Raw genomic sequence first — 133,558 nt, 5'->3', positions numbered from 1 at the left:
TCAATTACACGGCAGGCGTCTCAGTCTTTGCCTGGTCAATTACCAGCCAAGCCCCTGCATTTACTGTCACGCATGCACTGGCTTTGGGATAATCAGTGTCCAAAATTGCTTGGTTGGAATTGAGGGATGGATGGAGACGTATTCAGATGAGCTATTCAAGCTGAAGGGAAGGAAGGTGGGACATGAACAGAGGCTCAGAACATTTAGTCTGGCATCATGCTATTTGTGACCTTTTAACTTTTTTTCTGGCGATCCATTGGAATTTTTTGGACTAATACAACAGCAGCTTAATATATATTTTACAGGTACAGAGACAAGAAAAAGTGTCTCTAGAAAATGGGTATTCTGTGCTATTTTGTAGTAAGATTTTTGCCTTTATGTCTTTTTGGCTATTTCACACCTATTGTGATTTTCTTTTTTGTATTTATCACATCTCTTTGTAGTTTTTACTCATTTTTTGTTCATATTATAATAATTTTTGTCAGTACAAACTGTTTCACAACTATTGCAGTTCAACTTTCTTGGTTTTCTTAAGAGAATTTTGTAGCTTTTAAAAATATTAAATAGATGAACTTTTGATATATTTTTTGTATTATTGCTTTGCCAACAAAATAGTTTGTTGCAAACAAAATTTTATCAAGGTTAACCAATTTTCAGGTTAACTGGAAACCTGAAAATTCACAGGGGAACTGTGTATAAATGCAGTAGTGAGTTTATTAATTTACAAAAAGTAATTTTTTTTGTTTAAGACCTCTACCCCCACTCATTTTTGTGCATGTGTTCCTTGCTACACGTCCACTTTCTTACTCATTTACCACATCTCATATTCCACCTCCTACCTGCTACTCAGCCAGCCAGGTATGAAAACTGCTCGACACCTGACCACGGGAATTAATCATCCTTGACCCTGGACCAATTACCCCTCATTACCCACTCGGTGTCCACCTCTCAGGGGAAAGCTGTATAACAATAGCGCGACATGAAAGTCGGCAGCAATACAGGCCAGAGCCCTAATGGACACTCCTGTGCAACCTCCTTAGGAGGCTAACCTTCAAGTCCTTGTCACTCTTCCAACAGTGCTCCCACAAAGGAGGTTTTTGTTCAGGATCAGGGTCCGTGACCTCCTGAAATGAAGTGCACAGGGCAGGGCTGCTGGCAATGAGAGGGAGCCTAGAAATCATTGACTCAGATTTTTGTGATGGTAAAAGTTGTAAAAATTGGTATGCCATTTCTTTTATGCATATTAGTGAGTATAATTGAGGCAAACTTTTGACATTACAGTTTATCAGTAAATACTAAAGATCCACCCAGTAATAAAGAATCTTTTCCTTTCCTTCCTTTCCTATTATGATCATATTTCTTCATGACGGAGACATAAATGCGAGGAGAAGACTAGCAGGCAGTGCATTCAACCTATAAAACATTCAGTCAGTGAGAAATGTTAGAGTCCGACTTGCAAAAACTGGGTGACCATACCAGTGAATGATATCCAAACAGGCGGTACACAGGAAAAATCTAAATTACAGCCATGACACTGGGAATAAACAGATGACGAAGCTGTATAGTTATAGGTTCTGACAATGACCTGTAGCCAATAGGGTGAATACATACTGAGGAGGGTGATAACTGGCATAGCAACCAGGTGAAACCCTCTTGAAAGTGAATCGAAAACAATAATTTTTCAAAGAAATTTTAACCTATGAGCCAATTTCCTTAATTCACTCAATGAGTCAAGATACAGACCTAAATGTAATATTGTGAGAAAACTTATATTTGATCTGCTGGAGTACATTTTCCTGGCATTTAGATAAGAACATTCTAATAGGTTTTTTTTAATGTTCATCTGTAAACATCTGCCTGAATGTAGCCTTTTTCATAACTTCTCCCTATTGGCCTACAGTTTTTCTGTTTCGCAGTGGACAAAGACAACAGGAGCATCTGATAATATGATATTACAAGGTCTTTACACAGAAAGTGAATTATATTTGTACATAGTGAGAGAAACCATTTTAGATTTAAAAAATTTACATTTTTACAGTTTGGGAAAGAAAGACAAATATCTTTTTTTTATATTGACACATTCGGCAAAAAAAAATCAAGCCTGTAAATCAAGAACTGATTGTAGCAAAACACAGCTAGTGTTTTAAACTGTTAGCAGTTTGACCAGGAGTATGCCTCTAAAACCTTTCACATTAAGTAAGCGAGTAGTCCATAGTTACAATTTATATAAATTACTTTGAACCTAGCAGAGCCTAGCAGAGAAACAAAACATAATTTAATGCTGAAATTAGGCCTAAAACTGGATGCCTACATGTTTTAAGACTTAGCTGTCTTTCTATAGAACAACACGGACTTATTTGTTGGATAACAAAAGAAACAACCAACTAAACAAAGCCTACAGGAATGTCTGCTGTCTTCAACCCATCAGGATATTTTGTGGTCATCCAATCTGTGCTCTTCATCTCCCAGTTAGAGTAGAAAAGTATCACATGTTCTGTGACCTTTACTCTTAAAACACAATGAGAGACGGAACAATGACCATACAGAGTTAATTACAACCAATTAGATGCCAAAGTGGTTCTCCGTCCCCATGGTTGCTGTGTAACCTAAGCTCTCATGAAGGTTTCCATGAAAGCAAAAAATACACGCAATATGAATGTGCAACAATCTTCTGCATTAATGTCCTCCCTAGATTTTAGTTTAATCCAACCTCTGGATGTTTATGGTCCCTCTTATTCCCTTTGCACGGTTTACCTGTTTGTATTTAGTTATATCTGAATAAACTGCCAGTTGTGTTTCCACATTTCACTTAATGCTGCTTTACTTAGCAGGTATAAGGGGTTAATGGGCAGATCTCTGGAGGTTAGTGCAGAAAGCTAATGGGCCTGGTGAAGATGATGAGGTCACTCCCTTATTTCTAACAAACAAAGAGCGATTTATAGGCCAGGATGCTAATCCTGCTGGCTTGCTGTTCAATCAAATATTTATAATTGCACATTTTATTTTTATCCGTAACATCAGATGGATCAGGATATATTGTAATAATTGATGATAAGTGCTTCAATTTACAATAATGGTGTTTTACGCAACCTTCTCTTAGCATGATAGCCAAGTCTGGCTGAACACTGGTTGCGTAAGGAGAAGCATTTGTTGTATTTAATTTGTGAATCAATTCTATTGCTTGTGTCCCATGGCTTAAATGCCACTCATGCTTTGACAGAGCTGATCTGTCCTAATAGCTCAGATGTGTGCTTCATTCATACTCCTGAAACTTGATCTCCTGCTGCAACATCAAGAGACCATCTGTGAGGAACCATCAGATTAAAGCAGGATACTCTTTGCCTTCCAGGCTCGCCAACATCCGTGATTCCTGTCTGTATGGGTGTGTGTGTGTGTGTGTGTGTGTGTGTGTGTGTGTGTGTGTGTGTGTGTGTGTGTGTGTGCTTCTACCTTGATGTAGAAGCTTATTTTCTGGTGTCAAAGGACACCCATACAGTGATGTCCTGACAATCTATAGACAGATGGGACCATTACGGTCAAAGCCCCTGGCTTTGTTTCTCCTGAGCTGGTGATGAAATATTGATAGAAAAATAGAAATATTTTGCCTGCTGCTTAGTCTTGGCCACCTAAAAGGGTCAATGAGCACGAGGACTTCCCCTTCTCCTGTTACAACAAAATGAAGCTCAACTACCAGCTAACATCGACTAGTCTGGAGTCTACAGCCTCTCCTGGGGTGACAAGAATCGATTGAGTTTCCCGAGAGTTAAAGAGGCAAATTTATTTTAATGTTGTGCTTTAACATTGTTCACCTTCTATATCTGAGAGACATACCGGTTACACCTTTTAAAATCTGTGTATTTTTTGTTCATCTAGGATTTAGACAAGTAATCAAAACTGTGACTGTCTAAATGATAAATGCTTATGTTTTTAAGATACATCTGTATCAGAGTTTTGTTCATATTTTTTTATTCTTAATCTAAAATAAGTTGCAGAGGGAATTTTTATTTGTTTTAGCTTAAATACTTGCTTAAATACTTAAGCACAGTGTCTCAGAAAGTAATTAATGCTCCTTGAATGCTTTCACATTTTGTCACACATCAACCACAACTTTTAATACATTTTGTTGAAAGTGTTTTGTAGTAGGCCTAGTCAAAGTAGTGAATTAATGTCAAGTAGAAAGAACATATCTGTTTTTCAAAGATTTTAGGGAGCAGACTTCAAATCTACAACGGACTTTTAGATCTTCATTTGAAAACAATTTTTTGTTATGACAAAAATGTATCATTTCCTTTATATTTCATTGCACATAAATAGTCATAAATTACATTACGGTTTTGCTGTAGTGTGTTTCAAATACTCGTAGCATTAAGAAAATTAAGCAAATTAAATTCTCTGAAAAATTTTAATTTTCTCTCAGAGAACAAATCTAGAAGTTTCCTGTCACTTTTTGCGTAGCTGGCAATGCATCAAAATGAAAATCAGAAATGTTTTTTTAGGAAACAAATCTTGTAGTTTCTCAAATGCAGCTATGCATCATTATTATCCCTAATTTATTTTTACCATTTCCACATCAAAGCAGGCCTAAACAAGAAAATGCCCCTCACATTACTGTTTTTCTATTTCCCCTGAGTGAACACCAACACAGCATGTGGATCTTAAATCAATAAATTTATCTCCTTGCTGCTCCCCCATTCCCCTTCCTCTCCTGGGGGGGCACTAGTGGGGTTTGTTTGCGAGAACACACTTTTTATGTTCTTCGATCTGTTGCTCCGCAAAGTAGTGAAAGGCTTCAAGTCTCTATGCTGGCAGCTTCATCTGCTCTAGTCTCGGCGAGCCCCACAGATGATGTAAATGTTTAATGGCCCTGGTTATTTGGTCATAATGGTGTGTGTTATGATGGATGGTAATGCAATGTCTTCTGATGGCAGCTGAATTACACCACAGGGTATAGAGGCTGTTTTGGTTGGGTGTTTAACTGGCTTTCATAACTGAGCCTGGTAAATATTCTCTGAAATACATATAAAAGGGAGATATGTTTGTTGTTTCTGTTTGGTCATTGTTGAAATTAGTTATTGTTTTGCTTCTCTTGAATATTCTGAATTCACTTCTGAGCCTGTCTGTGGTCCAGTTCACACAGCTAAGCCTAAAATTAGCTATTCAATCCTTTCACTTATCTTTGACTTTAAACTTTTCTTCGCATGCATTTAGTTCAAATTAAAAGGTTGAGTAAAACATGCTCTCCATGGGAAGAGTTTGACATTTCATTTGACATTTCAATGCAGAAACTTTTGAACCACTTCTATCTTTTTTAAACACTCATTTCTGCATTTGTATTTTGGAATTAGTAAAGTTTGAGCTCAGCTTCCAGAAACATGAATTTAATACTCTACAGATCAATCCATTACAGTTATTTGAACATTATAAATGTTATGGTCAAATCAGTGATAGATTTGTGTCCAGGCCCTGAGACATCAATGCAATCCCCACCACTATACAACAAAACTGAGTTGTTCATATTCTGAAATTTAAGATATAAAAAGAGCCTCCAGTATTTAATAAAGACAATTTAAACTTTTTGACAGATTGAATTTACCATTCAGTCTGATAGATTTTAGTATATGTGAGAGTGATCATCAAAATTATATATTTCATTAAATGTTCATGTTTGTATAGTGAGTTTGCATGTTTTAGTGAGGCTTCATCCCTTATAAAGCCTCACTAAAAGCCTCCTATCCATTTGGGCTTCAGAAAATGATCAAATGTGTCTCAGTTTCTGAAAACAAAAGAAAAAAAAGTCTTTTACTCAAGCATTGAGTTGGTGGATATAAATCAGACGGCGACTTTAGCCAACATTTCATACTTTCTTACATTTTCTTACATTCAATCAACAGAAAACTTATTTGGGACACAACTGACAGATGAAAAGAAAAAATGCCCCAAGACTGTGCTGCCCTGAGAAATACTATATGTTGCCCATTTCAAAAACTTCTGCTGGTGACTGGTGGCTGTTGCTTAGGTCATTCCTGCTTTTATTTCCTGCACATCCAATCAGTTTTTTGAAATGGCATACGATGTTAAATGTAGCTCATTAAACATAGACACTTGGGGATATTAATTTGTAGCACAAATACTGCAATTAGCTTGATTTCCATGTGTAACGTGTGGGTTTAGATTACTAACAGTTTCACACTTATGTGCACAATACGAATGGCTTCATGAATTTCATGGTTAAAGCTTATCCAGCCACTTTTCAACTCAATGAGTTTGAGTGACACAACTTGGCGGAGGGTTTCATCTTCCACACCAATGGAGAGGATGAAAGCTTAGTTCTTTTAAAATGCCTCAGAACAAAGCAAGCTGCGGGATTAAAGTGCCGAAAAGAATCACATATCTGCTTTGGTTTGGATGAATAAAAAAAATAAAAATAAAAGCTCCTCTGTGGAGCTCTGCCTGTTGATATGCTTTTATCACTGTCATGACTGCCGTTTGCATCTGAGCGGTATCTCGACTCAGATTTAAGAAACTCTTTGCGCCAGCTTGTTTTGTGGTGACAGCAGAAGAATTACCTGTAAAGCGCCTTTTTTGTCAGCTCACTGTGCAGAGAGCTCACAAACAAGACCATTTAGCTATTATTTCCTGTCAGTCTCCGATACACCCAGCAAAGCGGATGTTTATCAAGAAAAACTGGCGACTGTGGGAGTGGAACATAATAGGACAGGTGGAGAGAGTGGCAAGGAGAGAGGGATGGAGAATAGGAGGGGGTTATTGGAGCCGCGGAAAGGGTCTTGGTGTCCCAGTGGAGAGAAATAGTGGAAACCACCCGTAATTTTCTCTGCGGGATCCCATGTAATTGAGTCATTTAAAATACAGATACAGCGTAGAATCAAAGCAAAGTGGCCTGTGGTGGTGGTAGAGGAGGAGGTGGCAAAGTAAAATGAAAAAAAAAAAGAGGTGAAAACAAGGAAGTGGAAGTGTGCCTCAGTCTGTTTATCTTTTTCATCTTTCAGGATGTTACTTGTCATCGATTGTGTTTTGGCTGTTGGTTATGTTCTGCTTTTCCGACCATCATAATGATACTGGTTTATATTTAAATTCATGCGTTAAATTCACGCGAGCTACCTAAAAAAACCCCAATGTTTTATAATAATCTTTACAGTTTTGTAAGTGTTGCAAAAACATTGGAAGGCAGTGATAGTCTGGTCATAAATGCCAGTGAAATATAAACAGTGATTTGGCAGTCGTCTAAGAGTAAGAAAATCTGAGAAAGCTTTTTAAATTAGCAGAATAGTGAATCTGCTGAAAGCCATTCCCGTTTTATCTAAACCAGTCCTTTATAACTCAGATTATATGTTTAGGAAAAGGGTGAACCTCGGCCTCTTATATTGTGTGTTCAGGGTAATGTGCAGTTTTAGCTTTACCACCACAAATAGTATTTTACATGTAGGAATAAACTCTCAATTTTGGTCACATTTTGGACAAAAGGACCTTCTTTCATGTTTGCTGTGTTTTTCTTTTTTATTTTATCTTTTCACGCTTCTAAAATGTTCAGAGCTGTAGGGTGCACTGGTAAGCTGAATAAAACACATTGAAGTTATACAGTATGTGTGTCTCAACAAAATGGAAAAAAGTGTAAAGGTTGTGAAGACTTTTGCATTTCTCTGCAAGCTCTTTTTAAATAGGTTTAGATAGAGTTTGCATAAATTAATTTCTTTATATTAAACCCTAAAAGTATGAATAAAGTGAAACCGTTTCATATTAGTCGATATCAATAACTATTGATTAGTCTTAAATGTCTGAAATACTTCCAAACTTGTGGTATGACTTTCCCTCTTTTAGGAAAACGTTTTGTCTGAACTTGGGTTTTTTTTATTATTATTTTTAAGCAGTTTTAAGGCAAAGCATGAAACTGCTGTGACTCAAGTTACTCAACAGGTTGTTGCTAGGTAACCATAGAAGGAGTGAGTTGCTAGCTAACCATAGAATAAGTACGTTAGTTGATTCCACTCATTCTATGGTTGCTAGGTAACCATAAGAATGAGTGAGTTGCTAGGTGACCATAGAATGAGTGATTTAGTTGATGCCACACACCTTGCTTAGCTAGCTGTGAAAGCTTTAGCAGCTAAAGCCTTTCCTCTGACTTCATTTCCCAGAATGCTATGCAGTGATTATTCTATCAGATGTATTATCTATTGATATTGATCATGTGTTTATTGATATATGAATTGTTATTGATTTATTGCCTCAAAGTGATTTCTCCCCCCCCAACAAGATGTCATGTAATATTTGTGGCTCTAAACCCATTTCATTCAGCTGGACCGGGGTCAAAAATGACTCTTAGGATTGTAAAGATGGCAGACTTTAAGAAAATTTCACCAACATTAACAAAAAAAATGGTCCCTAGAGATCAAATTTAACAAAGAAAAACCTAATTATTCTCACAGCTAGTTCTGTTCTAAACCAGACCGTGAAAGTTTAGAGTACTTATACAAAACTGAAAAAACATTTTCAAAGTAATTAAGAAGCCAAAATGTCATTTTCAACAAGGTTTGCATGCTATTGAACGTCGGTGTCTTGTTGAGAAACTATACGTTTTTCCATCCATTTTGGGAACCAAGCATGTGTCATATACAATCTTAACTTTAATTAATTTTACATGACAACATCCATGTCACCCAGATGTTCCATAGTTATAAAAGTTTTAAGATACATTCAAAATACTTCAATATTCCTGCTAGCTTCAGTAATTTCAAGAACCTGAGGGCAACTCCCCATAATTTAAATTGCAATTTTATATGTAACATGACTTAGTTTACAGACGCAATCCAGGTCTGGGTCTCATTTTCCTGTGTCCCAGTGTAAAAATTATTAATGTTTCCCAGCCTAGTTTTTATTCATAGCTTCCTGCTGTATGAGCAATGTGGTTCTGAAATAAAAGCTTTGCTGGGATACTTCAGGGGTTTCTGGAGGAAACTAGCCATTTTTTGGGCTCTGCCTTGAAAAAAAATATATAAAGAGTGCTCACAGCAGAACTGTAGCAATTATAAAGCAATTACAGTTTCACATTGCCTGTATTTGAGAAATGCAACAAGAAAAGAAAACCTATGTAGTTGAATAGAGGAAGTGTGAGAAATATTGATGGACATTTTTTAGTAAATGTGCACAAGTGAAGGTGCATTACTGTACATATAAATGTCCACTTACAGCCTTGGTAAAATGAAATGAAAAGTGATCAATTATTTAGCTCTTTCCTGAGTCTTATTAAGTTTGCACTTGCACTTCATTACACTCAGCTAGTGCAGCTTTACCAGAGTGAACCCTTGGAACAAGCATCTGTCATCAGGAAGACAATAAAGGGAGAAAGTTTGTGTGACACCTGATCTGTCCTATCCTGCACACATACTGACGCACTTGTTGTCAGCGCTAACTCAGAAACCTCTTCCTGATATGCACCTGCTTTTACTGCCTTCACTTCCTATTTGATCTGATCTGATGGAGTTATTCAGCATAACTGTGTGCATTCTCCAGCTGTATGTGAAGATCACCACCTGATTCCCCTTTTTGATATTAAATGACTAAAATCACTCCACTTCCTTCTTGTTTTTGGTTTGAATACACTGGCAGTGCCGCACATGGCTGCAAGATGTCGGAGGAGACGGATCAGACTTCAGTCTAGTGAAATTGGAGGTCTTCTTTCAGAGGTCTGGGAAAAGCTTTCAGCTGCCACGTAAATCCTCTGATTCTTTTCGGGAGGTGATAACATGCCCAGGGGCTGAAGTGGAAGAGAAACTGACATATGCATGAATGTCTGGAAGATGAAGAATGCCAATCTGCTAGTCTAAAATTTGAGTTTGATCATCCAGCAACTGCATGGACATATTGCAGGTGTGTTAGCGGTAAGGGAAAAGGATTTTTAATCATACACCTCAACAAAAACGAATACACTTCATGTTTCTGCATCTCCTCTCACCTGTGCTCAAAATAAAATCCTGAACAATAAAGACCTCACAGATAAGTGATCGGAAAACAGGATTCTACGCCACTGAGCTTCAAAAAACAGAAACAAAGACTAGAGTAATCTGTGTCTCACACTATCCCACAGGACCACACATCATCTCACTGCTTTATGTTACTCTCTGGAATTTGGATGCAATTTATGGAGCAGGAACTGTTTTGCATAAAGAGTTCTGGAAATCTGAAGCAATTTTACTTTCTACTCTCTGGCTGCTGGCATTTTCCAGATGTTCAACAATAGATGCTTCCATATGTGGTGCAAGGTGGAGAATCAGAAACTCCAAATCTTTATTATTAAAACCCTTTCAAGCAGAAAGTCTTTTAAGTCTAAGGTTAAAATGAATGCATCAATTCTAGAAATGTAAGATTCTCAGATATCACATGATCAAAATGTATAATACAGGTTCATAAATTATAAAAATAACAATGTATTTTGATCTAAACCTACAAAAGTCTAAAATACTTTCTCTATGCTTATTTTTATTTTTATTTTAATTGATCTTTGATTAATCTGACTGATGAAACTGTCATGCAGAGCATTGCACTGAACATTTGTCAATGAAAGGGAAATAAAACAATTTTTTTATGATCTTATTGGTATTGTTGCTACCATTTCTAAGTTTATCTATCTATCTATCTATCTATCTATCTATCTATCTATCTATCTATCTATCTATCTATCTATCTATGTTTTGTTATACCTTTTCAGATTTGCCTTTATTCGCTATTGCAGAAAAACAGTGGACCATTTAATTGCTTAATAAGTGCAGTTACAGCCTCAGAGAATTTTGAGTATTGTATGTACTGTATGTGGAATGTAGTCTGTATAATTTTTTTACGTTTGTTTATGTACCTTATGAGGGTTAAAGTATCAAAAGAAATGACATTATATGAAATACCTATTGGCTGAAATTTTTCTTAAAACACGCTTTTAATGAAACAAGTACACAATTATGACGTACAGTAAAACCCTAATTAAACATTTGTTTACTTTGCAAACAACGAAAAAAAAGAAAAAGCGTTTGGGTCCATTAAGTCCAAAAGCCATTATGTTTTCCGGTCAGCTCGCGAGATCTACACGCTCGCGAAGTTTTAGCTCTGGCACGTGTGCAGTTCTTTTCTCTCTCTCTCTCTCTCTCTCTCTCTCTAAGTGTGGCTCTCAGCTGCCGAGGCGGATGATGATGATGATGGCGGAGCTGATCCAGGGACAGGCCTCGGTGGCTCAGCCAGGCACGAAAGATGACTTCGCAGACACGATACGCCGGGTCCGACAGGTAAAACGCTCTCCGGCTGACAAAAGGGCGATGCTACACGGACAACAAACGGCGTGTTTTACGAGCGGTGCGGGTTTGGGTTTTGGTCGGGGCAATCCGGACTCACCACTATAAACACTCCTCATGCACCCTGCGAGCTAGCAGGCTAACACTAAGTAGCCGAGGCAGCATAGCTGAGAGGACAGATTAAAGTTTACAGAGGTCGGCCGAGCAGTTAACTCGGTGTTGGAGCCGTCAAAGCGACGACACAATACCTGGACGGGGAATGAAGCGAAGGCCTGGTTGGATATCAAAGTTTGCGCTACTTTAATAAGTTAAGTCTACAACCTGTTGTCAACTCACAGAAGTTGCTGTTAGCCTCGTTGCTAACTTATACATTCAACTTGAACGTCTTGGAACTTGACCCTTAAGGTGACAAAACGCAACATTCAGTTTAGACACGAAGCCTGAACAGCTGCTTGGTTCAGGTTCCTGAGTTAGCATCAGTGTAACTAGTTGTTGCCCCAGTTTAAAGAGACTATGTTGGACCCTAAAGAGGCGTAAACATTTCAAATGTGATCGTTATAAGACTGCAAACATCAATATTATTAATTGGAGGTGTGTTATTTGTGTAGTAATATCGAGTTTGGGCTGTGAAGCAGCTGTTAGCCAGCTAGCTTGTGTGATAGTATGTCCTGGCAGCAGTTGGAGTTAGGCCATATAATGTAACGTCATCTGTTGAAATAAGCCTCCCCTGAACCCCTGCAGCTCAGCACACATGGCCTTTTCCATTACTATCTGCAAAATTTCACACACGTGAAATTGAAATTTTACAACTCATTTCGTTTAAGTTGTCACCATGTGACTATTATTAAGCATGTTAACAATTTCATTTTTGCAATAGTTGTATGTACAAAAAGATACATGGATTGAAATTACAGGAGCATAAATGACCTATCGGATACTTCTTTTTTTGTAATAACAATGTGAGAGTACAACAAGTTGGTTTTACCTGTTCAAATCAGCTTTAAAGGCGTGCTGCACATAGCTTGCCAAATGGCATTAAAACACCTTTCCCGTTAAAAGGAATGTTGGGTGGAGTGGCTTTCCTTTCCACACAATGTCGGTCTGTGGTTTCCACCGTGAAATTATTCCACAGACATATTTGAGATCTTTGTAAGCAAGGGAAAAGTTAATTCGCCTTCTTTATAGCTTAACAATAGTGTGTAGCAAGGTGTGTCTTGTCAAGATCTAACAGTGAGAGAAAACTGTCACTCTCTTTGGTATGCCAGAAAAAATCTTGGGAGTTTTGAAACCATAAGTTATAAAACTTTGATACTGGTATATCTAGACCGTGCATGGAAGCTAGAAATTAGCTACAACATTTTAAAAAACATATAATTTTAGGTAATTATGTTCCTGAAATTACATTGAAAGCCATGACCAAACTAGCATAATTACAACATGTTTGTTGTAATTACTGTTTTGAAATGTTCAATGGGAAGAATAAGTGCCAGTTAATTACGTTTTAATCATCTTTTGTTTTGCCTGAAGATAATATTCATGACTATAAAATGTTGTTTTCATTATCTAAGAGAAAAGGATCAGAGAATGAAATCAATTTGAAAATCAAGATATCAAATGTTCCCTTTTTTATTTTTAGGTTAACCAGACTGCAGTTTAACCTGTGTTCACATATTATGCTCATTTTTGGTATTCTTAGTCTATTTCACTGATTTAAAGGTTTCTAATCCTCTTTAAGTTTTGCTGTTTAATTTTCCTTTGAGATCAATAAAGTATTCTTGAATTTGAGACTCATAATTGGGATAGAAGAAAATAGATCACAAATTGTATTCTGGGAATTGTTCCATTAAGTTAAGAGTAGGGGTTCGTTAAGAGTAGGGGTTCTTGAAGCTCTTAACCAGCTGTGGCAAAAAATAAATAAAAAAACTCCAGTTGCGCAATCACAAATCCACGATTTGAAGTACAAACGTTAGCCGCAAGCTCACTAGTAGTAACAAACCTCATACAAGTCAAAGACGGTCACCTAGTAAATCTGTTAAATACAACTGTTTGCTCGAGCATAGAATTGATACACCAATGATAGCCGTTGTTGGTGTGTAAACTGGACTTTAGCCATGTTGTATTTCAGCTCCGCTCCTTGTGGCATTTATAACCTCATTTTTTGTGGAGATTGTGCAGAAATCCCTAACAGAGCTTCTAAGAGAGTATCAATCAGCTAACATAATCTAATGAAAGGTTAAACTTTGCAGCTAACGTTATTGAAAGTAAAATTTTCCCCACCTGCTCTTGTTTTGATGCTTTTGTAACACCAGCTCTAAAGCTGTCAGAACAGTATTTCACCCTGTCCTCTGCCTTCCACTTTCTCCTACAGCTCTTTATATTTAGTGGCCACACTTAAAGTACCACCAGTTGCGTGGCTTGTGCATGGCGTGTGGGGAATAGGATAACTTTCATTTCTGTGTATGCGTTAACAGATTAAAGTATCCACACTAAAAAAAGATCTTGTGTTCCTAACCTGCAACTGCAGCAAAGGGCTCTTCATGTGTTCGTTTGGCAGAAACTTTGCATGAATTAGCTACCAGGGCTTGTATAAATCTTTATATTTTTGTTAGTTTTAAAAAGCTGGGATTAATTACAATATGACAGTATTTTAACTTCCTTTATTAGGTCAAAAGCGATAGATAGGGAACAGTTCAACCCATATTTAGAAAAACATATAATTAAATGTGTCACTTCCCTGTTTGGCAAAACAGTAGACAAGATAACACTTAATATAAATGTTAATGTCCTTTATGGAGCAATTTATCTTATGATTCAGTTGTGCAGTTATTTTATTTAAAAAGCAAATTTTTCATGTGAGTTTCTGTTAGCCTGAAAAGTTGATGTTGGCTAAAGTCTATATTAAAATAAATTGTTTATGAAAACATGGATCTGGCACAGATAAAACACATTTTTTACAGTGTAAACAAGGCTTTGGTTCATGTGTTTTGCAAAATGTCTTTCTAGAAATTTTGCAGAATCTTTTCTTTATTGTTCAAGTACAGCAAGATTGGTTGCTATGGGTTACTACTTTGTTCTTTTCTAATTGTCAGCTTCAGTCTGGCTCCACAAAAACGTTTACCAGTGTTATTAGCTGCACAGGGGATGGTACATGCAGTTCTACAATATAGCATGCTAAAAACAGCTTAAAATATACTTTTTTGGTTTAAAAAATTAGGAATTTCTTTTTCTTTAATTGCTATTCTCTGTTTTGTTCTGAAAAGTGTCCCTATTATCTTCCTGGTTGGCATCATAAGATGATTTTTATTTATTTTTTTAGATGAAACCATTGAAATCAGACTTTGTTCTTTATTGATTCAACCAGTGCTAGTTGTGGTCACACGTCTCTGCTGCTCTTTTTTAAGTATGGGAACTATCGCTATAGAGAAACGAGCTGTGTTGGGTTTCGTTGTATCATATGACAATAATGCAGCACAAGACTAAAGTAGGAAGTGGAGACCATGTTATTACACCGTGTTGCAAATTATTATGCAAATTGGATTTAAGTATCATAAAGATAAAATTTTTTGTTGTGCTATTAAATTTATAGATTGTATTGTGTGTCAGGGCTCTTTGAATCACTATAATTAATTTCAGAGAGCTGGTTGATTAGTTTGTCTGGTGAACTCAATTAAAGGAAATCTACTTAAGAAGGATGTTTCACATTATTAAGCAGGCCACAGGTTTCAAGAAATATGGGAAAGGGAAAGGATCTCTCTGCTGACAAAAGTCATCAGATAGTGTAGAGCCGTATGACAAGGCATGAAAACATTAGATATTTAACGAAAACTGAAGCGTTATTGTACTGTGAAGAGATTTGTGGCTGATTCAGATCAAAGATGGGTTTGTACAGATAAAGGCATAATGAGGAAGGTTTCTGTTAGACACATTCATCAGATTAAGAGAGCAGCTGTTAAAATGCCCTTAAAAGCAGCAAACAGTTATTTGAAGCTGCTGGTGCCTCTGGAACCTCAAGGTGGAGGATCCTCCAGAGGCTTGCGGTGCATGAACCTAATATTCGGCCGCCCCTAACCAGAGCTCACAAGCAGAAACGGTGGCAGTGGGCCCAGCTGTACATGAAGATTAATTTTCAAACAGACTTGTTCACTGATGACTGCTGTGCAACCCTGGATGGTCCAGATGGACGCAGTAGTGGATTGGTGGTGGATGGCCACCACATCCCAACACGGCTGTGGCGTTAGCAAGGAGGTGGTGGAGTCATTTTTTTGGGCCGAAATCATATGGAGAGAATCATTGGTCGGCCCCTTCAGAGTCTCTGAAGGTGTGAAAATGACCTCAGCAAAGTATATGGACTTTCTGACTGATCATTTTCTTTCATGGTTCCAAAAGAAGAGCCGTACCTTCAGTAGCAAAATCATCTTCATGCATGACAATGCACCATCTCATGCTGCAAGGAATACCACTGTGTCATTGGCTGCTATGGGTATAAAAGGGGAGAAACTCATGGTGTGGTCACCATCCTCCTCTGACCTCAACCCTATTGACAACCTTTGGAGTTTCCTCAAGCAGAAGATCTGAGGGTGGAATGCAGTTCATATCAAAACAGCAGCTCTGGGAAGGTATTCTGACATCCTGCAAAGAAATTCAAGCAGAAACTTTCCATACACTCTCTAGTTCAATGGATGCAAGAATTGTGCAGGTGATATCAAAGTAGGGGTCCAATGTTAACATGTAACTCGCTCTGTTAAGATGTTTTTGATTGAAATAGCTTTTGATTCTAGTACATGTGACCACTTAATGCTGCACATTCAAAGAATGACCGTTTGCAGTACTTCATAATCCATCAAATGTTTAGAAAATCTGCTGTGCATAATACTTTGAAACAGTGCATTTTGAGTTTTTTATTTTTGAAAATAAATACTTCTCATGGGGAGCTTTGTTCAGTAAAATTAGATTTATACTGTAATATTTCATGACTTCATGACTGAAAATTATACTGATCGTCATTTGCATTGACCATTTAAGAAAATCTGAGTAAATATCACTTGCATAATAATTTGGAACATGTTGTATGATTATTTATAGTTGTTTGTGTGGTGTTGTGTGTTACCACAGATGTGCTCACAGCAGCTATCTTTCTGCTTGAGGAGCAGCTGCCGAAAGTGAGTGACATTTAAAACGGAAAGCTAGAGGGGCTGGAGGGACTTGCCTTTGCACTTCCTGTGTAGTACAGTGGCCCAAGACCAGATTTTGTCTGTCTGGTAAATTAATCAGTGTCTCACTGTCATTACTTGATGTCATCTGGATCCTAATCATACCCAATAACACTGACCCAAGCAATCAGTTTTATATCACACTCTTAACCCTTGAGGTTGTGGTATTATAAGAACAGAAAAATGATTTTCTACAACCTTTTTTTGCTTTGCTTTTAAACCTTCAAATTCCAACAGCAAGGCTTACGTTCAGCACACTGCCCTGGAAATTATCTTGGGAGGCTCTTATAGTCCACAGTGATGTTTACCTATTTACTTGGTGTTCTCTGTGGACAGCTAGGCATTTTTGCTTCAAAATTCATCTGATTTAAGACAAAACTTCCAGTTGTAATTTCTGCAAGTCAGAACAACTAAAGTACAAATTTATAATCTACATTTTAACTCAACAATGCTATATTTTATGCTTCCTCTTTGTTATAAGGTATTAAATTTTTAAAGCACTGCATTTTGAATTTATGTTCAGAAAAATGCCTTTACTTTCATATAACAGAGATGACTTGTATCTCTAGAGAGGAGGAAAGGAAATTAAGCTTTTGAATTGAAACATGACAGCTTGCAAAGGATGGGTAAGAAAGCATGTGTTGAAATGAAAGCAGGATATGTGTGGATGAACATTCAGCCTGTGCTCTTTCAGCTACGCTTCTTAGGCAAGGCAATGCGTGCACAGATGCCGCGGCAACAGTTGTCACTTTGACATCAAAATTTATAAAAACAGATGCTCACATACCAAGGTGTTTGGAAAAAATGTCTGATGGCAACAAACAAATACTCTAATTTAAAAAATATTGCGCAAGTATTGACCTAATCCAGAGTGCTTTAAAATTTTCTTGATGGGTCCGCGGCATTGGAGACGCCGTGGTAACAACAACCTCACACCTGCTTCCTTTTATGCCTCCTTATTTCTATTGCAGCTTCTCTTCCACCAGTGGCTTTCTGAAGTAGATAATCGTCCCTGAAGGTGATGGGAGACTCTAATTTCCATGAGCATATTTTCATATTGTGAACAAAAACATTCCAGGCAAGCACACATGTCAATTTAGTGTAATTTTCTGAAATGCTATACTTTGGTGTGAAAGGAGAGGTGACAGATTAAGGCAGAATAGAAAAACGCTCTCACGCAGAAGATTTGAATGTCCATCATCACATGATGTGAGAATCTTCTTCATATTTGCAAGTGGTTTATTTTCTAAAAGACATATTTTTTCTTATCTGTAATACAAGAAACATGCATGCTTTGTTTTGGGGGGTTTTTTTTGGATAGAGCTATACACTTTTCCATCAGCAGAAAAAAATGAGCAGAGTAAATATAAAGAGCTGACACTTTTTTTGGGATGTTTGAAATATGATAGAAAGATCAGAAAATTACGGTGGACAAATTAACATTCTTGCAAAAAATAAAAATACCGCAAGTTGGAATATATACAAAGCTTGCCATCTAAATAGGCTCTATGTTAGACTTTTTTCTTTTTTTTAAAAAAAAAGATGAAGAAAGAAGCATTGGCTTTGATGGTGTAAAAACAATCTTCAGCAAATTATGTTTTCCAGTCAGACAAGTTTGTCGTTAAAAGTATTTTTTGAAACTAAAAAGCCCAAGTTTCTGTTATTACTTTTATAGATTTATTGCAATTTGTGGAGAGGAATAAATTTGTTCTCTTAAAGAATTAAATATTTCATTTTGCAAGCTGTCAAAATTGTGCAACTTTCTTGACTAAGATTAACAAAACCAAGAAAAGTTAAATTGATTACCAAACATTTGCTGGTATTGCATCAAGGAATCCTTGTGCTGCTTCTGAAGCAATGACTCCACAGCCAAAACCCAGTGAACAACCTTCTAAAACAACTTGTTTTATTTGCATTATGATCAGATCTGTTGTACGTCATTCCCAATGTGACGCAATTTTAAAATGTGCTGTGATGTAGGTCATAATCACCATTTTGCTGCTCAAAATCATTACAGTGATTCTATACAAAACCATTTTTCATAATGTTTAGTTATGACTGTCTTATTAGCATGCATATATTAAAGAATGGTAATTTTAATAAGATGTAAGATGCTGGTTTAAAAAGTGTCAATCTTGGGATGCTACCAACTTTCCTGCTTAATCAGGTCTCATAGTGTCTTCATAGCAACTTAACAGAAAAACTAGGTCAACTGAAGTGTTGCTTCAAACTTCACCCAAAAGTGCAGATTTGCAGAGTGCACCCATTTTTTTTTTATCTGATAGTGATTGGCATACCTAGAGATAATTCAACCCTGATTTGATATTACAGATATAAACATCTGAGTGTTAAAACATGATTTTGGGATGGTGCTTGCATCTTTTTTTCTCATTTTACAAACGTGAAAAAGCTATTTGAGTCATTTGGTGGTACTGTGTGATTAATAGAACAGAGAGGTCTGAAGTAGATCAAGTGAGAGTGCCAAAAACGCTGAAGTGGAGATGGAAAAATGTGGTAGTGGTTTGATGATCTGCCTTTTCTTCCCCTCTTTATCTAGAGATAGAGTAAACTGTCATTGTCATGCATTGATTCTCTGGTGAAGTCTTTGAATCCAGCTTGATTACCTCTTAGTTTAAGAATACCTGAAGTTCACATTTCTCTGTGATTACAAAGCAGTGGTGTAACTCTCTGTGTAACTTTGCACATAATTTCATTTTGAAGAGTTGCAGCTGACAAGATAGGGGTGGGAAGGTCTCCTGAGCAGTCATTGTTAAGGAAGGTGGTTATTTATAGTTTTAATATATTCTACAATTTGTCTTCATTATATTCATATTGGCAAAGTAGGTTTAGTTTTTCAAAGTCGTGAAACCACAAACATTGAGCATGTTTGTGGTTTGTATTGTATAAATACCAATTGATTTGATTTTTTCCCCCAATATGCATGTGGTCATTGAATATTTCCTGGCCTAGTATGTAAATGTGTATGCATATTATGCAAAATATTATCAGCCATAGTGGGAGTATTGATATCGATATCAGTCCAAATTCTCATATCAGGGTATCACTAATATGAGGCAGTATAACTATTCTGGAGTGCAACATTTTGCTTTTATATATTCATCCTTGCTCTCCAGCCTAAAGAGGGTCTTTTTCTACTTTCACAACTAAGAGGCGATCAACTTTTTGTGGTATTGTCTGTGGAATAAACAATTCATCGAGATACTTTAAAGAATGCAATATCCATGTTTTGTGATATTTTTGTGATTTAGTAGTGAAATTGATAAAATATCAACAGCAGCTGCTGGTGGAAAAAAGCTATACTCTTTTTCTTACTCAAGCAAGAAAAAGAAGGTGGACGAATAAATTAATTACCAAAGTGATGTTCAGGAATATTTCTGTGAAAACTTGCATTTGAAGAATATCAAGCATAATTGAACCACTTGTTCCATCTGTCCCACTGTTTTGTCTCCAGATGGCAGCCAAGATGGGAGGAGACCAGATGCCCAACATGAACAGTTCGTGTCCAGTCATAGACCCCTCCCTCTATGGCTTCGGGGGCCAAAAACGTTCTCTAGACAATGGAGGTGAGCCTTCATAATTCTGCATGTCCTATAGTTTTTATTTTTACATGATGTATACTAGTGTGAAATTGTGACAACTCTTAAACTGAAACTAAGAGCAGCATATTTTTTTCAGATGTTTCTATACATATTGTAAAAGAGTAACATTTTTAAATAGCTCCTTGCATCTCTTACTTCACTGATAACTTTGAGTCTCCTAAACTTAAGCTGTATATTGTCGCTTGTTATTTCAGAGTTTTTGTCATATGATCTGCACCAAATATGTAACCCATAGACCTTTTATAAGTTATTTGCCAGTGCTTTTTCTTTGCAGTGAAACTGGCAAAGCTTGTTGGAGTTAGGCTATAATCTGAAGTGAGAGCCATGTTGTTTGTCAGATACTTAATACTCGAAGCGCCGTAGTGGAGACAATCATCCTGCCGTGGTTTTCGTCACTCACTACAAACATTTGATCCATTTCATTTTCACAAAGTGGAAACACTAGTTATTTACCGCGGCCTCCTCTTATCTTGTCACAGTTGTTTGTACGATAGTTCGGCCTTGAATGCACGAATAGGAAAATTGTATGCAATTCAAGTTTGTTTGTTGGATGCACTGCTGTTTGTGGGAATTTGTCCTCACTTTTCTTTAGTCAAGGTTGTCCTTTTGTATAAGACAAATGACAGACGTGATAACTTTCTAGTTCTGCAGCTGGCTTTCAGTGTCTAATTTTCAAACATATATTCAACTACTCGCAAAAGTTTTTTTCTTTTTTTTTTTTTGTGAAAATGTCTATCCTTGTATAAAGTTTGCACACCTCCCTTTTTTGTATTCATAGCTGTTCTGTTCTCGAGCTTTAACCCCGGTGCTTTTTCCAGAAGAAGTGAAATCAGTGCAAACAGCCATAAAATTGATTGAACCCGTAAAGATATCAGTTCAGGTTTTCACATCTGTGGCTGAACATCCTCCGGTGACCCTGCAGGACCCTTGCTTGATTCTACCTGTCAAAAATTCAATTCGGGACCAGCAGTCACTGACCCGGCTGCTGCCTCTCTTTCAGAGCGCCTCTGATTGAAACGCTCATTCATGCACCTCCAGGTCTTATTTCCCTGCCGCTGAAAGCTCCCTGCTGTGGGTCAGATACAGACTTGTAGGATTGGCAGCTTCACAAACATCTGCTCTCTTTTTTTTTTTCCCCCAGCATTGAATCAATTTTTCAGATATTGCTTGCTTTATCGCTTTTCCATATCAATACATTTGCTGCTATAGGCATATTTCACACATTTAAATTTACGTTTTTCCCCTCTTCCCTTAGTAGGAAACCATCTTGGTGCGTTGGTACATCAAAGGTGAGCAAAAAACTCTTGGTTGCTTTTAGTAATGGCGATGCATATTGACTTTATTCATTGGCCATGGCTTGACAAAATACGAAATGGAACTCTTAAGGTTTATTTAAGGGTTTTCATATTTAATAGTAAACTTATTCTGAAGCTTAAGAGTAATTTTAACCATGATGTAGACAAAAACTGAGCAATGAGATGTTTAAAGCAGGGATCATGGAGGTTGTGAAATGCAACTAGTCAGCTGGATCAACATGTAAAATATTTTGAATTAAGCTCTAATCGTGCTTTTTGTTCGGGTTTCAGGGCTTTTACAACAGAAGACTTTAAAGTGCCTGATAAGATGGTTGGATTCAGTAAGTAAACCTGAAGTTCTTTACTTTTAAACTTAATATGGTGTAACAAATGAGTTCTTTGTATAAATTCAGAAAGGCTCAGAGTTTCCTTTTTTATCATAGTTATTGGAAAAGGAGGAGAGCAGATTTCAAGAATACAGCAGGAATCAGGTTGCAAGATCCAGATTGCCTCAGGTATGCCTAATAAGAGTCTAAAGTGGAAAGACAACACATTTTGTTTGTTCAGGATTTTTTGTTTCAATTTTATGCAACACAGAATGTTTTACGAGATTAAAAGCACCTCACCCTGCCATAAACAAACATCTGATAAAAAGAGGTTGAAATACCCCAAAAGGCATAAGGGCGATTGGGAAATAATGTCATATTTCTACCCTTCACTAATAAGTAAACTCTTTTACTTTAACCATCTAGAGAAAAAATGAGTAAAGTTAGTTTTAGTTAAATAAATGTGGGATCTCCCCAGAATCTCCATTCAGCAGATCCTGTTCAAAATAAAATGAACTTGGATCTGATACAACCTGTTGTGGGAAATTGTTTACTGAACAGAGATTTATTAAAAGTCAGTCTTAACTGTAAAGTTTTAAATGTGAAAACTAGAGACACGCAATCTCGGCATTAGGGTAATTTAAATACTATTTTAATACTATTTCTGAATATTGCGAGTAATCCTCATTCAAATCACTTGGTTTTCTTGAATAAGTTCCTTTACCTCATTTACAAGCTTTGGCATTTTGACCACCTAAAGAATTCATAAAGTGTCGTCATAAAGAGCAGCTGGCCAAAACAGCATTAGCATTCTAATTTTGGGCTTGTTAATTGAAATACAATGTCCTACCAAGCAGCCTTTTGAGGTGGTAGTATTGCCTAACCCATTTGATATTGTCATGATGTGATGCATTATGCAGCTTTGCTGAACATTCAAGAAGAAGCAGCAGCTTTATCTGCCATGTTTGAGATCTCTGTTCACCTCAGATGCTTGAAAATTGCACTTGTTTGAGATGTTGAACCAAAACTGAAGTTTTCCATAAAGATTGAAGTTTTTTTTGTTTTGTTTTTTTTCTTAAACACATATTAAATTGTGAAACATTTATGCTAAATATTCAAACAAAGTTTTACTGGTATTTGTTGAAAATTATGTTCAAATCTAATCTTTGCTCATTCTTCGCCCCCAATATTATGACCTATGGGCTGAGCACGGCTCCAGGTACTTAATCACATTATGCTTTACACAGTTGGAAAATGTGAGCACTGTGAAAGCAAACGAATAGCAACATGAAAACTGATCTGTCTCTGACATCTCACCTGACACATTGAGTTACATTTCTTAATACCAGTCCCTTTCATGGTGCCTTTTAGTTTTTCAGGTCATGGAAAGCAATTTCCTGGTTTTTACTGTGAATATGCTGTTGACCACACATTATTGTAGGTGAGAATGATTTGTGATTTCTTTTTTTTCTCTCTTATTGTAGACAGTGGTGGCATGTTGGACAGACCGTGCACTCTGACCGGAAGCCCAGAGAACATTGAGTGAGTCTGGGCACAGATTTAAGAAAAGAAAAAAAATGTATATATCATTGTTGGGAAAGAAGTCGAACCTGTTGATGCTGAACATTGTGGCTCAGCTGGTTTTTCTTCTAAACGTTCTAGGCAATCTTGTTTTTCCACCCTGTAGGCAGGCAAAGCGGCTGCTGAGTGAGATTGTGGAGCAGTGTCGGTATGGTCCCGGCTTCCACAACGACATGGATGGCAACAGCTCCATTCAGCAGATCCTCATCCCTGCCAACAAAGTCGGCCTGGTCATCGGCAAGGGAGGAGAGACCATCAAACAACTGCAGGTCTGCTGATAATCTGTCATAGAAATACACCTCTTGCAGCACGTCAACATGATCAATTTTGGCCAGTTCTCAATTTTCTTTCCAAAGGCTGCAGTAGATGCAAACTAATTTCTGAAAATTTTGTTGAAATGCAACAGTTAAATACGCAAAATAATGCTGAAATTATAAATTGTGCTGAAAGTCATTGGAATAGACAAAAATGATTCTTATGTATCAAAGTTTATTTGTTCTATGAAATTTTTACTTGAAGTATATCAAGTAAGGTGCTGTTTTGATGTATTTACAGGCATCAAAACAGCACAGAGTTTTCAGTTGTAATATATTTAATGTATGATCTGGAAAGACATTCTAGTCACCCTCTGAGCTTATCATGAGAAAACTGAGTCATTTCATATCTGGCCGATTTAATGTGCTTGATGGTACCAAATTATCAACATCGACCTTGAATGGTTTTCATTGAAATTATCTTGAAAACTACTAAAATGTCATCTTTTGATAAGAAATGTGAGATGCAGTCCAGGCCAAAGACCTTGATCTTTTTGGCCTAGTTAATTATCTTTTATCATCTTCTGCGATCCTAATTTTTTCTGATTTCTTAAGGAGTAAAAAGCTTCAGACACCATTCTATTAAAAGGAAAATACTGCCCACTTGTTTTGTCTTGACATTATTTAAGTTACTTTACTGTTTGGATCATTTGTGTTTCCATGCAGTGTGTAACATTCTGGGAATGTTCTAGTTCAGTATTTTCCAGATCATATTTTCTTGAGCTGATTTCTTGCAGTTTACACATTAATCATCCTTCAATCGTAGTTGTGTGTATTGTTGATTTTTTTGTTTTGATTTTGTCAATTGTTCAATGGTTTATTTTGCATTCGACTTGGTGTACATTTGTGCATCCGTTTTAAAAACATCCCACCATGTTTGCCCCCGTTTCAAATGTTCAAATAACTGAGGGGAGAAAACATGTTGCACCTTAGAATTTCCTTGCTATGACTGGTGTTTTGTGCCCCACGTAACTGTGGTAGTTTTTCTTTTTTTTTAACCCCTGCAGGAGAGAACAGGAGTCCAGATGATAATGATTCAAGATGACCCCATGCCCACTGGAGCGGACAAGCCCCTCAGAATCACTGGGGATCCCCACAAAGTGCAGGTCAGACACAGAGGAGATTACTGTGGGCTAGAGTCTTTCCTGTTTGTTTAGTTTACACGTTATGCCTACCGCGTGCATTTTAGGCTATATTCAGTTGAATTCTATCATTTGTATTAAAATGTATTTTGTTTTCATATACATCTATTTTTATAGCAAGCACGCGAACTTGTGGTGAAGCTCATTCGAGACAAAGACCAAGGAGACTTCAGGGCAGGCAGGCTGGACTTTGGGTCAAAAATGGGTGGAAGCAGTCTGGATGTAAGACTTTATCTATCAGTGTTTTTCCAGTTTTTTGGGGGTTTTTTCCCCTCTGCTGAATTGTTCTTGTTTTTTAGGTGGTTGTGCCCAGATTTGCTGTTGGCATCATCATTGGCAGAAATGGAGAAATGATCAAGAAGATTCAGAATGACGCTGGTGTCAGGATTCAGTTCAAACAAGGTCAGCCCAAAGAGTGATCAAAGAAATCTTAATTTTTAAAATTGTTTTTTTTTTTTTTTTTTTTTTTTTTTTTTTGCTACAACAAAATCACATTAAATAGTTTTTAACCTCTGCAGTTATATTAGGCTTGGTCTTAAATTTGTGTTTTTGTTTTATGTTTAGATGACGGAGTCAGTCCTGACCGCGTTGCTCAGGTGATGGGCCAGCCCGACCACTGCCATCATGCTGCCCACCTCATCAACGAGTTGGTCCAGACTGCTCAGGTTTGCTTTCCCTCTCTTTATCTCAAAGCAGTTGAACATAAAACTATTAAGAGTTTGAAGAAAAAGAGATTCCATCTTTTACTCCCACTAAACCTGAAGAAAGTAAGTTTCAGGGCTCATTTTAGACCATTTGCCTTGGAAAAGTTTTTACATTACATTCACAAATTTTAGGATATTTTGTATTACAGTCCAACACAAAGTACACTCACAAATTATTAACTGGAAAGTTTTAAAAAAGTTAAATTGGGGGCATGCCGTGGTGGCGTAGGGGATAGTGCGACCCATGTTTGGAGGCCTTGAGTCCTCGACGCGGCCGCTGCGGGTTCGACTCCCGGACTCGGCGACATTTGCCGCATGTCTTCCCCCCCTCTACTTCCCCCTTTCTTGTCAGCCTACTATCATATAAGGGACACTAGAGCCCAAAGAAAGCATAAAAATATATATACATTAAAAAAAAAGTTAAATTGAAGTCTTCTAAATCTTGATTTATACGCCAAATTCAAACCTCTTTTCGGAAACTTCTTAGAGCTACAAGACTTCTTTGGCATGATATGAAAAATGACATTGAAATTCTTCCAATTCAATCTGTGTAAAAAAAGTTTTACTGAGATTAACCTTTTTTGGGGGAAAAAATCAAGTTTCAAAAACTACAAAGCTGGAAGAGACATACTCAAAAGTGCATTTACTATGATTTCAAGACTTTCATTGGCAAAAACATCTGAACAATGTTCATCATTTTTCTGTCACTTCACAATTATTTGTAACTTTGTGTTTTTGTTAGAAGGAAATCCAAAGAATATATTGACGTTCCTAGATTAATAGTGGCAAAATCAAGGGTGTTAATACCTCTTCAAGGCACTTTTAAAGGAACAGTCTATGAATATCAATCCAAAATATTCACCGGTGACTGGAAATGGATGAAAATTCCTGATCAAAGGCTTCTGTGATTATTTGTCATAGTTTCGGTCCTCATTGTGTTTTCCTGTTTGCCTCCCAATAGGAGCGGGACGGATTTGGCATAATGGGCCGCCGAGGGCGCAGTGACTGTAACATGGGAGGAGCTGGAGGCCTGCAGGAGGTGACATATGCTGTACCTGCTGATAAGTGTGGGCTGGTGATTGGCAAAGGTAAGAAACATGTTGGTGTTCCTTGGTAAACAGCTTTAAGCATGCTTTACATGTACAATCCAGACTTATTTACGTGCATAAAGCACAAAAAGATTTAACGCAGATTGATGTTCTGAATAGTGGCACTTCCTGAATTCTTGAAAAAAGAATAAGAAGCTTCTAATGTAAGGCATCTGAAAAGTGAGCAGATTGCTGCTTGTTTTTCAATAACTGAACGCCATTTGTTGTTGGGTGACTTCGTAAAACTGTTGAGAAGACCTGGGGGTGGGGGTGACCACCCTCCTAACCCCCTGTCCCCCTCTGCGCTCATGTATATAGCACAAGTGGTATTCATTGGCTTCACTAAGGGCTTAATGACGGGGATAATGCGTGTAATGTGACATTAATTGTTAAAGGTGCATAATAACAGCCCTCAATCATGTGGAAGGCTGCCTGGCATCTAATGAGGGCCTTTCAGTCCAATAGAGTGCAGCGAGGGATTGAATAGGAGGAATTAGCTTATTGGCTATTCATGCCCACTCTATTGGCAGCTATTTAAAAGTCATTGACCACTGCATTGGAAGGAGCTATGTGTGCATGTGTGTTGCATGGTGGCATGCGTGTTGCCTCAGTGTGTGTGTGTGCGTGCAGCGGTGGGCGGTGCGGACGGGGGCCTCTTTACCTAAGATAAAAACATGGCAATAGAAATGTCAAGTGGCTTTTGTGCTTGTAGTGGGGCGAGGGAAACAAATAAACCTGGGCGGTGCGTCCCCCGCTCTCCGCATTAGCATATGAAGTGAGGCAATATGGTGGAGATGGCGGTGGGTCTGGGTGCTGTCAGCCATCCCTTAAAGGGTGCGGTGATTAATATCTTTACGATGCCATATGCAGCCTGTTGCCCCTTGCTTTTGACCTCATACACTCTCGCTCACACACACATGCACGCCCCGTCACAGAGAGCTTGATAAATCCTGCCACCCACCAATCTGCTCAGACTTTATAATAACCATGAATTCAGTGAGTGCTAAGCACCTTCCCGCTTACATACAGATGTTTTTTCCCCCCCGCATAAAACATCTTCAGTTTTGGTCAAAAGTGAGACTGAGAAAATTTTAATTTTGCAAAATTTCAATGCCTTGTTGCTGGATGATTCTTTGGTGCATTGAAGTTCAGTAATAATACATTCATAAGTCCCAAAGGCTTTTATTGTGAAACACTAATTCTGTTTCAATCAGAAAGCCCAGATGGCCTTTGTTTATTAATGCTTTATTCAGTGCTAACAACAGAGTTCGTAATCAATCTGGGAAAAGTATTGGATTAGATTTCAGTATTTCACAGGGCATGGAAACACAATTGTATTTCCAGACTTCTTTTTCCTGTTTTATTTATTCTTTTGTCCTTCCGTTTTTTCTTGTATCCCGTCTTCCTCATTTCTTTTCTTTTCTTGTTTTCCTCTTTCCCTCCTCGCTCTCTCTTGTATGTCCTTACTTCTTTTTTTTCTTTCTTAGAGGTTTGTGAGCATTTGTGTTCCCTTTCCCTTTGTTTTCATCTTTCCTGTTCTCGTCCCTTGTCATTTTATATATTCTTCTTTCCTCTCTACCTTATTGTCTTTATTGTGTTCCATCTCGATTCCTTTTTTTCTGCCTTTTGTCCATTTCTTTCTTTCCCTCAATTTTTCCTCTGATTTCTTCCTTCTGTCTTGCCGCCCATTTCATTTGATCATCATGCATAGCAGCAATAGTTTGTCCTCATTCGTCAGAACTGGATAGTTGATTTTCTTTGAGAAATACTAAAAATATGAATTTTTCTTTCAAAGTTTATAAAATCATGGTCAGAACCCAGATTAGTAAGAGGGAAGGGAATAGTTATTAATCTAGTAAAAGTCTTATATAAATGGCTTTTATTGTCCCACAGACACACTATTGTCACTTAATAGTAATAATAAACTACAAAGATAAAATCTTTGTCATAATCCAAGGAATGTGCAACTGAGTAGAATTACTTATTTTAATTTACATAATGTACATGTGTATTAAACTTAAAAAAACACAAGACACTATTTACAACACCGTGTAAAAGGAGTTGTGCAGTAACAGCAGAAATGTTATTAAAAATTAGTAAAAACAGTGCAAATTGTGCAAATGCCAGCAGATATATTAACACTTACGGAGTTTGTTGGGAGCTGTGATGGTTTAAGAGTCTCTGCTGGGAGGAAGGATCTGTGATTCTGCTCCTTTGTGCATCTAGGATGCAGTGCATTACTAATGCATCTCTGTTAATAGTTTATGTTTAAGTCATAGCAATTTTCTGAATCCATATTTTACAATGGCTGCCGCTAATATTGTATAACATTGATTTCAAAAAGTAAATTTACAAATAGGTTATATTTCACACATTTAACACATGCTAGCTAAAACCAGGAGACAGCTTTGTATCCAAATAGCTACTTATAAGTAAGTATAAATATTTAGAGCTTGGGATGAAACTGACTAGAGGAGAAATGTCACATGTGATGGTTTTGTTCTGCAGTGCAGAAGGTTTTTATTTCCAGACCAGCAGCTAACCAGTTCTCCAGCTTTTCCCCTGAATGCTGCCACCAGTTGCTCTTTTATATCCCCTCCCTTTCTGCTGGCCACTAAACCAGTCTCATTAATAAGGCCCGTATTATCTGTCCGCTCTACAGCCCAGTCCATGAAATGAATAGTCAGGGTCTTCATTGCTCTCTGCTGTCTGACCAGAAGAGATCATAATGGCTTCATTAAGGCAGAAGTTTAATTTGGTTGACAATGGCTTAATGGCCCATGTGCAGTCTGTTGGCTGCGAGGAGAAAGCTACTATAGGAGAGGACTGAGATGAGGGTTTTCATTCAGGGGTCACTCAGGGTCGTCAGTGTGTCAGCCACAAGTGAACAAATGTGTAATTGATGTTGGGACGGCCCCGGGAAGCGCCCTCCCTCGCTCCCTCTCGTCTCCCACAGGAGAACACGAAGTCAAGAATGGTGGAAAAAAGTGAGAGACAAACGACGTCCCCAGAGGAGGATACGCTTCAATTTTGTCTTTTTCTCCTGCCAGCTACGTTTCATCTCACCCCGCTGGTGTGACTGCTCTTCCCACACGTCGGGAAGCTGGCATCTGATGCGAGAGCGAGGGGTGGTGGGGGTGCAGGAGATGTTGTCTTTTGTTTCCTGATTTGCATGGATGTTAGCAGAGAATGGTAGACGAGTTGTGAGACGCATGCCGGGGTTTTCTAAAGGTAGACTGGGATTTCAATGAGGTGAGTTTACACAGGGAAGAAGTTCAGCCCAAATTGTTCGCACCCTGAAAATAAGATGCAGCAGACGTTGACATTTCTGTCAGATGTTAAGCAAGTATCTTTCAGACACTGCTGGCCATGAGGCAATTGAAAATACACAGATTTTTAGCTGGGTTCTTATGGGATCTAAATGAGGAAAAAGTGAACCAAAGTGACAGAAATAAAAAAAATTCCAACTCTTATTAGTGATTTTTCTATTATCATTACTTCATATTAGATCTGGTCGATATCAACATGGCTGAAAAACTTTTCATGATGTAGGCATTTCAGATCGGTCGATATCTGTAATTATTGATAGTTTTCTCACGAGCTGTGGTATTCATTTTCTTTTTTCACTCCATGATGTTTTTTTTTTTTTTTCAGCACTTATGAGAAACAGTGGCAAAACCTGAAAGTGCTTTGCAAGTTTCTCAATAGGTTGTTGCTAGGTAACCAAAGAGTGAGCTAGTTGATGCCACCAACCTTAGTGAGCTGGCTGTGAGAGAGATAAAAGTACAACAGGTTCGATCTCACAAACATCCCGATTCCAGAAGAAAATCCAGTAAAACTCCCAACATACCATACATGAATTTAGAATAATCAAACACGGACGACTATGTAGAAGAGGTAGTGATAGTTTGTGGACTCATTTTAAGCGATAAAAGACGTAACAAAAAGACGGCGGGAGCAGCCGCTCTATTTGCTGCACTATGATTTGGAGGCGAGTTATGTTTTTTTGTATTTAACATTTTTAATTGAATAAACACAACCACATATAATAAACATATATAAAAATGACCTTTACATATAGTAATAAACATTTCCACATATCACCTCCGCTGTCCACCCGACTCTCAGTTGCGCCATGTCAGCTGTTTGGGATTCCTCTCCGTTCTTACGCACTTTCTGATTGGCTACCTGTCACATTCAACAGGTTGGTTCTCGTTCCCAGTCAGGAAAAACCCCACAGGCTGCTAATTGGACCAAGACAATGTTGAATAGGCCCGATTTTGGATCGGGCCTATTCAACACACCACCACGTTACACACTGCAGGACGTTGTAAGATTGGGAAAATCAGGGGGGCTTATCTGATGCTTCCTCTTCTCCCTGTGGGCCACAGCAAATTTGCCAAGTCTTGACTGGTCCGCGGTAATAAAGAGGTTGGGGACCACTGCCCTAAATCACTAACTGATGCTCAACATTTTTTCTTCCATTTTGATAAAATTAAACTGGTTTGCTTTGCTACTTTATTTTTTCCCCTTCAGATTGGCATTGAGGATGAATAGAAAGCTGATTATCATATTGATCACATCCATCACAAGTCACTGGGTGCATGTTATGAAAATGGTAAACAATAAAGATGAGCAGTCTGGGATCTTTTTCGTCTCTTTTAATGTTCAGTCATGAGTGGCTTTGCGCCCCACAACGTCTCCAATTGACTCAAGGGGAGGACATTTATTACAGCTTGTTATTAACATTTCAGGTGGAGAAACCATCAAAAACATCAAAGAGCAGTCTCGTGCCCATGTGGAGCTGCAGAGAAACCCGCCGCCCAACACTGACCCCAATGTCCGCATCTTCTCCATCCGAGGCACCGCTCAGCAGTTGGAAAAAGCCCGTCAGCTGATCGATGAGAGAATTGGGGTAGGTGGTCTGTCCCCGGCACTCACTGCGCCCCCCTCAACCCTTCTTCCAACTCCTATTGTCTGATCTGATATTCATGAGCACACATGTCATTGCCTGGGTGAGCTGGGCTTCTGTGCTCCTAGTGGCCAGCAGGATGTCACCAGAGGTTAAACATGAAGAATCCATCAAATGGACTTAATGGAGTGCATCAGCGCTCGCCCCTGCCCTCTGACCTTGCCTGTTGGCTCCCTTTAAACACAAGTGTGGTCTCTCACTTGCCTCTGCTTTTCCTGGTCTTCTTCAGGGCCCGGGGATCGGCAGCAACAGCAACTTTGGGATGAGTCCTTACAACCAAGGCCCAACTACTCCTCCTCAACAGTAAGGCCCAACTCCTCACATTTCAATACAGCTCTTTGCATGAAAACTCATCAACTTTACTCATGTTGCAACTACTAGATACAATGTATAATTGTGGGATATTCTGTGATAGACCAACACAAATTAGTGCAGGAAGAACCGGTTATCTTCCTCAAATAAAACAGAATTGGTGTCAAACGTTTGTGTAGCAAAACTTTTGTTTTAAAAATATTAATAAATGTTTCCAGAGATCATCAAAGGTCAGCCACAAAATCATTTTACAAAATCAGACAAATTTTGTATCAATCGACTGGGCTACAAAAATTTTAACTGCACAAACATTTTAAAAAAAGTATATCAATTTTGTTTGATTTTGATAATGTGACCTCTGCAAACTCTTAAAGTATTACAGCACAAACAAAGTTTTTTGGTTTTAAAAACAAGAAGAAAATGAGTATTTATTTCTTCTGCACTACTTTATTACATAAAAAGAGTGTTGCAGTTTGTGGCCGATTTGCCACAATTTGAAAATGTTTGAAGGTAAAAACAGTTTTTCTAAATAAAATGAGGACTGATTCTCACACGTTTGTTTTTCCTTTCAGTGGACCTCAGATGTTTATGTCTGGAGGATGGGGCACAACATTTCAGATATGGCAGCCTCAGGGCCAGCAGGACCACAGTAAGCATCTCCAAAGGAATGGTGGGCATTTTTAACTATAGATTTGCCCAAATCACAAACTGGGACTGCTCTAAAGAAATTATTATAGTTTAAGACAAAGTGGGTAGTTTCTCAAGTTCCCTGCTGCTGTAGGGGGTTCAAATAGTAAGCAGCCTGCAGAACATTCCCTGTGGCTAACTGCGCACTTCCTGTACGGACAGATTTTTGCAGGTGCTGCCACTGGAGTTCATTAAGAATCAGAGTTGTTAGATGGGAGCAGAGAAAGCCAAAACCCGCTCTCAGTAAATCTGGACGTGTTATCTGTGTCTGGTTTCAGGTCACAATGGATCCCAGACGGGCCAGATGGACTGGGAGCAGTATTATAAAAAGCTAGGCGAGTTTCACTCAGGAATATTTTCCAACTAGCACAAGCAGCTTTCTGACGACAAACACGTTTTAGCTCAAGTTTGGTTCAGCCTTGATTAAAATATATCTATTTTAGTTTCATTTGGTCAAAACTTTGTAAAAGAGTTTTAAAAATCAGAATTTAATCAAATTAAATACATTAAGCAGCTGTTTTCTTTCAGCAGGTCAGCAAAATCAACCACAGAGCACCGCTCCAGAATATAACAAAACCTGGGGTAAGTCTTCTGGTGGTCTTTTCTTTAACTTATAAAATTCATGATTGGAAAAAAAAAAAATTCTAAATTTTTTTTTTGTTTTGTTTTTATGTTCTCATTTTTAAGGCCAGACAACAGGTCCTGGATCTCAGCAGACTTCTAATCCTGAGTACAACGCCTGGGTTGACTTTTACAGACAGCCAATGGCCTTCTTCAACCAGGGCACTCAGCAGACACCAGCCCCGGGCCTTCAGGTGATACACTCATCTGCTAGTAAATCAGCCTAACATTTTAATTTAAACAAAAAGTAGTGGAGAGGAGAATTTTTCTACAAAATAAATACATTTCTTCAAATTTAGAGATGTAATCAGGCTTCCTTAGGATTCAATAGAATCCAGTTTTTAAACTCTGACTTGGGTGAAACATTTTAAATATCCTTCCACAAGAGTCTCACAATAGGCTTATTGAATTTTGTCTTATTTCTCTTGACAGAACTGCTAATTAGATCAATACTTTATGATGACCTCTGCTAAACTAGACCTTGGTGACCTTAAGCCACTTTGTAACTAATATAGAGGCGGACTTTCACTTATTGTTCATTTGGAAGACCCATGTTGTTCCAAGCTTTAACTTCTTGGTGGATGTATCAGATCTTACCAAAATATTTCCACAAAATGTTCTTCTGTCTATTTTGTTTACTGCATCAATAGTGATGCTTCCACTCCTGTAATCAGTATTTCAGATAATCTTCTCTGGTTGTGAGATTCTGCTTTTTTGTTTTGTCTCCAAATTTAACGATGATCATGACCAGAAACTTCAATCTTAGTTTCATCTGACCACAGTGCATGTCTCCAAAAAGCTAACGTCTATATCCTCAAAGTGAATTTGCAAACTTTACTCCGTCTTGAGTTTGGCTTCTTCCTCTCTGCGTGGCTTTTCAGCCCATGTCAGCACAAAACTCACTTTATCTGGACAGTAACACTGACCATCTCCAGCCAGCATCTTCACAAGGTCCTTCTGCCTTTGTTCTGGGGTTGATGGGTAACATTTCCCCTCGTGAGCTATCACGTATAAGTAATAAAAAAAAATTTGAATTCTCTAATCCTAACTTGCTAAAAACAGGAAGTGTTCAGCTAAATTTAAAGAAAGATTATTGTGGAGGAAAAGGTGTTTGTAACAAATTGTCTTAATATCCAATGTCTAATGTTTATACATGCAAAATATCTTTAAACTGAAACATTAACACTATGTTTATATTTTGTAGGATCACTAGAGAAGACGCCCATGTTAGACTTGAATCGGTGAACGGATGAAAACAGCCCCCAACCCCTTTTTTTGTTTTTGTTTTTTTTAACAGAGGGGGTTATAGATTTACAACGCCTTGAAGACTTTTTTTCTTAGTGAGAAACACTAGCTGTAGAATTACTTGTATGATTAAATAATATTTCTAAAAATCAGGAACATTTATTTGTTACTAAATGCTTATGTACACTGTTATTTTGGATAGATGGGATCCCTTTTTGGACATGAGAGAGCCGGGGTTTTTTTTTTTTTTGGTTTTTTTCCTTGCTTATATTTTCCTGTCTTGACTCAGATTGTAATAGCCAAAATGAACCCACAAGTTGTAACATTTCAAAAGGCAATATATATAATCTATTTTTTCTAGTTATGTAAAACCATGATTACTGTGCTTAGCAGTCTTGAATACGGCTTTTGTCATATGTCAAATGTTTAAAGAGTGTTTCAAATGCTTTTTTTTTTTTTTTTTTTTTCCTTTTTACGTAATTAAGTGAAATGAAACTGTGATGTTTTGTTACAGGAAATGTATTTTTGTTACAAGGTTCAAAACAAGAATTGATGTCCACCAGTGGCAGTGGTTCTAATTTAATTCCTCTTGTGCATTGTATGCTGTTTTTCATTGTCATTTTATTGTTCTCTGGTATAAAAAAGGTGCAATATCTTATTTCACTTTTGAAACAAAGATGGGTTTTCTCTAATGTTTTGACAGACTTTTAACTTGTAGTTTTAAGATGATTTTTTTTCTTACTTTGAAATGGAGATGTCATGGATAATTTATTACATTGATCTGAAATGATAGGATTTAGGGGGATGTTGCAAATAGCTTTTTTTGCCTTTACTACCTTGTAAAACGATGTATATATGCTCATATATTTGACTGTTAATTTAAGATATATATGTTTCATATATATATATTTACACTTATAAAATTGTTGTTCCTGTGATATCTGTGTTGCAGGAAGGTTGTCCCTCTTTTTTCTGTTCTGTTTTCATACTGAAAATGTTCAAAGATTGTGAATGTGTGATTTGAAATTGGATGTTGCATCTTGTTCTGAAGACAAACAAGACGTGATAGATTTATTTTTTTGTGTATACTCTGTACCTGAACTATTCAAGACTGCTAAGCTGCTGCAATTCGTACCTGTGTAATAATTAATGTAATATTTTTTTAAGTTACTTATTTTAAGTATTATGATAATAAAAAAAAACACAACTTTGTCTTATTTGGTACCTCCCAGTTCGCCAGCGTCCCACTGAGCCCTGGCTGTAGACTCAGTGGGACGCTGGACTCAGTCCAATGCTAATTTTAATTAATTTTTTATTTCTTTGTGTGATCTAATATAAATGATGCATCCTTATGGAGAATGATTCTGGTAATAATGTCATTTCTTAATGAAAAGGGATATATAATTTCAAAAATGTCTAATAATTATGGTGTTTATTTTCTCCTTGTGTGTACAGTTAACCATGTATTAAAAAAAAACATCCAGACTACCTTTATGTGTAATGTTGAAGCTGATTTTTCTGTTAGATGAATATTATAAACATTTGGATGTCTTTTGTTGTATTCTGCTACTAAAGTGTTGAAACTATCTGAGAGCTCTATTGTGTGTAATAACAGATGCAATTTAGAGAATATCTATATAGGCCAAATGTATGTTTTCATGTTTTATAAGCAGAAAATATATATTTTCTATAGTCTACTGCCAGTTCTCAAATTCAAATAAATTTTCCGCAAGCCTCTCTTGTGGTCGGTTGATGCTATTGTTGTAACGGTTGCTGCAACACATTTTCACTGCTGCACACTGAAATTTAAATGTGTTTTAATCAGGCTGCATCGTCGTGGATAAAAGTTGGAATCGTTTCTGGTGAAGATTTGTCCATTTTAAAACGCTAAAAAGAATTGAAAGTTTAAATGTGTTTTTCTATTAATATTTTGCATTCCGTGGCTTTGGCTTTAGTGTTTTACATTCCTGCTCTCAACATCCATGTCTTCACTTTTAAACTGTCAAAATCCTCTTAACCTTCCTGTACTTTCATGTCCCCGTCCGCTTCCTCCATCCGTTCTCCCTTCGTTCGAGTTAACTGTTCCTCAGCCAGCAGAGCTTCGTCCCTCAGGATTCTGTCCACTCTGACGTCCCCCCCCCCTCCTCCTCCTCCTCCTCTTCTGTCACTGCACATCTTTGCCCTCAGCAGGGTGGCTCCTGCCACAGTGGCCCTGCACCGGCCCCCTTGCTTTGAAGCCGTGCAGCTGTTTTCAAATCCGACCTCTTGGTTTTGATCCCCACTTTCCTCTTGGACGTGTCGTCCCCGTGGACACATCATTCCTGCTGGTCTTTTGTGGCAGTCTTCTTATTTTAGCCGTTTCATGTAGCGGAGGGTGTGAGAGGCGCGCTTATTGACGCTGCGGGACATTCTTGGACACACTCTGGACTTCATGCTTTATTTTGGGTTTCTGGATTTGGAGACAGTAGTGGTTGAATTTGCTCAGGTGATTAAATGGGAAGAGTTGAAATGAATGAATGGATGGAGGTTTGGTAGCGCCTGATGCTGTATGGCCAGATGCTAGAAAGCTTAGTTTTAAGGATACAAACTTGTCTAAGCTGTATTTCAAAGGACCAGTGTTATTTTGGAAATATTCTTACCTGCATTCATCCAGCATCTATCTCTTCTTATCCTTGTAGGAGTGTGAGGGACTGGTGCCTGTCTCATGGGTTCACCATGGACGGGTTGCCAGTCTTTAATTAGATGTGTACTTTTTTTTGCAATCTTCAAAGTATTTTATCATTCATCAAATGCTGGAGGAATTGTTTTTTTTTTTTATATCATGTTTAAAAATGTAATCTCAGCTTTACATAAAACAAACATATGTCCAAAGCAAAGAGGATACATATTGGCCATTTCTTTAAAAAATATAGCATTTATAAGTTAACCCAAACTGAGCTGGAAATAAAAGTTAACTACCAAGATTGTTTTTATTATTGCATTTTAAGAGATTGTTTTGTTGCAGTTGTTTAAAACTGAAGGATTTTCTCCACTATTGCCTTCCAAATGCATTTTATTCTTTTCGACTTAAAAAAAAAGTGATTTGTGTATTTAAATGAGTAGAATTTTTTTAAATCTGTAAAATTGAATTAAACAAAATAAGAAAATTGTTTCCTAAGTTATTTTATATTGATGTGGATGCTGAAATGATCAATTATTTATTTAAAAAAAACAACAACTTTAGAACAAAGTTTTTTCGTTTTATTTTACAGCTTTAATTCAGTTATGGATTTCACTTCATCACTTTACGTTGTTTACATAAAAATGTTTTCGAAAGTTTAAAATGCAAGAAAAGAAAAAATAATATATGCTCTACATGAGGGTTTGTCTGGCATAAATCCGGATTTGCTAGATTTAAAAATGAAACAAAAGTAAATAAAAAAAAAAAATCAATACATTCGGACTTAAAATGTTCTTCATAAAGTAAAATATCAATTTTCCAAATTGTACAAGGCAGCTCAATTGACGCTTATATTTTCACTTTTCCCATTAAAGCGAGTTGATTTAAACTTCTTTTTTTTTTTTTTTTCAAATCCAGTATCCTTGTTGCCTAAGTGAAGTCGCGCCTCCTTCTCCAGCAGGTGTCCAGTCCCGTCCATCAGCACAGAGGGGGAGGTGTGGTCGTGTGGGCTGAAATGGGCTCTTTAGGGAGAGGAAGGCTGTGCGCCGCTCTCACCTTTGCAACAGATAAGCCGGAGCTGAGCATCCAGCGCAGTGTGGCTGCCACCTTAATCTGTTTTTAATGACACTGTGGAGGATCCCGGGAGGCTCTGCGCTGCTCTCCCCTCAGTAGGAGTGTGTGTTTCCCTGCAAGCGGGCCTGGAAGTTTCAGAAACGATCTTTTTTTTCCCCCCCTTCCCCTGCACCTTCTTAGTTTTGAACAAAATTACTTCCAAACTACATCGTTAAAACCTGATCTTTTCAGATCTCCTTAAATGTAAATATTCAATCAACTCCCAAGCGTTTTCTCACCCACCCCCACCACTCCTCGCCCTTCATGAGCGTAAAATTTTGCTATTTATCCACAAACAAACGCTCCACGTTAATAGGTTTCCCACCAGCGCTTTGAAATCCCCCCATTACCACATTCTTTGTGCAATAATTGTCAATCATCCACATTAAATTGATAGGCTTTAAATGGACAACAATAATGGCCCAAATTGTCTTACAATAGAGCAGCTAAGCGGGATGATTTGCTATTGCTGACATGCCCGCGGCTTTACCAGCTCCGCATAATGCCACAGGTTAATGCATAAATAAGCAAATCAAATCCATGCGTTACCCCAATTCAACTCATTTAATTCCTCTTTAATAAAGAAGCCGCCCCCACCGGCGGGCCCCTCCGCCTCCCCCTCCCCCTCCACCACCCATTTACCTCGGATTTGTGCGATGAATGCCATAAATGTAAATCAATCTAGATGAGAAAGAATCCCATTGAAAGAGCGGAGAAATTTCATCTGGGAAAGGAGGGGACAAACGAAGGAGGGGCCCGCTCATAAAAAGCAGCTGTTTCACAGTAATCTGTTTTCGTGCCCTGTCACTCACCTTGCCTTTTCACTATCTCTGCTTCTCTCTTAAGGAAGAAGAAGAAGAAAAAAAAGTTCCCCTCCATTGTGTTTACTTGCCATATCTTCTTTCCCATTACTTTGCGCACAGTTCATATTCCTGCAGAGAAAAGAGAGAACAGAGCTCAAACTTGCCCATATTTTCCTCTCTCTCTCTCTCTTTCTCGGACAATCCCCTTGTAGTTGTTGAAGTGAAAAGAGGAGTGCATGGATGTCAAATTGCCCTCAAAACACCATGAAAGATTGATTTGCAGCACTTTTCAGGGCCCTGACGTTACTTGGAGGGAAGCTGAATGGGGAAACCTGTGAGCCGGGGATGGAATAAAGATGTCCTCTCTGCTGGAAAAAAAGAAGGAAAACTGCCCATTTAGCCCCCAGTCCATCAAGCCCGAAAAATAGGCAGGAGAGCAAAAGACGGGGGGGGAAGGAGAAAAAAAACAGAAGGCCAAGCAAAAAGAAAGGGGCCCACATATGTAAATATATATATGTATGCGTAGAGAATATATATATATAGTGCATGTATCTATATATAGATATATACATGCACTCATCTAAGACGTTGCCACAATACAGAGGGGGCTTCGAAACACCCATGAATATTAAACCGTTTACCTCAACAAGGGCTTGAAAAAGTGCGCCACGTCAAAGCAGCTTTACACGTTTCTCTCTCTCTCTCTCTCTCTCTCTCTCTCTCTCTCTCTCTCTCTCTCTCTCTCTCTCTCTCTCTCTCTCTCTCTCTCTGTGTGTTTTTTCTTCCTCTTCATGCGAACAATGCTGGGGGAAAATAAAGGCTTGTTTCCATTCGTGTCATTCGCGCGCTAACTCCTCACAAAAAATTAATATGAGCAGCGCATGAATACGAAATGCATGAGAAGAAAATGGGCGAGCGTCTCCCAGACTCGCTGACCCACTTCAAATAATAATAACAATAATAATAATAATAATAATTATAATAAAAACTGACAGCATTAGTTTGTTTCGCATTCTCAGACAAAATAAAAAGTCCACTGCGTATCTGCTTTGGACAGACTTCTGCTTTGTTTTAATCTTCGCTGAAGTTTAACTTTTATTTTTCCTCTTTCTGATCATGAAAAATATTGAAAGTTTATATTTTATTTTATTCTACATCTAGAAATCGCAAGTTTTGTATCACTTTTGTAGAAACAAAGAAATGGCGTGAATGAAGTTTTGCACTTCACTCTTCAGCACATTTTATAACTCCTGACAAGTCATTGATTGAAAACGAGAAAGCGGAGGCAAAAAAGGGGGAAGTTGTTTTGTTTTTTTAACAAGAATTCATGAAGGTAGAAAACAATTATTTGCAGCCTTACAACATATGTATGTATGAATATGTATGTATACGTTGAATCGATAGGAAAATATCAGATTTGAATAAACTTCGTTTTGATTGCCAGCCTTAAATATAAAAAAATATGCAACGAAAAAAAGCACGAAAAGGGAATGAAATATAACATTGATATTAACATATTTTTGTTCTTTTTATTTAAAAAAAACTACAATAAATCTAGTCTTTTAAAATGTGCATGATGTTTTACCATATATATATATATATATATATATATATATATATATATATATTCCCCCCCGCATGTTTCCAAGTTTCTCTCTGCCTCTGTGCTCGGATCGGACCATCCTGTCTGTGCGCCTCGCCGCAGCGGGCAGGTCCACATGGTGAGGGGTGTGTCATTAATAACTAATTAGGCCCGGGGGTCACACCAGCCACTTATATAAAGAGACCCATCACAGCCCGGTGCTGCAGCAGTTTCCTACGCGCACACAGTCTGGAGCGAGGAGGACGGACTCTTGCCTCTGTGTCCAGCCCCGTTCATTCACCGCTTCCTTCCCGTCCTCTCTCTCTCTCTCTCTCTCTCTTACGCATCATGGGCTCGGTGCTGCCCGCCGACGCTCTGGCTCTGAAGCCCGGATTTAAGTGCTCCGGCCGCTCGCTGTCGGACGTGATCACCTCGGACATCCTGCACAGCTTCCTGTACGGCAGGTGGAGGAACGTGCTGGGCGAACACCTGGCGGAGGAGCGGCAGAGCGGCAGCAGCCCCAAGACCGCCTTCACGGCGGAGGTTCTGGCCCAGTCCTTCGCTGGAGGTGAGGCTGACCCGCTGGGTCACTTTGGGAACTATTATTGATTTTTTTTTTTACCACACTTTTAAACCAATTGAATTCAGCCATTTTAAAAATAATAATAATAATAATAATAATAATAATAATATGTGCGTAAGAGCGCGTCAAAACCAACAGCATGAGAAAAGAAATACATTTTCGTTTTGCGCAAAGTGGTTCAAGTCAACTAGAAAATGCGTTGATTTGTTTATGCGCAACACATAAATAATTTACCCAACAATCCTTGCGCGGGTTAGAAACCTAGAAGAACTTTCTCTGACCCTCTCCAACATTTCATCCCTGCTCGCTCTTTCCCTCTCTCTCTTTTTTTTCTTCGGCTGCTTTTATTTCGAGCCATTAAACGCATTAACCCTCGCACAGCCTCCGCTTGGACCCCGCCGCTCCGAGGCTTGTTACTCGGAACCGGCGCTGATCGAAAGACGCGGAGCATTAAATTCATTTGGTTAACTTTGTGCTTGACCTGGGAAAGTTTCCCACTTAAACCTCTCGGACAGAAAGCTTTCCTTTCTTTGACTTTTTTTTTTTCCTTTTTTTTATCCACCCATTCATCAATCTCCGGACAGTCTCTTTTCCTCCCTTGGCAGCTATGAGAGACTCTGGAGGCTCTTTTTTTTTCCTTCTTTCTCTTCCTTTTAAGAGATTTGCTGTTCCTCGCATAATGCGCCGTGAAGGCTAAATCTAATGCTATTCATTGCATGTCAACCATCTAATCGCCTTTCCATTTTTTTTGTCGCAGAAATTCCTCCGTCCTTTTAAACAAGCCCCCGTCTCATTCAGCGCAAATTTATTGCGACAAAGTTCTAAAAAGGATAATGAATTTGGAATTAGTCGTTCCCTTTTTTCTTTCTTTCTTTCTTTCTCTCGAGTAAACTGTAATGAAAATCACATCTGAAGCATGACAAATTGCTGGGCCCCGAGCAATAGAGGATCGTTTAACCCCTACCCACTTTTCTGCAATGTGAAACTAAAAAAAAAAAAAAAAAAAAATCTTTGAATTTAACTTTAAAGAATCACTTTTTTTCTTTGCGGAAAAAAAACGCTTTAAGGGGGTTGGTGGTGGTGTTTCTTGCGCAACAAAAAAATTCAATTCATCCAGATAATCGAATTAAACGCAGGGTGAGGTGTGGCTTAATAATTTCGTGACTAAAATAAGATCCAGTTCATTTGCCTCTTTCACCACTGAAAGCGTTCATTCAGAGCTATTTTTTTTCAGACGTTTTGCACTCATTTGTTCGGGCCTTTTTCTTTTTTTTTTTTTTTTTTGCATTCGCAGAGGTGCAGAAGCTCTCCAGCCTGGTGCTTCCCAGCGAGGTGATCATCGCCCAGAGCTCCATCCCGGGAGAAGGCCTGGGGATCTTCTCCAAGACCTGGATCAAAGCCGGAACAGAGATGGGCCCCTTCACCGGGAGACTCCTGTCCCCCGAACACGTGGACTTGTTCAAGAACAACAACCTGATGTGGGAGGTGAGCGCGCTCTGCCACACGCGCGACTTTACTGGGGCACGACATCCCCAAAGTCCACTGACTTTATTGCGCATTTTCGATAATACAATTTATTTGCACTAAACAGACCGACTGAGTTAGAGCAGTTCAACTCGGATTGCTCGTATGTCACCACAAATGTAATTGGAAAACATTTCAAAGATTTTATTCATAAGCAAACAAGCAAAAAGTAAATAAATAAATCCAACACATAAAAAAAACACGTGCAAATTCAGCTAAACAAATTCCAATTGGATTTTTTTTTTCTTAATAAATTTGTTTAGGAAATTTTACAGGGCCACTAAAAATATTTTCCGGGGCTTGGGCCAAAGTAAAATGGGTCTTGCGATGCTTCTGCTTTAAACACATTCCTAATGCAAAAAAAAAAAAAGAATTCTATCTTGATTTTTCCATCTGTAACTCATCCATGTCGTTCTTCAGGTGTTCAATGAGGACGGCACGGTGCGGTACTTCATCGATGCCAGCCAGGAGGACCACCGCAGCTGGATGACCTACATAAAGTGTGCTCGGAACGAGCAGGAGCAGAACCTGGAGGTGGTGCAGATCGGCAGCAGCATCTTCTATAAAGCAGTGGAGGTGAGCCTCACGCTGAACTGAGAAGGTTCGCAAGAGAGCTGAGCTCAGTCTGGGCCTCCACTCAGTCCAAAACTACATAAACATAAACCTGAGCTGAACTGAATTGGCTCTGCTTTTGGCTTAACTTCCAGCTGACTGTGAAGCAATAATAAATAATAATAAATAAATCCTAAGACTTGCAAATTTATCTTAATTGTTTGGATTTTTATCTGACACTCACCAGTATTTGTTTCTCTGTAAGAGTCACCGCAAAGTTTGTCCACACCTCAACTAACCTTGAATGCTTTTTTCTGAAATCAAGCAGGAATGATGAACGCTGATATTTTTATATTTCTCCCACCCTCAGACCATTCCGCCTGACCAGGAGCTCCTTGTCTGGTATGGAAACACGCACAACACATTCCTGGGAATCCCTGGAGTTCCTGGGATGGACGAAGAACACCAGAAGAAAAGCAGGAATGGTGAGTTTCTTCCTTTTAGAAACTATTTGGCGAGAGCAACTTCAAAGTCTTAACCCATCGCCTCCGCTGTTTTCCCCTCCCTCCCAGACGACTCCCACTCCACCGAGGGGCCCTCTTCGTGTTCTCCTCCTTCCGTCGCCGTCACCTCCACGGGCCGGATGCGCTGCGTCATCTGCCACCGCGGCTTCAACTCCCGCAGCAACCTGCGCTCCCACATGCGCATCCACACCCTGGACAAGCCCTTCGTGTGCCGCTTCTGCAACCGCCGCTTCAGCCAGTCGTCCACGCTGCGGAACCACGTCCGCCTGCACACCGGCGAGCGGCCGTACAAGTGCCACGTCTGTCAGAGCGCGTACTCCCAGCTGGCGGGCCTGAGGGCGCACCAGAAGAGCGCACGGCACAAACCTGTGGCGCAAGCCTCCGACGCGCCCCCGCAGGTTTCCCCTCCCCCTCCTCCTCCACCTGCGCCGCAGATGGCCGCCATGCAGCATCAGATGCCTCTGGTCCACCACATTCCCACCATGGTGTTATGATGGCAGACACCGGGTCAGGCTGTGGCTTAGAACTACGACGCACTTTAGACGCAAAGCTGTGGTGGAAAGAAGCGCTGATGGATCTTGAATCTTCTTTGGAAGTTTTTTGTTTTTTTTTTCCTTTCTTGTCATGTCTTCACATTTGACCGTCATGTGGTCAGAATGTAGGCATTAAGATTTATCCGTGCAAATTATGGTAAATTAATTAACAAATTTTTTTTTTCCTGTTGATTTGTTTGTTTTGTTTTCTCCTTATAAAGCGAGACAAAATGAACAGATGATGTACTGAACTTCACACTAGAGGCCGGGCAGATGTTCTTATCACGTTCAGCATCGGTCAGATTTATTGAGCAAATTCCACGATGGTCAAACTGTTTCCTCACTGTAAAATATAAATGGTCACTTTAAACCTGTACAGAATGGAGACTTGTGTAATTGTAAAATTGTATCATGTGAATGTAAATACATTTGTGCATTCTTCTATTCTAAATAAATGACATGCGATTTAAATGGTTGACTGTTCAGAAAACAGTGGAAACTCAATTTTGATAATTGAGCTGCATTTTGTAAGTAACTGACATCCAAAAAAAAAAAAAAAAAATGTAAACTGATTACATGAAAATGAATTAGTGTCGCTGATTGAAATTAAATGAAACCTTCTAACATACAGAATATACTTACTTTATACAGGCATATACATTTATTTGAAATGAATTTATTTTATTTAAGTATAACATCATAAGACACTTTTCAAATCTACATAATCAAGCTGAGAAGACCAACAAAAAGAAAATTATGTAAAATATATATTTGCATTACATTAAGCCAATAATCATTGGTTTATTGCATTAAGTAAACTATTACATTAAGCTAATAACTATTGTAAGGCATATGTAAACGTTTTTTTTAAAGAAATGGAAATTAGTTGCATCATAAGTTCATATGTTTGGTCACCTTTCCCAATTTTGATTTTAGATATTAAATTAAATTTTATTAAATTTAAATAAATAAATAAATAACGTGGCCATGGTGTCTCTTGAGGGCAGGAGGGGTAAAATAAAAACCATAATATTGGATAAATTCAGTTAAATTCTTTGCATATATGCCAGTGTAACCAAAGGGCTGATAGCTCTGAATCACTGTTTTCTTTTCGCCAAAGTAAGATGTCTGTAATTTTATAGACCTTTTTAGAACCCACTGATATGTAAAATATTTTTTTATTTTTTTCTGAAAATATGAAATTCTCCCACCTTGTCACCCAGTGGAAAAGGGGGGTTTATAGTTTTGATAAGTCGCCCATTTATATCAAACTCTCCACTACAGATGTGGAAAGTTCTACTTTCTGACAAGGAAAAATAGGATCTAAAATATTCTGTTACAGTTTCTAAAAAAAATTCCATAAGCCTTAAATTTACCAACTTCCCTTTCAGCCCTCTACCCTCGGTTGGAGGTTAAAAGGTTGTGGCAACTTAAAAATAATGGAGAGGATACATATGGTCTAAAGAAAATCCCTGTCTGTTCTACTTGCAGCCCTAAAATCAGTATTTTCATACATTCTTCTGCTTTTTGAGAGCACATTTCACCGGTTTGATTCTCTGGTTCCGACTCGTCGCTGTATTTTTCCTCCTCCGCTTTTCTGAATACTACCTGTAATTACTCATTAAATCCACAGGATGGCGACAAACACCCTGGAACAGATGAACAGAAACTTGATGCTCTGAGAAACTGTTGAAAAGACTTAAACGAGACAACAAAACGATCCGCATCATTCTTTAATCAGTTTGTAGGTCGGAATAATGGGCTTACAAAGTCACATTTTTACCACATATGACAGGATGTTGCTATAGAGTGAGTGCTGTGTACGTGTGAGCTGTCAGACATCGTCCAGCTTCCTTAAGCAGGAGTTTTCAGACAAGTCATCATTAGTACAAGTACAGCACAACCCAGAGTTTAGGTGAAGCAGATGTAAACATGAATGCCCTAGCAACAGTAGATATAGTAGGAGACTTTATGGAAGAGTCTGATGGGAGGGTTTTGCATCACGGTTGACCGTCCACACTTTCTGCCCTGTACAGAGAGAGAAACGTAGCAGCTCATTCATAAACATACAAATTGATCTTATAAATCGAGGCGGCTCGCTGGATGAAGGGCACCTTGACACTGGCAGCTTGAAGCTGTCTCCTCCCTCCCATTGGAGCAACAACAGGAGGTTATCCAGTTAATAACATGCCGCACTCCTGAAGGAAGGCAGACGCCACACTAATGAAATAATGTTGAAAACAGTAGCCTGACCGCATCCTTATCAGGTTTAATACACAGTATTTGTTCATGAATCTACACCGAGAAGCATCTTTAAAATCTTGAGACATAGAGTGGCAAAAGGAAAACACTGCATAATGAATTCCTCTTTTCACACAGCAATTTGGCATAAAAGAAACAAACTCACCAGAGATGATCAGTCACAGCATCGTTCCACACTTTAATCCTTCCTTCAGGATTTATCTTGAAGTTCAGCTTCTTGTTTTTGCTCAGCAGCTATTAGCGAACTGACTCAAGAGGGCGATGACAAAGCAGTTTTCAGTCACAGAGGTTTTTGTAGTCCCCAGACGGCTGTGAGTAAGTAAACAGAGCTGGCAGGAACACAGTGGAAGGATAGAGTTACTGTAATGTTCTCCCTGACTACAACCTGCATGTGTCTCTGGTGAGAAGAGAAGAACAGATGATTAAACGATGATTTAATAAAACCAGCACTAGCATACTGACGTACAGTAATATACTCAGTGGAGAGTGAAAACAAAACAACAACAAAATGTAGTAAGCAGAAACCTTTAAGAAGCAAAAACAGTCTGCAATCTTCTTTCAAAGCAAAACTTCCTACTTATCATATGTGGAAGAATATAAACAGAAAGAAAAATGATTTTAGCTCATCTAGTGCAGAGCAGCTGATATGTTGAAATTAAAAGATGATCACAAAGCTGAATATTTTATAAACCATGGAAGATCTAAATATCAAAAGACATAGCATTCCTGCTAATAATTGCAATCGTTCTCATCATCCAATATTATGCAAAGCCCTTTGCATTAGTATAATCTTTTTTATTAACACAACTAATGACAGGTTTTTCTGTAAACATTTAAAGTTACACAAATATACCCCAATCCCAGTTACTAACCGTGTTCCCTTATCAAATGAAGGGAAAATTAAATGGTTTTTTAATCTTTTTTTTTGTGTTGCTGTTGACCTTTTCATCTGGAACTGCGTTTTGTAACCATAGTTCACTATAAAGTTATCAAAATAAAAGCATAAACGTTTGCTGTTATTGCCTGTCGCTTTGCTGCTGTTGCACAGAAATATCCCCATTATCCCACAATGGGGATATTGTATTCTATTCCTACCTCAACGATAGTTACGCTAAACAAAGGTAACTTTACTTAGTTGGGCTTTACAGTAAGCTTTATGACATTCCATGTTAACTTTGGTTTTATTATTATCTTGGACCTGAAAAACAGAGCATTGTTGTATATTCAATGTCTTCTAATTGCAGCAGGTCTGTTGCATTTAGTTATATGCCTGAAACAACACACACACACACACACACACTTTTGTGTCAATTCCAATGATTTCACATGTGCAGGAGACTGGCCATACTATGAGCATATGGCCAATTAGACTGCAGTGTGTTCTTATCCCCTATGACTTTTTTAGGAAATATTATGGACAGTGACGAGACAAATTTGAAACCTTTCCACTTGGCACAACTTAACCGAACAGCATTGCAGCATTTGTGATTGTCTTGGATTGCTTTTCTGGTAGAAAATCATAAAGGATTATATCCAGCCATTAGTTGATGACCTTAAGTGCTTGGGGTATGCAAAGGACAATGATCCAAAACACACAGATTCTCTCTGTATGGTCCAAAATAAAAACTACACACAAGATCAGTTCTGGAAAGCCATCCCATTGCGCTGAATTTAAGTAATTCTGTAAACATCAAAATTACACCACAGTAATGTCAAAGACTCAATGCCAATCATGCAGTTTTGTAAATTCAATGCCATTTGCTTGGGAGAGTGAGAGAACCAGACTTAGATTCAGTGATTACTTACATTTTGGCCTATGAAATGTATATATTTATTTTTGGTGGACGGTCTGAAAAACTTAGTTGTTAAAAAAAAGCAAAATAAATGTGTAGGCATAGCATAAAAAAAAATATATATATATATATATTTTTTTTTTTTTTTTTTTTTTGCAACAGCGTAAACCCGACAGAGAGACATCAAGTCGACTGAGTCTATTTAGCCGTGTTCGATCATTCTGTATTCAGCTAATCGAGTCTTGCCGCTGCTAGAAGATTGTTGTCATTTTTTTTCTGTGGCTAGCCTTTAGCGTTAGCTACCAGTTGGATTTTTGTTTCTCTTCAACACCCTTTCATCCAGCAGGTCGGTGACAGTTTGTGTCAGTAAATTTATATGAATGAAAGCTGACGAGCCCGTTGAGCATTAGCACTGGTTTATGTGTGTAACGTTTTGTTTTGAAGTGTTAATGTTATCCGACCAAAGTTGAAAACAAACGTTAGCTAACAGCTAACTGGTTCTGCAACCGGTTAGCTAGTTCAGCGCTAGCTTGGACTGTTAGTTTAGCTGCTTATTAAGCTCCTTTTCTGAATTAACAAGCGCTAAAACCCACAAAGTTGTATCAGTATTTATTGTTACGTTTTTTTAGGAGTAGATCTTTTTGCTTTAAGCGCAATCAGTAACTTGTTAATGTTTGTCGCCAACATGTCTCTGATCTCATGGCCATCTGTATTTCAGAAGGAAAGAAAAACTGAACATTTCCTTATGACTTAAAGAGGATTGTGGGTATAGTTTGTAAAAATAGTTATGCTAACACAATTTATGTTAATTTATCTGTTAGCCAGCGATTCTATGGTGTGCTAAATCACATCTAATTGTTTTTATGGAAAGTTTTAAACTTCAAGAGAAAACTCAAAAATGAGCCCGCTGTGCAGCAGCTGTCAGGCTGTAGATAGCGATTTAAATTCACCACAATACTGAGTAAAAATCTATATAGCTCTATACAATGTTAGAGATTATATAGATGAAATAAGATGAGAAATTCACATTTTTACGGTAAAAACGTTGACCCAAACACAGGGTTCCTTTCGCATTTAATTCACAGCAATTTTAGATGTGGATAACCACTTACGGCAATATAGAGAAATATTTTAATTAGATTTACAAAGTTTTTCCTGTTTTTAAAGAGACTTTGATTGACTAAGAATTCATGGCTAAAGGCATCAACATGTTTTTTTTAATGAAGAAATTTAGCTACATTTATTAACTTGTTTACTGTGTGTGTTTTATGGTCTAATGTAAAGCACAAACGTTTGATGCAAATTTACAGAAAAAAATTAAATAAAATAGAAAGTGCATAACTTGAGCACCTCAGCTCCACTACTACAAAAAACATGCATACAAGAGTAGGGATAATGTTGAAACTACAAATGTAGAAATTGGACTAAAACGGTTTTCCTCTTTCCAGACTGGGAAACAATGACACAATTTCTCATCTTTTCATGAATTTCTTTAGGTTGAGGCAGAATTGGGAAGCTTTCTATTTGTTTGCTTCATGTTGTCAGGTTCCGTTTATGTGCTTTATTGATTCTACAGACCTTATGTTGTGATTTTAAAATTAGTTTGATCTGAATCCTTTTAAGTGACAAAAAAACCCCTGAAGAAATCTGTAGTAGGACAGCACTTGTTCACAGCGCTGCGTGTGTTCCAGAATGTTAGGATGGATTGGGGTCCAAGTCTGCCGGACAGCTTGGTTTTGGAGATCTTCCTGCATCTGCCCCACGATGCCGTGCTGAGAGCCGGCCTGACCTGCAGACAATGGCAGGCGGTCTCCAGAGATGAGTTCCTGTGGAGGGAGCTGTTCTACAGTTACTACCGGATACCGCGCTCCGTTCCTCGACACCCGTGTATGTATTGATAGAATGATTGTTGTCGTTTTGTCCATATTTTTTTTGAAGATGCGTGCTTTTTAAAAAAAAAAAAAAAATTATTGTCCTTTTCGGGCCTGTGTGCAGCGGCCGTATCATGGTACAGGGAGTTCAAGCGTCTATATGACTGCATCCCGTGTGTGGAAGTCCAGACGCTGAGGGAGCACAGTGACCAGGTGCTTCACTTGGCTTTCTCCCACAGGGGCCATCGCTTCTCTTCCTGCTCTAAGGACTGCACAGTTAAGGTACTGAAATTACAGCTAAAACTAATCGTGGATGTGCGTAAGTAGGCCTAATGTTACTGGTCAGTTTAAGTTATTTCTTTGCATGTTTTTTTTTTTTGCATCTCTTGTTTATTTTAAGACACTTTTATCTTCACTTTGACCTGAAATGTGGCAAAATCAGCAAATCATCCTGAGAACAACTTACCCGACTTTTAATAAAATTTAATGTCGCTCACTAAGCCCTATTTTTTATTTATTTATTGTGGAATAGTTTTCAGATCATTTTCATGATGCTTTAAACCAAATATTGTCTCTCCTCTTATTCAATTGGCTCTTTCTTCTAAACCTCTCTTTCAGCTGTGGGACACGGAACGGCAAGATGGAAACATCTCGTTGGTGCACAGCTCCAGCATGCGTCAGTTTAACTGGGGCTACACCCAGTTCTCCCAGTTCAACCCCGACGATACCCTGCTGCTCGTATCCGGCGTCTACCTGGGCCCACACCACTCGTCTTCTGGGGAAATTGCCGTCATTAGTCTGGGTAGGAACGTAGGAAAAACTCCCGTACGGCTTCCTGTTGATGCCAAGTGGAGATTTGTTTTGGGTTTAAAATGAATTCGAGGTAGGAGTTTTCTAACCGCGCTGAAGTGTTTACACATAGTGCATTAATATAATGTGACTTAACTTTAGCCTCAAGATCATGAAGTACGGTGACTTGCAGACGTATTCATGAGGCTTTCTCTTGTTTTTGCCATGTTGTAGCTACAAACCTCAATGTATTTTTTTGGAATCTTTTTAGATGAACCTATACAAAGTATCGCACAATTGTTAGGCAAAAAAAGGGAAAATTACACCTCTTTTTGTAGCATTTCCATTTATCTGTTTTACTCTGAGATTCTGTCAGCAGGAGGACTGTCATTCATAGGCCATTATACAAAACACAATGTGTGGTGGAGAACTAACCCTGCCGATCGCTATGGTGAAACATGGTGGCGGCAGCATCATACTGTGTGGAAACTGGTCGAAGTTAATGAGAAAATGAATGGCATTCGTGGAACGTCACCTGTCGAAGCAAAGAGCTGCAATGGGACGGTTTAGATCAAGGCGTATTCACGGGGTAGAATGGCCTAGTCAAAGCAATGAGAGGAATCAAACTGAGAATTTGTCACAAGAATTTAAAGCAGGAAAGGTAGTGTCGACTTTGTATAAAAACCTGCTTGGAAAAAAAAACACACAAAACTTATCAAGTTGTTACTTGTAAATCAAAATTTTAAGTCATTTATAATTTTTTATTTTTTTTTACCTTCTGCTACACTGTGTTGTTTCGGTCTGTTACGTAACATTCCAGTGGAATCTATTTAGGTTTAAGGTTTTAGAATCTCACTGTTGCTCTTCTAATGATTTGTTCCAGAAAATTACACGCTGCTGTCGCGGGTCAGGAACAAACCGTACGACGTGTTTGGCTGCTGGCTGAACGAGACGCACCTGATCTCGGGGAACCTGCACTGGATCGGCAACATGACGTCCTGCTCGGTGCTCTGGCTCAACAAAGCTTTCCAGGTCAACTTGCCTGAACTGGTGGACATTTTTTTTTTTTTGAGAAATCCCCTCCCCCCCAAAAACACCAGTTTCTTACTTCATCCTCGTTTGTTTGTTTGTTTTTTATGTCGCTCAGGATATCGAGTCCGAGAACGTAAACGTCGTGAAGCGTCTTTTCAAGATCCAGAACATCAACGCCAGCACCATCCGGACGGTGATGGTGGCGCACTGTCGCCGCCACGACAACCCGGACCTGCTGCTGGACTACGAGGCTCAGTCTCAGGCGAGGCGGCAGAAAGCAGAGCAGGACAATCAGCATCACCCTCTTCTGTTCGACCTGGGAGCCTCGGACAGCGAGGAAGAGGAGGAGGCGGAGAGCGAGGAGCAATGCGGCACGGACGGAAGGAGCCACGGCTTCTCGTCCGCACGGATCCCCCAGCCCACGATATCCGGCCTGGACCACGTCATTCATGTAAGATGGAGATTAACTAGGGATTTTTAAAAGGTCTGTTGTCTTTTATGACGTTTTTTTTCTTCCCATGCAGAGCCGTAAACACGTGGGGGCCAGGGAGCTGCAGATTGAGACCCAGGTTGCTCAGATGATGGGTAGAGCCTACACCAAGGCCCCTGACTCCAACCTCATCAACCCCTCTGAGCCTGGAGAGGGCGAGGATAAAACATACTTACTCTTCACCACCGGCAGCCTTACCTACTCCCCCCACCAGATAGGTAGAATATTTAAAGTGTGCTGAGATGAAACCGAAGCTTCGGTCTCCTCATGTCGTCGTTTGGTTTCCTCTCAGGCATTAAGCGCATCAAGCCTGACCAGATGACCACCTCCGGCCCTGTGCTCGGAGAGGAGAGGAGCTCCGAGGAGTTCTTTGATTCACTGGACCACGTTATTGATATTCACGGCCACATCATTGGAATGGGCCTTTCTCCTGACCACAGGTAAAGTAGTCAACGGCACACACTGGAAATCTGGAGTGTGTACTTTTGCATTTGCAGGCTTTTTTTAAAAAAAAAAAATGTATCCAGTGTTCTGGTCCTCATGGTTCCTCCAAAGTCGGGAATCTGATTTCTGTAGTTTTCACGTCTTGATAAAGTCTAGAAAAACGAAATAAATATGCGAAGTATTTTCGGATTTACAGACTTGATTCATTTTCTCCCTGTCTTACTGTTGTGTCCTCTTTTGTTTAGGCCCCTTTTTTCCTTTCTTCCTTCCTTGTTTTTCTTTCTTTTTTGTCTTTTCATTCCTTTCTCCTTCTTTCCCTGCCTCTGTTCTTTTTTGTCCAGTCTTCGCACATTTCTGCTGTCTGTGCTTCCTTAAGTCCGACCTTCCTTCCTTGTCTGTTTTTCTCTCCCTCTACATTTGGCACCTTGCTGTTTTTAAATGTACTATTTACAAGTGAATTGGATTTCTCTTTTTCCTCATTTGTTCATCCTCTTGTTTTGCAAGTTCCACATTTGACGTATTTCCGTTGTATTTGTTGTCATAAATTCATGTTGAGCATTGGTATTTTGTATAAATTAAATGGTTGTGAAACTACATGAAGTTAAGTCCGGAAAAATCAGCAATTGTTTTGACAACACAATGTGTGGCGTCGTAGCCAGAAATGAGTCGGAAACACAGCAGTGTCAGCTGCTCACCACCTGGCGATTCTGACTCCAGCTCTTCTGCCGTCGTCGTTCAGGTATCTTTATGTAAATAGCCGAGCTTGGCCGAAGGGATGCGTGATCTCAGATCCCATGTCCCCACCTCCCATCGCCGAGGAGATAGACATGCACGTCATCGACCTGAAGAGTTTGAGGGAGGAGAGGAGAAGTCTCCGCGCCCACCGGGCCTTCACGCCCAACGACGAGTGCTTCTTCATCTTCCTGGATGTCAGCAGGGACTTCGTTGCCAGGTAGGACGCAGATGGAGGTTGGATGTCGTGCAGGGGCTCTCGTTTAGTCACGGTGCGGAGGAGGGCTGCAGCTAACAGTTATGTGAATTATTGATTATTCTGAATATTAATCGATTAATCAGATAAAAATATCGGCACATTCCTTCCTTGTTTCATTTAATGTTTCATTTAAACTATTTTTTTTATCCAGTATCAGAAATGCATTAAAACATGGAAACAAACACATAATTCAATGATTTTCTTAAATAAGAAAATAAAAATGTTTTCATCTACAATTCAGAAATATAGCATTCTTAAAAAATATACTTTTAACATCAACATGTGAAAAACTCGGCCCTCTCTGCCTGACTTGACGTCAATACACTGTAGGACTAATCTGATCATATTTTTGGATGAAATGTTTTACGAAAATTGAAGCTGAAACTATGCCACTTGAGGAGCTTTGTGTAGAGCATGTTTACAAATGTTTTTATTTTTACTTTGCACGCAAAATGTATGTATTTTTAGTTAAATGCGGCTCTGATTAAGTTGTTCTTTTAGCCGTTTTATGAGTCTGTATACTCCATTTAAAAATGAATCGATTACTGAATTAGTTGACGATTATTTCAGCTGTCGATTCATCACGATAAATCATTTCAGCCCTAAATTTAATATGAAAGACCGACACAGGATATTGATTGATAGTGATGTGAAAAGATAAAGCTACTACATTTTAAAAATATATATATAAATAAGACTCTGGATTATGGTGAGATGCATCGCAGCCTCATTATGTGTGAACACAATACCAAAACACCTTGATGATTCTGGTTGGAATGGGGCAATGAGTGCCTTTCCAAAGCTCAGTGTCGTCCCGTTGGCTGTAGCTGTTGCACTGCTGACTTTTTCTCCACAAACTCCCTCCGGCAGCGGAGCCGAGGACAAGCACGGCTACATCTGGGACCGCCACTACAACATCTGCCTCGCGCGGCTGGCGCACGACGACGTGGTGAACTCGGTGGCGTTCAGCCCCGCCGACCAGGAGCTGCTGCTCTCTGCCAGCGACGACTCCACCATCAAGGTGTGGCGCTCGCCCCGCATGGTGCGCCTCGCTCAGGCGTCGCCCCGGCAGCTGAGGCCCCGCAGCCTGCTGCCGTCCTGGCTGCTGCGCCACAAGAACTCCACGTTTTCGGGCAGCGTGAACGGGAAAGCCGTGAGCGAGGGCTGGAAGAAACCCTCAGAGGGGAAGTAGAGCGGGAGGGGGAGCGACGGTTCAAACACTCCGCGTGTGTGAGCAGTGTGTGTTCTCAATGGTGACCTGAAGCACTCAGAACACAGAGGGAAGGGGGATGCAGACACAAGGGGGCGACGTTGCACCGACCAAAGGGAGAACTGACGCCCAGTGCTGCTGCTGAGGATCTACCCATTGATACCAGATGAAGGTTGTGAGACAGAACTCTGAGATGCTATCATGTTTTTTTTCCTCTGTACCGATGCACCCGACCCGAACGGACCAACAGAGACGCAGAGGTGGCCCCTTTCTGATCATGGTTGTTCTCATTCAGGGTCAAGTGCGGTGACTGACACTTTTTTTTATTATTATTATTATTCATAAGACAATCTTTAATTGGTGCCCTTTATGAAACACATCTTTGGAGAATGAAACCACAGTTTAAAAGGCTAAAGGGATAAATATATATATAAATATATATATATATATATATAGTCAAAGCTATATTTAAAGTAGTCTTCCTTAGTTTTATTGGTCTCACATCCCGTTGTCTAAAAAATAAAATCTATTGTTATTGTAATAAATGTAGAGTTATTGAGCAATTTAATATAAAAGTTGGCCCAGAGCATGACTGTAAACAAAAGAGTGTTATCTGTGTGTAGCTAACTGTTATTGGAGCTATGTGGCGTGGAAACGTTTATTCATTTGTCAGCACAAAGTCTCACCTTTTTAGAGACTTTCTTTTTCTTTTTTGCTTTGTTCTTACCCATGACAAATTGTTTTTCTTTTCTTTTTTCTTTGTCGTTGCTTGTAAACAAAAATGTCCCATTTAAACCCATCACTTCCCACCAGAGGGCCTCACTGGATATCTGAATTATTCAGAGCCATCTCTGATGATTTTTAGTTCCCTTCTATCTGTTTTATGACCCACAGTTTGTCCACAGGCTTGATGTTTCTGGCTGGACTCTTAAATTGCTTATTTATTAAACGTTTGCTTGTTTGAGAATATCAGTGGAGAGAGAGATTCGTTCTTTCAATGCGGAGCAAATTTGAATGTGAAAGTCAACACGCAAATTCGCTTAATTACGGTGAAATGAAAACATTGACGTGGCAAAATGTTGCACTAAGCTTTAATGGGAGCAATCAATAAAAATAAAGCAAATGATTCAAAAATGGAACGAATCGACGTCACCTTTTTTTATCTATGTGTGATGTTTCTCATGACTAAAACTGACATTAGATTGTTGCTAAAATCGTGTTGATGAAGCTACGAAGAACAAAACTTCATGGTGCTGCTGTAATTCAACGTTCAGTGCCTCTGAAATAGTAAAAGTCAACCAGTTGAAAGTGAATCGGCGGCAGTTTTAGCTCCACCTGCAGAAGCTTGAGGTACTTTCACCAGGTAGACGCTGACATTTCCATGTGGGCTCCAGGATGAAAGAGGATATGACTGGTCATAAAACCCCTGTTATTCTTAGTGGTGTGTGTGTGTTTTTGAGAAGTCTCTGACAAGATCTGTTATTTTTTTCACGTTTTGAAACGTGTGTAGTAAGTCGGAAACTCTTTCGTAATGTTCCTTTTGCCTCCCTCGTCTCCGTCTTTATGTTTGATGCTGTCAGCTGTTGTTTCCATGCACCCTTTAGATAAAACGCATGTCCCACAAAGAATAAACCTGAAGACCTGTCAGATTGATGTTTAAACTGTTGTGCAGCTCTCAATTAAAGGTTGTGGATAGAAAAGTAGATGTGAGTTTTCTTCTTTTTCTCTTTGACACCTTTAATCTACCAACAGATTTATCACAAGGGGTTTTTCCCATCTTTGATCTTCTGACTTTGAACTAAAGATGATTCTAAATAGCAGTCTTTCGCTCATAATGCATAGTTTTGGACTATGACTGAAACCTTCCAGGAAAGTATACCAGTTTTATTTCTATATATACTCATGAAACTGAAGTAGAGTTTAATTTTTTTGTTTTAGTTCCTCCAAATCATAGGAGGAACTAATGACTTGTTCCTCCAACAAGTCATTGTTCCTCCTATGATTCCTTGATTTGCACATGTAGAAACGGAAGTTTATTTTTATTTTTTTTGGTTTTGTTTTTTGTTTTAGTTTCTCCAAGTCCATGTAGAAACTGAAGTTTCTCCTCATTCTTTGCAAAATAGCTCAAGATCAATCGGATTGAAAAATGTCTAAAGGTTAAGTTATGAATCCTTTTGCAAGGCATTGTTTGGAGAATAATTTGCTTTGACATATTTAGAGAGAGTCTCTTCAGTTTGGCAAGTTACATTACATTACATTACAAATGATCGCATTATTTCTGAACAACAGCATGCAGAAATAAAGTTTACCCCAAATTGTCATTAAGTGCGCAGAGCATCTCGTTCATTACATCATATTACATTTTTCCCCGTTATCCACAATTGCAGACAAATCTAGATTGACGGCTCGTCCACAAATCTGCTATGATCATCAGGGAGAAGGTTTTGTGTCACCAATTATGCTAAATTATCATAGTTCCACCTCCGTGCTTCTTTTTGCTGTCAAATTTCTGGATTGCTCAAGTTGAACAATATTCTCTTAGGCGCCTCTCGTTCTACTCAAACTGTATCTGTTCCAAGCTAAATACTGCAGTAAGTTCAGGTATATTTTAAGAATAGAAGTAGAATCTTGATCCTCTACTAAAATTGGATGGTGGTCATATACGACCACTTCTATTTTTTTTTTCCAACAAAAAAAAAAATTAGAAGTAGTAACGGTGCATCTATTTAGCTGAAGAGGTGCTGATTTTGTAATAAACGATTTTCTATTTCCTTGTGTCATCCTGAAGAAATGATAGAAAATCTAATATTTTTAAGTTGTTGTATGAACATTTTACATTGCATTAAATGCTTTACATTTACTAAGACATAATTCTGAGCAGGAATGTTTTTCTCTTCAAACCCAGACCATCGTGTGGCTCTAAGACCACACCATGCCACAATGACGCATTTCCTGCAGCAGATAGCCATCATAGAACAAGGACATATCCATGTTTACAACCACAGATATGTGTTCATGTGCAGCGACTAATGCAGATACACATTACAGAAATATGTTCATATCGTGTCATTGCACTTTTCCCCTGGATTTAAGTCATCCTGAGATAATTAGTGTGTTGTATCTAAAATCAGACAAACACGACGGTCAGTGAGCGGTTGAGATCAAACGTTAAGTTTTAGGGACATTGTTGTTATAGGAACAGCAAACAGTAGTGCCGTTCAAATCTTATGACCATCAATGTGAATCTAATTTTGGAGTTTTAATAATTTAACATTTGGAGAAATGATCAGACATCTTTCAGCTCCTGGTATAATTTATGGATACTTCACTTTTATTTGAAATGCCAGCGCTCATTTGAAGGAATATGGATTTTGGTAGTTCATACATTTTCAATAGAGGCGAGGGACATTCTAGACACTCTTCAGCAACGATTTAAGATTTTCTGTTTGAGCAGAAGTTGTTGATTTGAGAAATCGATGTGTTTTAGGTTTTAGGTAGCTCTTTACTTTTATTTTGAAAATGAATTCAAAATATGTGCAGATAATTCTGTTTTAAAAAAATAGTTAAAATGCACCCAACATGATAGTAATCAGCTCCATAATGTGTACGTACATAACCTCAGGGTCACATATAATAAAAAACCCCCATATATTTTAGATATCAACTGCCTCTCACAAACCCACACAAACAGAAACAACTTTTACCACAGACGACGTGCGAATAGAGTTCACCTTTTCATGCCTGCGACAGTTCAGCTGCACTTCAAACACAGTAAAGCCGCAACGGGGCTTTCAGTTTTAAAAAGTTCAACAAATATCTTACAGAGCAACACTGGAAACAAGAAGCGCACGCTGAATCATTTTTGTTTATGAATCAAAATCCAAAACACAGATGATTACATTTTCTGGAAGTTCAAAGCAGATTTTTAACCAAGTAGATCCCAGTAGATCTATAGATGCAGTTAATAAAACTCGGAGTGGTGGGGGAATTCAATATGGAGCTCAACTTTCAGGGAACATTGCGGTCGTTTTTGTCTATTTGATTAAATGTTTTCCTCTTGATGTGTTTGTGCACATGGCACATTTTTTTTAAAACAATCTATTGACATATTTTGACATTTAATTAGCATTTAGTTTTACCCTCCAGTCATTAAGGACTTCAGGTTAGGGTTTTCTGCGTAAATCTCAATCAATTTCAAGGATTTTAACAATTTAAATGGCAATTTGTTTAAGATTATTGCTGGACTTTCTTTTTTTCTTAGATATGTGAAAGATTAGGCAAAATATTGACTTTGATTCACTTTTATTTTTTATGTAGCTTTTGATATATAACAAATGTAAGGTGCATCTATTCAGATCAAATATTAAATTATGATTATGTGATGCTAATATTCAAACTGGCATTAAAAGGGCTGAAAGCCTCCAAATTGTTAAACATTTGTTAGTTTTGAGATGGTCTGTATGCATTAATCCATACAGTTTTGCAACACCTTATTTTTATTATTTAAATTTTAAATAAACACCTCGAGGTTAAAGTTGCAGCAATTGTGGGAAGCATAGGCAGGAATTTCCCAACTTGCATTTCTGCAGCTGCCCTAAGCAACAGAACGGTACATCACGTTCCACATCTGGCCCAACATTTAGGGTTATACTCTGTTTACTGTAAACACAAAAACACCGTTTGACCGAGCCGTGTGACAGAGCAACAGGAGCGGCATGACAAGCCAAGTTGGTAAACCGATACCACTCAGATAAAAGCCGTAACAGAAGCTGTTCTCAGGATGACTATCTCCTTCTGCTTGCTGAATCCAGACTCTTATTCTGACTCTGCACGGTTAGCATGATGCACGGTTAGCATGAATTCAAGCTCAATATGACTTTATTAATTTACATCATTGTTAAATGAAAACTAAACTACAAGTCAGGAAAGACCTTTACATACACGTCATTCAGTCAGTATGAGAACATAATGGTTTAGGCTTTTACTGAAGCAGTATTATTAAATAAAAAATATCTGCTTTCAATCTAGAAGGTTATAGAAACTAAAATGGCTCAATTTGTTTAGATAGGCTAATTATTTATATACTGCTATATTAAATAGCTTTAAGTGTTTAGTGGTGTTAGATATTTAAAACAATAATAATCAATAAAGCTCTCTCCACAAGTGTAACCCTGAAGTGAGAAACTAGTTAACATATTAATTGCAGCAAGTAACCTGGATACAGTATTTGACTAATTGATTATATTGACTAGGTTAGGTGGTCTTGGTGATTAGGTATTTTTTAGAGTAGTAATATTGGTTTTAATACATGTTTATTTCACATTTGTTGAAATATTTGCCACAAGGCAATTTTATGAGTGAAAGATTTATTGAAACCAAAATAAATAAATATTACCTACATTTTTTAAGTGTATAAATCGCCATAGGTTGACCGGCATACATTATATTTCATAGATTGAGTTCAATGAACAATGTAAAAAAAAAAAAATAGACCAACTATAAGTCACAGTTTAACAGCTGACGGTACCGTATTTTCCGCACTATAAGGCGCACCTAAAAACCTTCAATTTTCTCAAAAGCCGACAGTGCGCCTTATAATCTGGTGCGCCTTATATATGGACCAATATTGAGCCACAACAGGTCTTGTAACTACGGTAAGCGGCCGCCAACTTCATTTTCCCCCGTGGAAGAAGAAGCGCGCGGTGCATGCTGGGTTTTGTGTAAAGACCCCAAAATGGCTCCTATTAAGAGACACGCTTACGACGCAGAGTTTAAGCTCAAGGCGATCAGTCACGCAGTAGAACACGGGAACAGAGCAGCAGCGAGAGAATTTAACATGAACGAATCAATGGTGAGGAAGTGGATATATATTGTGATTGCACTAACGTTTGATTTACCCTTAACAGTATCAGACTGTTTTTTACGTCTTTATTGAATCGAGGAAAAGTTCCCCTCCACTATATGTTATACCTTTGCTGTTGTTAAAAGATAAACTGTGTCACGAAAATACCACGTCACTTACTTTACCTCGGGGAAAATAATCAAACAGCTGTTTATTCATTTTGGAGTGAACAGAGTTTTCAGAACGCTGGTTTGTAATTTATTAATAAAGTTTGACTGACCTATCTGACTATTTTTTTTTTATCGCCCCGCACGGGGTCTTTTTGTGGGCTCTAGTGTCCCTTTTTTCAAAGTAGGCTGACAGGAAAGGGGGAAGGAAAGTGGGGGAAGACATGCGGTAAACGTAGTCGGGTCTGGGAGTCGAACCCGCGACAGCCGCGTCGAGGCTACGTTGCCTCTGAATGTGGGTCGCGCTAACCCCTCCGCCACCACGGCACGCCCACCTATCTGACTATTTTGTTGACATTCCCTTTAGCGCAGTTCCATCTAATGGATGCATAACGTAACTCCAGCCTCTACTGTAGCGTCTATTCTATGCGCCTTATAATGCGGCGCGCCTTATATATGAAAAAAGTTTTAAAATAGGCCATTCATTGAAGGTGTGTCTTATAATGTGGTGCTCCTTATAGTGCGGAAAATACGGTAATCTCCCAAAGTGGTTTAACAAACATTTCAGCCTAAAATGCTTTTTTTTTTTACTTAAAACAAACAAAACCCATTTTAGCAAATGAAGTTGCACAACTCAATTTACATCCTGAGGTATTGTGATAGTGTTTTTCATTAAAATACCCCTTTAAAGAAAGTCATAGCTTTCATTTCTATATGTAATGTTAAGTTTTATCATTTGTACAATTTTCATTTATCTTGCCATTTTTATTCTAGAGAAAAGTTCAACTTTTCCCACAAATCGTTTGAAAGCTATGCATTAATTTTCAATAAAAGCACTATTATCACTATAATTTTATAATAAAACATATAAAAGATATTTTATGATATGCTACAGCCAGTTACATGTTGTCTGACTTTTATTATAATAATACAATATATTTTTTTATTTGTATCTATAGTTTATTATTATTGTTTATCAACCATTATTATTCATATATTATTAGCATGTATATATATATATATATATAGATATGGAGCAATATTAGGCTAATTATATAGGCAAATATTATTTTCTGAGGAATATTTCCATGAATTTCAGTGCATCTTCCACAGTGCACATCACAAGCCTGTGAGGTCTACGATTGCTTTGATAAATATCGTATCATCTCTCAGATATGGGCTCTTGCCGGCCAGCTTAGCCAGCGGACAGAAGAGTGGGCAGCCGCTGGCGATGTTCATCTCGCTGATCGGCCGCTGGAAGGAGGTGGAGGAGATGTCGGGTCGGAAAGCGTCGATGATGTGCTCCCTGTTGTTCTGATCCAGGAGCATCAGAGTCACCTGGGCGGAGGGAAGGAAGGAGGAGAAAATCAGCTTCTGTTTTCATAAGGAGGACGATTAACACTGATGGGAAAAATGATTCTTAATCTACGGCACCTTTTGACTGAAGGGCCACTTTAGCAGAGCGTCGCACTTTCCCTTCATGACCACAAAGAACAGGGAGAGGTGCGTCCCCCGTCCGGTCCCGTCGCCGTTCAGATAAAGCCTGAGACACATTTTGTAGCCGTATTTGCTGGAGTAAAATGCTGTAAAGAGAGAGAGGGGAAAAAAAAGGAATTAGAACAAAAGACAAAATCCTGAAATGTCATCAGACTCAGTTTGGTTCCCTCCCTGAAAATAAACATCATCATAGAGATGTGGAATCTCCCCAATCTTGCAAGCCAAAAAAAAACAAAACATCACACCAACCACGTGCTCTTTTTTCCCCACAATCACAAAAATCTTTCTATGAGGTCAGAATCCATCCCAGCGATCCCGTCTCTCGTCTTACCGGGTGAGAACATGGCAGGCGTTCGGCCGGCCACGGCGTCCTGCCTGCGCCGAGAGAAGTCGTTAATTTTCCAGACGAATATCCCGTCGTAGGTGCAGTTCTGAAGCTCGCGCACCAGCTGCTCGGTCTCCGACAGCTGCAGGTCTCTCATGGTCACCGTTCGCTCGAGCTGCCGCACTCTGTTCGACAGGTTTTCAATTTTCTCCTGGTCTAGTCGATGCTGGTGGGCGAAAGCCTCCAGGGTGAGCGAACTGCGCTCCACTTCCCGGTTCAGGACACACACAATGTTTTCTAAAGCAATTACCTGTTGGAAAATAGTAACAGTCATTATATAATCCCTGTAAATACAGTCGAAATGTAATACAGTTGAAAATAACTGGCTCCTTATTGAAAATCTAAGCTCCTTAACTTAGAAGAAGTTAGGTTTAAATCAAACTTAACTTCTTCTAAGTCAAAGAGGATTCCCATTACAAAAAGATTTTTTATTGTTGGATTCTGAGAAAATGAGAAGTTTGCAGGACTGTGATCCTCAGCAAAGAATCAAATTAGTTTCAAAGAGGCTTAAGAACAAGTCCATGTTTTAGAGTGAATGGGCTAAAATAGATTTTAGCTACAGCTTATGAAATTATACCTGTGGTCTAAAGGGCAGTTCCACCAAATAAAAAAGTATGAATGTAGACTTTTCAGATTGAAGAAAGTCAAAATCAATCTCTGCAGCATTCTTTGTCATTTAACGAAAAATTTCTACAACTTCCCTAAAATAGGAAGTGTAGAACTTGATTTAATGTGTTTTTTATTTGGTAAATGTAACCGCCTGCCTTCATTTGCGTCCATTAGTAGAAGCCATAAAGTTTGGAAGAGAGGCTCACTTTTTTTTCCAGGTCTACAGGCTGTGCGGCGGCTGCAGCTCCGTCTCCCTCCTCAGGAGCTCTGTACAGACCCAGACCCGAGTCCTCCTGCAGCTCCCCGGATCCGAGGGCCTCACTTCGCGGATGGGTCATCGTCAGCACCATCGGCAGCAGCAGACGCAGATGCTCCATGGTGCTGCTGTGCTCATGGTCGCTCAGCTTCCCGTTCTCTATCTAAGAACAAGAAGAAGGAGGAGTATTAAGATTTGTTTCAGCAGACAGAAAATGCTTTTAAAACTCTGTCTAAAAGAACAACAAACTAAACTGATGTCTACAACGTCAGCAAATCATGTTTTATGCCCATACATGAGGCAAAGGTCATCAGGTTGAGACCTGAACCTGTGACTGCTGCGTCACCCTCGATGCAAGGGTCACGCCTTCGCCATGAGGCAGCGCCGCGCCGCACCCATAAGGGACAGTTTTCAATTATTTAATGAACAGAGATGTAAAAAAACCCCAAATTGTTCTCATCGGTTTTGATGAAAAATATTCCAGACTTTGACAGCAGGTATGAGAAGCATCCGAAGACTCTCAGGTATTACAAAAATGTGGTTGAACGTTGGTCAAAGAACTTCTTCTGAACTGCACACACCTCCAACTAATCTGGTGTGAAGTGCATGTAAACAGGCAGAACTATTCCAAACATTCATTGGAGCGTTTTATGTGAACTCATTAGTCATGTTTGGACGTGAGAAAATATAATTGCCACTGACAGCAGACAGCTGATGTGTCTGCTTATCAATTAATTTCAACCATGAGATGTAAAACTTACATGTCTGAAACAGTTAATCAGATTTATCGATTACTGAAATAATTGTCAACTTAATTAGTAATCGAATAATTGCCAACTGGAGTAGACAGACTGGAAAAAAAACATGACATTTACTGAAAGAACAAAACTCTCAGAGCAGTAATTAAGCCAAAACTGTACAAACAATAAATACATTTTGCAATTATAAAACATTTTTCACATGCTGATGTCAGAAGTATTCTTTAGCTGCAGATGCATTGTTTGCTACAAATGATCAAGCATTCACTAAAGGAATACTGTTATTGGAGGAAAAAACGAATTGAAATATTTGTTTATTTGCATTTTCTTCTAATACTTTATTAAATAAGCTTTAGCAGTTTAATGAAAAATCTGCTGAATGTGACCATTTTTTAATTCGATTAATTGTCAGAATAATTGATATATTTATTCTTTATACTTTTGAGTGGAGATGAATCATGTTTTATTTAGACATGGATTCAACAGAGCTTCCAAGCCTTTTCATCAGTTGCATTAAGCTACAACAGCATTTGATGTTAAAGTTTAACATAACGGAGTAGTTTGTTGCACATACCACAGTTTTACAGCCCACTTCGCTGAATGGACAGACGCTCTTCGACTTGACACAGGATTTGATGTGGTCACTGAACTGAAGAGAGAGCAGGCAAAAGGGAAAGTGAAGAGTTAGCGTGGAGTCAGCTCAGGAATAAAAGTAAAAGCCAACTACATGAGACTCAGTCAGAAGGAAACTAACAGGTCAAACAGGGGAATTATCAGTTTGAGATGAGTAAGTTTCACTATTCAGAAACCCAAGTATCTTTTAATTCTGTTAAAATGGCCATTATCAATGGTAAATAGTGCTGTGCATGTTAATTTCTATTAAAATCACATGTTTAGATATGATATTCCTTTCAGACATTTGCATACATTCATGATATGGGCTGAGTGGTTTTTATTTCTAATTTCTAATCTCATTCCTTTCTTAAGCATAGATTAAATGAAAAACAAAAAATCTTGAACATAAAAATAAAAACTTCTAAGCAGAACAGCTCTAACCTTTTCTCTGGGGATCTTCTTCTTGCCGCAATCTTTACATTGTAAGGGAAACTTGAGACAGATCTCATCGTGGGCCTGAAAATGTTTTCATAAATCAGAACGTTATCATCCGTGCTCATGTTTGCAAACATAATACCAGTGAAACTGCTTTTAATGCTCAGAACATTTCTCACCTTAATGTCCTTAAAGTTGAATGTAACTTTGCAGTATTTGCAGTTGAGCGTTCTCGCCTCGCATTCTCTCTCGTTGTGTCTGTCCTTGTCCTTGAGGAGGATGGCGGCCTGGCAGGCCTCGCACTGCACCCGTTCGTATTCACAGCGGCCCTCATGTTGAGCCTGAAGATGTAGAAGACGGTGATTTGATGTTATAAGCAGTTCTCACGCAAGGTAAATATGTCGGCCATTTGTTTCATTATCTTTCAGTTCGCGACTGCCAGACGAGCATTGTGGCGAGTATGTCCAATTTACGACAACTAAACCTCATAAGATTTAAAAATAAAAAAGGAACGCTTATCTTTTATAAGTCACTGAAAATGCATTAAAACAAATTATACTCTTAACTTAACAGGTGTGGTACAGGGTGTGTTGGTATTTCAAACAAGATTAAAAACCTGTTTTACTTTTGCTTCTTTTAAGCAGACATTTTTCTTTTGTTGAGAACTCAAAAGAAAAACAGAAATAGAAAACAGTGATTTATATATAAAAAAAGAAATGCAAATCTTTTATTGTGTAACATGAAACTATATAAAGGCCTTTTCAAAAAACTTACTTTTAACAAAAGTTATAAAGAAGTCAGTTATTTATATAATACATGCCTGTATTATGTAAATACAAACATGTTGAGAAGTGAAGAAATATAAAAAGGGAAACAAAAACGGCAACACAGAAACAAGTTGGAGGTTTTTTCGAAATGATTCAAATCTGCAAGTCATTTGGCGGCATAACTACACTTAAAAACTGCGACAAAGGAAGGGGCAGAGCTTGTTTGGAGGAAGAGGTTTATCAGGAAGTCCTTTCTCCTAATGAATGGGGACGTTCACGCGTGAGCGGCTCAGCGAAACAGTCAGGTATGTTGCATGTTTTTCGATTTGAATAGTCATTTTAAAACTCACCACCCATAAATCCAAAAACCAAAGCGAAAATGAGTCATCTTGAAGTGGTGTCTTGTGAGAAATCTGCCCGCACTTCACCACTCGAAGAACGGGTTAGCCACAATTAGCATCTTTTTCCAAAGCAGCACTGCCTTCTCGCCCGGGTGCGGAAAGCCGCTGGGAGAGCCGTCTGTTTCTCAGCCGACAGTGACTAAGCAGCTGTCATTGACACATATTTGGGTGTTGCACCTGGCAATCCTTTCCAATAACGAACAACCAACGGCACATTTTGATCTGCCTATGCTTCTTCGGAGAGGACGTCTCACCGACACGCTGACATTTTATTTTGCACAACATGCAAAATGTTGTGACCAAATATATATCCTCCCAACATAAAATTTTAAAACTTAGCAGCACATCTCCACTGTATCGTCAGGGATTAGAGTTCAATGTGACTGCAGTGTCTGGTAAACTCCCCTTATATAAATATGACGTCCATCTAGCATCTCCTTCATAATCCAACCCACTAACTACATCCTGGCAGACATATTTACAACACAAACAAACTGCAGACAAGTTGGTAATCAGCAACATAAAATATTGTTTACATAATTTACCGGGACTTTTCTAACCCTCGTATTTCCACACCATCAAACTTTAATCTTAGTTCTCGATAGTCTCCCTACATAGGGCAGATTTACAGTCAGTAAATCCTCCATGGTCTATTTCTCCTCCCTTATATCAGATGGCCTTTCTTCTGGTACTTTCCAATGAGTTGTTTGTGAATAACGCGTAAGGGACTTTCCAGCCTGCATGTTTAGTTTCACTTCCTGTTTCTGCAGCGCATGAATTGAAGCAACATGCATGACATAGAGGTCATAGTGAGCTTATTGAGAAAAACATGCTCCAAGGATAGCTAGTTCAGGTCACAGTGACATGAATAGCGCAGTCCACAAGTTAACCTGGGGTAACCTGACCCCTTAGCGCGACATAAGGCTTAACATGAGGTCAAAGCGAGACAAGAGCGATTCAGTTTAACACCTCACCTCGTACTCTTTTATAGATCCAGTCCAGCTGCAGCCCTGGTTCAAACACCTGGCAGGCAGACTCGCTATTTCTCGCCCGGCTGCGTTGTCTGGAAACGCCTGGTGGACAGGGAGAGGGGTGGGGGGCAACAACAAAGCGTTCAGTGGACATAAAGACAGTAATTATATTGACAAGAACACACAGTGCACTTCATTGTGTGGTTGTGGAAACTCCCTTCAGACTGTGTGGTCAAACAATCACCTTTGGTTTAAATGAGTAGCACAAAGCCTTCCAAAAGTATTCACAACCCTTTCTTCACGTTACAAAACAAACTGCAATGCACTTCATGTGAATGATCAATACAAAATAATGCAAGTAGAAGGAAAATGAAACATCTTTTTCAAATATTTTATAACCAGAAATCTGAAAGTACAACATTTATTAGTATTCAGAGTTACTGTGTTCAGGCAGGCAGTTAGTTGCACTGGATCTTAGAAATATCAAAGTAAAAGGTGGTGGAATACAAATCTTATCCACAGTTTTAAGATCTTTTTTGAAAACTGTGTGTCTTTTTGTGGCCATCTCACATCATGGACTACTTGTGTTTTGGTCTATCAATAAAATCAATTAAAATACGTGGCTGGAACAGCATAACACGTGACTGAAAGCACGTTTCCTCTCTGGAAACTCACCTCATTACTGTTCAGGATGGACATGGGCTCCTCATAGATCTCCTCTTGGCGGCAGGCTTCACAAGGCTTTGGACCAGCGCTAATGAAAACAAAGGGATTGTGATTTGCCTGTTTAAGCAGCAACTAAGACCTGCTCCCCCATCATCTCCTCACCAACACAGATCACAGTTCAAGTAGATCAACAGAAGTTATATAGAAGGGATGTAGAGTGGAAGCACACTGAATGCATTTGGTTTTTGAAGCTAAAAACCAAATTTTGGCCACATTCAGACACCTGGAACCTGGACACACATTAGTTCATAAGGGGTTGTCATGTGATCAACTTGCCACACTGATGTACTTTGACACCAGAAGCATTGCAAAACTAAAATTTCACAAGCTTTTTAGCAGATATAAGCTTCCAGGATTACACCAATGAATCATAGTTTAACTGCTTGACTTAATTAGCAATGCTATGTGTGGTAAAGTTGAGTCATTTTCACCGACATGTCATCTTTTCTTTATGTTCAATGACACTTCTGTGGATCATTAAACATAACATGACAAAGTAGAGTATTATTATCAGCGCTGATGTGTTTAGAAACAACTGTTGAATGGGTGAGAAGGAAAGAAATGGGTAGATTAAAAAAAAAAGAAAAAAGAAACACCTTGGAAGGAGTCAGCAAAGCCGAAATGTGTCAGCATGACCAGATCCTCGTGATTCATCAGATTTAGTCCAACCATATGAGAAATGAGTCAGCATTAAGAAAACAACGCTGGGTGCAAAAAAGCAAATCCAGGCTGGAGCAGAGACAAGAACGCGGGACGGTGCTGAGGCATATCCACTAATAAGGGGAAGCATTAAGCCGGCAGAGTGTTGGGGGAGGAGGAGGTCACACGTCATAAACCGGTGGGTGGTCTAAGGACCTTCGGTCTACCTGGTGAGCAGCTTGAAGCAGTGCACACAGAAGCGGTGGCCACACTGAGCCTGGACAGGTTTCCTCAGGACCTGGAGACACTGCTGACATTTGTACTTATTCTCCATGGGCACAGACAGCACACTCAAAGGAATTCCTGGTAAAGAGTTTTGAGAGTCCAAAGAGATGCGAGCCATCGTTCTCCATGAAACTGATGATGCACCAAACTGTGGAAGAAAAGCAGCAGAAAACAGAGGTCAGCACTCCCCATGTGTGCTTTGACTTGCAAATATATTCAAACCGCCAAAAATGTTCCACATTTCTCAACTTACAACCACAAACTGCAGTGGATTTTATTGGGAATTTACAGACCAACACAAAGGTCAGGCTAGCCACCATCAACTGATTAGCTTCCCTGTTCGTACTAAAGAAAATTTGCCCTACATCATGACACCAGCAAAGTTTCACTAAGTTTCCTACAAAACTTCACTCTATAAAATATGAAGTGAAGGAAATTAAAATACAAATGCTCACCATTCTTTTTCAATTTTATTTTGTATAAAATTTGAAAACCAGCCATCATCTACTTCTACAGTTATGCTCATGAAATTCCAGTGAAATGTTTTGTTTGTGTGAGACATGGGATGCGTTGATACCAATACAAAATGGTAGTCAAAAAGTTTATGTGTTGTCCAACTTGAAAATAAAAAACAAACTACTAAAGTTGTCAGAAACTCTTTCTTCTGGTTTTAAAGTGAATGTCTTGGTTCTGGTACAGTTGGACATTCTGATCTTGTGCTGTTTCCTAATTGTGTTATTGGATCTATCAAGGCAGAACAGATGGTTACAGAGGGGAAAACCAACTAGCAGATTCCAGATTACTGCATTTTACTACTGAGCCACCAGGAAAAAACCATCATAAACATGTGTCTCTGTTTCACTGCAAACAGCTGTGGCCAGGTTTCAGCTTTTTCAAATTATATTCAAAAACGTCTACTGCATCACAGTAAGCTGTGCAGGTTTAAGTACAGAAAGAAAAACATGACTGCATGCTGTTCTTCTTATTCCTATTTACGTGTTGTATCCCATGTTTTGTTTTTTCCAAACTAACTTTTTCAATGAAAGCAATGCACAAAAATCTGTTTTCTATGCAGTTGAACAATACAAGACTATGCATGTAAGCATAATTTTTCAACTGTTGAATAAAACTTGCTGACCTGGTTTCTCCAGAACAACTTTACACAACATGAGTCCTGATGTAACAAAGATCTTTGCAAAAAGTCCTAAAAGTCACGTAACAAAATTTGTGGCATGGAATATAAATAATTCTCGTAATGTTGTGCGAACTTCGAAAGTGGTTTTGTAATGCTCAGATTCTTACTTACAATAATTACGCAAACCCTTACTCATAACCTCACCTGCACTGCCACCTATTTGTCAGTACAAGTAATCTGCATGAAGGCTGCAAAATACTTAATATCGTATTTTGGTATTAGATTTTTTGGAAATATAACCCAGGAATACAACACGAATTAACCCTACTAAGCTTCTTATCTGGTTAGCCACAAAAATATCACTTGTCGTATTTTTAACTTCATTATTCGGTGCACATCTTTCTCCCATGCTCACATTTGCATCGGTATTTTATAACACATGAACCCAAATTGGATTCTGAAATGCATTTCTCGCCTGCACAGTGTACGTTTACTGGTGCAAGTGGTCTGGTTTTCTCTTTACTGCCATCTGGTGGATTAGTAAGAGCCACTAACATTTATGTGATAGGGTAACGTAAATGTCACGTAAATGTTAGTGGACGCTGCAGATTTTATTTATAAAGAAGCACATTTTCTCAATACTACTTTGAGCACATTTTTTTGTATAAAGCCTTTAGATTTTAGAATATAAGTATTACGTTAGAAGACGTTGCTGTTGCACCAAAAACTAAAGGAAAGCGAGTTCATTCTTAGGTTTGTAATTTAAAGTTTAATAATTATAAATTTCCACCGTATGAATAGCTAGAAAATCTTTAACCCTACTTGATATTTATTGTACGTTGTCTTTGCCCAACGACTAAATTAAATGCATTCTTTAATGGATTTTGTTAGACTCAACCAACTAAAATAATGACTAAATTCATCTGGTTATTTGGTGTAGATTACACATGGAAAGTCAAAACTAGACGACTGTGTAACTGGCAAGAGACAGAGAGGAAATGCCCTCACAGTCATTGTCAGGTAACCTGCTAATTACAAGAAACTAAATCATGAATTTTCCCCCTACCCAAGCAATTCCCTGTTTGGAAATGCTTGGAAACTTAGTCATTTCCTTCCATCTGATTACCAACAACAAGAACGTGACAACATTTTTTGTGTTTTTTACTTGAAATTTAAAGTGATTTCTATGGTCTATGATTAGGTGTTGAAGCTAACATCGGTGATAAAGACAAAGGTATTACTCATTTTCCGCCACATTTTTTCTGTTTGCCCTGTAAACGTGCCTACTTTTGGAAAAGTCTGAAGCAATTTCTCAACACAACATCACTTATTTTAGTTCATAAAATTCCATTGAGGTGAAAGAGTGGGCATGTTTTTGATTTCCATAACTGATGTTGTCTATACTTCACAGCCGCTGCATGTCTCTGTTTTCGCTTCTACAGCAGAAAAACAGGGGAAAACTGAAAGTTGGTGGAAATTAGATAAAATGATTAGGACTCCCCCTCCATTTTTGATAAATGGACATTTGTTCTTATGTAGAACTACATAAGAACTGATACATTTGTTCTACATTTGTTCTTTCCGGGTTTACACCAGTATACATGTTGCTGAGTCTATAATTTAACATAACCAAATCCTGTTTTCTGTGAAGATAGTCATTACATCAGCCATTTTCTCACAGACAGGACATCCTCTGAAAAACTTCTGTGTGGGGAAATGAAATAAATACCAATAAAAAAAAAAGAAACCACACAAACAGTAAGCCAGAAAACCATTTTTAAACTCCAGACGGTTTCAGCTGGAATGCATGAAAACATTTCTTAACTTTGAGTCAATACAGTAAATAAATAAATTGTATTTCATACGACATCTGTCCATCACTCCATATCTAACAACACTTCCCCCAGGATGAAATCAAGGAGGCTGAACGCTGAATTAGACAGTATAATGTTGAGTCGGGAGATTTTCTACACATCCAAGCTATGACTTAAATGGCTGGGTTAATTCTTAACACCTCTCTGCAGAAACCCATCTATGGCCTGATGCCTGGTACTATGCTTAACTGGAAGTCTAAACTGGTGAAATTCTGTGAAGTTTTCTCAGAGCTGTTCTGGTGAAATGACTGATATTTCTCCATCATGAAACTCTGACACAACACTGGAGTTTCAGCTAGATCAGTCAAACTAGTCCAACTTTAAAAACAAATACAGCAAAGAAAGAAAAGGAAAAAACCTGCATGACTCGTACAAAACTTTTCAAATAAACACAGTAACTAGGTGTGATGTGTTTGGCAGATACTGCTATGGTTACTTTGTGTATCAACATAAATTTTGAAGGTAGCAATTATAGATTCCCTGATGCTAAGTTTGGATCACTAACTATAGTCTCTTTCTTAAAGTCGGAGACAGAAAAAAAACCATTTCATGTTCGATTTCAGACAGTCATACAATTCATACACTAACAAAGAGCCAATATGAAAATGACCTTTGATATGCAGTCAGTCATAAAGGCAGGGATCTGCAGCCATGACTGTTGCATGCCTTGTAGATTTCTCAGCAAATTTAGAAATGAACATCGTCTTGACTTGACTATTCTTGCCAAATTTAGTCAAGTCAAGACGATGTTCATTTCTAACATGAACATTGTTAGAAATGAATCATAACTAATATGATTTTTTTAGAAATCATTAAGTAAAAAAGCAATGAGTAGTAACTCCGCAAAAAAATAAATATAAACAATCTTTAAATAAAGGTAAAATGTAAAAAAAAAAAAGTCTGCAAATCTATACACAAAGCTAAGTTCAGCTTCTTTGCCAAATTGTAAGTAACAAACACAAAATCAGCAGCAGTAACAACTTTGTTAACTTTGTTACTGCCCAGAAATGCACCATCTGTTCAGCTGTCTAAGAACACCGTCGCTGATCTCACTTCTACTACGATATTGCTCAATATCGTCTCCACGTCAGTAACGATCTCAGTTCTAAGGAAACTGAACAGGATTTCTACTCACCGAAAACACTGTCAATCCTTACAGCCTGAACTTTGAGGGTAGTATTTGTACAATCCAGTCACACCCAGAATGACGTCAGTTCACTATATAAACATTTCTCAAAGGTATATATATACCCTGGCCATTCTCTTCTGAGCTCTAGCGCTTTTATTTTTCGCAAATAATTTCTAGTCGTATACTTTCTTTTGTGTGTGTGTGTGTGTGTGTGTGTGTGTGTGTGTGTGTGTGTGTGTGTGTGTGTGCCATTGGTTTAAGGAAGAACCCGTGCTGCTTTTTAACACTTAATTTTGCCACGAGGAACAACAACGCGTGTAGTTCACCTCAGCGCAAAATTAAGTGGATTATTGATACAGTTCATTTCTAAGTTACTCGCCAGCTTGCTAACTGCTAACTTACTCGTTTAAGAGAGCAAGTGTGTACCAATTTTAGTCAACTAACCTCGGAGTCTTGGACGTTAGGTTGGACGGAAACCGAAACTATTCACGAACGGAGAAAAAGCCGAACACTCCTAGTTCAGTCTGTGCGTAGTTCAAAGAACGCACAACAACTTCCGCTTGCGGGGTTTTTTTTTGTCTGCACAATTGTACCAAATGGGGGCGCAGTTGTGTAGCAGAGCTCCCAAAATTGTACTCGAGCAAAAGCACTACATCACATTTAATTCTAGTAAAGAAATTAACAATCCAAGAAAGAATTAAAGGAGTATTTAATAGCAAAGGTACACAAGTATTTATCTGGTTTCATATTTGAAAACTGATATCAGACACAAAATGTTTTATGTAAATTCAAGTACTTTAAATAAAAGAATTAACGCAAATAAATGCAAAATAATTCAGAAGAAACGCCTAGTTTTTCCTCATCATAAAACAGAGCAATGCAGCTTGCAGTGACTGCTCTGTTTGACCTCCAAATGGAAAAAGACAACAGAGCTAATGTATAAACAAGAAGTCAAACATTAACATAAGATGTAGGTTTGTGTCTGGTGCATTTTTGGCTAAAACAAGCTTCTTCTTCATTGACTGAAGTTGGTGTTTAGAGATATTGGAAATTTTACTCAAATAAGAGTAGCAATACTTTAAATTGATATACTGAAATAAAAGTAAAAACAACAGTTTAGTAAAAGATTGCTCAAGTAAATTTAGCTGAGCAAATGTTATTAGTTTCACCTTTGTCATTAAACATTACTATGACTGCACAATAAATACATCTAGATTTTATAAATTTAATATGAGTTCACATATGTGATAAAAAAAATAAGTAGATGAAATTTTTTATTAATCAACAATATATATATATATATATATATATATATATATATATATATATATATATATATATATATATATATACACCAGCGGCTCTAGTAATGTTCCGTGGACGCATCATTTATATTGAGTACATACACATTTTATGCAGTGATACTTCTTAGTCCATACTGCACTGTCATCATGAAGGTGAGTTACTACCCAAGGTGAATCATGCACGAACAATCCCCAACACCGGACTTTTTCATGCCATTATTTTAAAGAAATTTCTTCTTCAAAAAGAAGAAATTTCTTTTTGAAGAAATATTGTTTTGTTTATTATGAGCTTATTTAGTGTGAAGATGTCATGGTACTTATTGTTTGATTAATTTTTAGTAATACACAACTCATTTTGAGCATCGACTAATGGACACCGACAGAGGAGCCGACTCCAACAGACTAAAGAACCGGCAGGTCGAGAAGATCCGTCCCTAATGACGCAGCATCATCGACGCATGCGCAATACGTTTGGCTAACAATGTGGCAGCGCTTGTCAAATCCCTTCATACGGCTCAATCAAACGCAAAGTTATTTAACATCTAAATGGTTCAAAGGTACGGATTTACACCGCTGCTCTCTACTCAATTGCAAAAGCCTTTTAAGCAACGAGTAGGTTATTAAATTATTTTTTGCTTGCCTGTTTAGCTGCGTGTTAGCCTAGCTGCTTACTTCTAGCAGTCAAAACAGAACGGTGCAAGAGGCTGGAGCTTTAGCATCCGGTTCAGTAGTTCAATGGAGAGCTATGGTATTAATTAAATGTTGATAAATGTATCAAATAACTTACATTGATCATAAAATAGTTACATTTCATTAAATGTATAATGAATTATACTTGCAATATTGCAATTACAGTGAATTGTTTGGATACAAAAACAAATATATTTAAGAGTTGAATTAATTAAATATATGTGTAGTAATTGTAGACATAACATTGTCGTAGTTAATTATTTCAAGTTAAACAATGGGATGAATACAAAACTAATGAGGTATAACTTGTGATTTAAAGTTTTAATTAATTGTTTCTGATAGTTTATTTATGCCTCTAATTTACACAGTTAAATAATTGGATTTTTTTTCATTTACTTAATAGAAATGTTTCTTATATTAAAATTCTATTGTCACTGCAGTATACATTTTATGCAACAAAAGAATTTCAGAGAAGTGCTTGGATGTGATGATTGGATCATACTGTTGAATATGTAATTGCACTTATTTTAGTGTTGCTGGTAGATTAGTGACATTTGATATTTCAAACGTGTTTGAAATGTTTGCATGTTTGTTGTATTTTTTTGTACTAATTTGATTTGCTGTCATTTTGGCGGGGTTGTAAATGAGATTTTGAATTTCAGGTGGTCTCCGGGTTAAATAAAGTACACATTTTAAATGCATCCAAACTCTACTTGGCTGTAATGTGTAATATGAAATTATTATGTAGTTTTCACACTACTTTATTTCATTATTACTTATTGACTTCTATCAGATGCATGCGTGTAGATGCAATTTTTAGGAGAAAAGGTAAATAAACTAGAAAAATGTTGCATTTTCTGCAAAAATGCAGCGTGATTGCTGCAAGCTGAATATTTTACTGTCTAGCATCTCGACCTACAGCAAAATACACCATGCACTGTGGGAAAAAAACCATGTAAAAGCTAAAATTAGCATCAAGAAACCCAAAACGGCTGGTCACTTATTAAAAGTCGTCATTCATTTGACATGTCGTTGCAGTAGAAATGTTTAGCTTCCTGCGTCTTAACACTGTTCCACCTTTGGCTCAGCTCTGCTCGTCCACCGACTGTTCACTAGTGGTGCTGAGCTGACCTACAGCTATGATGGGCTGTACCCTGGACACATCCAGACCACCTCCTTCCAGAAAGCACTGCTGGCCGTCGGATCAGGAGTGGCGGCTCTGCAGGACCCCTACAGACACGGTACAAATCCACGTGAAGAAAAGTTCAAGCAGTTTCAACACATTTACTGACTGTGTGAAAACAAACATTTTATTTTCCATCCTTGTTTTGGCGTTTAGAATCCATTAATAAAACACTACTGCTCCCGTGTGATTTGATCAGTGGCAAACGTTTTTTAAACTCGTCTCTCCTCCAAATTAGTCTTATTGTTGTTGCTTCAGTTTTATTTCTTAGCACAGTTTGCGAAACTGTCAAAAACAAAACCCAATAAAACCTTAAAAAAGGGCATATTTAAATTTTCTAGTTGAAAAATTACCTTAAAGTTAGACTTTATTCTTGGTATTCCGGGCCTTGCATGTATTCTTCTAGTGTATACTGTAATGCAATATTTTCACTGTGATTTATTACGGCAGCTTAGTGTCTTTAAAATCAGTTATTCTTTGTTTCAGCAAGACTGGGTTTTTGGTAGATAAATTTCACATCCTAATTTCCTCATTCAAAAACAGCTTCGCTGAAATGGCGCCCCAGCTTCTCGCTTTCAGTAGCTTAAAATGGAAAAATTCTCACAGCTGAGGAGACACCTGTCAGCTGAAAGTTAGCACCAGGTTTAGCCCACAGATTTCTGTAAAGATCCTGACTTGCAGCATGTACTCTGTGTCTGAACCTTGCTGTTTCCTTGTTATAGAAACTCCACATGTTTGAATAGTCACATTGTAAACCAATACTGAAATGACTCAGATTACCTCATGCTTTGGTAGACTCAGAGGCAGCTGCTCAAATGCAACAAAAACTCCCTAAAAGGCACAGAGGAACAAAACAGAGCTGTATTTACAACCAGTGAGCTGCTCTGTGGGTTTAAACATTACACCTATAAACATTCGTATACATTCTGTTTAAAATTTGTGATGTTGAGTCTAATTAGGCTGTAAAAACGTCATAAAGTGTTACTGATGCCCTGAATCCCTGTGCTGACTTCACAGACATGGTTGCTGTGCTTGGAGAGACTACAGGACATTTAGCGCTTATAAATCTAAGGGAGCGGATGAAAAATGACCCCGAGGGTTATACGATCCTGACGTGAGTCGCCCTCGTTTAAGTTAAATGTTATTGTTTTGGTCAGTTCGCCCTTTTTCCAACGTATCCTCGCATTTTCAGTTCAAGGTTATATTTTCTGTCCATTTCCTCCTTCCATTTCTTAACCAGGCACTTAATCATTGGTTATTGTTATATTCCTTCTGGTAGTTAGATATTTTGAAAGGCTACAAATAACATTTTGAATTGAAATGTTCAAATAAGCAGCATCATTTCACTGCATTTTGTTGTTTTGATGGCCATATATCACTCCTACTCTTCTGATCCTCATTTAAACGAGTAGAAATGTAACAGATGGTAGAAAGTAATTTCTTTTAGTCAATTAGCCACATATTCTTACAGAAAATGATCACTGGACTTTTGAAAATTACTTTAAATTGCTGTAATCGCTTCTATTAATTTGATGTGTTTTCAGCAAAAAATGTTTTTAGAAGATAACTTTAAAAAAAGAGTAGAAAAGAGATCAAACTTTGCAACAACAAAAAAAAATAATCTGGCGAAGGGGTGAAATGACCAGCATTCTTCCACTGTGTGGATACATTTTGATTTAGTCTATTCTTTGTTATAAACTGACGCTGCAGAGAAAGGCCAAGAATCCGTCTGTCTACACTCGATCTGGAAAAGATGGCTTCCCTACCAGATGAGTCGTTTGGACGAGAGTATCTCAGATTTCTGGAGGACAATGTATGTCTTTGCTTATGCTTAACAAATCCAAATCCAGACTTCACTTGTGAACACAAGTCTCACCCTGTTGCCACTCATCTCTGTTTCTGGTGGATGAGCTGTCTCTTTTTTTGTTTTTTGCAACTTGGCTGCAGAAAGTGACGCCTGACTCTAGAGCGGAGGTGAAGTTTGTGGACAACGAGGAGCTAGCTTACATCATGCTGAGATATAGAGAGGTCCATGACCTGTTGCACACCTTACTGGGCATGCCCACTAACATGCTGGGTGAGTCAAGCTGCATATAGAACTAAAAAGAGCAGCAGTTCCAGTTCTCTATAAACACTCAAAACCGAAATAGACTTTATGAAATCTTCACTCTTGACCGACTCCCTTGTGATGTCTCCCCTTCCTGTTGGTAATTTGCACATTTCTTGGTTTCAGGTGAGGTGGCGGTGAAATGGTTCGAAGCCGCTCAGATGGGGCTTCCCATGTGCGCCCTGGGAGCCGTGCTGGGGCCACTTCAGCTGAATGCAAGGTGCTTATGTCTGATAGGAGCTAGCTCTGTTTGAAGAAAATATGAATTGATGTATGTAAAAATTTTTAAATTTTAAACCAGTGCTGCTTGTGCCGATGCACTTGAATGTTCCCACAAAAAGATGAAGTTTTAGGTTGATGAGGAAAAGTTAATGTCCCTTAAAAGTAATGAAAATCCTTGAACTTTTTCACATTCATCATGTTACAATCGCAAACTCCAATGTGTTTTATTTTGAGTGCATGTACTGAGGAAAATGGAGCACATACAGTACAGACCAAAAGTTTGGACACACCTTTCTAATTCAATGGGTTTTCTTTATTTTCATGACTATTTATAAGGCAAGAAATCCCACTTATTAACCTGACAGGGCAGGTTGACCTATGAAGTGAAAACCATTTCAGGTGACGACCTCTTGAAACTCATCAAGAAAATGCAGAGTGTGCGCAAAGCAGTAATCACAGCAAAAGGTTGCTACTTTGAAGAAACTAGAATATAAGGGGTATTTTCAGTTGTTTTACACTTTTTTGTTTAGTGCATATTTCCACATGTGTTATTCATAGTTTTGATGCCTTCAGTGTGAATCTACAATGTCAATAGTCATGAAAATAAAGGAAACTCATTGAATTAAAAGGTGTGTCCAAACTTTTGGTCTGTACTGTATTTGGAAAGGAAACAAAAATAAAATACATATATTTTTATTTGTTTTTAATTTAGAGTTAAAGCTAGTCTGTCGTTAATTTGTAGAACCACCAAGTCTACGTCCGTTTTAGACATCTAGAGCAGGGGTCTACAACCTGCGGCTCTTTGAACCTTTCAGAATGGCTCTTATAACTCTGGCTGAAAATAATAAATGATCTATCAATGTTTCACAATGTTGCATAATTTCCCAAAAATGTCACCATGAAATAGAAGAAAATGTATCCGTTCTTTTCTAGCGAGCATTTTTTCCTCCTCTTTATTTTAAAAATATTAAAGGAGACATAAAATGGTAACATTTTATAAATGATAACACATTTCCTACAGTTGATATTCATCAAAAATAACAAGTTGCCATTTTTCAAAGCGTCACGTAACATTTAAATCTATTTCTAAATTAGTTTTATTTTGCTGGGCTGAAATCTTTGCCCATTTGACTTTGGCAAAGCTGCAGAAGTCACATTGAGTTGCAAGATTTTCTTTTTGATTGATGTCTGAACTCTGCAGACTGTTAATTTTATGACGACGCTCAAGGATTATGCAAATACTTTCAAAGCCATTTGTGACCAGTAATCGATCAATCAACCATTTTTAAACAAAAGCTAAGATAATAATTAGTGTTGAATTGATTCTGAAAGACCTAAACACAGAAAAACAGCCTGTAATATATAACCACTAAAATATAGGAGTGTTTTAGACGATTTCCTGGTTTTTGATTGGTTTAGGGTTTCCCCAGGGCGTTATTCATAGACTAGCCACCATTGTGGCTCGTTTGTTGTTGTTACAACAGCATAGTTGAACATAATGTTCAACTATAAACTGTCTCTCTTGTCTGTTAATCATTAAATATTTCCTCATTCATTCGCTGTGATTTCCTGTCTTTGCCAATCTGGATTTGTTGATTTACTTGAAATAAAGAGGTTGTGATAACGGCCTTTAACCGTACTCTTCTGTCTCCCTCTCTTAGTCGTTTACAGTCACTCTTCACATCTTTGGGCCCCTGGGCCCTGCAGAACGGCAGGCGGGCCCGCTGCGTCCTCAGCATCTTTTACGAGAGGCGATGGGAGCAGAGCCTGGAGGATCTTAGGCGGGAGCTGAACATCGAGCCACCTCCACTCACACTAAGTGCCTCAAACAAGAGGAGGAGACAAATATAACAAGAACCTCGTCATAAACTGATCAGCAGCCAAACCAAAAATATTTGAAGAATGGCAGTGTGGGATTTTTGTCTTGTGGGATGTAATTATCTACAGAGGACATGGGGGAATTTTGATTTTGGGAAAGACTGGCTCATTTATCTTATTCACAAAAAGCATTCATTGACTCCGTTTTCAACGTGTGGCATATTTAAGTTTCCATTTCCTTCTTATTGTGACTTCATCCTTCAAGAACTTCAGCAGTCAGTTTAGAATGTGATTCGTTTGGAGCAGGAAATACCAAAGCTACACTTCAGATCCTAAAAATGAACGGTTCTATTAGCAAATATAATTTTCACATTTACATAATGGCCATTATTATCCACAATCTTATTTACTAGAACCTGATATCATCTCTCAACAGTCTGTTTAAGTGCTTCTGATTAAACCTGTTTTAACCGAGTGGTTTAAGTAGCGTTGGTGCAGCTGCATCTGTTTAACCTTTAAACATTCTTCTCACTAAAACCACTTTTAGCAAGAATGCCATCAACATGAAATAAAATGGTGAGCAGAAGTTTCATTATCCGCTTTTTGTTCTGACTAATAGCACATACCTAATAATGATCAGGTGCAGTAAAACCACATTACCAGGAAATGAGAGTCCAGGAAGTCTGCGATTAATTTACCCAGAAGTTCTGTAGAAATGATACTAATATACAGCTGGTCTTCCCCCAATCGGTTTTTCATTTCTGCAGAAAATAGAGAGCATTTGTCACTGCCCAACATTAAGTATATGATTACAGAGAATTAAGCTTGTAGAGACGATTGAAATATTAAAGATTATGTGTAACTTTTAAAAGTGAACTTTTGACATAGAGCACAAATAGTCCAGCCGTCATTGTTGTAATACATAGTGTGAGTTTGCAACTAAATTATGATTTTATGTAAAATGTAAATAGCCGTGGAAAACAAAACAAGACACAAAAAAGCGTGTGGTTTCATGTTTTAACCTAACTGCTTTCAATGCTTTAAATATTTAGAATGTTGTATATGTTCTGGATAAAATAAGTTTTGGGACTAGTCAACTTTTTTTTTTTCTGGAAAAATATTTCAAGTGAGGCAAATGATATAAAGTCTTCACATACACAGAAATCAACTCAATTTTTTTTTTACAATTTTTGAAATAAGTATTGAGTACAAAATTATAAACGGCCAACAAGATAATCCAGTCCTATTAGATATCAGTACAAATTAATATTAACTGGTTAAGTCCTAATTAGTGTTACCTATAAGGGCGACATTGGAAAGAGGCATCTAATTGTTCTGTTTCCATGTGTATAGAGAATCTCCTTTTGAAAACATCTGTTTTGCATTATATTGAAAGCAATGACTCCAATAGCCATTTTTAATAAAAAAATAAAATAAACAGTGTATCCAGAATTGGTGATGACTCTAAGAATATAGTAACTTTGCGTATTAGTTAATAACGCAATTATTTTTAGAGTTGAGATGATAAAATATAATAAATACATGTGGCACTAAAAACTTGGTTTGTAATGTGTATTTTTGTTAGATTGTAAAGTTTTAAATGTAAAAATGTAACTCCAGAACAAGAGTAAGGACCGGAGGTGGAAACATAATATGAGGATGTTTTTCACATGTTGTACTTTATACACCTGGGGAAAGAATAAGAGAATAAACAAGCAGAGATTCTTAAAAGGTATCTAAAGATGGATTTTTTTTTTTGCCAGATATCGACCCCATTGTTCTGAAAACGTAATTACGATAAGAAGTGTTTTTTACATCATATATTTTTTAAAGTATATCTGCATATTCTTTGCAGTTGCATTTTATTTCATGTAATTAATTGACTAACTTATGTGGTAAAGATAATTTGAAGCCACTTGCATGTGTTAAGCAAGGAAAAACTTTTCATTAAGCTACCATTTCTCCTTTAAAATGTGTTATTTGACTCTGATCTTAAAATGTCATGTTGTCATTATCTGTTAGTCGAAATTATAATTAACAGACTTTAAAACATCAGTCTGTGTGTAGTCTAATGTTTTTCACCTAGTAAACTGAGTCACTGAATTAAACTTTTCAACACTTTTCTAATTTACTGAATATAAAAACTTACTTTTAAAATTCAATTATATGCAAAATATAGTACACAGTATGTTTAGTGTTTGAAGGTTAGTCACCTTCAGAATGGGAAAAGAGTGTTTTGACTCTGAGTAGTTGAACAAAGCAGGATGTTATTTCAACCAGGGAAACTTTAAAAACACAGGTCTGTGCACTGTTTTGCAGAAATCTAAGCAGAACATAGAAAAAAATCCCAAAGAACTATAATCACAGCTCCTTTTTGTAGGCGTACACACAGCACAAACAGTTTCCCATATTTCGCTTTTCGACCTCTTAGCATATTTTAGTCTGCCTCTATATATAGTTCCTACTGAAAATCCCCTTCAGAGTCAACATGGGTACCAGGATACAGGGTGTCGTCACAGAGAACAGTTTTCTCCAGGAACACTTGGATATAAACTCCTTGTTTGAACCAGCATGGCTCTATCCCAGCCTGACATGAGGTTTCAGGTTTTACTGTTATGGAAACAGATTGTGTCTCCTGGAAGCAGTCTGACGTCTGTTTTTGGTTTCTCCTAACACCCCCTGTGCACAGCTCAGGCTGGCCTCAATGAATCATATGAAGGACTGAGCATGTAGAATAATAATGGAAATAAAATATACACAAATATATGAAATGAACTTGTATCTTGTGATGAAAATGTTCTTTAGGGGGTCCAAGTTAGTGTATGTGGAGGGTTTTTTTTTCTGTATTGATACTGGGTTATAGGAATCTAAGGTTGTATGTTACAGAACATTTATTTTTAATGTTTTGATATTTCCTTTTTTTCAACTTGAACTTTTATTAGGCAACATATTATCTCATGAATGTACCTGCAGTATATATGTTCTGTATTGTTGTTGTTGTTTTTTACAGTGTTCTTTGTGTGTTCTTGTGTCACTGAGTGAAGATAGAAATGACCTCTGAGAGCTAAAATCTGGTATAAAATACATTTTCCTTTGAGATTAATGCTTCTGTACATGATCCCTGTTCAATAAAATAAACAAACAGTAAGGTTTTACACACTCTCATGAACATGTCATTTTAGACAAGTTTTATGTTAAAATATTTTACAGATTGTTTCATCAGACAATATGGATATAAAGTCGAAGTGTTAAGACAATAAAATCATGGTTTGGACATGTACCCTTCTTTTTCTCTTTGTATTGTGTGACTGTGTCCTTTTTACATGTCCCTGGTCTCTTCTCAGTGATAAAGGACACTTCACATTCATTAGTTTGTTCCTCTCGTATATATCAGGGCTTAGACGTCATGGCTGAAATAAAATAGGAATCATATCTTGCTACCATATATTTTGTTCTGTTTTTCTATAACATCATGTGTTATAGAAAAGGCTCATTGGTTTTTATTCAATGTTTTTGTAGCTGTCTGTGGTCCTGGAAGCTCAACGAGGAACCTTTGAATGAGAAGCAAAACTGTTATGGACGCTCATGGAGGCCTGATTAGACTTTGCTGCCCCCTGGTGTAGTTTTTTTTATAAACGTGTATAAGGGAGATAAATCAGTCAAATAAATAGCAAACAAAACTATTCTTGTCTCACTTATTACTAGATAGCTTGGCTTTTTGTGTTATTTTTAAAAGCTACATGTAACAATCATTGCAACTCTGAAGATATTTTTATTCTGGCCTTGTTCTTATACATTCAGTTTATACTAAATAATAGGTTTCCTATAAATTATCCATATCCAATTGTTCTTACTTTTCCAGTCATTTTTAAGTGCTTCTATCTGTTTTTATAGTTTTCTAGCACTGGAAAACTACAAAAATAGATATTTAATGAGTTAATGTTTTCCATCTGTATGTTCAACGATTTATAACATATTACAGAAGCTGAAAAAAAAATTCTGTAAAGTAGTAAATGTTTCTCTGCTGTCTTGAATCAAGACAATGTTTTATTGCTTATTTCAACATCTGTATCATGTTTTAGTGGAGTAAAGCACTTTGAACTGCCTTTTTGCTGAAATGTGCTATACAAAAAAACTTGCCTTGACTCATCTATAATTCCTAGATGTTAAAAATCTTGTATCAGTTATCTTAAGTCATAGTTTGTGATCACTAATATACTTAATTTGACTGCAAAAATATTCGTTTTTAGAGTTTATAACAGGCGTTTTACCTATACTTTAGATTTTTTAAAACTTCTGCAGCATCTCTCCTTAATACAGTTGACCAAATCATGTTTTTTTAAAAGACATGTTGATAGTTACATACTAACTTTTCAATTTAAATTACAATGCATATTATCTATACACACTAACTGTGCTGAATCACAGAAAACTTGACTGAATGAAAGGAATGAAATCATACTGATACGAATAGCTCTGGTTTTCACTTCACAACGATGGAATGGAGATAATCTGTAAACCTCGATTTTCAAGCCATGCCACTGATTCTCCATTGGATGTACATCTGACCTTTGATCGGACCACTGGAACACATGAACATTGTTTCACCAAACCGTTTGGCTGCATCCTTAGAGTCATTATCCTGCTGGAAAGTGAACCTCCACTACTAGTCTTGAGTCTTTTGCAGCCTCTGAACGTATTTCTTCCCCCAGGTTGGCCGGTGTTAGCTTCATCCATCTTCCCAACAACTCTGAGATGTTTTGTTGTATCCTTTAAAAGAAAAGCTTTCCCACCACATGGGTCTTTCACTAACATGTTTCATTATGGGGATTATGTGTTTAGGTTATTTTGCAGTTTTGGTCTCTTTTGACCAGAATACCTTTTCCCACATGTTTGCTTTGTTGCTTGCATAGCTTTCAGGGCAAAAAAAATACTTTTTATGGCTTTCTTTTAACAACTGCTATTTTTCTTTTCATTCAGTCGGTTGGTTTAAACATTTTAGGGGTATCAGTGTAGAGGGGGCTAATACAAATGCAAAGACACACGTTTTTTATTTCCTAAAAAATGAAAACCACGCATTATTAGTCTTTCATTTCTCAATTACAGTATGCATTACTTTGTGTTGGGTTATCATTACAATAAAATAAATTATTTAATAATGATAATTTACCAAAATAGAGTGAACTGAACTATATTTTATGTATTTCTAATGGTAACATCAGAAAATGTGCAAAGAAATTTGGCTTTTCTTGCATTCATGCAGGTCAAGTGTTTATGACCTGCGTGGGACATATAAACCTTTAGTCTAATGAGAGCAGGAAAAAGTTGCCATTATGCAGGATACACTGCTAGTGTGATCCAGTAAGCTGCATCTGACGACAGAAAAAACATCTCCTTTATGAAATACTTCAGTGCGGAAAAAAAGAAGAAACAAAAACACACAAAAATGAAACAGCAATAATCACTTTACTAATCATAAGGTAAACAGGATTAAATTAGTAGTCAAGTGTTCAAGCTCTGTGATTTAAAAAGTCTGGATCAACCAGTCTTATTGTTGTTATCTATAACGTTTAAAAGCGTTACATAATACAAAATAAAAATCTATTCTGTTTTCTTATTACAAAGCAATCTTTCTATTAAAAAAACAATAATTTTCTGTCAAAATAATTTCCTAATGGATAATTACAACAGTACAACAATGTAATATAATCAACATATAAAAATAATAAGCATAAAAAAATGATTACGGTAAAAATAATACAAAAGTAATTAGAAAAATTTTTTGAATAAATAAAAAACTGATGCAGATGGAAGTTTTCATTATTGCACAGAGCTCCTGTTCACCTGCACATCATATTTCTATGATACAGAAATGTCTCTTCCTTCTGCTTTTAAACATTTGTGCACTCATGTGGTCTTTCAGTGCAGTATGGTGATGCTGCGGTCAGTCACAGCAAACGCCGGAAGCAGCGGAGCGTTGAAGGGCTGAGTGACAGAGTGCAGCACAGAACCAGAGTCTGGCTCGTAAAACAGCAGCGTCTGGCTCAGCCAGTCCAGCAGCAGGCCGATCCGCTGGGGCCTCGTCACCACCTGCAGGGGAACCTTCTTCCCTGCGTGGCAGTAGGAATAGTCGCCATCATAGCGGGACAGCACCCACGACTTACTGTTGTAGCCTAGCCGCGCCTCGTTCTCAGAACCTTTGCGCTCCAGAGAGGAGTAGCAGACCCCGATCTTAAAGGCGCCACTTTTGCCGACGTCCACTATCCAGCTGTGGGTGCCAGAGGACATGGACAGAGATCCCAAAGCATTGGGCCAGGAGTCAAAGCGAGCCGGGTCGTACGGGAGAGACTGGCGGGGCTTCTTTTGGAGGAAAGTCAAAGTGCGTAGGTCTTCAGAGAGGGAGAGGAGTGGGCTGACTGTGCGCTCATCAAACTTTAACAGAGGTGATCCATAAGCTGTGTGGAAAGGAACAGATGGGTCAGAATCTGGGCTGTTTCTAAACATAAAGCCAAACTAGTTCACAAGATATGAATTATGTTCAGATTATGAGTATGTACGTATGTGTGTGTGTGTGTGTGTGTGTGTGTGTGTGTGTGTGTGTGTGTGTGTGTGTGTGTGTGTGTGTGTGTGTGTGAACCCCTACGTACAGTAAATGTACATTCAAGAGCATATAGTGAGCATATAGTCATTTCGTATGCCCCTGCTGAATCTCCAGGATGTAGTTAAATGTACAAACCGTTGGGCCCCAGCAGCAGAGCGGTCGCCCAGAGGCCCCTCAGCAGCTTGCTGTCGATACAGGCTGGGTTCAAGTTGAGCTGGTCGGTGTCACAGGGCTTCCCGACTCCTTCAGCTTCCTCCACCCTAACACAAACACACAGAAGCATCAGAAGTGAAGCAAAACCTCCCGTATCTTGTCAGTAAAAACAAATATTAGTCATATGAATACAGTAGTACCTTTCAGCAATTTCTTGGACACTGGTCTGAAAAAAATGAGCCAGGAGGAAAGTGATTATTCTCAGTAGTTTATGGCTCTTATCGGCCTGCAGTTATTTATGAACCTAAGACTTTCCCACCACCGTCATAACCCTATCATGTGTAAACACCCCTAGCCTCTCACCACCAGCTGTGCGTCGCCAGCGTGCGTCAGCGTGTGCACCAAGCGGGAGCGTGTTTGCGACAGACTCGTCAGAGCGTGGTTCCAGTGAGCTCTCTGAGTGAGGAGGCACTGCTCCACCCGCTCCTCCTCCCTCTGCACCTGCTCCAGGAGGCGCTGCTCCTCCTCCTCCAGGGTCTCGCGGGCGGCGGCGACGTGCGCGAGCACCTGCTCCCTCGCCCTGCTAGCCGACGCCTGGGTGAAGACACAGCAGAAGGTGTGGGAGGTAGATTTCAGTATCAGTTATTTTTCCTTCTGATTGCATTAAAATTCCTTCTGGTTTGGGTAAATTTTTCAAAGTGCATTGTTAAAGTTTTCACACAGCAAGGACTTTTTGCAATGTATTTGATATGTATTATATGTAATGCATTTATTTTAGCCAGTCAGCTTGAACCCGCAAGATGACAACATCTCTCTAACTTGCAACATAGTGAGAACACGATTAAATAAACTTGGTTGCAAATTTAAGGTTTTATGTTTCTAGACACAGTAAACACTCTTATTAGGAGATTAATTCAAGGACAGATGAAATGCAATACATAACCACAGTGCTTTATTCTCTTTCCAAGGAAAGCAATTCATTCAAACTCATTTATTTTATATGTTATTTTAGTAACCGAATTTAACAAAAATAAATAACAATGAAAATAAAATGTGCTGAAGGTTCTTTGATGAAAACACAGATAGATTTACAGTGGATGCAAGACTGCGCAGATTGTTGTTTTTGTGATATTAAATAGTGACACAATCATTACTTATTTTTGAAAAATTGCAACTTTGATGTGATGAAAGTGCTGTGTGATTCAATTGAAAAATAAACAAATCTATTGAAGCAAGAAAGTTTAAATACACAAAGGCGTTGCAATCATCTGGTTGCCTAAGTACTGTATGCACACCCTTGTAATAATGTGAAGGATCAAAAGTAATCTTGGTGTACAAAGAAATCCGTGAGGATTATTTTGTAATAATATAATGATATGTCTATTACATTAATGCCGACTGAGAGATATTGTCTCGTTCTCCAAGACAGACACTTGCCAGTGAGGCTGCCGTGCTAAAGAAATTACTAATTAATTAAGATTTATACAATTTCCAGATCAAAGAAAATCAAATAATACGTTTTATATAAAAAATCAGAGGGAAACATCTGTTCTGACCCAATTAATTAGCATAAAGAATGCATCACTTAACGCCTACTGATTAAGCAATGCATCACTAATTAATACGTCAGGTTTTGTTCAATTGGACGTTTTTTTATCTTGGTTTATAGATATTTGGGCTTTTTATTGTTGACATGTATTATACAAATTTTCCAACTTTTATGAAGAGAATATTCAAAAGGGAACTTGCTGCACTCCCTCTCATGTTTCTCTGTAATTAGTGGTAATATCAATAACTTCTGCTTCTTTCACTACAAAAATTATAATGTCTCTTTTGACCCTGACAGGTACAAACACAAAATGTCAGACAGTCATAGATTTGTCCTTGAAGAGAAATATAACACCTTTAATCATTCACAGCGTAAACATGGGAATTTTCTGAAATCTCCACATTGTGATATTCTTAGAAAGAAAACCTTTGACCAAAATCTCCACATTGTGATATTCTTAGAAAGAAAATCTTTGACCAAAATCTCCACATTGTGATATTCTTAGAAAGAAAACCTTTGACCAAACACTGTTGATCTGGAATTTGCTCATATGCAGAACAAGGAGGTGATGGTGGAAACAAACAAACCACTACATCTGAACTGACAGGTCTGAATCTTCACTAACGCTATAAAAGAATTTGTTTTATTTTTTGTTTGCAAACTGGCCACCTATAAAACTGCACAAGCATGACGAGGGGCTCCCTCTAATACGAAGTCTGCTTGCAGTTTAATAAGTGCAAGGGGGTCACATTGGTTTTTTTGGAAGGTCATGACCAGGTCACCAAAATAACTACTACTATACTGCATGAGTATTTAAATTTTTTCGGCTTTTTCAACATTCTGTCACATTTCAACCATAAACTTCCATCAATTGAGTTTGGATTTTATGTTAGAGACCAACACAAAGTAGTGCACAAAGTTGAAAGAAACATCAGCTAAAATCCAGAAAAGAAAGGAATGTATTTGTATTTTGCACCTTTAATTATGGTAAGGCCATAGTTAAGAGAGAGAAAAGTTGAGGAGAGGTTTAAAGAAGGGTTATATAGTTGTGTTGTAACATGACAAAATGTTAAAAAGTTCAGGAGTTATCAGGTTACTGTATCAATTAATGCAACATTTTTAGGATTGTGTGAATATAAACAGCTACGAACACTTACTGCTGGAAAAGATATAAAGCAGGGTTCCACAATATGACAAAAACAAGTGATATATGATAATATATTAGTGATAGCTACAGTAACAATATAACTTGGGATAAATCAGCAAATAATTTAAAAGTGTTAATGTCTTCCTGCTTAGAGTTAGTGACGAGTCTTGTATCATTTTTTCATTTTTTCATTTTTATGTTCATTTCAACAAAAAAGCCTTTTTTGAACAAAATTAGGTACGTTATGTTTTCTTAATGACTTAACCCACTTACTGCCTGTTTTCCATTATTATGTTGCAGTAAACAACAACAACAACAACATACATTGCACACATTAATATCGCGATTATGCATCCCTAATGTTAATACTACAGATGCAACTATGTTAGCTTTCAAATAAGATATTTAGAGTGAATGCTGAAGACACACACATGTCTTATACACCTGCAAAACTGGTGTATATTTTAAATTTAGACTTCTGTAGGAGGAGAGGAATTAGAAATATTACAATAGGTGATTAATCAGTACTGGTACGGATGAGACCAACAGACAGATATAGATTAGGTTGATTATTGTTATTGTCTGTGTGATGCAATTTGTCCATTTTCGGATTGGAGGCTTCAATCCATCATATATCATCTCAATTAAGAAATTCCTTAAAGGGGTGATATTGTGTATTTTCCCGACACGCACAGTCAAGTAAAAATGTTACCTTTAGTTGTTATAGAAATGTATATCAAACATAACTTGAAAAAAAAATTACTTCACAATTTATCGTTTTGAAACTGGCCTCTGTCTCTTTAAGAAGCTCCTACTCTTTCCAACACTCTGCCATTAGCACATCATCGCAACAGTTCTTAAGCGCATTGAAGTGAGAAGTAGTTCGTATGAAGAGCTGATTAAACTCACAATTTAATTAGGTGTTTGCTGCTGCCACTAGTCTAGAGGAGCTCTGCGGGAAAGACGTGGGGGAGGGATACTGTGTGGTGGAAGCTCGACTTGGGACTATAACTCCAAGGAGAAACTTTGTGTAAAAATCCTGAATAGCTGCTTTGGGAGATTCAAGGAGTCCTCAAGCAAGCATGAAATAATCAAAGCAACACTCCAGGTATGTTTTTGATGAGGGGAAAACATTATGACATGATATAACGCTCAGAAAAGTTGATTTTACCCCCCCCTCCCCCTCCACCTCCTTTCCAGCCCTTTAAAACATTGAACTATACTTTTTTTACTTAGTAAAAAACTATAGAATTATTGTAAATTAGGAAATTAAAATGATTTCCAGCCCTTTGAGAGGCCCTTGGATCCCAGTATGTGTCTGTACAGCTCAAGTGACTAAAGGGAAAAGCACTTTTAGGAAACACCTGCTTTCTAGTAAAACAGGCTCCACTCGTAGCATCAGCTCCCGGTTTCCCTGTGCCACCAGCAGCATTTCTCACCTGCAGCTTTTGCTCTTTGGCCGCCAGTGTTTGCTGGATGAACTTCTCTATCCCCAGGGCCTGCAGCTGGATTTTTTCACACACATCCACCAGCTGGTTCTGGAGAAGACCAAACACATGCACAAACACACATATGATAGCTCAGTGTTAGGGCCGTTGGAGGAGAATGTCACAATGCAGAACCAGGCCAGCTGGTAGGACAACAAGAAAATCCTGTCCTCTAAAATACCAGGTACATCAGCAAAAGAGAAGCTGTGGCACACCCAGGAGAGAATTCAGGTAAATATTGACTTGGAAAATACATTTAATGTAGTTTCCATATTTTATCAGTGGTACTATCAGAATGTTGTAATAAAAGTTACATCGTTTGAAACTTTGGAATGCAAATTACTTATACAAATTGCTGTAAAATAATGGGTTTCTTGACTAAAATGAAAGTAACATATAGTTTCACCGGAAAAAATTAAATAAAAGCAGCTGTTGGAGATAAGTTTAAATTTGATTGTGAAGTCTTACCCTGACCACGCCGACTCTGCGGGCCAGCGGGGCCAAGCTGTGTTCCCGACAGGGGCCCGCGTTGGCGCAGCGGGAACAGATGAGTTTCTGCTCCGTGGCGCAGAACCAGTCCAGCTCGGAGTCGTGCTCCGCGCAGACCTCGCTTTCCACGGAGAAGATGCCGGACTCGGTGTCAGAGGCGGCGGACGTCGGTGAGGTAGCTCCCCCGCCGCAGGTGCTCTGATGGGGCACGGCAATGTCCGCCTCCTCCTGCTTCGGCTGCTGCTCCTTCATACCGCCGGTCAGCACAGAGAAAATGGGCTGCTCGGGATCAATTTTCAGGCATGCCACGGCATTTAAGGTCTCCACAGATGTAGTAGGAGACGAGCATGTTAAGTCACATTCGGTAAATCCCTCAGTCATGGCACAATAGGAGAACAGGTGCGCACCGGCGGAGCTGTGAGACTCGTACCTATGCGGACCAGCGCTGTGACACAGGTGTAACAGGTGAGCGGAACACGGAAGTGACACGGACATGAGAGGTCAGAGCTGAAAGCAAATCTTTCTGTCCCACCTGTTTTTCTGTTTTTTTCTTGGGCGTCAGCTGTAACCGCCTTTAGAGTTTCAGAAACGCATATTAATGTTTTACAAACAGTCAAAGAACAAACTCTTTAGTACATCTTCATGGTTTGATAACTCTGTTAAGCAGTGGACTTTACCAAGAATATCCACAGGCAATGACTTTTTACATCCACTTAAGTGGAAATTATGTTTAGCCATTCTTGTGTAACCGGTTCAAAATCCTTGTGATAATAGCATCTTGAACTTTTTTGCTTACTATTTTACATTTACTAACGTTAATCACTAACTCAAGAGTGCTTTTAATGGGATTTTCAGTGGTAAAACAACACAAGCTGTGTAAAGGAAAAGTCGAAAAAAGTCAGCAATGTTTATACATCAGGCGACTGAACTTCAATGGCTCCATCAATCTTTCTAACAACTCTTGTCAACATCCCCACTAAAGAAAAGTATCCACACGGTATAATGCTGCCATCAGCATATTTCACAGAGGATGGTGGTCCAGAGTGAAGTGCAGTGGTAGTTTTATGCCAAAACTTAACCTATGGTCTCATTAGAGCAGAGAAACTTTTTTCACATGTTTGTTGTATCTCTCTCTTCCTGTCTGCTTTTTTTAAATTCACCTTGCAATGTCTTAAGGTGGATGGCCATGTTTTGGTGATGTACAGTTGCCCCACACAGTCTCTGTTTTATAATGGATCGAATAGTGCTCCTTGAGATGCTGAAAGCTTAGTGTGTTGTTTCATTGCCTACCTATACCTGATTTATACTCCTTCATTGCTTTATCCCTGACCTGTTTGGTTTGAAACCTTGATCTTCATGGTGGTATTTGCTCACAAACATAATATAAATAATTCCAACCTCTAATACCTTCAAAAATAGCTGGATTTATGTTAAGATTAACCTGCTGGAGTGGTATTATGCTTTGAAGGCAGTTGGTCACATTGGATTTTATTTAGGGTAATCAGAGTAAATGAAGCTGAGTACAAATGCTTACTGAACTTCCCAAGGTTTTATTTTTCAAAACAATTTGAAAATAATGTTTTATTTTATTTTCACTACGCAGTTATGCACCATTTGTGTTAAGAATCTATCACATTAGATTCCATAAAATACATTAAAGTTTGTGATTGTATCTTGGCAAATTGTGAAAAAGTTAAAACGGTGTGAATAACTTTGCAAGCCACTCTATGACAAACTCACAGAAATCCTTTTTTCTATAAAAACTAGGGATGCAGGCATGCGGTAAGAAATGCATAAACATGGAAAGTAAATTTATTTTCAACTGTGTTTACTTTGTCTTCAAATTTGGGACTATTTGAAATCATATCTCAATCTCAAAAACGTTACATGGAAGAAGATAAAAAGGGAAGCAAAAATAGCTTTGGATTGACCATAAAATTCCCTTTGCTGTTGTGTTCATTGTTTTGCTCAAGGACAGTGACTTCAGATTTCCGTTATCCGTGCTTGATAAAAATGTTCTGTTTGTTTCTCCTTGGCATTAGATACAATAAGAGAACATCTTATTATTTTATTGTATTTTTTTCAGGGAGGATGGGTGTGATAGATACTTGGTTTCATCATGTAATGCGCCGGGATCAGTGATACAGCCACTCCTCGGAGACAGCTGGTTTGGAAATAGTTGAGCAACACTCTGGTCCATGGAAAGCTACAACGAATCTTAAAAACGAAAGGTGGCTTAAACACCCCAAACGACGGTTCTGTCAGCTGTTAGTAGAAAAATAAAAGTTTGATCTCTAAAACAAGTTAAAGTGTCATGGGTTGAGTCTTCTGTGTGTTTAATTTTGAGTGTCTTTGTCTCTGAGTCTCCATGTTGTCCTGTCTCCCCTTGATTATTCCCAGGTGTGTCTCGTTCCCTGATTACCTCCTGTGTATTTAGTGTCACCTGTGTCTCTGTGGGGTCCTCGTTGTGTTCGTCCAGTCCACCTGTTGCCGCTAGTTGAGAGCTTTTGCCTCCGCTCCTCTGTGCTGCCTGGACTTTGTGTTTTTTTGGAATTCTCTGGATTATTTTGGACCATTAAATTGATCAACATTCATCCTACCTGGGTCTCAGCGTCTGCCTCCACCACCACTCAGCGCACTTCATGACATAAAGATTTAACATATAAAAATGATCAATGTTGTTTATCAATGCCAGATTGGAATAAGGCAACAAAAAAGGTCAAATTTTTAGTTCCTTACAAGCCATGTGAGGGCATAGGAAACAAATAGAAGAAGGTGCTCTGAATATCAAAGGAAGCAGAAGCTCAAGAAATCCTGCACTCAAGTTACTTGGGGGTATTTGATAAAAGTCACATACTAGATTGAATACATCCAAGCTCAAACCAGGTGAAAAAGAGTTGAGGAGAACCATTGTTTGACCAACATGAATAAACTCTTGTGTACGTGTTAAAACCAGCAAAGACACAGAAGTGTTTCCCCTCAGGGGATGGTTAAGGGCTTTTGTCCACTAGTGGAAGAAAGAATACATGACTAAATGTAAAACGTCCACAGTAAACATAAACAATAAACTCTGTAAACTTTGTTAGATAACTTTCATGTTTCTCTTTTTACACACGTGATTATTTCTGTACCCAATTCCAAATCTCTACCAGCTAGATACAAAAACATTTTTAAAATTTACCTCAGAAATAAAGACAGCTAATAATTTGGATTGCTTAACTGATTTAAAGTAATTCTTATTTACACATTATGTTTAAAATTAGAGACAAAAACCTACGACGTTATTTTAGGTTCTAAAATATGCTTTTATTTAACAATACAAAAATGAACAGATCAAAGTTTTTTACTTTTGTTTATTTTAAAAATATTATTCAAGTGAAAAGAAAATATTTAAATCTAAAATTATTTTTTGTCTTCAGTTCAACTGAAAACCCTTTTCTGAACGAGGCTATGCAGAAAGAAGAGCTGTAATACAGTTTGACGTCAGCAGAGGGCGCTGACTGGTTTCACTATTTCAAACGATCCCATTCTCGTCACCTGACAAATCTAAGAGCACATGACGGGACTGGGCGTATTACGTCACTGGAATGAGGTGTTGAAAACTTTTAAAATTATGAATGAATCGACATGAAGGGATTCCTTCTCTATGAGTGATCGATAACAGCTCAGTGACTCGTTCTCAAAGAATTCCTGATCAGTCAATTACTGCTCATTTGTTTTATTCAGTGACTATTTTAATATATAACATACTTTATGTACAATTACTTCAAATCAGAGACTGATAACAGCACACAGTGTGTGTGCATGGTTGTTTGTCATGTCTGTGTGTTGCCCTGACAGACTGGCGACCTGTCCAGGGTGACCACTGCCTCTCACCCGGAACGTTAGCTGAAGATAGGCACCAGCACCTCCCGACAACACTAGGGATAAGGGTTTAAAGAAAATGGAAAATATATATATATATATATATATATATATATATACACATATATTACAGGAGTGCTTTAGAGCTAATTTTGTGTTGACCTTTTCAAGACCCTTAAATATGAGAATTTGTAACAGGTCTGACACCAAATTTTCATGAGTCTGCATGTAAGTTCTGGCCTCTGAAAAGACCAGCAGAAAGATAAAGAGCATGTGACACCTCCACCTTCTTATGGAAGAGGATTAGGGCCACTAATTCTAGAATTCTGAGATTAAAGTCAGAATTCTGAGAAAAAAGTCAGAATTTTGAGATTACAGTCAGAATTCTGAGATTGAAGTGAAATCTTTTACTTTTTTCAGTGGTCCTAATCCTCTAACGTATTTTTGTACCACCATTGAGTCCAAATAATAAAGTGAGGAAAAAGACAGATAAAGGCAGTATAAAAAGCCGTCAAACCAACAACAGTATGATAGATGTATTAACTACATTAAGTACAGGAAACAGTTCAGCTAAACTAAACTTACACAATTTATTTCTTGAGTAATTTACAGATTCTATGAATCCTATTTTTATTCATTTGTCCTACCCCAAACAAAGGCAAGTTATAGTAAATTCCAGCCATTGCATCTTTTGCTTGCTGAAAACTAACATCAGTAGCGCCAAATTGATTATCTCAGGGAGCAAAAGCCTTCTGATATTTCGCGCGAAAATAAACGGATGTGATCACGAGAGTCCATGACGTCAAAATTTAAATGGGCGATCTTTACTAGCCATCAGTCTCTATTGTCCGACGTGATTGCACTGTGTGTAAGTAAAAGTCAATTTGATTGGTCTTCCTGATGAGTAGGTCTGGTTTCCTGCTAAGCCCCGCCCCTCTCCCTCGACATCTCGTTCGGTTTCTCGCTCTCCAGCGGCCGTGTGTCACCGAGGCTGGGCTGCGGCCAGACGGAAGCCTGGAAAGCGTTACTTAGCCCAAAGGTGGTATCGCAGCGGGGCTGGCCCGTCCGGTTTCACGCCCGAATAAACCTCGCAGGTTTGAATCTCACGGCCCACTGTGTCATCACCGTCCGTTCCCCTGATGTCGGATTTCAAGCTTGGGATTGTACGGCTCGGCCGTGTAGCCGGGAAGGTGAGCTGGATCCCAGTACTGCCATGTGCGGCCGGGGGAGGGCCCGCGGGGATCTCGGAAGACGTATTTAAAAACCTCGTTAATGCTGGCTAGTTGGCAGAAACAAAAGGCGGCAGTGATATCAGTGCTGCTGTGTGTGCGATTAACGGCTAGCTCTGCCGTTTTATGCGCGTTTGAGCGGATTAGAAAAGCCGGCCGAGTCAGACTGCTGCTCTGAACTCTGCCGCTATCGCGGATTCAAGCTAACACTAGCATGTAGCTTTTTCGTTTAATAGCTTTTAGCAGGGAGAAATGTCCCAAGTTTGAACACATCTAGTCAGTTTGTGTCTATGTCCATAGCTGTCGATACCGCTGTCGCTTTTTCTATCATTTTTGTGCAAGTATTTTCACGGTAATAGATGAAATTCTGCGGCGGTGCCGTTAGCATCACCTCGTTAGCCGTGATGTGTGGATAACACTGTAGTGTCCGAATGAGGAAATCAACGCCACGCTACACCAAATCACAAGTGTCCTACTTTAAATATATAGAATAGTTCTGTTGCTCTTGCATTACAAAAAAAATAATTATATTTTTTAACAAAAACGTGAAGTTAAGCTGTGGCTGACGGTGTCACAAGACACTCCCGATTCCAGTGTTGCGAGTCGCGGTCAAAGCTGTGACCAGCCTTGCATCCTCTGCCTCCAGTCAGTCATCTGGCCATGATTTTTCTACACCTGAAAGACTCATCCTCTGCGATCTGCGAGTGGAAACTGGGTGTCATGTTGCATAATTCTACGCGTCTGGTGCGAAGACAGACACCCGCGTCCTGTGCATTGCATTATTTCCAGCGCTGACCTAATATGTGTTTGTAACTTGGCGTTTGTCAGGTGGGTCTCAACTGGTTAAAACGAGTCTCCTTTATGTAAGGCCTGGTCGTGACTCATCTGAACAATCCCAGCAGTTTGTGTTAAAATTTTAGGTTCTATACCCAGAATATGCGCTCTCTTCATTCATGTGGCAAATATCACCTACCTTGCATTATTATAGTTAGTTTCAACAGTTTGATATCGCAGCCTCTGCATGCATCTTACTTTAGAAATGTCCACCTCCAAATTCTCTACATTTGGAGGTGGATGGAGAACTTTTCAGGGAATGAAAATGATTGCGTAATGATTCATTTCTTCTGTTAAAAAAATAGCTTTTGGATTTGTGATGCATTAGGTGAAAATTGATATCCTTCCTGTGTCTGGAGTATAAAAAGTATTATTAATTAATATCATGGCGGAGTAAATCTGTTTTTATTAGCTGTCTTGCTGCACAGTGAGGCAGCGATGAGCACTTCTTGCCTTGCAGCGACTTCAGTTTTTTCTGCATTTCTCATTTCAGACGAAATACACTCTCATTGACGAGCAGGACATACCACTAGTTGAAAACTATGCCTTTGAGGTAAAGTGTCAGAATGGGTTCCTTTTGGCCTGCACCACATTTCTCCAAAACACCAGCGAGGGCCGGTTACCTCACTTCCTTTTTTTTTTTTTTATTTCAGGCTCGCATGGAGGTAGATGCTGACGGCAATGGTGCAAAAATCTTTGCTTACGCTTTTGACATCGGCAAAGGCCGCTGGGCTGGAAGGCCGCTGCATGAGCTGCTGTGGTGAGTAATTTATTTTGTACATTACATTTTCTCCTTTTTTCTCAATAGCTAAATCATTCTTGTGATTGAAACATATTTTTTTGTATTGACGTTTACAGAAATAGCCATCAGAACAAGCAAAAATATAGTAAGACACTATACGCAAACTGATAAAGTCAGAATGTATTGTTCCACAAAAGTCTCTTTCGATAATTTGTGAGATGAGTCCTTGGTGCGTTGTTTGCAGGTAATTTCTTGCAAAATCGCCAAGGTGAAACGTCTAACACTTTCTAGCAAGAAAAGCCAACAAAGAGAAATATTTCATTTCAAAATGATTGTACACAATCTGCATCTTTTATATGTATTTTAAATCACCAAGTTTCAGAGTGTGAAGTTTTGATTGTATTTTCTCATAGGTGGTCTATGGTGCCCTGTATTAAAGAAGATGCTTGAACAAATATTTTACCTTTTGTTGCTATTAACATCACTGTTTCCCTCGTATGGAAACAGTCAGAAAAATTCAGTCAGGAGTCTCACCTACCATAACAGTGTCTCAGCTTGGCTCTTGATTTTAAAAAAAAAAAATTTAAAAGTTATTTCTAAAGTAAAAGCTCCTCCATGGGCTGCCACCTTATCGTGGTGGAGGGGTTTGAGTGCCCCAATGATCCTAGGAGCTATGCTGTCTGGGGCTTCATGCCCCTGGTAGGGTCACCCAAGGCAGACAGGTCCTAGGTGAGGGACCAGACAAAGTGCAGCCCGAAGACCCCAATGATGAAGGAAAACCTTGGACTTGGTGTTCCCTCGCCCGGACGCGGGTCACCGGGGCCCCACTCTGGAGCCAGGCCTGGAGGGGGGGCACGATGGCGAGCGTCTGGTGGCCGGGCTTTTACCCATGGAGCCCGGCCGGGCTCAGCCCGAAGAGGAAACATGGGCCCCCCCTCCCATGGGCCCACCACCCGTGGGAGGGGCCAAAGGGGTCGGGTGCACTGTGTGATGGGTGGCGGCCAAGGGAGGGGACCCTGGCGGTCCGATCCTCGGTTGCAGAAACTGGCTCTTGGGACGTGGAATGTCACCTCTCTGGTGGGGAAGGAGCCGGAGCTAGTGCGTGAGGTCGAGAGGTTCCGGCTAGAAATAGTCGGTCTCACCTCGACGCATGGCTCTGGTTCTGGAACCAGTCTCCTTGAGAGGGGCTGGACATACTTCCACTCTGGAGTTGCCCAGGGAGAGAGACGTCGGGCAGGAGTGGGCATACTTGTTGCTCCCCATCTCGGCGCCTGTACGTTGGGGTTTACCCCGGTGAATGAGAGGGTAGGATCCCTCCGCCTACGGGTGGGGGGACGGGTTCTGACTGTCGTTTGTGCTTACGGGCCGAACGACAGTTCAGATTACCCACCCTTTTTGGAGTCCTTAGAGGGGGTACTGGAGAGTGCTCCTCCTGGGGACTCCCTTGTTCTGCTGGGGGACTTCAATGCTCACGTGGGCAACGACAGTGAGACCTGGAGGGGCGTGGTTGGGAGGAACGGCCCACCCGACCTGAACTCGAGCGGTGTTCTGTTGCTGGACTTCTGTGCTCGCCATGGATTGTCCATAACGAACACCATGTTCAAGCATAAGGGTGTCAATATGTGCACTTGGCACCAGGACACCCTAGGCCGCAGTTCGATGATCGACTTTGTCATCGTTTCATCGGATCTGCGGCCGTATGTCTTGGACACTCGGGTGAAGAGAGGTGCGGAGCTGTCCACTGACCACTACCTGGTGGTGAGTTGGCTCCGGTGGCGGGGGCGAAAGCCGGTCAGACCTGGCAGGCCCAAACGTGTTGTGAGGGTCTGCTGGGAACGTCTGGCGGAATCCCCTGTGAGACGGAGCTTTAACTCCCATCTCCGGCAAAACTTCGAACACGTCCCGGGGGAGGTGGGGGACATGGAGTCTGAGTGGACCGTGTTCCGTGCCTCCATTGTCGAGGCGGCCGATCGGAGCTGTGGCCGCAAGGTTGTCGGTGCCTGTCGCGGCGGCAACCCTCGAACCCGTTGGTGGACACCTTCGGTGAGGGATGCCGTCAGGCTGAAGAAGGAGTCCTATCGAGCCTTTTTGGCCTGTGGGACTCCGGAAGCAGCTGATGGGTACCGGCGGGCGAAGCGGCATGCGGCTCGGGCGGTTGCTGAGGCAAAAACTCGGGTGTGGGAGGAGTTTGGAGAGGCCATGGAGAAAGACTTCCGCACGGCTTCGAGGCGATTCTGGTCCACCATCCGGCGTCTCAGGGGGGGGAAGCGGTGCAGCACCAACACTGTTTATAGTGGGGATGGTGTGCTGCTGACCTCTACTCGGGACGTTGTGGGCCGGTGGGCAGAGTACTTCGAAGACCTCCTCAATCCCACCAACATGCCTTCCACTGAGGAAGCGGAGCCTGGGGACTCTGGGTTGGGCTCTCCAATCTCTGGGGGCGAGGTCGCCGAGGTGGTTAAAAAGCTCCTCGGTGGCAAGGCCCCGGGGGTGGATGAGATCCGCCCGGAGTTCCTTAAGGCTCTGGATGTTGTAGGGTTGTGTTGGTTGACGCGACTCTGCAATATCGCATGGACATCGGGGGCAGTTCCCCTGGATTGGCAGACTGGGGTGGTGGTCCCCCTGTTCAAAAAGGGGGACCGGAGGGTGTGCTCCAATTATAGAGGGGTCACACTCTTAAGCCTCCCTGGCAAGGTCTATTCAGGGGTCCTGGAGAGGAGGGTCCGTCGGATAGTCGAACCTCGGATTCAGGAAGAGCAGTGTGGTTTTCGTCCTGGTCGTGGAACACTGGACCAGCTCTACACCCTCAGCAGGGTCCTGGAGGGTGCATGGGAGTTCGCCCAACCAGTCTACATGTGTTTTGTGGACTTGGAGAAGGCGTTCGACCGTGTCCCTCGGGGAGCCCTGTGGGGGGTTCTCCGGGAGTATGGGGTACCGGGCCCTTTGATACGGGCTGTCAGGTCCCTGTATGACCGGTGTCAGAGTCTGGTCCGCATTGCCGGCAGTAAGTCGGGCTCGTTTCCGGTGAGAGTTGGACTCCGCCAGGGCTGCCCTTTGTCACCGATTCTGTTCATCACTTTCATGGACAGAATTTCTAGGCGCAGCCAAGGTGTTGAGGGGATCCGATTTGGTGGCCTCAGGATCTCATCTCTGCTTTTCGCAGACGATGTGGTCCTTTTGGCTTCATCAGATCGTGATCTGCAGCTCTCGCTGGATCGGTTCGCAGCCGAGTGTGAAGCGGCCGGGATGGGGATCAGTGCCTCCAAATCCGAGGCCATGGTCTTGAGCCGGAAAAGGGTAGAGTGCCTTCTCCGGGTCAGGGGGGGTGTCCTGCCCCAAGTGGAGGAGTTTAAGTATCTCGGGATCTTGTTCACGAATGGGGGAAGAAGGGAGCGGGAGATCGACAGGCGGATTGGCGCAGCGTCTGCTGTCAAGCGGGCGCTGTACCGGTCCGTCGTGGCGAAGAGAGAGCTGAGCCAAAAAGCGAAGCTCTCGATTTACCGGTCGATCTACGTTCCCACCCTCATCTATGGTCATGAGCTTTGGGTCATGACCGAAAGAACGAGATCGCGGATACAAGCGGCCGAAATGGGTTTTCTCCGTAGGGTGGCTGGGCTCTCCCTTAGAGATAGGGTGAGAAGCTCAGTCATCCGGGAGGGACTCAGAGTAGAGCCGCTGCTCCTTCACATCGAGAGGAGCCAGTTGAGGTGGCTTGGGCATCTGGTCAGGATGCCTCCTGGACGCCTCCCTGGTGAGGTGTTCCGGGCACGTCCCACCGGGAGGAGGCCCCGGGGAAGACCCAGGACACGCTGGAGGGACTATGTCTCTCGGCTGGCCTGGGAACGCCTCGGGATTCCCCCGGAGGAGCTGGAAGAAGTGGCTGGGGAGAGGGAAGTCTGGGCCTCCCTTCTGAAGCTGCTACCCCCGCGACCCGACCTCGGATAAGCGGAAGAAGATGGATGGATGGATGGATGGAAGTTATTTCCTGTATATCTAACACCTAAAATGGATTTGCTTCCACCAAACAGTTTGATTTCTTGTTACATTTAGGGTTCACAGAAAAATGAGAATTGAAATATTAGATTTTTCCAGACTTTTTTCTTTTCTCTGTTTTCCAAGAGCAGGATTACATTTATGCTTTTGTATGATTTCTCACATCGCAGATATTGCACTTCCGGTTGTCTTGGCAGCGTAAAAATGAAATAAAACAGGACATGTGGTTCATAAAAGGGTTTCAAAAGGCCAAACAATGCACTAAAACTGCTTTTAGTTGGTTTGCTATTAGTTATTGGGTTATTTAACAAATGACATAAAATACCAAATGACAAAAAGTACTTAAAGTAATGTGCAATTAGTTTAGGATACTAAATTTCCTTGGTATTCAAAGGCCAGGAGTTATAGCTTTCCAAATACTTTGCTAGGGAAGAGTTAAAAACAAGTTCTTACTTTGATAGTTTTCTCAGTTGAAACACATCTGTACCTGGCTTTAAAGTCACTGATGTGTGGAAATCTTGTAGCTTTAGGGGGGGTGTTCATCCTTTATTAAGTTAAACATTATTTATGATGGAGATGATCATGAAACTTTGAGTTAAGACCCCGTGCATTCATTCTCTTCCGGATAAATGAGAGTAACACCATCCTTTAAAGATTTGAGTTCTTGACGTATTCCTACAATATTGCTTACTTTCCTCCTGTGCACTGGTGGAAACGCGTCTGACTTGTTGGTCTTTATCCAGGGAGAAGCACAGAGGAGGCATTGCCCCCAGTTTTCAAGTTATCCACATCAACTCTGTGACGGTGGATAACCGGCTAGACAACCTACGACTGGTACCGGTGGGCTGGAGCCCCAAGCCAGAGGAGATCTCCAGCAAGCAGAGGTAACGCCACCTATTTACATCTGTGGCAGAGTCATTACACAACCAATAAGATGATAAATATCAGCATTTAATAGCAATATTGGTATTGAACCATTTAATGTGACATTTTGTTTTTTGTCCAGAGAGCAATCTCTGTACTGGCTGGCCATCCAGCAGGTCCCAGCTGATCCAGTGGAGGAGCAGTATCTGGAGCTGAGCCGCACACGCTACTACAATGCTAACGGGGAGCTGGTGGAGGAAGAGGAATGCTCCTGTACATACTATGAGTGTCATTACCCTCCTTGTTCACTCATTGAGAGGAGGGTAAGTAATCAGTGTTACATTTTTGGAATTAGTCTGACTTGATTTGCTTGGAGGCATGAAGTATTCACACTCCTGGAACTTTTAAATTTTTGTAATACACCAGATTTCCACCACATTAGGGCTGGGCGATTAATCAATGACATCGACATCAAAGTTTTGGTTAAATTTTTTGAAATATTGGGATATTTTTCAGCAATTCACTCCTTGGGTTTCCATATTTCAGAGTATTATCATCTTGCTTGACAAGCATGTTTTATTTTTATTTCTTTGGTCTTTTAATGTACATCAACTTTTTGATTATGCAAATTTTCAACTTTAATATTTTTTTTAATTACAAGAATAAAGTTGCAATATTCATAGAAAAACATAGTAATTAAAAAAAAAAAACTCTTAACACAAAGCTAACAAATATTAAAATGAGGAATGTAGAGAATCTTGTAATGTTATACTTTGGTATAAGTTTTACAGATAATTAATACCTAATAGAAATAATTAATCTTGTAATCAAATTATCAGAAGGCAAATTTTGGGACGAAGGTGAAAAGAAGTGAATCTATATCAAAGAAAAACCTCATGGACTGAGGCCATCACAACAGATCCTGATAATTTCTTTCTCATAATTTTAAGAAGTTATTTTTCTGGCATATCTATTTGCTTATATTATGGCTATATTGTCATAATTAAACATACACTTTTGCAGCTGGGCCCTAATCCGATTCATTTTGAAAAGCCTTTTATCACAGTAGGGATAATTGAAATAGAAGCTGCTTTTTGAAAATATCTTTGCTCATTTTTAATTTCTCTTTTAGAAAAAAATGGATGAAAATTGGATCATCTTAAAAAGAAAGATTGATTTTATTTTTAAGCCATATTGCCCAGCCCTCAGAAGATGGTTCACCTGTGTGGGATTTAATCTCAGTTTAAATCCAGCTGTCCTGTGAAGGCCTCATAAGTCTGTTGGAGCACATTAGTGAACAAACAGCTTCACGAACACACAGAAACCTGACAGGAAGATTGATTCATTTTGCAAAGCCTTTTAGATTTGAACAATTGGTACAAAGTATTATTGCCTGAATTTAAATTCATGTCACACCCTCAGATTCGTTTTGATTTGACTTTTACTTTACAGGGACTGTAAATTCTGTAAGTTCAACATCGTAGGACAGACTAAAACCTGCAGGTGGAATATTGACCGTCTCACCCACTTCTCTTCACAGCTGCGGGAGTTTAACATCTGCGGCCGCTGCCAGGTGGCCCGCTACTGCGGCTCCCAGTGTCAGCAGCGGGACTGGCCCGCCCACAAGAAGCAGTGCCGCGAGCGCAAGCGGGTGCTGGCGCTGGAGTCGGAGCCCGAACGGTGATCAACCCTCACCCTCGACTGAGAGAAGGAGGAGGAGGGTCAACGGGGGGGGGAGGACAGGGTTAGATTTGCGGGAGGATCCGGGGAGGGGACAAACATGAACTCGCTGACAAGAGAATTGATGACAAAAGACAATGTTTGATTGACTGACAGTTCAGGCGCTAACGACATGGAGGAGGGGGAAGAAGAACACAGCAAAGACATCTGTCACTTCCCAGAACTCACAACTCTCCATAGCTTGCTTTTCATGTCGATTGCAGGGAAATTTTTTTTTCTTCTTTTTTTTTTTTTGTCTCTATAGTTCTCATGGAGGGAGAACATTGAGCTCAACCTGCTGCTATAATTTCCTAAGTGAGGGGAGGCGGGCGGAAGAGTTGTCTCACTGACGAACTTGACAAGCTCCTTTGGCCCACAGTCGAACAGACCGTTCTTGTCATCCACTTTCCACGCCTGCGCTAACTGCGGAGGAAAGGTGGGACGACGGGGCTACAGGACCCGTCTCTCAGCTGGTACAACAGGACATGGACCTTCTCACTGTATCGCTCCGTCTCCGACCGCCCTCATGCAAATAAATGGCTGCTGCGTTCATGATCACACCCAAAGCACCTCGTCTCATCCTTCTCCCCACCATGCTGATTTCACCGATTGGATCACACTACCAGTATTGAGTGCATATGTGCGGGTGAATGCAAGCGGGTGTATGTATGTATGTGTGTGTGTGTGTGTGTGTACTGCCAATATGTGCTGAAGGACATTAAAAATGGTGGCTCATTGGTCAGGTTTAATGTATGTTTTTTTGCTCTTAAAGGGGCCATATTACCCAATTTTAAATGTCCTATTTAATCAGAAATTGGTGGTTTGAAAAATATTTTCACTGTTCTATAAGAGAAAAATAGCTGCCAAAATAAAGGCTTAGTTTTCTACTAGAATTTTTTCCTGTTTATTTTTGCTTTATTTGGTTGGATTAGGCTTGTATTTTCTTACTTGTCCCACCCAATGCTGGATTTTTGCATTATTTATCTGATCTTTTCCTGTTGTTGGAAAATTTTATGCTACTCAAACTGCCCCTTCCAATCACCCCCGTTTAAATAAAAGCAGTGATGGCAGCAGAATCAGACTAATCATGTTCCCACAACTCACAGGAAGTATCTTGACCAAAGTCTGCTCTTGGTTTCTGTAGCTTGTTGCTCCTAACTGGTTCAAATCCTTCCTTCCAGTACGTCTCTGTTTGCCTCCAGCCGTGTTCTTTTACAGGATTATGGTTTGTATGCATTAATTGGAGAGGGTGCTGCTTTCATTTTTTGTTTTGTTTTGTTTTTGAAGAAAATCTATGGAGATATATTTATTTAATAACTTGATTGTGAAACGTGTTAATATTTGAAGGTAAATATAAAAAACGGGACCTTTTCTAGCTGATTGCATTTGGGTTGAGTTGAAAATTTCTCCTTTCTACTGGATTTTTGTGCTTTCCCAAAAACCCAAATGAGACCTCCTCAGTGTTGCCCTTCCGTTTTTAAAAAAAAATTTTATTTTACTTTTTGGTGAATACACTGCACACTGTCTTTGTCACTAAAATCTTCCATAAAGGGGGATGTCTTGGGGAGAGGGAAAACTTGAATTTCCTGCGACAGAAAAGTTTGGAGACTGGTTGCTCTCAACGTCTGCCTTTGTTTCCTACAAAACAAAAAGTGAACTGGTGGACTTTATTCTCCAATCACCTGCCTTCCTTGTATTTCCTGCGATGCACACCTGTTAAATGTGTCCTCTTGTGTCTTGGACGAGGAGTACGAACACTTGAGCACGTGTTTTCTCTCATGTACATGCAAGTTTTTTTTTTCTTATTTTGTGTCTGAATCTGAACAGGTTTTCGATACTGCACTAAAACTTGGTTCCTGCTGTTTGCGTTCATTTCATTGATGGATTGAAAGGAGGGATGTAATTTTTTTTCCCCCAGAGTGTACAGATTGCTTCAAAAGTTTTGTTTTTCTAAATAAAATTTAAGCATTAATCACCTAGAAATAAAGAGCTACACTATGTGAAAGGAAGTAGAGTTGGAGATAATTGCCAGTTGCTTTTCCATTGTAAAATGATAATAAAGGTTAAATGAACCTCAGTTGCTGCTGTTGGCTCAGTTTTAAAAGGGATGTGTCTCAAGCAGGTTGTTGACACTGGTGTAAACGAACACCAAGGCTAGAGCTTGTTTTAAAATATTCTTGGATATCAAAATGGCTACGTTTGTCAGTTCAATCCAAAACAATATTCTTTGTCAAACTGGAAGCCTTTCCTATCGTTTCCCACAGAAAAATGTGAGAATATTTCAGCTTTTATTAAAAATAATGGATGCACTTTACAAAATCCTCTTTCAGAGTAAAAAAAATTATAATATTCAGCAATATAGCATTAATATTAAGATTTTCTGCTTTATTTTACTGTAACCAGATGTTCAGAGATTAAAAACTACAACAATCTAAAATCATACAAATGTAGCAATATTCAGTGCCTCGCAAAAAACCTTTTCACAGTTTGTCATGCCAGTGTATTGGGATTTTAAGTGACACACCAACATAAGCAGTGCATATACTGGTAATATATATATATATATATATTTTTTTTTTTTAACCCTGAATAAAATCAAGGAAAACCATTTGTCAGAAATTACTGAATTAGTAAATAGGATACATTTCAGTTTGCTCTAAGTATAAATTCAGATGTCCTGTGAAGGCCTCTGTGGTTTGTTAGAGAACATTGATGAACTGCATGAGGGCCAAACGACACACAAAAAAATTATCAAAATAAAGTCTTAAGAAATCCTGTTTTAATGTCAGGGACACGGGGAAGGAGGTGCTCTGGATGGAAGAGATCACAAATAACATGCAAATTACTACATGTTAAGGAAACCTAAGTCTGCACATCATTATAACCCTATCTCTATACTAAAGTCTGTTGGGTAAATTGAGAGCAAATAAAATCTGCCAGAAGGCGAAAAAGACTAAGATGGAGATGAACTGTCCAAGGAGATGATTAATAAAGCTGCCAGAGCTACAACGCGTTTGATTGGCCCAGTTGACATCCAGACCTAATTAGGAATCTGTGACAGACTTGAAAATTGACATTCATAGGTACTGCACTGTCAAATGAGCGAAAATGTCCCTCTTTAGATGAACAAAGCTGGTAGAGAAAACTTGCAGCTGTTTCTGAAACGTGCAAATTGCTAAAAACGACATAGTCTTCGTTCAGATATGAAATCAAGTGCCATGCCATGTTCATCTGACAGAAAAATACATTGTGCTTATAATGTAATGTGATGAGATATAAAAAAGTAAAAGCACCACAATTCATTTTTCTGAGTTTTTGTTTAAAATTTGTTGTGAACAAAATATAAAAACAGTTTCATGTTTCACATGAACGTGTTATTTTCTTAACAGCACTTGAGTGAATGCGTTCAATCAGTCCTGTACTTTTTTTTTCACATGTAGATAAGCTTTAACTCAGCTTGTATGAATCAAACTTAAACCTTTGAGTTTGTCACCATGTTGAGTCAAACAAGGCTCCTTTGTTAAGCCTGCTCTCATCCATGAAGTTTTTCCTCTTTTTCTCTGTGTAACCAGTAACAGATGTGCAGCTGCTTTCTGCGGCACTTTGGTAACTTTATCTTCCATGTTGTTACTTGTGTCTCAGCAGTAGTTGAATTTTCTCCATCTGCCTCCTCTGCTCACGTTCTCCCGCTATTTCCAGGAGAAAACTTAGGTTGTTTCAGGCCGCTGTGCCAAGTCAGAGGTCAGAAGGGAGGTCAAAGGTGCTATTGTTGAAGCATGGCATCCTTAAACTAACACTATAGTGTGTATTGATTCTTTTTGTTGTTTTTTTGGAAGTTATTTAAAAAAATGGTTACATTCATTAGAATACTTTTAATGATTAAACTACAGGCACAAATAGATCCATCTTTCAGATCAGAACAATGGTTAGACCGATAGAAAACCCAAGATATTATAAATGCATCATAATAAAGCAAATAACTTACTGCATGTTGACATATGAGCTAACAGATTTTTTAGAAATGTCCCTTTTGGAGCTAAAATGCTGTTTTATGTTAAGTTAAATGTCTGGTATTTTACAGACAGAAAGGTAGAAATGCACTCAGATAGATAACTCAAATAAAGGTAAAAGGTAAAGGTAATCTATTTATATAGCACATTTTCAGCAACAATGCAATACAAAGTGCTTAACTTAAAATACAAATAAATAAATAAATAAAATAGACTTGATGTTGATGTGACCAAGACGTTAGCATGTGATTAATTTTCCTGCTGTTGGTAAGGGCTACTTTGTGCTGGTGTGTCACAAAAAAAATTCAAAAATGTACATTGAATCAATTAAGTTTATTTGCAAAGGACCTTTTAGCAACCAGGCAGTTTAAAGTGCTTCATGAAAACATAAAAAACGTCATAAACACGTCTAACAGACATGACATTTTGTCAAGTGCCACCTTTGAAATCATCAATACACATTATATGTTGGTCAGTGCTCAGTTATTGACGTGTATGCATATAATGGGATAAAAATGTAAGGATATTTAAGAGTCGTGAGCGTCGTTTTAATATTCTTCTTCTTCTTAAATTCAAGGAACCATGACACTTTTTTTGAGTTGAAAGCCCAGAAACACTGGAGTGAAATTAGAAAGATTTTACAGTTTTTAAGTTTTGATCCTTGAAACAACAAATAACGACTGACTCTGGACGTTTGCACATAAATAATTAAATGTACTTATTCTCTTTTTCATTTCTTAATTCTTTAACATAATAATGGAACTACTACAATAATTTAACGAATATTTATTTCGATCCGTCACTGCGTTTCATTGTAGAGAAGAAATGTGTAGTAGCACTTTCCGGCCCTTAAGCGTCGCTGTTGTTTTATACACGCCCCTCTTTTTTCTTCTCTTCTTGTTCTTCAACGCGGAAGTTTCATAACAGGGGAGTTATGTGTTGACATAAGTTGCATTTGAATTTAATCCTTAAAACAGAAGCCTGTGATTTTAACCTACTTGTCAACATGGTGAACCTCGGTCTGACAAAGGTGGACGACGCGATAGCAGCCAAACATCCCGTGAGAATTACTGTTTGTTTTTGTCTGAAGTTGCAGGACATTTGACTTTATCATGAATATAAAAATATTCTAGATTTTTAAAAATAAAAATAAAAATAAAATTTTTTTAATATATAGCTGAATAACATGCCGTAATATCAGATATTCTGTCTTGTTTTGTTTGTCTTTCAGGGGTTGCAAAGCTACGCTGCGTGTCAGTCTCACGCTTTTATGAAGGGGACTGGAACCTTTGCACTAGGTAATGTTTTAATTACAATATATTCCTTGAAATAACATAAAAATAATATTAATTCAACAGTGTCGTACGTGCAATAGAGTCACGTGTTTAATTTTTTTGTTTCCTGTATTATTAAATGGATTACAGCTCTTCTGTGCCCATTTAATACCTGCGTGAAAGTAAACTTGAGTTAAAAGCATTTTTAGCCACAGGAGGGAGCTGTACTCTTTGACTATCTGGTACAAACTCTGGAAAATATTTAGTCACCTCTTAGTTGCTCTTTTTCAGTAAAGCAAATGAATAAGATACCATGCTGTTTCAAATTTCAGATGAAACATTTTGGGTTATTTTTAGAGACCATATTGAGAAATATAGGATCACTTTGTTTGTTTATGCAGTTCTAAACTATAGTTTGAATCTGCGTATATCTGCAAGTACAAATGACAGAGTTACTTCTGATAAGAGTGGAAAAGGAACGTTTATTATGGAAAAAACATTTTCCTGTCTTGTAACTTTGCTGCTTAAAACTTATCAGCATATCTGTCTGTCATTTGTTCATCCTTTATTTTCTTTCCTTTTCACCTATAGTTTCCTTAGATTTAAAGCTTTCCCACTGTTTGAATAGCCCAAATAAATTCATAATGAACTCCTCTGTCTATATTTTAGAAATCAGCTACTTTACCCCCAAAATTACTTCTAACATTTTGTTGTTATTGTACAATATTCTAAAAACCTTTCAATGAACAACAGAGCAAAAGCAACAGTATGTATTTAAATTTCAAATACCTTTGAGTTTCCAGTATTTAAGTTTTTATTCCCTTCCTTGCTTGTCTGACTGAGGCGCCTTCTGTGATGCTGTTACAGGTGTTGCAGGGTTTTTTGCCATCCAGAAGGCTCTGCAGATGAGACTCCCCTACCCCCTGCAGTGGAATCTGCTTATATCAATAAGTGAGAAGTTAAACTTCTTAAATACTCATGTTAGGTAGACTGGAAAGATATTTGCTCCAATTTCTGACTGCCTTATTTGAAACCTCCTCTGTCAGTGGCGTCATCGTTTTGTAGTTACGCAGTAACTCGCTGGGAAACACAGAAATGCTCAGACCTTTGGCTGCTGCTAGAGACGGGTAAAGTCCCAGACAGATCACCGCCACCACCAACAGGTAGGACTAATGGAAATCCCTGTTGATATTGTTTAAATATGGATGAAAACATATTTTTTAAGGAACCTAGTTCTTCAATTCCTATGGATTAAGTCTGCAGAGATGGATTTTTATGCTTACCTTTCTTTGTGTTGGTCTTCCAGTATCTCATCCAGAGGATTCAAAAGCTGCTCAGAAGACAAAATATGGAGATGACATGGAATAAACACAGTTTTTCAAATATGATGTCTCTTTGCCAGGACAAATATGTATAAAGACTGAGGAAAAACATACATTTAATATTTATTTTAAGTGTTTTTCATCTTACTTACTCATGTGCCTCAAGAAAGTAATTTTATTGTTTGGTTTCAGACTTCATAGGGTTTTTGAATTTTATAACGGCATTAAAATAGATTGAAAAGAACTGAATTCGCTAAATTGCAGGTCAGGGATTAATTTGGGTCTTTAGCAGAAATCTGATGTTAAGCTTCTTGATCTGGTATTATTGTGTGGACATGTTGCTTTGTCATGCAACAGAATTAAACCTACCACCAGCCACTGGTTGTTTCTGTGCGTGTATTATGGGATGTATCAAGCTGTTTGTTGGTACTCTTGTTTGCTCTCGGGATTTAAACCAGCTAATGATCGGATTTTGCTTCGAAGGACATAAACGTTAGTAAAAGCTGAAATCCAACAATTGAAAATGGCTTGCTGCTGTCTCTTGTGTCCCCTAGAAATCTATTGACCTGCCATCAATCCAAAAAAGCTTAAATAAACTCATCATGTCTCAAAGAAACATTGACTTTATTCGTGTTGAACTGTTCTGCAGAATTATAGAAGAGTATTTATTTAATTTATTTTTGTTATTTATACTGTCAATATTACGATAACAAACTCAAAGACTGAAAAATAACTTCTCTATTTACTTGATGCACAACACAACTTACCTTGTTAATGATTCAGTCACTTTAGGGCCTTCACAGTTTGGAAAATAAACTAATTTAGTTCTGTTTACTGTTAATCCACAGACCTATTGAACAGATTAGAATGTCATTAAAAAGTTTATTTCATTAACTGAAACCCATTAAATAGAATAATTGCAGGCAGACTGATGTTTTCAAATGTTAATTTCTGATAATTATGACAATTTCCCACTTATAGCTATGAAAAATTGAACTTTTGAGATTAGAATATTACATTACACTAATAAAAAACATTTCTAGTACAGAAATGTGAGCTCAATAAAAAGACAACCAGTCTCCTACTTGATCCTGTTTCCATTAAGTAGGCGCTACAGTAACTTTCATCCAAACCAATTCACACTCTGCTGCAAACTTCTCCACTGCTAAATGCAGGGGCACAGTATATGAATCAATAAAAGTATCCTAACGCTGAAGACACTCCATGAGGTTTGCAGACACAAGTAAACTGTTATTTAATGTGAATCTTCAAAGAAGAAGTTAAAAGTTTTGTCAGAGATCATAGCAATCAACCTGCACAAAGTTAACAGTGAGTCATCCTGTTCTCAGCCCTTTTTGACAAGTACACCCACACTTGTGTGTTTTTAATCTGAAAAATGGAGGAAAAAGTGAGTAATTCATTGATGAAGGTGGAGTTAAACCAGCTTGAATTTGTAACAGAATCACTTGCATAGTTTTTTCAATGTGTAGCTTTTATAAAAAGATTCCATAAAACTGAATTATGTCCAGACAGGATACTTTCAAGGTACCATGCTAAATGTCAGGATTAGAGTTAGGTAAAATGGGGATAAAGACCTGATAACAGTGTGTGCATGAATCAATGCATGTCACCCTCTTTAACATATACCATATCAATCAATATACCGGTAGATTAAAAGCTAATTAAAAACAAAGGTTAAGGACGAATATTATCAACGTATTGCAAGATCTTTCAAACAGAAAAGAAATTCTGGAAATTCAAATTAAAAACAAGAATGGCAGAGATTTTTGATCTCATTTCTGCAATCTATAAACGAGTGATGCAGAAGAATTCAGCAGGGAGGATCATTGATATTGAATATTTTTACATTGTTTTTGAAGCAGAATTATTTTTGTGGTGTCAATTCTGTCTTGAGGCTGAAATGTTTTGAGTTTGCATTTCAGTTTCTCTGTCCCGTTGCTGGAGTTGCGAGTTGTACTTGACCTGGTTAAAGTCTTTCATTGGGCCCCAAATGTATGGATTTTTATGTAGATTTTTTTATTGATCATGTAATACACGAATATTATTGTCATGCCCCAAAATGTTAGAACATCAAGCCTGTCCGAGAAATGTCCCAAAACTGTCTCACATCACAGATGAATGCAAGCCACAGTCCAAGCCACTCTAAGGAACGACATAAAGTGCTGACAATATACCAGTGACGCAGAAAGAAAATAAGAACAATTCTGAACATCAATCTATTTTAAGAAGGCTTTAGCTTTGATTCATTATTCTTTTTTCCTCCCCACATCTTTTTCAAGCGTGAATCATCTCCCTCAGCCTGTTCCTCACCCACTCACTGCAATTCAAAAATCTGATTCAGTTCCTCTTGAATACTTTTTAAGCCTATTCTTTGTATTTCTGCAACCCAACACAAACTCCATGAACTGAATAAGCCTTGTCATGTATGCACTGATACTGCCATATATGCAGGCACTCACCTGTTCAGCAGGGCGAATGTTAAGTATTGACTGATAGAGGAAACACAGTTGCTGGTTTTGCTTTTTTTTAAAAAAAAAACAATGTAAAGATACATGTATAGTCCACTACACCACTGGTAAAGAGAGAAAACGAACGAAAATCCGGTCTGACAGGTCGACTAACGGAAAGGTTTGCATTACGCAATAGTTATGAGAGATCCTTTGTGACAACGTGATGGCGTGTTTAGGATTAATCACCAGTGCAGTCTTTGCAGCTGACGACAGGAGGGGAGTTCATGCCTAGGCAGGTCAGAGTTACTGTGCAGTAAGCCAGTTCCTTCGTTTGGTTCATAATAGCTGTGTATCAGCTGCCAACAGGGAATCTGAAGACTTTAAGTGTAAATATTTACTACTCAGGGCGAGATTTCTTTGGAGGCAGCACAAGAGCCCAGACAGAAATGAGTTAAGTCTTTTGAGCCCCAACATATTTATTGCATCTCCAATCAAAATTGAGTGAATGTCACTCCCTCTCCACTCTGTGCTGTGCAGATGCTCAATTAGTGATTAGAATGTAATTTTAAAAAAGAAGAAAGGAGGTGAAATAAGGAGCAGTTCCACTTCTGGAAACTTTGTTCAGCTGCATGTCTGACCTTTTCTAAATAAAACCGTTTTTTGTATTTGGATGTATTGCTAAAGTAACAATATGCAAATTGGACACTGGTTGAGACTAGTTTGTTTTGTTTTGACTATCGACTAACAGTATGCCGGGATGGAACTCTACCACTTCAATATGAGCCTCAGAGTTACTACACAGATTTCTAAAATTAAAATAGTTGACAGATTTACCTCAAGTAAGGCGAAAAGGTAAATTTTAAGATGGAAAGCAATTTTAAGATGGAAAATAAAAAAAGTAACATTGTTCCAATGATAATATTTTTGTTGTTGTTTTTAATTGTAACTTTAATAACTATAACTGCTGTTGGTGTGAAGTGTTGGGTGTGAAAACAGAAAGTTCCTATGCAGTAAATGACATCCACTTTTACCAGAGGATAATGTTGAGTTGCCACACTAGACGCTTTTCCATTTCAAATCCAAATTATTGTGTCATAAAATGGTCGTTTAGGTGTCCCCCTGAAGGGACTTTGATTCTCATGTGGAAATACAAATACGATGTCCGAAGAGATTGAGATGAAGCTTCAAAATGTTTGAAAACTGGTTTCAGGTTTTTTTTTTTTTTTTTTTTTTTGCTTTAAATCCAGACACAAATCATCAGTTTGTTTCTTGTTTATTGTCAGAATGCAGTAGAGAAAAGAAATATAATTTGAAAAAACAAATCACCAAAAACAGGTTTTGAAGTCACAACCGACATCTGGATTCAATTCTGGCAGGTAACAGGTGATCTTCTGATTGAGTTTGATCACAGGAAACATCAACCTGTAATATTCTAGAGGACGTTTGTCCTGCAGCTTTACTGAGCAGGACGCATCATAAAGCTGATGGCCTTCAGGGAGTAGTTACGGCCCTTCCATGTGGACCACTCCACTCCAACAGAATTGATGGTATCGTCAGGCCCCCAGCGATAAACCCCGTTTGGGTTTGTGCGATGACAGTTGTTATACCAGAACCCCCCCAGGAATAATTTGGCACAGTTTAAAAGATAACTGTCCAGGTCGATGTCGAAGGTGGAGAACTTGTGTCCGTTGTGATAACTCAGGGAGTCTCCTACGCAAACAAAAATCAGGAAGAAATGTTTGAGAAGATAAATCATGCTAACGCTCAGAAATATCAACTGAAGGACTTATCAGAATGAGAAATCTCAGAGGTTAAACACATCATTATATTAAGTCAAATAGTTCAGTTCTTTATTTGTGTTTCTTTCTTATACTTGTTGACACCGAGCTAAGTCACCAGGACAAAACTTTCAGTCAGGTTTCAGAGATCAACATATCACCATTTGTTCCTTTATTCATTTTAATAATAAGAGTTCCTCCAACATAATGCTAAACATTGCTTTAATAAAGTCAGACGAATTAGTTTTGTTTGTCCCAAAGCAGCATTGCTCCCTCTGGTACTCACCTGCCCCTCCATCAATGAATCCAGACACACGGAGAGGGTACCCCAAAGACTCCGGACCAACACCAAACCAGCGGTAACGTGCATAAACTGTATGTCCTTCAAAATCCTCCATGATAACCAGCAGCTCAAACCTTTTCTTTTGACTTAAGAGGGAAAGGTTCCCCAGACCTGAAAACAAAAACACAGTCTTTCAGGAGCATCTTTAGGTTTGTTGGTTCTCTCTGATCTCCATGATAGTTTTAGCTTCATATCTTACCGAGCCAGTACTCTCCAGCCACATTCCCAAAGCCCAACTTGTAATAAGCCCAGGGCCTGTAGAAGTTCACCGAGCCATCCATCCTCCTCTGGAACACCTGTGGGGAGAAGGAGGCGTTTAACCAGCTGAACACAACAGGAATCAGAAGTTTAACTGAGATTGACTGTTGGTGGCAAAGCAGCCGGGGGGCAGAGCCATCAGTCTGAGTATAAGGTGAAAGTGATGTGTTCAGATACTCACAGTCCACTGCCCTCCCAAAGAGGTCATGTCACAGAAAACCTGCAAAAAAAGGAGGAAGTGATGAATGTGCGCTGTTCGATCCACTAGTGACTCCATCAGGCAGAAATCAGTTTAAACCTGCAGCCTGCATCCTGTAACTGGAATTATTTTAAAAATTTTTTTACAGCAACATCATTACAGATTTTCCATATTTCATAAAACAAAGCAATGTGTGTCAAACGAGATATGTTTTTGGGGTCTGATTCAACACCAGCAATCTTAATAAGGGCTAACAGAAGAAATTAATGACACAAATATCTGCATTTTTACATAAAGATGAAACATATAATTATTGTACATGTTTTACTTTGATTATTTTCATTATTCCTTAAGACCGCAGTTATTTTTACAGAATAGAGTCAATACACTCCTTTCATCCATATTCATATCCTGCAGAAAATGTGCTGTTTTCCTCTAAAATAGGTTTTCTTTTGCTTTTCCATGAGAGTGATCAGCCAACAGATATTTGAAGAAACCTTATTTCTCCCCAAGTAAAGGATAATTCAGATAATAAAATTCTTGAAATGAAAAGGTTAAGAAGAAAAAATTACTTTATAACAGGCATAAAGCTTTCTTTTTTAATTATCTCCTCTTACAGTTGCCAAATTTGACAAAATCTCCAAATGCAATAAGAAAATGCTCCCTTTTCTCTTTCTTCACATGTGGAATACATCTTCCTCACATTTTCAGGAGTAATAACTTTCTCATTTTTCTGGCGGTTGGTGAGGAAAAAAAGAGAATAAATTAAACATGTTAATTGATTTCAAGCGTACCTGGACACCAGACAGGGGTCCGATGGGATAGATGGTGTAAACTCCGCTGAGTCGCCTTGTGTCCTGCTTATAGATGTCGCTGCAGTCGAGAGGAAGGAGAAAAGCTGCACAGCTGCTCAACAGAGGAACCAGGAAGAGCAGGAGAGCGGGCAGCAGCTGCATAAGCAGAGGAGATTACATCTCAGTTTCACAGTTTTTACTGAATATTTGTTTCAGAGAGCCAGAAAATAAAGCAGGAGAATGTTTTAGAGAAACCTACTGAAGCTGTGAAGAGCCAAAGCTCCTGCTTAACTTTAAGAGTTTAGAGTCCTGAACTTACTTTCATGGTGAGAGTTGTGCTGCAGGGATGTAAACTGGGATGTCTGTCAGCTGGAGCTGCTCTGAGTTCTTCTGCATGGATCTGATCGCCTGATGTTTTATAGCAACACACTGAGCAGCTGCAGCTTCACCTTGATAACACTTTTGACTGCATAAGTAGAAATGTTTGTCCCTGAGAAAACTGTTTATTGTGAGAGCAATTTAACCACCTGCATACAGACTATTTGTACTGAAATGTCCTTTGTGGTGGATAAGAAATACCTGCTGATATGTTATCTTATCAGAGGTAAAGACAAGCTGAGAGCAGGGAATTTAAAGCTGTATAGCAGTAGAATTTTAACTGACTAATAACTGCTGAGCAACTAAATACTCAATTGTTGATTGGTTAGCTAGCAGGTAAGCTCAAAGGAAAATTTATTTCTCTGCAGAAATTGAGAGCAGCATTTTTGCAGTGTAAAATGCTGCAGCTGATGTTTCTGTAGCAAAGAGGTTTGATTATTGTGTCACTCATCAGCCACCAGAGTTAAAACATATTTAAGAATCAGTTGTGCTCAAATGTTTTGATGTCTCACCAAATTTAAATAATTGCAAATTAGCTTGCAAGATCAAATCATGTTTCTGTTCATATCCTTTATGTGAGTCTTAAAATGCACCCATGGTGAGGTTGAGGGGTGGAATACAGATGAGACCATAAGGTTTAAAAGGTCATTTTATGTTAGACCCAGCAAGTGTGGTTTTTCTGAGTTTAAAAGCTGTTTTTATCAGACAGGATGAGCAGAAATTCATGTTCTGTTTTTGATAAACATCGTCCTTAATTGCTTTAGCAAAGCAGTCCCAAACTAATGTTTTTCCTCGTCCTTCAATTAAAACCAATGTAAAAGACATTATTGTTATTACATATTAGTAAAAGAAAACTTCAGAAGTATTGAAAAGTGCTAACGTAAAAGGCTTTTTCCTGTATGCTCGGCGTGTGTAAGAGTTTTAAGGTGATAGCTCTTTTTAATTAAAGGGAGGGGTAAAATATCATTCTATCTTTATGAATAACGTCTCTTCTGAATTTAATAACAAAAGCGTAACTCAAACTTCAGCCTATTGCAGATCGCAACCAATCAGCTTTGAGCTCGCGCACGCCGCGGCCAATGGCTGATCAGAGGACGCTCGCGCAGAGTAGTTTGAAGGGCGGTCCGGGTAGAGAAAGGAAAGTATGGATCAGAGGATCGGAGTACTGCTGTTGAGTTTCGATGAGGGGCGTCTTACTGAAGTCCTCAGGTTATCGAGTCTATTTTTATGTTAAATAACTTAAAAAAAGACACGGTTTGTATTTTTGTAACTTATCGTGCAAAGCGGGGCAGCTCGTATTAGTTAGTTTATTTCTTCTGAATGATTATCCTGTGTAAGTTATCAATACCTTTTTCATGGCTTTGATAGCCAGTGACCTGAACGGAACCGCTGCGATTTATGGGAGAGTTGGGTCAAGAAAAGACGTGATTCAAGTCCCAGTGGACGGCTTTAAAGCGAACAAAATGCAACCCAAGGAGACAGAGTATACCACAGATGGGTTACCAAAAGCGTTTCTGCACAGCTTGAGGACTCTGTTTGACATTTTGGACGACGACAGAAGGGGGTATGTCCACATCTCGGAGATAGAGAGTCGGTGGCAGGGCGCAGGCACCAGGGAGTTGCCCGGCGGAGTGCTCAGCTGCCTCAGGAGGGTCACTCCTCCGCATGGCTGCCTCACCTTTGAGCGGTTCGTGGCCGGGCTGCGGTACTCCATGCTGAACCCGGAGAACAGCTCCCACTTCAAGGCCCAGGTTGCTGTGCACCCGCAGCAGGGTCCGAGGCATCCCCAGAAACCCGCACCCCCGTCCACATGCAGCGTCGGACCTCGGGTGGAGAGCAAAGTCCGTCCGCTGGGCAACGTGACGAACACCCAGCCGCACCGGGCGTCCTCCCTGCAGAGCCGGGCCCGTCCGGAGGAAGGGACGGGTTTCCCCGCATGTGGACAAGCGCGGTACGGCGCGGGCTTCCAGAGGTCCGGGCGGAGTGTGGAGCGGATCCCCGTCTCTCCCGAGGATTTGTGCTACCACGCCGACCCGGGCCATGCTAGCAAAGCAACACAGCCGCAGCAGAGCAGAATCAGGAACATCGAGTCGCTTGCGCTGGAGTCCCCGCAGCTCCAACCATGTAAGTGGCTGCAAATCAACTTTGTGCAATGGGATAAACTCTTGGAGTTTAGTGAAGTTCAGGGATGGTTCTAAGCTCAAACTATAACCATCTGTGTAAGACTAGTGAAAGGTCATTTAAGTAATATTCATAATTCACACTATCCACTTTTACATCTTTTTATATTTGCTAAATTCTAGCTTATTGAGATAATTCTGCTTAACTGCTCTGTCCTTCCAAGGTAAAAAGAAATAAAAATACTTTGTGCCTAAGACATTAAATATTAAGAAAATAGTTATAAACATAAAGTAGCAATAAATAATTTATCCTATCATCAATTAATATCCCAATTTTGCACACCCAATTAGCCATTTCTAAACTGAGATAATTGCATATCAGCTGGTGTTATATGATATTTAAAATGGCAACAATGAGTTGAATTCATAAAGACTGAGTAAGAGAGACCTGTTGGTTTTCACAACCCAACTCTAGAGTTACAATATAAACAGGGCCTGGCCAGAGGCATCTGCTCCAATCACCAGTCCCCGATTAAATAACTGTTGTTGTTAACCACAGGCAGGGTCAGAGGTCATGTCAGAGGCTGCAGCGATTTCAGAGTTTTCCTTTAGGATTGTGCAGCCTGGCCATCACCCAGTTTTGCCCCTGTGCAATAAATGTAGGTCAAAGAACCTAAGAAATTTCCACATCTCTTTTTCAGTCCTTATCTTATTCTGCGCTTGCATCTCCTTCACAAAAAACCCTTCCTCTCTGTCTCTGACATGCACACACTAACTCACTAAGTTAGTGACTGTCAGAGTTTGTCTCATCTGCACGCACACAGGCCTGTCCAGAGCTGTATTATTAGATAGTCTCTCGCTGTTGCTGTCCAACCCTCAGGGCTTTTACTGCTTAAACCACTTTTACTAAGGACAGCGTTGGTTTTTTTTCAGAGAGATGGATAGATATGGTGAGATTGCAACTCCAGAACTGTTAACTCAGTTAAACTAGTCATACAAAATATTGGAATATATACGTTTAACGCATTTTTACAGTGAGAGAATCATCTTACTTGCTGCTTGAGTTTAAATTGTTACCAACAAGAAACACAGCTTTTCAATCCCAACATTTCATTCCAAGAGATGCTCATTTGCAATGTAAAGCATCTTAAGACTGACATTATTCTGATCAGTCTTTTTCTGGTTGTTACAGATTTCTGATTTTATATAAATTGTCACCTTCAATTTTGACCTGTTTTGATTTTTTTCTTTTTTCTAAGCGCTAGGACAGGTAAAAGGGCAGGCTTCATGATAGATGAAGTGGTTCAAATGCAAAAGAAATGAAGGAATTACAATAGAAGGTTATGCTGATGTATGCAATAAAGTATGTTTTTCCCAAACTTCAGTCCATTTTTACTCATCTAAAAAAAGTACAATAAAGTATCTGCAATTGTTTGAGTGGTTTATTGAATGAAAATGTTGCATTAGTAGTTTTTATTATGATCTTTTAGTATTTAACCAGCTGATCACCGATCACATCCCATCAAGGAAATAAAGTTTATTTCAAGTTCTGGACGACTGGCTGGATCATCTCTGTATAATATGAGAATGAAACAGTTAATCACATTAATTGTGATGAATTATGGAAATAATCATCAACTAATTGATTATACAGACTCAAAAAAGGTGATTTGCTAAAAGAACAACACAGTCAGAGAAGCAATTAAGCAATCATTTAATCTGCACAGAAATTATAAATACATTTTGAATCTAAGAAAAAAAAAATTGTGTAAATATTCTTCTCAGAATTTGTCAAAGGGCATAGTTTTAATCGTCACCTGGTTCAAATTCTCAAAAAAAAATCTATTAAATACTTTTTGATTTCTAATTATTAATTGGCTAATGCAAAAAATAGTCAACAGATCAGCACTACACTGCACTGATGTTAAATCAAGTAGAAAGGGCTGAGCCTGTTGGTATTTTTTAGCTACAGATCCACCTTCTGCTTCAAAAGATGAAGTATACACTAAATGAACATTTCTTTTAGTGTATGCTCTAAAAGAACATTTCTTTTAGACAAAGAAATGTTCTTATTTAAAAAGTTGAGTTAATTCTTTGTTTATTTGCATCTTTTAATATTGCACAGAAAAAAGATTAAGTGGTTAAATGAAAAATCTTCAATTAATCAGCAGAATAATCAATACTAAAAGAATCGTTAGTTAAGAATCGTGGTAAAATTACATTTTAAATCTTTTTCACACAGCTCAGTTTTTATCTGATGTCTCCACATCACTTCTGAATGGAATCAGTTCCACTTTGGCCAGACATAAACACTTTCTTGTTTTGGTGAGATGTTCTTGTTTTGATTTAGCTGTCTGAGATGACATTAAGGGAAATGCTCAGACTGTTGCCAACTGTTAACAACATGGCATCCGTCTCTGAACTGAGCATGTCCTGACCTGAACCGGAGGCTTTATTGCCCCTCATCAATGTCCTAGCTCTCTCAATTTAGCTGGACTTGAAATATTAGCAAAATGTTGCTTGTAAGTCCCTTGACAGGTGTTGCATGTATGGCTAAAATACAGATTGAACATCATAGACACTGATGATTGTGACATAATCTCTCATGTGCGGCCAAAGCCCGATGGTTTAGTCCAGATTACAGCAAACACAGCAGAGCGCAGTGATTTGCTGCTGCAGTGAAATCCTCCCCAAATTCCTAACATTCACCTCCCCTTCTATCATGCTTTGGTGCAAGGAAAGCCCTGGTGCTCCTCATCAAAATTTCAGAATCTGATAGCAATAAAAAAAAAACCTTAACAGACACAACAGAGCAACAACTGGACAGATTGGAAAATTTATCGTGCTTCATTAAAGAAGAAGAAGGTTTTGTTAGTGGCCTAGTTTGGATCAGTCTCTAATGGAGAGTCATGTTTTAAGAACATTTAATCAATATAATAAAGTATCTATGTGCCAGAATTGTATTTTTGAAACTCATTGAAGGAGTGGGTATTTATGAAGAAATGAAATGAAGAAGGATCAGATCAGATATTGTATTTTCTTCAGTGAGCTTATCTAAGTGAAGCAATCAAACCAGGCTCAAGGAGATACTGAACTCTTTTAATGCATCACTGAACACATGATGTAATGAAAGCCTCCCTTCTGTTGACAGCAGCCTAATTCAGAGGTTAGAGCTCCCTCCTGTGGCATATAAAAAACAAATTTAGACCAAAAGTTATTCAAAACAAATTTCTGCACAATTTAGTGCTTCTGTTTGATCAGGTGGCAATAAACCAACAAAAGACAAGGGCTTGGTAGAAAAGCATATGGAAGTTTCTCCGACGTGAAAAATATATATATTGCTTGGAGCTGCATGATATTGGGAAATCATGTGTTTGTTGTGATATTTTTTTCAAAAGATTGTGATGAGAATTCACATTTTGCTGACACCCCCAACATTCCCTGGGATCTTTAGTGTCTTGGTCACTGTCATCAGTGTGAGGTGTGATCATCTATTAACTAAAATGACAAAACTCCTTCTAACAGCTACAAACTATTCCTGATGTAAGAATATAACAATTTTCCTGTCATATTCTTGTTATTACAGTAATGTTGCACAGTTTTAATGCTTTTGTTTATCTATTTACAAGGTTATTCCATCTCAGGTTGCACTCTGTCTTCTAAAAATGTTTAGATTTAATAAAATTTTGATTAACAAAACATAATAAAGGATCAGACAGGTTTTCTTTTTGTTGTTGCTGTATTTACATTCTTCCAGGTTGCGATGTGGTGCTGATAATTGTTTTCATCTCACTGTGTTTAGGTGTTACAAAATCAGGTTTGCCAAGATCGCAGAGTGAATCAGCTACAGGATTAACCAGTGGTTCCAGGCGACACGGGCGGAGTCGAGAAGAGCATAGGAGGCATACCATTTCCAACGGAGTGGATTATGGAATGGTTGGTGTTAAATCCCACATCGTCATTTGCACAATCCTTTGCCTAAGTCATTGTTTTGACATCTATTGATAGCGGGCGACGAACTCAGCTACAGACTCATATACATTTCGGTTTTGGTCATCATTAAGATTTCCACTCTACGTACACCAATAGTGTTTTGAACTGACAGATGTTAACATCTCCTTACTGTAAAACCACGTTCTAAAAATTGGTAAGTTTCTGGGGTTTTTTAAAAACAGAATCGTGAAATTTTATGTTAAATTCAGCATAAGTTAGATCATTTAATTAGAAAAATGTTCTAATGGCATCACTGCATATACAAGTAATTATTTTTGTAATTTTTTAAAATGATAAAATAGACAAATACCCATTTAGTTTAAACTAATTCTTATCAAAATTGCTTTTTGTCTCAAATTTCTCCGTTTAAGCTGCTGTGTTTTGTCTGAAATGATAACCAATTAAATATCATTGTATCTCAAGACAATGATAACCAGTTTGTTTGAGTTGGAAAAATATTTTTTGTTCAATTTTACAATTGACAATGTAGAAACAAATAGATGGTCTGCCTGTGTTATCAGTAATGTCTTTCTGCTTGTTGTGGAAAATCAAAAGAGTACTGTATTTCTGGATTAATGCTCTCTTAATATTCATCTTAATAAGTCTAAATTAATGACATCCAGAGAATTGTCTGAGATTTTAAGTGTGAAGCTTCGTCTTTGAGGTCTATGTTGAAACAAACAATCCAACAATATTTTATTTATACAATAAGACATGAAAATGGTTTTGAAAAGACAGTGTGGCTTCTAGCACTTCCTATTGGTCCATGTATTCTCCTCCCTTCCCTCTAACCCCTCCCTCGACCAACCAGCTGAGCTGAGGCCTCCTCTCTTTTTTCACCCCCCCCACTCGTCACACACACTTCATCATTTCTCACTCTTTCCTGCTCACCTCCTCTTTCTCTCTTTCTTTCTGTGTTTGTGTTGCCGTCTCTGTCTCTTCTCCCCTTGGCACCTTGTGTCTAGATAGAGGCTGACTGATCAACCCCCTCCCCCTCAATTCTTCTTCTTCTTCCTCCTCCGCCCCTGCCCCTGCCCCTTTCCCACCTACCCCCTTCCCTCCATCCCTCCCACCCAGGCCGTCTTGGCCCCTCGCTGCCCTGATGGTAGTGAGCCGGGTCGGGCCAGGGGGCCTGGTAGAAGTAGAGGACTCGCTTGGCCCACCCGGCCCAGCCTGGACGGCTGTGTGGGCCGCCTACACAACCGTCTTCATCCCCCTCAGCAACAGCCTTTACAGCAACAAGGCTCTGCAGTTTTTCCTCTGGGTGAGTAGGCCGGGGCTGGTTGAAGAAGACTGATAAGGCTGTTTGAGGTAATTTCATGAAGCTTCGGTTCTGAGGTTGTGTTGTGACGGCAGATGAAGCGACTGGTTGGGATCACCGTCGAGCTGTTAGATGTTGCTGTTTGTTTCACAGGATGTTTAAGATCTTCTGTTGTTACTCTGGAGACTAAAGGACATGTTTATTGGTTCAAAGTTGCTGTGGAGCTCACATTATATCTGAAACAGTCAACATTTCTAGACATTAATATACATTTTTTAAAATTACCCATTCACTAAAATAATACATATTTTAAAATAATTGCAGACTTTTTTGATGAGTGTTGTGTCGCGACTTGGTTGCAGCCCCTGAGCCTGTTTTGTTCATTGTACAGTTTAGCTGTACAGCTGCTGGGTTCTCTTTGGAGTCTAAGCCAAACAGCTTATGCGGAGGGGCGCCGTGTTATTCTACGTGCTTTGTTGTGTGTGTCTGTGTTTGCTCAGTCACTCGGATAACAGCACGGACACCTACAGGTTTTGAAAACCTTTCATCCCTTCTTCTTTGAGTTTTCCTGCTTGTGGCCCAATACTGATCTATGCTTCTCCCCTCAGCCCATTTTATTCTTCTTCTATAAACACTTTCTTCAGGCTTCTTGGCAAAGAGCTAAAACATGTTGCATGGTTTTATTTTTACCCAGTGTCAAGCCATTTTAGTGATTGTTAGACTGCAGGACTGTAGAAAGTTGACACATCAGGTGGCTGAAAACCAGCAGTGAGGCCTGGTTTTCAGCGTGGTCAGCACAACTCAATGCAGCCTTGCTGTGCCGCAAACACACACAAACACACCTATTTTCCCCTCACACACATCGTTCTCCCTCGGTCTCTTTAACAAGCACACACTGGGGTGGCCATAGTTGAAGTGGATCCACTGTTTCCCCCTATTCTTGGGTTGCTGTGTGGTTGCCATGACGGCGGACTCAATTTCCCTCTAAACATTGTCCAGGATGGGAGAGAGTTCGGCACAATTGGTGTGGCGCCATTGTTCTGTCCAGCACAAAAGAGCGGGCTGCAGATGCCCGGGTGAAAACACGGGAGTTTGTCTGCTATGCAAACTGCTGGCGAACCGAGAACTATGATTAGATTTATTCTTGGCAACAGTTTGAAAATTGTCCTAATAAGTATTGCGTGGGAAACGGCAAACAGTTTACTCCTTTATTTAAACGGTTGCTTGATGAAATCCAGTTGAGAACAGACAAAAAAGAAATTTTTTTCCTCCCTGTCCCACATTCATTAATTTATTACTTGCTTCAAAGTTTAAAAAAAAGTTTACATGAAGATTATTCTAATCATAGCTGTTGATGATCTCATGGGCTGGTAAATTTCTGACAGATTTGAGGCTCGCCTGTGAATTTGTGTTTTGGCGTACCTAACACAAATGGCTTACTTCTATAATAACATAGAAAAATAAAAAATAAAAAAAGGAAATAGGCAGATATCAGGACCTCCTCAAGCCTCGTTCATCTTCAGGCGTGATCTTCCAGATGCCTGAACATGACATGTTCATCTGTTCAAGCAATTTTGCGCAAGTTAAAACACAATAAGATACCTTTGTACGCCCACAGTGACACAAGGTGGGCTGAAAGGACGCTCAGCGAGGAAGAAGCCATTACTTCAAAAGCAACAGATTACAGCTTTCATATGCACTGATGGACAAAGATTAATATTTTTGAGACATAAAAAATTGAAGTGCTAAGCCATAAAGCTGACTGTTTAATGGTAAGAAAAAAAGGAGAGGCATTTTGGCCTAAAAAAAAAAAAAAAAACAACAAAAAGAAACTTTCCCATTGTGAAGCTCCGAGGAGGCCGGATCATAATATGTGGGCCTTTTACAGCAGGAGGGACTGGTGCACTTAAAAATATAGATAGCATCATAAAGAAAGAAAATTATGTGGAATTATTGTAGAAACATCTTAAGATTTGAGCGAAATAAGTTAAAAGTTGTTTATGAATGGGTCTTTTATTAATGATCTTAAGCATACCATGAAATTAGTTAGCTTAAGGATAACAAAGTCGATATTTTATGGTGTATGTCACAAAGCTCTGATCTCAGGCCCGTTGGAAATTTGTGGACAGGACCGAAGATGTTCATGAGAGTCAGGCAACCTGCAAACCTGACTCAGTTACAGAAGTTCAGTCTGGAGAAACGGGCCAAAGTTCCAGCAAATTATTGTGAGGAGCTTATGGAGGGATACCCACAATGTTTGAGCCAATAAAAATAAATAAAAATCATTTTGCTAATGCATCTAAAGCAGCAGATTAGGTCATATGTCTGTTTATACGTTATATATAAAATTTCAACTTTAAGCAAGAAGTTCATGCTTTTAGTTTCCCTGTGATTCCCTTTCACTGTCCCGCATCACGTCCTCGTTTTATGCTTCATCTCACACAGCTGAAGCAAATGAAGGAGTTGGAGCAGGAAAAGGATTCGCTGCTGTCAGGCCTGGAAGTGGTAGAGCGGGCCCGAGAGTGGTACCAAGGCCAAATCCACAATGTCACAGAGAGACAGCGGCAAGTCGGACAAAGCTCTCACTGCACGGTAGGTTCAAATGCAGCTCCAGTCCAGGAAAAAATAACCTAAAAGATAACTGGCTAAGTAGTGGACAATCACTGTCTAACATGAAATCCTTGCACCACCTTCCAGTGTTTCTGACAGTTCCTCTGAATAAAGCAGACCTGTCCATATTCTTTGTTTCATGCCATAATGTCCTCAAGTGTTTATTGTCAAAAAGCTCAGCATTCATCCCATATGACGGAAGTACACAGATCCAGTTAAAACTCCAGCAGTGTATAGAAAATGCCACATGTTTTTGTTTGTATTGGTAGGACAGATTTACCTTTTTAAACAGCATGTCAGGATTTCTGGTAACTCCAAGATGTTGTGTTTTTGCTGCAGTCCTTTAAAACTTTGAGTCCTCTGCAAAAGCCTTTTCACAAAGTTAAGCATTGTAAATGTGCAAATAAATGTGAAAATAAGTATAATCCATTTTCTTAGGTTGCACATGAAGGGGTTAAAATATCAAGTCATAAATGTTTGGTTTTAATAAAAGGAAAAAAACTACTGCGATTGCAAAGAAGTGTTTTGGAGACTGGCGTTGTCTATCCTGACTTTTTCTGTTTTCTTCACCTTTTTTCCATCAAACTGTTTGATTTGTTCCAGGAGTTCTTCACAGATGCCAGTCCAAGTCGCATGAATGTTCTCATTCCTAAACTGCAAGAAGTCAATCGCTGCCTTAATGACCTTCTTTCCTGCAGTGGGATGGTAAGTGTCAAATACTTCAAAATACAGGGTCAAATTTAATCTAATCGTGTGTAAGACTTAACATTTTTGTGTGGGTTACAATATTTGTCTTTCCTACTAACAATTCTGGTCTAGTTTCTTCACTGAAAGTGCAATATTAAATTTTGTTGTAATATAACAAGTGTTTATTCTTTCCTTATTCTAGTAAATTCAGATAGCAGAAACTTGTAACAGCGTATTATCTATTGAGATGTTTAAAACGTTTTAGTGTAGATCCAGTTTAGATCCAAACCAATGTCTGCTTTCTGTGAACAAGGCTAAAGATGTTCCCCATCTCAGAAGGAATTGGAGTCTCTCTTTGTGATTGTTTCCATGTGGATGGAAATTGGCTGGATTTTTCAGGGGAACATTATGTGAAATACTTGCCTCCTGTTCTACTGATTACAAATCCACAAAGCCTCCTTGAAATATTGACTAGAAATTCAATAAGTAACTAAGAATTTGTAAATTTGCCACTAAAAAGTACCCAAAAAGTAGAATTCCTTTCAGATTCTACTCTGAAATACAAGACAGGAAACATTGTTGCAGCTTAAATATTAAAGTAGAGTTTAAGTTCAGCTGTTGTCAGCATCACATTTTCATATGTGAAGCTGAGAAACTTGGGGAAAAAAACCCCCAAAGGAATTTAGTCGAACATGCTGCTGATAGTCAACAACAAATATAAAACACAAAACTCAATGCCTTAACACAAAATATTTAAGAAGAAATTATTAATTGCAAAGTTTCCATCTCCTATATGTGAAAACCTAATAATAACATAGAGACCGATATGACAAAAAATTGTGGCAGGATTAATACAAATACTGTAATTTGCATATCCAGTCTGATTTTGTCCCATTTCTCCTAACAGTCTAGTCACCAGGATCTACAGTATGTTGTTGTTACAAAGCATCAGTGAATGGAAGCAGCTGAAAGTCTCCCTTTTCTACCCGTAATTAGACAGTGTTTTACTTATATGGGTTTCCCTGCACTACAGTGACAGCGCTCTAATCGGGGAATAGAGCGGTTATTGATTCAATTCAGTGATTTGGTTCAGATATGTTGAATTGACAGAAGAGTCATCAAAAATGAAAGCCACTATCAAACACATTTATTTAACCTTTTAAACTTTAAGTTGACAAACACACCTGTGGTCTCCTGATTGACCTTGACCCTCCGCCCTTGGTTTCATATTCTTTCGACAAAAAGTGTTTTCAATGGAGAAAATAAAACTATTCTCTTAGGTCTAAATAGGATATTTTGTGAAATTAATTATGTTTTGTGTGCCATAAACATATTCCAGATGATTGGTCTTTTTTGTGAAGAAATCAGTGTTTTCTGTATGAAACAAAGCTGCTACCTATGCTGCTACCCCTTACCATCACCCATATGATGGGGGCTTTCAGTGTTTAAGGTTCAAAATTGCACTTTTGAAGTTACTTGTGTCCCTTAAATGAGACTTATTTATGTTTTACATTTTCTTATTCTTAAATATGTTGAAATTTGTCCTCTTCCCGTTGCTCCCTGTTTGTCTCCTAGCCGTCGTTTCCCAGTGGTGGTGCTCAGACAGCAGCGCTCTCAGCGAACTCCCAGCCCCCGGCCCCAGCTCCTCCTCAAGCCATTCAGAGACTAAAGGACCAGAACAGACTTCTCACTCAGGTTCGACACAAATCTTCACCTGAAGTCCCTCCTGACTGTCCCACTGATGGTCTCTATTCCATCTGCTCTTTCAGGAGGTGACGGAGAAGAGCGAGCGCATTACTCAGCTCGAGCAGGAGAAGTCGGCTCTGATAAAGCAGCTTTTTGAGGCTCGAGCTCGCAGCGCACATGACGCCAGCACCATGGATTCCACCTTCATCTGATTGGCTTCCAAATCATCATCAGAGACGATTCATTGTGCGGCCAGCGCGTCTGTGCTGGACTGAGGGAGAGCTGGGAGATTTCTGTTTACCTGGCTGAACTTTAATGGCAGTAATGCACCTTTTTAGGTGCAGCACACAAAAAAGCGAGACCAGTCAACTACAAGTCAAACCAGAGGCTACCTGGATGTGAACACTCCTGACCTGCGAGAGCTGAGAACAAACTCCTCTTACACTGAAAAACAAGATGACTCGTCAAAGCACGCAGGTCTCATGATCCCAATCACTCCATTTCTTCGAGGATCCGCACCTGGAAGATTAACACTCCTCCTCCTTAAGGACTTACTTGTATTTCTGCTGCTCAGCTGCACAAGGAACAAAACACAAACTTCACTGCGAGCAAAGCTCAGTTAAAATGGCACAGAAGGCTGTTTGGACAGCGGGGATGATTTGGGGGGGATTCTGTTGGAATAACACGCCATACTCCAGCTAATACTATCACTCAGTTGCTGTGACCTAGCAGTCATTGTTTTAGTTTCATACTTATATATATAATCGATATAGGAGAGGAATGTTCCTTCACTTTTAGTATTCCCTTCCTTTTGCTATCTAATTATATTTCTGTCTGGTTTTTGAAGTGTTTTTACAAACACAAAGATAAATCAGTAAAAAATCTCTATATATTTTACATTAGGATGTTACATATTCAGACTTGTTTTGTACTTTGAGTCTTTTTCACACATGAAGTTCAGAGGAACATCTTAGAAACTTATTGAATGCCTCCCACATATTTGGGTTTATAACCAGGAAGGTTTCTAAATAACTTCCTAAAGGAGCAAAGAGGAAACTGACAGTTTCTAAGACTTTACTGAAATTACTGATGGACAATAACAGAAATATGAAAAATATACAAAGTAGGACATTTCAGTAGTATGTCATGAAGTTGAGCAAGACTAGATTGTATTAAGAAATCGATCAGTCTCATTATTACTCAATCAGTCTGAAGAGTAAACACATGATGTAACAATCTAGGTAGGACATAAACTCATGTTTTTGAATACTAGACTTGCATCTGCATGGTTTGCTTAGATTATATGTCCTTCACTACAAGCACAAGTTAATTAACTGGAAATTTCCTCCTCTGGGGCCTCATGAGCTCATTAATATTTTATTGCCACTCTGTTTGAAGGGCAGCTCTGAGATGTTCCGTACTTGCTTTCTTGAAAAGGATAACTTACACTTTCAGTGCTGCGACGCATGTGTGGAAATGACTCAAGGTCGGCCTACAAGCCCTTGAGAGGTGTAACACAAGAAGATGAGGAGAAACCTGGAAGTTTGCATGTGAAAGAAAGCTATGAGAATAAGTTCGATAGATGGTAAATGTGTTGCAACAAGATTCTGACATTATACCAGAAGCAAAAAGAGCTAAAAAAACAAACAAAACCTGCATGTTGCTACAGTGGAAATTTTTTTTCTTTTTTTTGCTTGGATCTTGTTTAGAACTCAAAAATATTTTCCACTGAGAGATTTAACTTTGAAATGTAGAGCTTAAAGATTAGCATGGAAAACCTGCATTGTCTTTGTACGAGTTCCCTTTTCCCAGATTCTTCCCCGAAATGGATGCGTGTAGATGTTTGAAAGCATGAAGTCATCCTCAAGTTTACAGAAGGATTTAGTTGGAGGGTGGTGGTACGGGCGAGATAGTTTTTAATGGTACTGCTGGGATGTCTGCGCAGGTCTGTTTCCCACTTGTTTAGGGTTTTTGCTGTTCACCCTATGGTATGTGGAGTCCCTTTTCTTTCCACTGAGGGTACCAAACTCCGTAAGAGGTGATTGAAATGAATAAAAGTGCTTCCTAGCAGCAACTTTGGTTGTGTTTCTTTCTGCATCCATAATTTAATGTCTGCAGTTTGCTGCTTTCTACACAGTAATGCACAGAAGTGTCAAAGAAGAGATGGATAAAAACAAGAGGATTGACTAACAATCCTAACTTCATTCCTTCTTTACCACTGTGTTTTAAGGATATCTCCTTAATTGTAAGCCAAAATTAAATAATTTTAATTTACAGAATGCAAAGTACTATTTTTAAATTTGATAAATTCATAAAGCAGCTGTGGTATCTACAATAGTAGATAAACCCCCACCTCCAAAAAAACAGCTGTGTTGCTGCAACATCTGGAGTGTGTTCTCCCATTTTTGCAGAATTTACCAAACCAGTGGAAATTTTCTGCCATGTGGGAAAGAGAGGCTCCTTCTGTTAAACGCAACACCTCTGCAAACAAGTTGAGGCAAGGGGCATACAAAGATAAACAAATCACAGTCCAACTCCAGCAATAAAACAGTTCAAACAGCTTGAAACCACCTCGGAAGTTAATCACCATAAATGCAGCACAACTGGCAGGAGAGTAAAGAGAGACAGAAAAATGGGTTTAATGTTGTTTCACTTAATGAACTTAGGAGAGTGACTGCTACACACAGTTTTCTTTTAAATTTAGGACAATTTGGAGTAAAAAGGC

General features: G+C 38.8%; 10 protein-coding genes and 2 long non-coding RNA genes across 23 annotated transcripts; 8 read left to right on the top strand and 4 right to left on the bottom strand.

Moving 5' to 3' along the window:
• Positions 1 to 11,136: 11,136 nt before the first annotated feature.
• fubp3 (far upstream element (FUSE) binding protein 3) lies at positions 11,137 to 36,145 on the top strand. Of its 7 annotated transcripts, none has more exons than XM_028025463.1 (19): positions 11,137 to 11,285; positions 19,974 to 20,085; positions 21,380 to 21,410; positions 21,708 to 21,757; positions 21,860 to 21,931; positions 23,227 to 23,284; positions 23,430 to 23,592; positions 24,645 to 24,743; positions 24,897 to 25,001; positions 25,079 to 25,181; positions 25,344 to 25,444; positions 26,445 to 26,571; positions 31,326 to 31,486; positions 31,773 to 31,846; positions 32,428 to 32,525; positions 32,821 to 32,877; positions 33,074 to 33,124; positions 33,230 to 33,357; positions 34,368 to 36,145. In XM_028025463.1, exons 1-19 carry the CDS (start codon positions 11,187 to 11,189, stop codon positions 34,374 to 34,376), a joined length of 1,698 nt encoding a protein of 565 aa, XP_027881264.1. In that variant the 5' UTR covers positions 11,137 to 11,186; the 3' UTR covers positions 34,377 to 36,145. The 7 variants fall into 7 exon arrangements, with proteins under 7 accessions (XP_027881264.1, XP_027881265.1, XP_027881263.1 ...); XM_028025464.1 differs by having other exon boundaries at positions 21,377 to 21,410; positions 32,428 to 32,504; XM_028025462.1 differs by having other exon boundaries at positions 21,377 to 21,410.
• Positions 36,146 to 40,668: 4,523 nt separating this feature from the next.
• On the top strand, positions 40,669 to 44,756 carry prdm12a (PR domain containing 12a). The gene is made up of 5 exons (XM_028024820.1): positions 40,669 to 41,133; positions 42,443 to 42,633; positions 43,093 to 43,248; positions 43,595 to 43,709; positions 43,797 to 44,756. The coding sequence occupies exons 1-5, from the start codon at positions 40,914 to 40,916 to the stop codon at positions 44,240 to 44,242; spliced, it is 1,128 nt and encodes a 375-aa protein (XP_027880621.1). The 5' UTR covers positions 40,669 to 40,913; the 3' UTR covers positions 44,243 to 44,756.
• A 1,240-nt stretch (positions 44,757 to 45,996) lies between these two features.
• On the bottom strand, positions 45,997 to 47,527 carry LOC114149862 (uncharacterized). Of its 2 annotated transcripts, none has more exons than XR_003596623.1 (4): positions 47,416 to 47,527; positions 46,689 to 46,872; positions 46,396 to 46,479; positions 45,997 to 46,309 (listed from the first exon to the last, which is right to left on the bottom strand). It is a non-coding gene; the product is annotated as an uncharacterized LOC114149862 (long non-coding RNA). The 2 variants fall into 2 exon arrangements; XR_003596624.1 differs by having other exon boundaries at positions 46,689 to 46,940; positions 47,416 to 47,524.
• A 1,031-nt stretch (positions 47,528 to 48,558) lies between these two features.
• fbxw5 (F-box and WD repeat domain containing 5) lies at positions 48,559 to 56,866 on the top strand. Of its 2 annotated transcripts, XM_028025720.1 has the most exons (10): positions 48,559 to 48,682; positions 50,028 to 50,223; positions 50,332 to 50,489; positions 50,826 to 51,009; positions 51,880 to 52,046; positions 52,144 to 52,479; positions 52,553 to 52,736; positions 52,811 to 52,958; positions 53,702 to 53,914; positions 54,824 to 56,866. In XM_028025720.1, the coding sequence occupies exons 2-10, from the start codon at positions 50,037 to 50,039 to the stop codon at positions 55,143 to 55,145; spliced, it is 1,899 nt and encodes a 632-aa protein (XP_027881521.1). In that variant the 5' UTR covers positions 48,559 to 48,682; positions 50,028 to 50,036; the 3' UTR covers positions 55,146 to 56,866. The 2 variants fall into 2 exon arrangements, with proteins under 2 accessions (XP_027881521.1, XP_027881522.1); XM_028025721.1 differs by lacking the exon at positions 48,559 to 48,682 and having other exon boundaries at positions 50,037 to 50,223; positions 51,880 to 52,028; positions 54,824 to 55,145.
• A 5,021-nt stretch (positions 56,867 to 61,887) lies between these two features.
• Positions 61,888 to 74,231, bottom strand: traf2b (Tnf receptor-associated factor 2b). Of its 3 annotated transcripts, none has more exons than XM_028025759.1 (11): positions 74,099 to 74,231; positions 69,459 to 69,664; positions 68,542 to 68,620; positions 67,870 to 67,968; positions 65,907 to 66,068; positions 65,734 to 65,808; positions 65,252 to 65,326; positions 63,870 to 64,082; positions 63,001 to 63,304; positions 62,607 to 62,755; positions 61,888 to 62,510 (listed from the first exon to the last, which is right to left on the bottom strand). In XM_028025759.1, exons 2-11 carry the CDS (start codon positions 69,632 to 69,634, stop codon positions 62,292 to 62,294), a joined length of 1,551 nt encoding a protein of 516 aa, XP_027881560.1. In that variant the 5' UTR covers positions 69,635 to 69,664; positions 74,099 to 74,231; the 3' UTR covers positions 61,888 to 62,291. The 3 variants fall into 3 exon arrangements, with proteins under 3 accessions (XP_027881560.1, XP_027881561.1, XP_027881562.1); XM_028025760.1 differs by lacking the exon at positions 74,099 to 74,231 and adding an exon at positions 73,661 to 73,804; XM_028025761.1 differs by lacking the exon at positions 74,099 to 74,231 and having other exon boundaries at positions 69,189 to 69,591.
• coq4 (coenzyme Q4 homolog (S. cerevisiae)) lies at positions 66,628 to 84,133 on the top strand. Of its 2 annotated transcripts, none has more exons than XM_028025762.1 (7): positions 66,628 to 66,799; positions 76,737 to 76,889; positions 77,849 to 77,945; positions 78,542 to 78,644; positions 78,779 to 78,908; positions 79,065 to 79,158; positions 80,822 to 84,133. In XM_028025762.1, the coding sequence occupies exons 1-7, from the start codon at positions 66,643 to 66,645 to the stop codon at positions 81,009 to 81,011; spliced, it is 924 nt and encodes a 307-aa protein (XP_027881563.1). In that variant the 5' UTR covers positions 66,628 to 66,642; the 3' UTR covers positions 81,012 to 84,133. The 2 variants fall into 2 exon arrangements, with proteins under 2 accessions (XP_027881563.1, XP_027881564.1); XM_028025763.1 differs by lacking the exon at positions 66,628 to 66,799 and adding an exon at positions 75,292 to 75,515.
• Positions 84,134 to 86,425: 2,292 nt separating this feature from the next.
• On the bottom strand, positions 86,426 to 94,494 carry bspry (B-box and SPRY domain containing). Its single transcript, XM_028026568.1, has 6 exons — positions 92,384 to 94,494; positions 91,868 to 91,966; positions 88,096 to 88,326; positions 87,933 to 87,958; positions 87,715 to 87,839; positions 86,426 to 87,433 (listed from the first exon to the last, which is right to left on the bottom strand). The coding sequence occupies exons 1-6, from the start codon at positions 92,897 to 92,899 to the stop codon at positions 86,898 to 86,900; spliced, it is 1,533 nt and encodes a 510-aa protein (XP_027882369.1). The 5' UTR covers positions 92,900 to 94,494; the 3' UTR covers positions 86,426 to 86,897.
• LOC114150233 (uncharacterized) lies at positions 92,757 to 94,707 on the top strand. The gene is made up of 2 exons (XR_003596689.1): positions 92,757 to 92,869; positions 94,491 to 94,707. It is a non-coding gene; the product is annotated as an uncharacterized LOC114150233 (long non-coding RNA).
• A 2,502-nt stretch (positions 94,708 to 97,209) lies between these two features.
• zmynd19 (zinc finger, MYND-type containing 19) lies at positions 97,210 to 107,726 on the top strand. Its single transcript, XM_028025262.1, has 6 exons — positions 97,210 to 97,458; positions 98,825 to 98,884; positions 98,985 to 99,091; positions 103,810 to 103,950; positions 104,073 to 104,253; positions 105,471 to 107,726. Exons 1-6 carry the CDS (start codon positions 97,408 to 97,410, stop codon positions 105,612 to 105,614), a joined length of 684 nt encoding a protein of 227 aa, XP_027881063.1. The 5' UTR covers positions 97,210 to 97,407; the 3' UTR covers positions 105,615 to 107,726.
• Positions 107,727 to 110,529: 2,803 nt separating this feature from the next.
• Positions 110,530 to 112,871, top strand: tmem141 (transmembrane protein 141). The gene is made up of 5 exons (XM_028025263.1): positions 110,530 to 110,719; positions 110,891 to 110,957; positions 111,801 to 111,884; positions 111,980 to 112,096; positions 112,240 to 112,871. Exons 1-5 carry the CDS (start codon positions 110,666 to 110,668, stop codon positions 112,299 to 112,301), a joined length of 384 nt encoding a protein of 127 aa, XP_027881064.1. The 5' UTR covers positions 110,530 to 110,665; the 3' UTR covers positions 112,302 to 112,871.
• Positions 112,872 to 115,983: 3,112 nt separating this feature from the next.
• LOC114149421 (microfibril-associated glycoprotein 4-like) lies at positions 115,984 to 118,260 on the bottom strand. Its single transcript, XM_028025264.1, has 5 exons — positions 118,099 to 118,260; positions 117,287 to 117,325; positions 117,047 to 117,143; positions 116,791 to 116,958; positions 115,984 to 116,436 (listed from the first exon to the last, which is right to left on the bottom strand). The coding sequence occupies exons 1-5, from the start codon at positions 118,258 to 118,260 to the stop codon at positions 116,183 to 116,185; spliced, it is 720 nt and encodes a 239-aa protein (XP_027881065.1). The 3' UTR covers positions 115,984 to 116,182.
• Positions 118,261 to 119,609: 1,349 nt separating this feature from the next.
• Positions 119,610 to 132,907, top strand: sapcd2 (suppressor APC domain containing 2). Its single transcript, XM_028025261.1, has 6 exons — positions 119,610 to 120,600; positions 124,399 to 124,532; positions 128,296 to 128,442; positions 129,064 to 129,165; positions 130,723 to 130,842; positions 130,917 to 132,907. The coding sequence occupies exons 1-6, from the start codon at positions 119,832 to 119,834 to the stop codon at positions 131,043 to 131,045; spliced, it is 1,401 nt and encodes a 466-aa protein (XP_027881062.1). The 5' UTR covers positions 119,610 to 119,831; the 3' UTR covers positions 131,046 to 132,907.
• Positions 132,908 to 133,558: the final 651 nt, after the last annotated feature.

Source organism: Xiphophorus couchianus, chromosome 8 (assembly GCF_001444195.1).
Source record: "Xiphophorus couchianus chromosome 8, X_couchianus-1.0, whole genome shotgun sequence".
NCBI lineage: Eukaryota > Metazoa > Chordata > Actinopteri > Cyprinodontiformes > Poeciliidae > Xiphophorus > Xiphophorus couchianus.
This window is presented reverse-complemented; position numbering and strand designations above follow the sequence as displayed.

Excerpts from the sequence above, each read along its gene's own strand:
- prdm12a (XM_028024820.1), top strand. The coding sequence starts at position 40,914 with ATGGGCTCGGTGCTGCCCGCCGACGCTCTGGCTCTGAAGCCCGGATTT. Across the intron at positions 43,249-43,594 it reads TCTTCTATAAAGCAGTGGAG|ACCATTCCGCCTGACCAGGA; the intron begins GTGAGCCTCACG and ends TCCCACCCTCAG. Across the intron at positions 43,710-43,796 it reads CCAGAAGAAAAGCAGGAATG|ACGACTCCCACTCCACCGAG; the intron begins GTGAGTTTCTTC and ends CCTCCCTCCCAG.
- tmem141 (XM_028025263.1), top strand. The coding sequence starts at position 110,666 with ATGGTGAACCTCGGTCTGACAAAGGTGGACGACGCGATAGCAGCCAAA. Across the intron at positions 111,885-111,979 it reads GAATCTGCTTATATCAATAA|TGGCGTCATCGTTTTGTAGT; the intron begins GTGAGAAGTTAA and ends CTCCTCTGTCAG. Across the intron at positions 112,097-112,239 it reads ATCACCGCCACCACCAACAG|TATCTCATCCAGAGGATTCA; the intron begins GTAGGACTAATG and ends TTGGTCTTCCAG.
- zmynd19 (XM_028025262.1), top strand. The coding sequence starts at position 97,408 with ATGTCGGATTTCAAGCTTGGGATTGTACGGCTCGGCCGTGTAGCCGGG. Across the intron at positions 103,951-104,072 it reads GAGATCTCCAGCAAGCAGAG|AGAGCAATCTCTGTACTGGC; the intron begins GTAACGCCACCT and ends TTTTTTGTCCAG. Across the intron at positions 104,254-105,470 it reads GTTCACTCATTGAGAGGAGG|CTGCGGGAGTTTAACATCTG; the intron begins GTAAGTAATCAG and ends TTCTCTTCACAG.
- fubp3 (XM_028025462.1), top strand. The coding sequence starts at position 11,187 with ATGATGATGATGATGGCGGAGCTGATCCAGGGACAGGCCTCGGTGGCT. Across the intron at positions 20,086-21,376 it reads ACGTTCTCTAGACAATGGAG|TAGGAAACCATCTTGGTGCG; the intron begins GTGAGCCTTCAT and ends CTCTTCCCTTAG. Across the intron at positions 33,125-33,229 it reads AGAATATAACAAAACCTGGG|GCCAGACAACAGGTCCTGGA; the intron begins GTAAGTCTTCTG and ends CTCATTTTTAAG.
- bspry (XM_028026568.1), bottom strand. The coding sequence starts at position 92,899 with ATGTCCGTGTCACTTCCGTGTTCCGCTCACCTGTTACACCTGTGTCAC. Across the intron at positions 87,959-88,095 it reads CTGGCGACGCACAGCTGGTG|ACCAGTGTCCAAGAAATTGC; the intron begins GTGAGAGGCTAG and ends CATTTTTTTCAG. Across the intron at positions 87,434-87,714 it reads TCTGCTGCTGGGGCCCAACG|CTTATGGATCACCTCTGTTA; the intron begins GTTTGTACATTT and ends CTTTCCACACAG.
- traf2b (XM_028025759.1), bottom strand. The coding sequence starts at position 69,634 with ATGGCTCGCATCTCTTTGGACTCTCAAAACTCTTTACCAGGAATTCCT. Across the intron at positions 68,621-69,458 it reads TGCTTCAAGCTGCTCACCAG|CGCTGGTCCAAAGCCTTGTG; the intron begins GTAGACCGAAGG and ends TGTTTTCATTAG. Across the intron at positions 64,083-65,251 it reads AAGTGGGCTGTAAAACTGTG|ATAGAGAACGGGAAGCTGAG; the intron begins GTATGTGCAACA and ends TCTTGTTCTTAG.
- sapcd2 (XM_028025261.1), top strand. The coding sequence starts at position 119,832 with ATGGCTTTGATAGCCAGTGACCTGAACGGAACCGCTGCGATTTATGGG. Across the intron at positions 120,601-124,398 it reads GTCCCCGCAGCTCCAACCAT|GTGTTACAAAATCAGGTTTG; the intron begins GTAAGTGGCTGC and ends CACTGTGTTTAG. Across the intron at positions 128,443-129,063 it reads GACAAAGCTCTCACTGCACG|GAGTTCTTCACAGATGCCAG; the intron begins GTAGGTTCAAAT and ends GATTTGTTCCAG.
- LOC114149421 (XM_028025264.1), bottom strand. The coding sequence starts at position 118,260 with ATGCAGCTGCTGCCCGCTCTCCTGCTCTTCCTGGTTCCTCTGTTGAGC. Across the intron at positions 117,326-118,098 it reads GACCCCTGTCTGGTGTCCAG|GTTTTCTGTGACATGACCTC; the intron begins GTACGCTTGAAA and ends CTTTTTTTGCAG. Across the intron at positions 117,144-117,286 it reads CTTTGGGAGGGCAGTGGACT|GTGTTCCAGAGGAGGATGGA; the intron begins GTGAGTATCTGA and ends TTCTCCCCACAG.
- fbxw5 (XM_028025720.1), top strand. The coding sequence starts at position 50,037 with ATGGATTGGGGTCCAAGTCTGCCGGACAGCTTGGTTTTGGAGATCTTC. Across the intron at positions 50,224-50,331 it reads CTCCGTTCCTCGACACCCGT|CGGCCGTATCATGGTACAGG; the intron begins GTATGTATTGAT and ends GCCTGTGTGCAG. Across the intron at positions 52,959-53,701 it reads GGCCTTTCTCCTGACCACAG|GTATCTTTATGTAAATAGCC; the intron begins GTAAAGTAGTCA and ends GTCGTCGTTCAG.
- coq4 (XM_028025762.1), top strand. The coding sequence starts at position 66,643 with ATGATTCAAATCTGCAAGTCATTTGGCGGCATAACTACACTTAAAAAC. Across the intron at positions 77,946-78,541 it reads GAGGGTTATACGATCCTGAC|AGAAAGGCCAAGAATCCGTC; the intron begins GTGAGTCGCCCT and ends CTGACGCTGCAG. Across the intron at positions 78,909-79,064 it reads CATGCCCACTAACATGCTGG|GTGAGGTGGCGGTGAAATGG; the intron begins GTGAGTCAAGCT and ends TCTTGGTTTCAG.